At 36.2% G+C, this 144,179-nt stretch overlaps 1 protein-coding gene across 1 annotated transcript; it reads left to right on the top strand.

Moving 5' to 3' along the window:
* The first annotated feature begins 61,212 nt into the window (after positions 1 to 61,212).
* On the top strand, positions 61,213 to 106,275 carry LOC131073103 (F-box protein At4g00755). Its single transcript, XM_058009475.2, has 5 exons — positions 61,213 to 61,698; positions 103,312 to 103,725; positions 103,878 to 104,056; positions 105,012 to 105,130; positions 105,432 to 106,275. The coding sequence occupies exons 1-5, from the start codon at positions 61,551 to 61,553 to the stop codon at positions 105,763 to 105,765; spliced, it is 1,194 nt and encodes a 397-aa protein (XP_057865458.1). The 5' UTR covers positions 61,213 to 61,550; the 3' UTR covers positions 105,766 to 106,275.
* Positions 106,276 to 144,179: the final 37,904 nt, after the last annotated feature.

Below are 144,179 nucleotides of genomic sequence, written 5' to 3'. Positions count from 1 at the left end.
GGCCTAGCCCCTTTGATCTTTAACAAGTTTGCTTGCAGGAAATTTCATTGACAGGTTGATTAGCTCTTTCGGAGTACAGATTAGCTCTCTTGGGCTCTCAAATCGCATTCTTGGTCTCTATTGTGGCATTTCGGCACCTCAAATGGTGTTTATGGGAGATTCCTCAACTCTGTTTTTATACTTTTCTATACTTTAGCGCTTTCAGTCTGTACTTTAGCATTTTTGGTAAGTATGGTGGCATTTTTGGCAAATTTGTCAGCGTTTTTAGTCTGTTTAACAATGTTTCTGGTGTGCAGGACAAGGTTTCTGGTGTGCAGAATAGTATTTCTGGTGTGCAGAGCAGCGTTTCTGGTGTGCAGAGCAGTGTTCTTGGCATATATGATGGCGTTCTTGGTCAATTTGATGGCGTTTTCAATTTTTTATTAATTTTGCAAATATTGTATGTTGCATTCCTCATTTCTGCTTCTGGACTGTCATTTTCCCGAACCTAATTTGCAGATTGTTGGTTTTGCAGGTACTTATTTCACTATGAAAGACCGGAGTTATAAACTATTTTGCTGCTAAAGAATACAATATAAACTACTAACTTTGTTTGCAGCCACAAGATTTTGCACTTATATTTGTTAAATTCGGCACATAGACTAATTACAATGGAAATGAACAAACATGTCTTATGTGTCTTAATGATAGGAGAGTATGCTCTCACCTTTCTTAGGTGATCAAAAAGATAGACTCATCCTTTGCTTTCAATAGTGCATATCTTTAGCGGGCCTCTCATAGTGGAAAAAAGTAATCACCCTGTGAGAACGACCCAAGAGAGTACAGTTGGACCTGAGCATTCCAACTCACTATAATAAATAGGTCTCTGATGATTAAAGTCTCAGAGGATGGGATTATTTGAGTTTTCTCTTTGAGATCTCTCATATTGGGCATTTTGTAGGGCCTCGCGGTCTCAATCACGTTTACGTGACTACAACTTGTTTCGGTACCTTGTCGGGCTATAGGCCTCAATCATGCTTGCGTGACTTCAAGGGGTAATTTCAAATGGAATTCCTGACTAAGAACTATAAAAATAGAAGCTACCTGATTCACCTTCAAAAGAGTGATAATCTTTGTGCAAGAGAGATAGTAACTCTCCCAAGACACTTGCCATATCATGCCCCCATTAGCATTTGGAGTCAGATAATACGGCATTGAGAATCCATTGTGTGATGCTCAGTGGTCGTATTCTGATTAGCTATTGGGTGTGTACCTAAGTCAGCAAGCAAAGGTTTTCATTCTCAGCCAATCTCCTTACGATAGACTGATTGATGTGTTTTAAATTGTTAAAAACCTTTGGGACAAAAATACAATATGATTTCTGTGTTTATAAGTCCAGTCAAGATCTCATCCATTAAAATACAAAAAAAATTGCAAATTCAAACCTCAAATTGTCAAATTTACAAGTTTCACAGCAGATTATCTCTTTCAGTCCAAACGGTCGCACATACGGTTCAAACAGTTGCACATACAGTCCAAATGGTCTCACATACAGTTCAAATAGTCGCACCTATGGTCCAAACAGTCGCATCTACAATCTAAACAGTCGCATCTACAGTTCAAACAGTCGCACCTACGGTCCAAACAGTCGCATCTACAGTCCAAATAGTCGCATCTACGGTCCAAACAGTCACATTTACAGTCCAAACATTAGCTTTTACAGTACAAACATTAGCTCTTTCAGTCCAAACAGTCACACCTTCGGTCCAAACAGTCGCATTTTCAATCCAAATGTCGGCTCTCTTGGTGTTAATGTCAAATTTATCATATTTCAACACTAACTCTCAAAGGTTGAACATATTAGAGTTTTTGGTTTGTTTGTCAGAGTTTCTGGTCTAAACAGCAGAGTTCCTGGTCTATTTCTCAGCATTTCTGGTCAGTATAGTAGCATTCCTGGTCTAAACAGTAGCTCTTTTGGTCTAAAGGTCAGCTCCCTTAGTCTAATCAACAAATCTTGTAAGTTGCACATCAAATAACTCATGTTGCAGCATTAGATCTCCCAGTTGGTACTTATTAGGTCTAAACATCCGTTTTCTAAGTCTGAAATTCACAGAGTTGGGTCAAAATTGTAATCTCCTAAGTTCAAACACTCAATTTGCTAAACCTACATATCATTATTTGAACTTTAGAGTCACTGTATTGCAAAACAGAGTTCCTGGTCTGTCAGTCAGCGTTTCTAGTCTGTATGTCAGTGTTTCTGGTGAGTATAGTAGTGTTTTGGGTAAGTCTGTCAGAGTTTTTGGTCCAAACAACAACGTTTTTGGTAAGTCTATCAGCGTTCTTGGTCAGTATAGCAGAGTTCCTGGTCATTTTGTCAGCGTTTCTGGTAAACTGCATCAAAATCAGAAAACAAAAACAACCCATTTCTCAAACAGTCAAAGATAGAGCATAGGTCATATTGTTGGGTCATTCAACTAGGTTATCTTCACACAAGACTCAAGAACAAGACACACAAAGGTCTCAAGTATTCACCTCAAACAAGTTAAAGATCAAACACCTTAAAGCGCAACATCACATTGTCTTTGATAAATTGATCGTTCAAACATAGTTTCTCATCAGGATCTATCATCCTTTAATCACAAAACTACAACGCTTGATCAGAATAACCTCGTTCTTTATCATAGGATATATCGTTCCTATTTGAACTTGACCATATCAAAAATCACAAAATTTGCACTCCAAAACTAAGATCGAAAAACTTGCAAACAAGCAAATACTTGAAAAAAAATAAAAATCATTTCCTCAATAATAGATCACTTATTGCGGCACATTAAGCAAGATTTAATCACAAAAACATTCAAAACATGATGCCCATTTTAATTACAACGCAGAGACATAAGATCGCTGAAACATTGGAAATACCTGAAGATCATAGAAACATGGCATACCAAAGCAAAAGACAAGAACACATAACAAGCCAACATATTGGAGAAATCAAACAAGAGTATGGAAGACCAAGAGTTGTATGGAGTGTAAATGAATCTTGAGGTGTACTTGCAATGTCCAAAGTATAAGACCAAGTATGTAAGTAGTAGAGTAGGTGTGACTTCCAAAGAGAGGATAGTTTCTCTTGATGAGGTAAGCTGACCTTGACTCTAAGTAAGACCAAATGAGACCCAAAGGTAAGAAACCTTGATGAGGGACCACTTAGCAAAGTGTAGTTGTATGTAGTGTGTTGACCACGTATGATGAGGACAAGCAAGTGACCTTTTGACTCAAGTTTAGACAAGTATGAATGTAAAATGAGATGTGAAGCAATGATGGACTATGTGAGACCCAAAGACAGGTTGAATGCTAGATGAAATCGGAAGAGACAACCTAGGAAGCTCAAGTATGTCGAAACTGATTTCTTCTGTTTGTTTGACTGTTAAAATTTTCAAATCCTGACACAGACGCCTCTGTATACTTCACAGACGCGGTTTTAAGACACAGACGCTACTCTGTTTAACGCAGACGTGATTCTGAGATTTTCCTGTTGATGTTTGCTGGACTGTAACAGTTTTTTGCAATTGTGGACACAGACGCACCTGTATACTTCACAGACGCGATTCCCAGACACAGACGTGTCTATGTTCGACACAGACGCAGATAAAAACACAGACGCTATTCTGTACTTCACAGACACGTTTATCTGACACAGACGCGGTTTGAACAGACACAGACGCGTTTCTGTAACCTTCGTGCAATCTTTCCTATCTGTGAAGTTGTTTTGTTGTGACCAAATCTGATTGTTCGACTGTTTTTCGTGACAAGAGGACACAGTGTTGATGACTCAATGTTTGCTAGTGTTTAGACTCCAAAATGACTCCAAGAAAGTGTGTTGTTTGATGTAAAAAATTTTTGCATACACTTGAAGACACAAAAGACACAATGTTTTGCTGTTTTGTCTTTGAGTGTTTGAATGTTTATCATAAGTCAAGCACAATTCTTATGGCTGGCCAAGACAATAGTTGTTGATCCCACATGGGGTTTTACCCCCGAGGCTACGCTATTCAGAGCGGATACTTAGATGCTTGACCTCACTGGCTCCACCCTCGGCACTCACTTCTCGGGTCAGCCAAGCATCAGTCCCCATGAAAACTCCCCATGGCGAACTTTGTATCTCTACTAAGAACCGTATGTGTGTGGGCCGCTACCAGAGGTCCGACCTCCTGCCCCAACAACTAGAAGGATTTGGGCCTCTAAAACAAAATGGTGCTAGTAAGGGCATCCGCTCGTGTGGCCATACATGTGGCACTTTCAGCTCTGTAAATACAGAAGGCTCCCAGCCGGTAGGGGTTACGCCCTACAAATGATCAAATAAATCTGATCAAACGGGTTTATGGGGAGACATAGTGTCGGTATGAACTAATCAGCACACGTTATTCATAGTTTTCACCATGAATACATTTGATTATAGTGGTTCGGATGAGGTGGGTTTTCCTCGCTACCACTTGGGTCGTTCTCTTCTCACTAGTAGTCCTAATGACCACACGGGAAGACAAGCCCTCTAAAGAGTAAACAAAAAGAGCCTATTGCTCAAGACACAAAAGACAATGATTCAATTTTAGTGCACCAATTGAAGTGTTTGCTAAGCTATGAAACAAGGCACACAATAAAAATTACAAAACCCTAGCTAAGGCCCTGCAACAAAATTGTTAGTAGTTTGGGTTGTTTCAAATGATAACCCCTTCCTGCAAGCACACAAGTTAGGTAAATTTTTAGAAAACCCAAAAAGACTTTGTGAAAAGGGGCCTTCGACAAAAACGTATTTGTCTCCAAAGAAAGCTGCACAAACCAGGTTAGCTAGATCTACAAAGGTTAGCCGAAAATAAACCAGATCTGAAACCCTAAGTACAAAATCCGAAAATCCGAATCGAAAAACTTGAAAAATTTGCAAAATAGAATGCACAGACGCTGTTATACCAGACACAGACGCGTCTGCCCGACACAGACGCGGTTCTGTAATTCACAGACGCGGCCACAGAACACAGACGCTTCTTTCTGCTACAGACGCGATAAGATGATGCACAGACGCGATTCGGAATCACAGACGCGTCTTTCGGAAACCTGCAAAAATAGAAAATGACAGAAACACAGACGCGATCCAAGATATCGCAGATGCCCCTGAAATACAAAAACGCGATCCGAACACTCGCAGACGCGAAAAAAACCTAAAATGTCGTCGAAATCGTCCGATCTGCAACTTCAAAAATGCAAAATCTGCAACAAAAATGTTAAATGCAAAGGGACAAGAGTCCCACCGGGCGTGCCAAAATGTATATGGTGAAAATGGATAGCAATAAACAACAATATTGAAAGACTAAAATGGATTCAACCACCAAACCCTAGCCTAACAATGAACAAAGATCCACCATAACATATGAAGATAACCTAAGACAATGCAAATAACTCAAAAATCACAAAGATTATACCATCACATGTCCAATAGGGTTTTGATCTCCATTCTTCCTATCTCCATTGATCTTGCTTAATATACTTGCTCTCAGATTTTTATATGCACAAGAGCTCAACAAAGAACGGAATGTGGTTGCAAGTGGAATTGTAGTGTAGCCAAGTACTCCAAAATCAGTCATTAGGATGTGTCATTAGTCATTAGGATATGTCATTAGGGTTTGACAATGAAGAAAGCATCTCCTTAAATAGAAGACACAATATGAAATGGAGGGTTAAGATTGAAAGGTGTAAAAAGAGAGGTCGGCTAGGATTAGAGGGTAGGTATAAGAAATACCAAAATAATGAAAGAGGTAGGTAGTGTAGGAAATAAGAGATGAATGACATGTGTCATGTGTAGAAAAAGATAATGAATTAATTAAATAAATAAAGATTTATTTAATTAATAGAAAAAGTAGGATAATTAAATAAATAAGATATTTATTTAATTTAGGAAAGGGATAATTTAAATAAATAAATGTATTTATTTAAATGAGAAATAAGGCTAGAAGAGGATAAATGAATTAATTAAATAAATAAAGATTTATTTAATTAATAGAAGAAATTAGGCTTAGATAATTAAATAAATAAAATATTTATTTAATTAGACATGACAATTTTAGGTGTCTACATTTTGCCCCTCTTTGAGACAATGCGGCTTGTCGCGTTGTTTCAAAGAAAATAAGATGAACTGATACAAAGTTGCCCCAGAATAAGGAATTATATGCCCCCTCGAGAGATTGGATGAAAAAGTCTGGAAAGAGTGCAGACAATCTCTCGATAAGAAAGACGAGATAGAATGGACTGATTGGATAAAGTGACAAAGTCACAGGATGAAGAATACTGACTCGGGAAATGAGAGCTAGGGCAATCTATAAGATACACCACGGGGGAAAATACATCTTCATTATCATCTACACCGTCACAAGAGCATAGTGCAAAGCGAAAATAAAGCAGCAACAGTCAGCAGCGATGGCTTTTGTTCATAGATTTGACCGTGTTCGCCGATTCTAGAGGCCAACGGAGGCAGGAGAGCCAGTGAGTACCACAAAACCTCCTCGTACTTTGATGCATTTATTATTGTCATTAATTCATACTAGGTAATGTAATAAATGTGCATTTATGTCAGGAAAGCGCGTTTGCATTTGAAAAGTATGAATTTGCATCTTCTAGGTCAAATCGACAGTTCTGTGATGAACATACGCTGTCGATTGGATAAGCTGCTGAGAGGATACACTCAAGCAGGTCCTCTAGGAAGACTAGGATAGATCAAGGCACTTTGTGATGAACAGTGAGCACCAAGATAGAGTACTTTGTGATGAACAGGGAGTACCCAAAGGATGAGCAGCACTTTGTGATGAACAGGGAGTGCTAAATGTGAGTAACACTTTGTGATGAACAGGGAATGTCACACACGTAGTACTTTGTGATGAACAGGGAGCACTACTAGGATAAATAGCAACACTTTGTGATGAACAGTGAGTGTCACTAGGATAAATAGCTATGTGCATTTAGATAGCGAGTAGCATTTTGTGATAAACAGTGAATGCCACGATGACTGACATGATTTGATTTGCTTGACTGCAGGAGTACTTGCCGATGCTGGAGTCACGGGAGAGATTCCCATCGACTCAGAGGTTGCGACTTGAGTTGACAGTCGAGGACTGAGCTGCGATTGAGGTTATGGGATTGAGATACATTCTGTATGTGCCTGAGTTTCAGGTGAACATGGGATTGTTGACTACACTGGCTGAGAGATGGCACTCAGAGACTTGCAGTTTGCATTTGTCGATGGGTGAGATGACAGTCACCTTGGAGGATGTATATAGGATTCTACGGATACTGATCGATGGGGAGTTAGTACCCTATGATCGAGACGGAGATAGGGATGCACTGAGACGAGTGTTCTAGGATCCAGGACTAGGGATGAGGGTGGGACATGTGGCATGGGATACCATGACATGGACAGGATTAGCACTACCAATAGTGTTGACAGGAGTTATCAGTGGGTTCCTCTGTCTGGATAGGACGACACGAGGGGTGACTGCAGGGGACACAGGGGCCAGGAGAGTTGATCTTGGGGTGGGTCCTTCTAGGGCTCAAACTCCGTCGAGGCCAGGCGGCTCCGAGGAAGGGAATTCATCATAGCCGTAGAGGGCTCCCTATGTATCAGTATTGTACCATTTTTGTATTGTAGACACCTGCGGGTGATTTTGTAGCCATATGATTCTTTTTAACATCATTGTATCATGACACTTTTGATTATATATGAGAGATGATCCATTTTTGCGGCAGCTATATGCATGTGTACCTTATGTGATGAAATGTTCTTATGTGATACGGATGCTTATATGATGCAATGCAATATATTTTTGTTCTTTTATGTTGTATATGTAATGCATGATGCAAATGTGAATATATGTAATGCAAATGAATATGATAATGCAAATGAGTATTTACATAATGAAAATGTGAGATGTGCTAACATATGTTGTATGCAGGATGTGATGCAATTGTGATATCTATATGTATGTATGAAATGCTTATATGTGGTGATGTAGGTGTAACTATATGAAATGCAAATATTTTTGGTGTGTCATTATACTCAGTCATGTGATAGCGGGCTACGCGGACTCGAGAAGGATGATGGAAGTCAATCAAGAAAGGGGGATGGAAGATAGAAGATATGAACGTGAAAGAGCTTCTTGTGCGTTATCATCATTGAGCTTATTATGGCAGGTAGGTTATGACAATCGAGGCATTTGTTCGGCCCAGAAAGTCATTGTACCTGTTTGCATGGAGATAAGACAGTCACAAACAAGGAATGCCCCAGTTCATACTAGACTCACAGTGTCCTCATATCCTTGGACAAGTCATAGTATTACTAAAAGACAATCCACAGACAGCAAATGCAAATAGGTGACGATACCCCATCCTCGCCTTTCTAGTCAAAGACATCCTGGAGATAGAATCTCTAGTCAAAGACATCCTGGAAAAGCTAAAAGACATGTCACCAAAAGATAAAATCAAAAGAAAACCAAGACTCGACACCAACATCCACTGTAGTCCTCAAGTTTAGTGTCTCTTGTCACTTGTTTAAGTCTTATTCGATTGTGGTCACAATGTTCACTTTCACAAAAAAAAGATAGATAGCACTGAACCATATGTTGTCTGAGTCTGTTGAAAGATTTGATTTTGTTGAAGCCCATTGTTGCTGCTGTGTCTCATTTGAAACTGACTGAATCCATGAAACTGATACCTTATTGCGGAGAAGATGAAACTTTATTGCGGACTGGCGATGCAGATGCTGCTTTATTGCGGATTGTGCGCAGATAGACTGTAGAAAGCTGAAAGAAACTGTACTCCTCGAAACATGTGATGTTCTCAGTTCCACACCCAGTACTAGACGTAGGAATTGGCCGTAGTCACAGATAGGATCTGATTTATTATGGATGGAAAAGGGAGTGAAAAGGGAGGGTTATGGATGGCTAACCAATCTTAGGTAGATCAATAACAAGCCATGATGGGAATGGGTAAGTTTATTGTGAGTGAATAGGTTGTGAGTGTGTGCAAAGTGAAAGGATGAAAGAGAATCCTGAAGGAGGGAGGAGCAAAGTCCCTACGCATGGCGCTGGTGACCCAGTTTTCACCATGGTACTTGCCCAGGGCGCCACCGAAGTGGTTTTCACCGTTGGACGAAATTATTTCTCTTTACTTTTTCGATTTTTCAATTTTTTTTGTTGTCACAAGGCGCCTGTTTGCCAGGTTTTCACCAAGTGACGATTTTTTTGTTTTTATAATTTTTTTGTATTTTTAAATTAGGATATTCCGAAGAGCTATGTGTAGAACCTGCGAAGGTGCATGCTGTTGATAGGATCCTCCAAAGATTCACCTTCTGTAGTAGAGAGCTGATATGCCCCAGATCCATATGCTGCTGTGATGGTGTAAGGACCAAGCCAATTTGGTTCGAACTTGCCCTTCTTATCTCTGTCTTGCTGATTTTTGGGGTTCTCTCTGAGGACTAAGTCACCTACCTCAAATGTGCGAGGCTTGACCTTGTGATTGTAACTGCGACTCATTCGTTGTTGGTAAGCCTTGAAATGATTAAAAGCAGTGTGTCGTCGTTCCTCCAGCAGTTCTAGTTCTTGTAAGCGGGAGACCCTGTAGTCTTCATCGTTGATTATGTTTCTCAAGGAGACCCGTAAAGAAGGTAGCTCGACCTCAATAGGCAAGATGGCTTCAGCACCGTAGACAAGTGAGTAGGGTGTAGCTCCTGTAGGTGTGCGGACACTGGTACGATAGGCCCAAAGTGCGGGATTGAGTTGGACATGCCAGTTACGGCCAGCGTCGTCGACTGTCTTTTTAAGTATTTTGAGAATTGTTTTGTTAGACGCCTCAGCTTGGCCATTACCTTGGGGGTAGTATGGTGTGGAGAAACGGTGAGAGATATGGAAGCGCTCACAGAGTTCACGAACATCCTGGTTCTTGAAAGGACGCCCGTTATCGGTGAGAATGGAAGTAGGAATCCCGTATCGGCAAATGATGTAGTTCAGGATGAAAGTAGCGATTTGTTTCCCAGTAACTTGTGTGAGAGGCACAGCTTCAATCCACTTTGTGAAATACTCTGTGGCTGTGATAATGAATTTATGTCCATTGGAAGAAGGAGGGTGAATCTTGCCTATGAGATTGAGTCCCCACTGACAAAAGGGCCAAGGAGATGCAAGTGGTTGTAGTTCTTGTGCTGGTGCATGTATAAGGTCTCCATGAATTTGACACTGCTTACACTTCTTGACAAACCGATATGCATCTTTTTCCATAGTAGGCCAGTAGTATCCAGTCCTGATGAGTTTCTTGGCCAAGGTAGGACCACTAGTATGCGGACCACATATCCCTTCGTGCACTTCTCGTAACGCAATCTGAGCTTCGTCACTCTCTAAACATCTAAGAAGGGTGCCATCTAGACCTCGTCGGTATAGGATATCAGCTAGGATAACGTATCGGGAGGATTGGCGAATGAAAGTGCGGCGTTGGTTGTTCGATAGATCGGGAGGTAAGATATTGTCGCGAAGGTATGTGAATATGGAACCATATAACTGGGATTCAGGACCAACAACACATATCATTTCCGTAGGAGTGATCTCATATGACGGAATCAGCAGGTTGTCAACCAGGAACTCATAGCAGGTCTCATTTTGCGGTAGATCAATGAGCGAAGCAATTGTAGCCATGGCATCAGCAGCACGATTCTGTTCTCTTGGTATCTGCTCAAACTCTATCTTTGTAAAGTGTTGTTTCAGATCATCTACCAGTTGTTTGTAAGGCATTAGCTTTTCATCTTTTGTTTGATAATCATCAGTTGCTTGACGGATGACAAGTTGAGAATCCCCAAAAACACGAAGTTCTTGGATCTTCCACTGAACTGCAATTCTTAACCCAGTTGTTAATGCCTCGTATTCCGCTATATTGTTGGTACAAGGAAATGATAAGCGGTATGACTTTGGTATAGAATCGCCTTGGGGAGTTATAAAGAGTATACCCGCTCCTGCCCCATGCTGTGTGTATGAGCCATCAAAGTATAGTTGCCATGGCTTTGCAGGTGATATTGTTAGAATGGACTCATCTGGAAATTATGACTGTAGAGGAACATCATCTATCATGGGAGCATCTGCCAGTTGATCTACGATGGCTTGTCCTTTTATGGCTTTTCTGTCCACGTATTCAATGTCGAATTCACTCAAAATCATTACCCACTTGGCCAGCCGCCCAGTAAGTGTAGCTTTGTTGAGAAGATATTTTAGTGGATCAATTCTGGCAATCAACTTAGTCTTGTGAGTAAGCATATAATGTCATAATTTTTGTGAAGCAAAGACCACGGCGAGACATGCACGCTCAATTGGAGTGTAGTTCAGCTCATATCCCACCAACGTGCGACTGATATAGTAAACTGCTTTTTCCTTGCCGTCAGGTATTTGTTGTGCTAGGAGTGCCCCCAATGTTGTTGGAGTAGCTGATATGTAAAGTAGCAATGGTTGATCTTGAATTGGTGGCATCAAAACTGGCGGGTTCAAAAGATAGTCTTTGAGTGCCTGAAAAGCCTGTTGACAGTTCTCATCCCATTTGAACTTGATGTTTTTGTGTAGCAGGTGCTGGAAAGGATTGCACTTATCTGCAAGTTGTGCTATGAATCTTCGTATGGACTGGAGTCTCCCTTGTAAAGACCGAAGTTGACTGATATTCTTGGGTGGCGGCATGTCCAAGATAGCCTTGACTTTTGCTGGATCAGCTTCTATTCCTCTTTTAGACACAATGAATCCTAGGAGCTTCCCGGAGGTTACTCCAAAGACACATTTCTTTGGGTTTAATCTTACCTTGTATTTTTCCAGCCTATCAAAAGCAACTGAAAGTATGTCCAAGTGTGTATTTTTGTCTATTGATTTAACCAAAAGGTCGTCAACATAATCTTCCACCGTTACATGCATGAGATCATGGAAGATAGTAGTCATAGCTCGTTGATACGTGGCACCTGCATTTTTCAGCCCAAAGGGCATGACATTCCAGCAGAAGGTTCCCCATGGACAAGTAAATGATGTTTTATGTTGATCTTCAGGTGCAATCCTGATCTGATTATATCCCGAGAATCCGTCCATTAAAGATAACATCTCATGGCCTGCTGTGAGATCAACAATTAAATCAATGTTTGGTAATGGGAAATCATCCTTCGGACAAGCCTTATTGATATCCCTGAAGTCTGTACATATTCGGATGCTGCGATCTGGTTTGCTAACAGGTACTAAGTTGGAAATCCATTCAGGATAATCAATTGGGCGTATGAATCCGACATCCAGTAATTTCTCCAGCTCTGCCTTGACTAATAATGCCACTTGTGGATGCATTTTCCTCAATTTCTGTTTTACTGGTTTTGCCCCCAGTTTGACTGTTAAATGATGCATTACTAAATCGGGGTCCAGTCCAGGCATATCAGCATAAGACCATGCGAAGTTGACTTGTCGTTCCTTAAAGAAGCTTATAAACCTTGCTTTCTCGGCCTCTGTCAATGATTGAGCCAAAAATATGTTATGTGGAACCTCTGTTGTACCAATGTTTGTCTTTATAGTCTCCTCTACCAACATGGATGATTTTTCCTCATATGATGCTGGGAGAATGTCAAGCCTTCCATCTTCGAGCGCCTCAGAGAGGTTTTCACCCTCAGATACGTCCTTTCTTTTTACTTTTTTAGAGTCAGATAGCGCCACAGTGTGGTTTTCGCCATAAGACCCTTGTTTTGTTTTTATTTTCACATTTTTGCGACTAGAAGGCCCGACACCCTCACCAAAGTATGCCATGTTATTAAGCTCTATGGCGTATCCTTCTTTATGGTCTCCAAGAGGAAGATCATCGTGAATGCCAAGATAATCGACTATAGCTTCGTCATTTTGAAATGTATCCAGCTGTGCTGGTCCATCCTGATCCCAGTCAATGAGTTGGGGGTGAACGAGGGGAAGGTCTTTAGTGTTTTCAGAGTTCGCAAGGCTAATAGTGAAGATGTGGTTATATTCAGGTATGTCAAGATAGTCATCGAGGTCGTCAATGGCACTCTCCTCATTAGTTTCGATCGTGAGTGAGTCCAAATTATCATCACTAGTAGCACCCTCAGGGACAGGTGTCCTCATCCTATGTGATCTTGACCTAGGGCCTTGAAACGAAGCTTGTGCGGGATCCTTATGGGTCGGTTCTTGACCAACTCTGAATTTCTTGTAAAACTCCTCCTCCTCTGTAGGTTCCTCTGGCTCTCTAAATGTCTCGTTGAGCTCATAGTCGCTGGAGGATTTGTCTGAACCCCATTCCCATTCGTTGGAATCTGTAGAATAGTCATCTTCTTGTTGGACTTCAGCCACTTTGACTCGCCATATCTGTTTTGTTCTTTTATTGTGAATCTTGGGGTTTAGAAAACCAAGCCCCTTGGAGCGTTCCCTTCTTGTAGTTAGCTCAGGTTGTAAAGGCTCCATGACACCTTCTTTGCGTAGTCCGAGAGGGCTTTTTCCATCATACCCAAATCTTTGTAGAATTTTGAAACCTTTGCCATAGTTCTCACAGGGTATTATAATTTGATCATGTGTATCCTCTTCAGCGTCCTTATATAGCATTTTATATAAATTTTCTTCCTCTAGTTCGCCCCATTTTTGAAAGATGGTAGGATCCCATTTGAGTAGCATGATGGAGATTTGCTTATTAGGCTGTGGCCTCCCATATTCCTTGGGAGAGGTCATGACTTGTCGTAAGAACATTGTTTGATTCAGAGTGTATTCTCCCATGCCTTTGTCTTGAAACTTGGCTCTAAGTTCACCTTGTTTGGATGTCGAGGGCTTTAATGACTCAGGATCAATATATGTTGAAGAAGGAGTAGCCTCACGATTGCTGGGAATGATAGTCTCAGTATGTGATCTCAAGTTATTGCAATATATGAATGGATTTGGATCACCATTGACCGTTACCTCGACTCCATTATGAGGAAACTTAATGCATTGGTGGTATGTTGATGGAACTGCCCTCATTTCATGAATCCACGGACGTCCTAGCAATATGTTATACGTGAGGTCTAGATCCAGGACTTGACAAACCACATCCTTTGTGACTGGCCCTATTCTTAGTGGTAAGATGACTGTGCCCTTGGACGAACGCTCTTCATCATCATAAGCCTTAATAGTGATTTGGTTTGTAGAATTTACAGCTTTGTCAAAATATCCCAATTGTCTGATGGTGCTCAATGTACAAATATTAAGACCTGCTCCTCCATCTATCAGGACTCGCTTTATTCGGTGTTTATGTATGAAGGCTTCAATATGTAGAGGTGCATTATGAGGCTGACTTATGGAGGCGTCATCGGCTTCTGTGAATGTGAGGGAGTGTGGAACGGATAAATATCCCACCATGGCTTGAAACTGGTCCACGTTTAGATCAGTAGGGACAGCAGTATCTCTCAAGGTTTTGTCAAGGACAGCTTTATGTGCAGGAGATATACGTAAGAGCTCAAGAATAGAGATGAGTGTGGGTGTTTTTCCTAATTGCTCTACAAGGTCGTACTCAGGCTTAGTTGACTGAAGATTGGTATTCTTAGTAGAGGTACCTGACAATGTGATCTTACCTCGACGGGTTGTAACATGACATTCGGAGGTAGCTTCGTATGAAGATCCCACACCTTTTAGGACAATTTTAGGTCGCTGAGGAGGATTCTCAGGATTTTTATTTTTGATAGTAATGGTAGAAATATGATTGTCCATTGAGATGTGATTAATAGTGGAATCATAATTGTAAGATGCTCTGGTGTAATTGGCTTGATCATCTGTGACTTTGCCTTTTCCCTTGTCATGTTTTGGGAATGGTTCCTTAAACACCTCATGCTCTTGGTTAGATGAATGTCCCTCAATCTCAATATCTCCTCTGTCAATGAGATCTTGTACAATGTTTTTCAATCGATGGCAATTACTTGTTTTGTGACCCTTGCTCTTATGAAACTCACAATATTCATCATCATTCCACCAATTCGGTTTTACCTTTGGTTCATATGGAGGAAAATCTGGGACCGTGATCACTTTGTTTGCTACAAGCTTTTTGAATACTGATTCAAGTGGTTCTCCCAATGGAGTGTACTTCCTTCGTGGTTTAGCAGCCGTTTGATTGTTCACTTGATTGTCGGTAGAACTTGAACTAGAAAAGACGAACTTTGGTCTTACTGTGTTGGCATCAACAACACCATCATTAACCGTGTTCTTGTTCTTGTTCCAAAATTTTGGTTTGTCCTTTCCTTTGAAGTCCTCTTTGTTTTCTTTGAATAGTTTGATAACTCCTTGTTCAATTAAGACCTTTTCTGTTGCTAGGCCCTTTTCAATGACATCCTTGAATGTGGACAAACAAGCTTTCCTGAGATCATAGCCAATAGCCTTGTTAACATTTTGTGTGAACATCTCCACCATTTGTTTTTGCGGGATCTCACAAGAGCATCTGCTAGCTAGGTTTCTCCATCTCTGTAAAAATGTTGCGAAAGATTCTCCTTCTTTTTGTTTCGTATTGCACAAGGTAGTAACTGAGACATCTGTTTCAATGTTGTAAGAGAAATGCTGAATGAATGCCTCTGCTAAGTCGCCCCATGACTTAATACCAGGAGGTAATTGAGAAAACCATTCCATAGCTTGGTCACCTAAGCTCTGTGGGAACAACCTCATCAAGTATGTTTCTTCTGCCGCTACCTCAATGCAAGCTGTGAAGAATTGTCTTATGTGTGCCTTGGGGTCTCCTCTCCCTCTATATTTGTCGAATTTTGGTGTCACAAAGTGCGGAGGAAACGGAGGCATTGGAATGCTCTTATCAAATGGATAAGGGCATATATCTCTCATAGTATATGTGGGTTTTGATGTACTCATGTCCTCCACTTTCTTTTGTAGATCTCTAATTTGTTGTTCCAAATTATTCTTGGGAGGAGACTGATTTCTTGTAGCATACCCCATGTTTGAAACACCTATTTGAGGAGGAGCTTGTTGCATGTATGGATGATACTGATCGTAGACATGTCCATATGGAGGTCTATATTGTTGCGACATGTATGGAGCACTTGGCATAACTTCTTGTTGAGGGACCCCATATCTGTTTGGTGTATATAAACCATATTCAATAGGCCTTTCATTTTCCATTGTGTTGCCCCCAATTTTGGCATGAGGTCTCCTTGTGTCAAAATTTTGAGGAAGTCCTTGAGTATCCATTTGTCTTGGTTGACCCATATCTTGAGCATGTGTTTGAGCATAAGGCCTCCATGATGGTCTTTGAGCGTAAGTATCATGCATTTGAGCTTGTGTATGTGGGATTGCTGGTTTCTGAAGCAAAACTGATGGTGACTCCGGCATCATATTATTTGGTCCTCCACTATTAGGTTGAGTTTGTTGTGAAGGTCTACTTTCCATAAGTTGAGATAAGTCAAAATCATGTGGTATTTTAGCTCCACTTTGTGCCATCATGTTTAGGAAATATTGACGATCTCTCCTCATTATCTCTTCAACCAATCTATTGAATTGAGGATCCATTATAGATTCTTGTATGTCTGCTGATAGTATTGAAGAATTGTCAACATTGTCATTGTGTGTAGCATTGTTGTTTATAGCGTTTGCGCTTTCCACATTTGGATTGTGTCTATAAACATTCATGTCTGGTAATGTAGTGTGCTCAGGATTGTAGAAGACATCATTGTCATACTCATAAGAACTCATGTTTGCGGATTCTTGAGCTTCTTTGACTATTCTCCTAGATTTTTGAAGACGGGTTTCAACCATGAACTAGGTGTTTGGCAATATGTGAGAGACTAGACGGAAAATGACAAGAGTATGGAAGACCAAGAGTTGTATGGAGTGTAAATGAATCTTGAGGTGTACTTGCAATGTCCAAAGTATAAGACCAAGTATGTAAGTAGTAGAGTAGGTGTGACTTCCAAAGAGAGGATAGTTTCTCTTGATGAGGTAAGCTGACCTTGACTCTAAGTAAGACCAAATGAGACCCAAAGGTAAGAAACCTTGATGAGGGACCACTTAGCAAAGTGTAGTTGTATGTAGTGTGTTGACCACGTATGATGAGGACAAGCAAGTGACCTTTTGACTCAAGTTTAGACAAGTATGAATGTAAAATGAGATGTGAAGCAATGATGGACTATGTGAGACCCAAAGACAGGTTGAATGCTAGATGAAATCGGAAGAGACAACCTAGGAAGCTCAAGTATGTCGAAACTGATTTCTTCTGTTTGTTTGACTGTTAAAATTTTCAAATCCTGACACAGACGCCTCTGTATACTTCACAGACGCGGTTTTAAGACACAGACGCTACTCTGTTTAACGCAGACGTGATTCTGAGATTTTCCTGTTGATGTTTGCTGGACTGTAACAGTTTTTTGCAATTGTGGACACAGACGCACCTGTATACTTCACAGACGCGATTCCCAGACACAGACGTGTCTATGTTCGACACAGACGCAGATAAAAACACAGACGCTATTCTGTACTTCACAGACACGTTTATCTGACACAGACGCGGTTTGAACAGACACAGACGCGTTTCTGTAACCTTCGTGCAATCTTTCCTATCTGTGAAGTTGTTTTGTTGTGACCAAATCTGATTGTTCGACTGTTTTTCATGACAAGAGGACACAGTGTTGATGACTCAATGTTTGCTAGTGTTTAGACTCCAAAATGACTCCAAGAAAGTGTGTTGTTTGATGTAAAAAGTTTTTGCATACACTTGAAGACACAAAAGACACAATGTTTTGCTGTTTTGTCTTTGAGTGTTTGAATGTTTATCATAAGTCAAGCACAATTCTTATGGCTGGCCAAGACAATAGTTGTTGATCCCACATGGGGTTTTACCCCCGAGGCTACGCTATTCAGAGCGGATACTTAGATGCTTGACCTCACTGGCTCCACCCTCGGCACTCACTTCTCGGGTCAGCCAAGCATCAGTCCCCATGAAAACTCGCCATGGCGAACTTTGTATCTCTACTAAGAACCGTATGTGTGTGGGCCGCTACCAGAGGTCCGACCTCCTGCCCCAACAACTAGAAGGATTTGGGCCTCTAAAACAAAATGGTGCTAGTAAGGGCATCCGCTCGTGTGGCCATACATGCGGCACTTTCAGCTCTGTAAATACAGAAGGTTCCCAGCCGGTAGGGGTTACGCCCTACAAATGATCAAATAAATTTGATCAAACGGGTTTATGGGGAGACATAGTGTCGGTATGAACTAATCAGCACACGTTATTCATAGTTTTCACCATGAATACATTTGATTATAGTGGTTCGGATGAGGTGGGTTTTCCTCGCTACCACTTGGGTCGTTCTCTTCTCACTAGTAGTCCTAATGACCACACGGGAAGACAGGCCCTCTAAAGAGTAAACAAAAAGAGCCTATTGCTCAAGACACAAAAGACAATGATTCAATTTTAGTGCACCAATTGAAGTGTTTGCTAAGCTATGAAACAAGGCACACAATAAAAATTACAAAACCCTAGCTAAGGCCCTGCAACAAAATTGTTAGTAGTTTGGGTTGTTTCAAATGATAACCCCTTCCTGCAAGCACACAAGTTAGGTAAATTTTTAGAAAACCCAAAAAGACTTTGTGAAAAGGGGCCTTCGACAAAAACGTATTTGTCTCCAAAGAAAGCTGCACAAACCAGGTTAGCTAGATCTGCAAAGGTTAGCCGAAAATAAACCAGATCTGAAACCCTAAGTACAAAATCCGAAAATCCGAATCGAAAAACTTGAAAAATTTGCAAAACAGAATGCACAGACGCTGTTATACCAGACACAGACGCGTCTGCCCGACACAGACGCGGTTCTGTAATTCACAGACGCGGCCACAGAACACAGACGCTTCTTTCTGCTACAGACGCGATAAGATGATGCACAGACGCGATTCGGAATCACAGACGCGTCTTTCGGAAACCTGCAAAAATAGAAAATGACAGAAACACAGACGCGATCCAAGATATCGCAGATGCCCCTGAAATACAAAAACGCGATCCGAACACTCGCAGACGCGAAAAAAACCTAAAATGTCGTCGAAATCGTCCGATCTGCAACTTCAAAAATGCAAAATCTGCAACAAAAATGTTAAATGCAAAGGGACAAGAGTCCCACCGGGCGTGCCAAAATGTATATGGTGAAAATGGATAGCAATAAACAACAATATTGAAAGACTAAAATGGATTCAACCACCAAACCCTAGCCTAACAATGAACAAAGATCCACCATAACATATGAAGATAACCTAAGACAATGCAAATAACTCAAAAATCACAAAGATTATACCATCACATGTCCAATAGGGTTTTGATCTCCATTCTTCCTATCTCCATTGATCTTGCTTAATATACTTGCTCTCAGATTTTTATATGCACAAGAGCTCAACAAAGAACGGAATGTGGTTGCAAGTGGAATTGTAGTGTAGCCAAGTACTCCAAAATCAGTCATTAGGATGTGTCATTAGTCATTAGGATATGTCATTAGGGTTTGACAATGAAGAAAGCATCTCCTTAAATAGAAGACACAATATGAAATGGAGGGTTAAGATTGAGAGGTGTAAAAAGAGAGGTCGGCTAGGATTAGAGGGTAGGTATAAGAAATACCAAAATAATGAAAGAGGTAGGTAGTGTAGGAAATAAGAGATGAATGACATGTGTCATGTGTAGAAAAAGATAATGAATTAATTAAATAAATAAAGATTTATTTAATTAATAGAAGAAGTAGGATAATTAAATAAATAAGATATTTATTTAATTTAGGAAAGGGATAATTTAAATAAATAAATGTATTTATTTAAATGAGAAATAAGGCTAGAAGAGGATAAATGAATTAATTAAATAAATAAAGATTTATTTAATTAATAGAAGAATTAGGCTTAGATAATTAAATAAATAAAATATTTATTTAATTAGACATGACAATTTTAGGTGTCTACAATACCTACTGAAAACCTTGACATCTCTATCATGACTCCCAATATCTCTGAAACATATCAACTTGAAGATCCTTTATCCTTAAGCTATCCCGAACCTATGGACTGAGAAAATGAAGGACATGCTGACATTGATACCTTACCTAATGACCATGCCATATCCTTATATCTTAATGAAATCAAACCTACAACAACTTTCACCAGGGATTCCGCTAACGTATCTTCAAGTCAAATAGGTGCCAAATCTCCTAATCACAAAAATGAAAATAAAGAAAACAATATCAGGTCTAATGCTGAAAACCATTTATTGGCAACATTAGACCAAGAAAAAGTGAAAATAAAGGACGCATCTATCAGTGAAAACCTCCTCGAGGCACCGAAAGATGGGAGATTTGACACCTTACCTGTGTACTCTCAAGAGAAGTCATCTATCCTAATAGAACCAACAGTTATCATTGCAACAATCGATCTACATCCAGTAGCAATCTCTTTATCAAAACTAGCAAGGAAAAGATATTTGAAATCCTTCAAAAGATGGCAAATCAATTTTACCTGGTCATATGCAGACATTCTAGGGTTTGATCCAAATCTTATAATACATCACCCAAATATCAGTCCAGGAGCAAACATCAATAATAAAATACAACATGGATCAAGAGAAAACATCACTAATGAAACACATCATGGATCAAGAGCAAGCATACTATTCATCACACCACAAGGTCATACAATTCTGAAAGCATACAAATTAAGCTTCCCATGCACCAACAACAGTGCAGAGTATGAAGCTTTAGTTACAGGTATCAAAATGGTTGTAGAATGGAACAATACACAACTTCGGGTCTTTGGAGACTCGCAGCTCATCATCAATCAAATCAATGATGACTATCAAACAAAAGATGACAAACTCATGCCTTACAAAAAGATGGTGGATGACTTCAAGAAATATTTTGTTGAAATCACTTTTGAACAAATTCCAAGAAATGATAACAAAGCAACAAATGCCATGGCCACACTTGCTTCTTTATTACAAACACAGGAAAATCAAGAGTGTTATGAATTCCTGGTTGAAGAGTTGTTTTACACGTCTCATAATTGTCCTAATTCCCAAACCATTTGTCAACTTATAGGACATGATTCCTCCCACTATGGCCAAACTTACACATACCTGAAAGATAACATCTTACCTCCTGACTTATCGAAAAATCAAAAGAGAAACCTTATTCGCCAATCCTCCCATTATACTCTTGTCACAGATACCCTATTTAAACGAGGTCTAGACGGTACTCTTTTAAGATGTCTTGAACAAGAAGAATTTGAGAAGGCCTTAAAGGAAGTTCATAATGGCATTTGTGGCACTCATTCAAGTGGCCTTACCCTTTCGAAAAAACTCATATGCTTGGGCTATTATTGGCCGACTATGGAACGAGATTCTTTTCAGATAGCTAGAACGTGCAAATAATGTCAGATCCATGGGAACTTGATCCATGCACCAGCACAAGAACTTCATGCTTTGGAAACATCTTGGCCTTTTTGTCAATGGGGTCTTGATCTAGTAGGAAAGATAAATCCTTCTTCATCTAATGGTCACAAATTCATCCTTATAGCTACAGAATATTTTACAAAATGGATCGAGGCAGTACCTCTCACAAATATCACAGGAAAACAAATTGTTGCATTCATCTTGAATTATATCATCTGTCGCTATGGAATACCAATGATCATTATCACTAATAGTGAGTGACCATTCAAGAATCAGGATGTACAAGAACTATGTGAGAAGTTTAAGATCCAGCACAGATTCTCCACACCCTATTATCCACAGGGGAATGGGCAGGCAGAAGCATCTAACAAAACTATTCTGAAAATCCTCAAAAAGACAGTGAACGATGCTGGGAAAGATTGGCATATTCAATTAAACCCTGCTCTCTGGGCATACCGCACCAGTATCCGCACACCAACAGGTGCCACACCTTTCTCTCTTGTATACGGATCATAAGCCATATTGCTAATCGAAGTAGAGATTCCCTCTCTACGGGTATCGCTAAAAGGTCTCATCCCAGATGAGGAACAAAGAGTGTCTAGACTACAAGAGTTAGAATTGATCCAGGAACGAAGATAGAATGCCTTTGACCATTTAAAGGTATATCAGCAAAGAATGTGCCGAAGTTATAATCACAAGGTCAAATCACGAATCTTTCAAGTTGGAGAACTAGTATTGAAGGAAAATCCACGAAATCAGTCAGATCGAGAAGAGAAGGGAAAATTTGAACCAAACTAGTTAGGTCCATTTGTGGTCACAGCAGTATTTGGGTCAGGGGCATATCAACTATCAACACAAGATGAAGATTAGCTCGAGGAACCCATCAATAGCATGCATCTGAAGAAGTTTTATGTCTAAAAAAACAAAAAATAGAAAAATCAAAAAATCCAAAAACAGTAAAAAAGCAAAAAATCCAAAAAATAGTGAAAAGGCAGAAAATAACAAAAAAAAAATCAAATATGAGAAAAAGTGCAATAAAAACAGATGGTGAAAACGACAAAAATACCCAACATCAAAAAATCCCAAAAAAGAAAATCCACCCCCCCCGCTCACGGTGGCGCCCAAGGTGTCATCGGGCCTCCTCTCCTCCGCCTCTGCACCACCAGCTCCTCTCCCACCAAAATTTCAAAATAAAATAATATTTTTTTTAGCAACAAAAAAAAATGCATGTATAATAAAAAAAAAAAATTGGGGTTCAAAGTGAAATTTTTTCAAAAAATCCAAACAACCCATTTCACTAATCAAAAAACCCATCTCAAAAATGCAATTTTCTCCCCAACCCATCTGGCGAAAATGCTAATAAAATTTTTGGGAGGCGAATAGAATTTTTTTTTTAAAATCTGGAAAAACCCAATGTGAATCTTATGCTACCCCCTCAAATGAACCCACATCAGCATTTATGTATCTTCCAGCAACATGATATCAACAAACTGTCAGTTCTTTATCCAATCAATCTTATCACTTCTATCAATCCATCTCATCTGATCCTTTCTATCATGTCTTATACAAGATGAATCTTTTTTGGAACCAGACGTTTTGATCAAGTCTTATATAGGATATATCGTTCTTGAAACCAGACACTTTGATCATCTTTGTCTTATACAGGAGGTGTCATTCTTGAAACCAAACTTGATCTCGATCTCATCAATCCTATCAATTCAATCAAACTCTATCAATCATCACATCAAGAACCACATCAAAGTGATCGAAGAACTCGCACTTTCATCAACCACAGTTGCAGGGATCATCCAATAGTCTATCGGGAAATCAATTTCGCAAAGATCCAAAAAACTCCAAAGGTCAATTTTCTCAATTGATCTCCCAAGGGGGCATCCTCGCATCACTATCTATCAATCAGCATCTAGGGCATCATATCGAGGTTTATCATCTCAAACATCAAATCCACATCACATCGGCATCATATCATTCCAAACATCGAATTTGCATCATATCGAGATTTATCATCTCCAGCATCGCATCCGCATCATATCAAGGTCTATCATCTCCAAGATTGAAACAATATCATATCGAGATTTATCATCTCCAAATCAAAACAGTATCACATCGAAACCAAATCCGCATCAAATTAAGATCGAATCTACATCCTATCAAAATCAATATCAACAACATCATCAATCGAGCTTTCTTTGAACCAACGCGTCGTCACACATCGCTTCAAAGAGGGGCAAAATGTATACACCTAAAAATGGTCTAAAGATAGTTAATTAAATACGTAGTTATTTGATTAATTCCCCTTCCCAATTAATTGAATTCACAAGCAATTTAATCAATTTCTCTATTCATCTCCTAGTAAATAAATCTAAATGATTTATTTATATAGTTCATCTCACATCCCCCTTTGATTAATTAAATTTAATTTAATTAATGTCTCCCCATATTAATCAATTCTTCTAAATCCATAATTAAGATTAACAAACTCAAGTTTGTTGAGATTAAATACCATTTTCCAATTATTTGAATTTCTAAATTCAAATGAGCACATGGCTCCTAACTTTAACCACCTAACCTAACCATTCCCTAACTTAACCCATTCAATCTAATCTTGGGTCTAACTAACCCTATCCTATCTTGCACATCTTAACCTCCTTATCCTAACCTCCCATGGTGTGGATATTCTCTTCTTGAGACACATGGCACTTTTGCCACATGTCTGCTCCCTTGGACACTTGCCCTCTCATGAGCAAGGCTCCTTGACACTTGTCACCATAGAGATGACAAGTGTCCCTCCCTCCAACCTCTTCTCCAACTTCCTCAATCTTGGCCCTTGATATCTTCAGATCAGATCTAGACCGTCAATTCCTGCCACTTCAGCTTTGGCCTTGGAATTCCTATAAATATCCCTCATTTTGAAGCAATAAGGATCCCATCTCATATCAATTTAGGCATCATTACTATAGGAAATTTGCATTTCAATTATCTAGTAATTAGCTTTTGGATTTATCATAGCATGTTAATCTAGTTTCTTAAATCATGCATTTCATATAATCTCCATAGTCAATCATGATCAATTAGCTACTCAACTCTTGAGTTGTCACTTTGGAGGTCATTGCTCCGTTGAGAGCCCATCAATCCAACACCTTCAAGGTCCTCAAGAATAGAGGAAAATGGGACATTTCAAGGATGGCTTATGGTGAAATTGGAGGAGGTTGGAGAAGAGGTTGGAGGAAGGGACACTTGTCATCTCTGCGGTGACAAGTGTCACGGAGCCTTGCTCATAAAAGGGCATGTTTCCAAGAGAGGAGACATGTGGCCAAAGTGTCACGTGTCTCAAGGAAAGAATATCCACACCATAGGAGGTTAGGATAAGGAGGTTAGGATGTGAAAGATAGGATAGGGTTGGTTAAACTCAAGGTTAGGTGGAATGGGTAATTTGAATTTAAAAATTCAAATAATAGGAAAAGACTAATTAATTCTCAACAACTCATAAATTGATTTGTTTTAATTAATTAGGAGATTAGAAGAAATGAATTTAAATGGGGGGAGGATTAATTAATTTGAATTAATTAATCAAAGGGGACTATTGAAATGAACCTATTAAATAAATCCTTCGATTTATTAATAAGTAGATGAAAGGGAGAATTTAATTAAATTGCCTAATGAATTAAATTAAATTAGGAAGGGGATTAATTAAATAATTGCTTATTTAATTAATTATCTTCAGACCATTTTTAGGTGTATACATTTTGCCCCTCTTTGAAGCGAGGTGTGATGACGTGTTGATTCAAAGAATAATCTCATTTTGATGATGATATTATTTCTATAGGATGCCCCAACCATTGATTGATAAATTGCGGTACGATGATGCCCCCTCAGGAGATCAATTGAGATAATTGATCTTTGAAGTGTGCGAATTTTTGCGAAATTGATATCCCGAATAGAAATTATTCGATTTCTACAACTGTGGTTGATGAAAGTGCGAGTTCTATCACGGTGATGTGGTTCTTGATTTATTAGATTGATAAGATCAAGATTTAGTCTCGTTTCAGGAATGACACCTCCTGTATAAGAAAAAGATGATCAAAGCGTCTGGTTTCAAGAACGATATATCCTATATAAGACATGATCAAATCGTCTGGTTCCAAGAAAGATACATCATGTATAAGACATGATAGAATAGATTGGATGCGATCGATTGATAGAATTGATAATGTTTATTGGACAAAGAACTGATAGATTTATTGATATCAAGTTGCAAGAAGATTTAGATATGCTAAAGTTGGCTCTGTTGAGGGGGGAATATAAGATTTTCACTGGGTCGACAATATCTGGAGAGAGATGAGTCATCATTTTGATTTCGTATACACTCATGATGATACCTTTATGATTCTTGCGATAAATTTAACCTTGGATAAAATGAGCATGTAGGATCCCTTGCAAGAATGAAATGCAAGCTAAATGCAAAATCCAATGCAAAGCTACAACCGGACCAGTCATTGGGTTATTGCGTTTTATCATCATTGAGCTTTTTTAAAATGTGGGAAGTGAGTGCAAACATCGATGTAATAATTAAACCATGATGACCTGAGCACGACTTTCCTGGATTTTGATATTGAAAGTTAGTACAAGCATCGAGGTATAATTGAACCAAGATGACCTGAGTGTTGCTTGCGTAAAATAGGCAGTATTAATCATTTCAATACGCAAATCATAAATGTCTTCGATGATCATGTCTTGAGACAAATTTGCACATATTAATGATTAATTTACAGACAACAAACAAGAAAAATATCATGTTCCTTCCTTGCTCCTCTAGTCAAAGACATCCTGGAGTCACTCAGAAATCATGATAGCGAAAATCAAGATAAATAAGTTGAACAATTATGCTAAAATCATTATCCAAAAAATATCATCCATTGAAAAGTGTGTGATGTGCTTAGACTGACATATGATAGTTTGATGGTTGATAATTCGATCTCGTGTTCAATGTTGGATGTGTCTCATTTTTCGCTTGATAAGAGTTGTCTGACTGTTGTTCTACCTGTTTGATTAAGCTCAAAATGATCAAAATTTTTGCCCCCCAGCTAGGTGTAGGATTTTGCCCCAAGCCTAGAAACAAATTCATTATGATATACCCAATGACCCAAACCATGGCGAGAAGCCACCCGGGATGCCTGCGTATGTACAAAGGCTTTATTATCGATATGAACAGCACTGATGGAAAAGAATGCAAGTGGAAGGATGCATGAACTAATAGATGGAAGAGCTAGCTGACAGATAGCGCCTGTTTGCTAGGTTTTCACCATCTGTTTTTATTGCACTTTTTCTCATATTTAATTTTTTGTTTGTTTTTATTGGTTTTCATTGTTTTTGGATTTTTTGTTTTTTCTGTGTTTTTGGATTTTCTGCTTTTTCAGACATAAAACTTCTTCAAATGCATGCTATTGATGGGTTCCTCAAGTTGATCTTTGTCCTGTGTTGATAGTTGATATGCTTCTGACCCAAATATTGCTATGACCACAAATGGACCTAACCAGTTTGGTTCAAACTTTCCTTTCTTTTCTCGATCTAACTGGTTGTGTGGATTTTCTTTGAGTACTAGTTCCCCAACTTGAAATGTTCTCAGTTTTACCTTAAGATTATAACTACGACACATTCTTTGTTGATATACCTTTAAATGATCAAAGGCATTTTGTCTTCGTTCATGTATTAATTCTAACTCCTGTAATCAGGATACTCGTTGTTCTTCATCTGGGATAAGACCTTTTAATGATACTTGTAGAGAAGTTAACTCTACTTCTATTGGTAGTATTGCTTCTGATCCATAAACAAGAGAGAAAGGTGTGGCACCTGTTGGTGTGCGGATACTGGTACGGTAGCCCCATAGAGTAGGGTTCATTTGAATATGCCAATCTCTTCCAGCATCATTCACTATCTTTTTGAGGATTTTCATAATAGTTTTGTTTGATGCTTTTGCTTGCCTATTCCCTTGTGGATAGTAGGGTGTGGAAAATCTGTGTTGGATCTTGAATTTCTTACATAGCTCTTGTACATCCTGATTCTTGAACGGTCGTCCATTAACAGTGATAATGGTCATGGGTATTCCATAGCAACTGATGATGTAGTTCAAGATAAATGCATCAATTTGTTTTCATGTGATATTTGTGAGAGGTGCTGCCTCAATCCATTCTGTGAAATATTTTATAGCGACAAGGATGAATTTGTGACCATTAGATGAAGAAGGATTTATCTTTCCTACTAGATCAATACCCCATTGGCAGAAAGGCCAAGATGTTGTCAACACATGAAGTTCTTGCGCTGGTGCATGAATCAAATTCCCATGGATCTAACATTGTTTGCATGTTCTAGCTATCTAAAAAGAATCTCGTTCCATAGTTGGCCAAAAATAGCCCAAGCATATGAGTTTTTTTGAAAGGGTAAGACCACTTGAATGAGTGCCACAAATGTTGTTATGGACTTCACTTAAGGCCTTCTCAAATTCTTCTTGTTCGAGACATCTTAAAATAGTATCATCTAGACCTCGTTTAAATAGGGTATCCGTGACAAGAGTATAATGGGAGGATTGGTGAATAAAGTTTCTCTTTTGATTTTTCGATAAGTCAAGAGGGAGGGTGTTATCTTTCAGGTATGTGTAAGTTTGGTCATAATGGGAGGAATCATGCCCAACAAGGTGACAGATAGTTTGGGAATCAGGACAATTATGAGCAGGGTAAAACAACTCTTCCACCAGGAATTTGTAGCGCTCTTGATTTTTTTGTGTCTGAAGGAGAGAAGCAAGTGTTGCCATGGCATCTACTGCTTTGTTGTCATTCCTTGGAATCTGCTGAAAAGTTATTTCCACAAAGTATTTCTTGATATCATCAACCATCTTCTTATAAGACATTAACTTTTCATCTTTTGTTTGATAATCGTCATTGATTTAATTGATGATGAGCTGAGAGTCTCCAAAGACTTGAAGTTGTGTAATGTTCCATTCTATAGCCATTTGATACCTATAACCAAAGCTTTATATTCTATTGTATTGTTCGTGCATGGAAAGCTTAATTTGTATGCTTTTGGAATTGTATGACCTTGTGGTGTGATGAATAGAATACCCGCTCCTGATCCATGTCGTGTATCATTATTGATGCCTGCTCCTGGACTGATATTCAGGTGATGTATTATAAGATAGGGATCTAACCCTGGAATGTCTGCATATGACCAGGTAAAATTGATTTGCCATCTTTTGAAGGGTTCAAAATATTGTTGCACTTCGTGTTCTGATAGAGAGATTTTTGGATGTAGATCGGTTGTGCCAATGGTAACTGCCTCTGTCAGTTCTATTAGGATAGATGACCTCTCTTGATAAAATTCAGGTAAAGTGTCAATTCTCCCATTTTCCGACACCTCAAGGAGGTTTTTACCGTTAGATGTGTCCTTTATTTTTACTTTTTCTCGGTCTAATTGCTGAGAAATGGTTTTCAATATTAGACTTGATATTGTTTTCTTGATTTTCACTTTTGTGACTAGGAGATTTGGCACCCACTTGACTCGAAGATACGCTGTTGAAATACCTAGTGAAAGTTGTTGTGGGTTCAATTTTATTAAGATATAAGGATATGGCATGGTCATTAGGAAAGGTATCAATGGCAATATGTCCTTCATTTTCCCAGTCCATAGGTTCAGGAGGGATTAGAGGTAAAGGATTTTTAGGTTGAATTGTTTCAAACATATTAGGGGTTGTGATAAAGATGCCAAAGCTTTCAATATGTATTTCCATGTCTAGAATGATATTGTCATCAGAATGACCTCTTGCAAGTAGCTCTTGATTGTCCTTGATTAAGTCCAAGTTAGTCGAATGTGATTCTGATTCAAGTGGGCTAGTTCCTAACATTTTTCCTGCATACGTGTGAACTATATTGACACCTACATCTTCTTCGTCCCTTTCAATTTCAACTTGCTCTTGTTTGTTTTTCCATGATAGCAAATATTCTTCATTCCCTTGATCTCTTAGCTGCATTTTTTTTCCATGCTTGACAAAATTAAGGCAAATGATTATTCCTTGGATTGTGTGCTTAAAGATGACGTCTCTCTGTTATGTGGAATAATGACTTCTTGAGCTGGTTTTAGATTACTACAACACTACAATGGATTTGAGTCTATTGAGATTGTGATTTCCTGCCCATTGTAGGGAAATTTTAAGCACTGATGACATGTTGATGGAATAGCCTGTATGTCATGTATCCATGGTCTTCCCAAGAGTATGTTGTATGGTAAGTCCAAGTCTAGAACTTGGCATGCTGTGTCTTTTTGCAAAGGTCCCACTCTGATAGGTAACATCACAAGTCCTTTAGAGGAACGCTCTTCTTCATCATATGCTTTGATGGTGATCTTTTTCTGGGGATCAATTGCATCTTCTGAATAACCTAGAGCACATACAAGACTCAATGAGCAAATATTTAAGCTAGCTCCACCATCTATTAGGACACATTTAATGAGTGTTATATGAATGAGGACTTCAATTTGCAAGGGAGCATTATGGGGATGTTGCAAGGAATCAATGCTTGGATATGAAGGAGATGAGCTTTGAATAGGATCCTCTAAAATAGGTTTGATGGATATATTGTTTGGTGAGGATGCTATTGAAAATTCTTGCAAGTTTTCAAGAGGTGTAGGAATAGATGCCTTTGGAGAATCAATTTTCTTATGGAGGGATGAACCATTGCTAGACATAGGTGCATGATTTCGATCTTCTTTAGCAAAATCCTTTAGGGATCTCTTTAAGAGTTGCATAAAAGAGCCATGTTTCTTTGGAGATGTATTTGAATCCTTGTGAGGTTTTGACATAGTTGGTTTTTTATTTTGGAATTGTCTGATATGTTGACTTGTTATGTGTTCTTCTTGTATTTTTCTTTGGTATATCATGTTTCTATGATTTTCAACTATTTCAAATGTCTCTATTTATGTCTCTATGATCTTTCATCTCTGTTCTTTAGTTAAAACGAGCATTCATGTGTGTTAGATATTGTGCTAGGATTCGATTGTCCAAAAGTTGTTTTGATAAGTGATCAATTGTCAATGCAAATGTGATAGAGTGATATGACACAGAAGATGATTCAAGTGTTTAAAAGTTTGCAAGTTTTTTGATCTTCCATTTTGGAGTGCAATGATGATGATGATTTTGATCAAAACCAAGTCCAATAGGAACGATATATCCTACAACATGGGACAAGGTTCTCCTGACCAAATGTTTTAGTTTCATGATAGAGGATGATAGATCCTGATGAGATACTATGTTTTGAGTGATCACTTTATCAAAGAGGGTGATGATGCACTTTGAGATGTTTAGATCTTGAACTTGTTGAATGTGAATACTTGAAAATCTTGAGGTGTCTATTTGTAGAGTCCGATTTGACAGATGATAACTTGACCAAGAGAACCAAGAAGAAAATCTAAGCACAGAATGAATAATAACATGTGTTTATGCTCACTGTAAACTGATCAAGCAAATATGGCAAATCTAAAAAAGACATGCAAGAAGACAATTCTGGACAGACAGAGACATAAATTCGTATGACAAATTATACAGCCCCGAACAACAATTTAGACAGGCTCATACGATAAACCAGAAATCTCGTACGACAGAAGACATAAATTCGTACGAGCTTTCTCACAAAGCCAGATGACAAATGATGACACAAAATTCTCTGCTAAGATGACTCGTATGACAATTCTCACTGGATCGGATGATAAAAGATGACATAAAATTCTTTAGTAAACTAGCTCGTACAAAAATTCTCACTAGACCGGACGATAAACTAGATGCCTCATACGACAAATTAACAAACTCGTACGACAAAGGACAGAACAGAGACAAAAACTTTGTTTGGATAGATTTTTGATTAATGAAGTTTGATGTTTTGCTTCTGTTTTCCAGTTTTTTAGATGTCTAATTTTCTGATTTAGGGACGAAGACGCAACAAACACGTGATATGATAAGTGACCTCAAGAACAGTATGCTACCTAAGGAAGTTGGTTGAGAGAGAAAACCTTTGCTTGCAAACTTAGGTACACACCCAATAGCGAATCATAATATGGTCGTTGAGTCTCACGCAATGAATTCTCAACATCGTATTATCCGACTCCAAATGCTAATGGGGGCACGATATGGCAAGTGTCGTAGGAGAGTTACTATCTCTCTTGCACAAAGATTATCCCCCTTTTGGAGGTGAATTGGGTAGCTTCTAATCTTAATTGGAACTAGTAAGGGATCCGTTTGGCACGTCGAGGTATAAACTCAATTAAGAGGTCTCCCAGCCTTGAAAACCAAGGTTTGATATACCCAAAGGTACGAAGGAGAGCTATTCCCGAGCACTGGTGTTTACTTGATTTTCATCAAATCACGTTTATTTTATAGTGGGTTGGAGTACTTGGCATTAGCCGTTCCCACTTGGGTTGTTCCCCTCTCACCGATCTTAATGGCTCCTCGGGAGGGCAAGCCCGCTAAAGATATGCACTATTGAAAGAAAAAGATGAGTCTGGATTTCTAATCACCTAAGAAAGGTGAGAGCATAATCTCCTATCATCAAAACACATAAGACATGTTTGTTCATTTCCTTTAGCAAAATAAGTGTGCCTAGAAAATTTAAAGAAGACATAAAGTTTGGTTGAGTCTTCCTAGGCAACCAGCAAAACAGATACGTTAGTATTCATGATGTTTGGATGAAATGAAGCTTTAACAAGTGTAATCTTCGACAATCATTCTGCAAAAAACTAGTTAGGCTGCCGAAAAACTCACAGATAGACCAGGGTTAGCATTAGTAATAATCAAATTGAAGCTAAAAACCCTAAAATGCAATCTGTTTTAAAAACATAGAAACAAAATTTTGTACGACAATTCTCACTTGATCGTATGACAATTCTCACATGCTCGTACGAGGACACAAAGAAACTCGTACAAGGTAGAAAGGGAACTCGTACAAAATTCTAGATCAGACCCGTCCATAAACCTACTAGATTGGAAATTTGATGATGCTAAGAGGCCAAAAATGAGATTTTTGGCCCCACGATGGGCACCAAAATGTCATGCCTATGAAGTGTGATATCTGTAGCTGCAACACAAACACTCAATAGATCATTACAAGAATCATTAGTAAATAATAAGAAAATAAAGATGAACCATGACAAAGCGACTGATCGCCTCCTAAGAGATGTGAGTATGGATTTTCTCTCAGATCTGGATAAGCAATCACAGTGACCTGACTACACCTAGATGGAGGATTTGAGATGATAATGATATGCAAAGATGAGATTGATTATGCTAGGTTGATCCAAGAGACTAATTAAGCTAATGATATGCATGATTAAGCTATGATGATGATGCAATTAAGCTAGAAAAGAGATTTGATTAAGCTACATGATTCAACAATTATGCTAGAAAATGATCAAATTAAGCTAATGCAATTGACTATAACAATAATGCCCAAATGATATGCCTATAGTAACAATGCCTAAATTGATAATGAGATATGATCCTTTGTGCTCCAAAATGGGGGATATTTATAGGATTTCCAAGGCCAGGGGTGAGGTGGCAGGAATCAATGGTCAAGATTGAGTCTAAAATATATCAAGGGTGAAATTGGAGGAGGTTGGAGAAGAGGTTGGAGGAAGGGACGCTTGTCATCTCTGTGGTGACAAGTGTCAAGGAGCCTTGCTCATAAAAGGGCAAGTGTCCAAGAGAAGAGACGTGTGGCCAAAGTGCCATGTCTCTCAAGGAGAGAATATCCACACCATAGGAGGTTAGGATAAGGAGGTTAGGATGTGCAAGATAGGATAGGGTTGGTTAAACCCAAGGTTAGGTGGAATGGGTAATTTGAATTTAAAAATTCAAATAATAGGAAAAGACTAATTAATTCTCAACAATGTAAATTGATTTGTTTTAATTAATTAGGAGATTAGAAGAAATTAATTTAAATGGGGGGCGTATTAATTAATTTGAATTAATTAATCAAAGGGGACTATTGAAATGAACCTATTAAATAAATTCTTAGATTTATTAATAAGTAGATGAAAGGGAGAATTTAATCAAATTGCCTAATGAATTCAATTAAATTAGAAAGGGGGATTAATTAAATAATTGCTTATTTAATTAATTATCTTCAGACCATTTTTAGGTGTACACATTAGCAATGAGCACATTCGTACGAGTATCTTCAGCACCCACATTGATAGTGTTTATTTCCTCTATAAGTAGGGTTGACATGTCTTGTTGTAGGGGAACCATGGTAGGGAGTTCAAGTCCCTCATCCTCAAGTGCCTAATTAAGGTTTTTCGCTTGAGGATACACCCTTTATTTTTACTTTTTCCTCATCCATAGGTGCCTTAGAAAGGTTTTCACCTAAGGAATTATGATTTTTCTTTTTATTGTCTTTTTTGCGGCTAAGGGCATTGACTTGACCACTAAAGTATCCTTCCTCATGCAATTGGATCCCATGGACTCTATTGCAATTTTCCAAGTTGTGCATAGTCAGGAGAGTCATGAGAGCATTGTTGTCGGCACATACATCCAAACCAGGTTTCCCTCATTGGTCCCAGTCTATTAGCCTAGGATGGACAAGTTGCAGCTCATATGGAGTGGAAGGGATTATGAGGGTGATGGTGTTTATATGGGTGTCAAAGAAGATGTCATCTGGGCATTCGAAAGGCATTTCATGAAATTCCTCTTCGTCAGAGTCTTGAACATCCAAAGGAGGGTTTGAAGCAGCACCAACGATAGTGATATTAGGTACTGGAGTATAACCCAAGCCCTTGTTATGTTTGTATGGGATGGGGCTCATTGGTGCTTTGATTCCTTTCTCTTCTAGTTCTAAACCATGTCCTTTATAACCCATTTTATCCACTATAGTTGATGCTTTTGGATACATCTTCTTGGGAATCTTTGTTGGTTCTTCATCCTCTTCATGATATAACCAAGAGGAGACATCTGCTTCTAGGCTCTCCTCATCAAGTGGGCCCCACTTCTTGAAGGCAGTGTCTTTGCATTTCACAGTGGGTTTCTAGTCCTTTTTAATTTCTTTGGGCTTGCCAAATGACTTGGGAGATAACAAGAGTTTTCCCACATATAGGACATCCTCAAGTTTGTATTCTACGCAGCCATCATCTACAATCTTAGCCTTAGGTTCAGATGAAGTGGAGGAAATTTTGGATGCATCAGATGGAGGAGGTGGAGTGGGTCTATTAAGTGGGCAGTGGTATGGATGTTTCCCCTCTAGGAGTTTGCAATACTGGAAAGGTTGCAGATCACCCTTGATAGTGATCTCTCTGCCATTGAAGGGGAATTTAAGGCATTGGTGGTAGGTGGAGGGAACAACTTGAAGGGAGTGAATCCATGGACAACCGAGGAGAATGTTATAGGGGAGGTAAAGATCCAAGATTTGACAAGTAGTTTCAACTTTCGTAGGGCCCACTTGAAGAGGTAAATTGATCGTGCGTTTGGAAACTCTTTTCGCATCATCATAAGATTTTATTGTGATCTGCCTTGATGGGTCAACCAACTCCTCAGTAAGTCCTAATTGCTTTATTAACTTGTATGTACAGAGATTGAGTCTAGATCCACTGTCTATCAAGATCCGTTTAACTTTGTGCTTCTAGATAATAGCTTCAATGTGCAATGGTTTATTATGATCATCATCAGAGGGATCATCATCGGGGGTGAAAACAAGGTGGTGTTGGGTAGTGAGGTTTCCGATAAGGGCTTGAATCTGGGCCGCATTGATTTTATCGGGGACACGTGATTCAAGGAGGGCTTGTTACAAAATCCCCTTGTGAATGGGAGAGATCTTTAGGAGCTCTAGGATGGAAATTTGTGTAGGAGTCTTTTTGAGGTGATCTAGGAGGTCATATCAGTAGGTGGATGAAGGGGGGGCGGATTGGGTGGGGGAGGAGCTCCTTGGATAGTTACTCTTCCATGACGAGTGGTTACATCACAACCATTTTGAGAATGGGAAGTGGAGGGGGCGACGCCTTGAACGACTATTTTGGCAGGATTAGTTCTCCTTGTCAGTTGTGAAGGGGGAGGACCACCTTGAATAGTGACCCTAGGTCTATTTTGGGAAGGGGGGTTAGCTCCTTGGATAGTGATGATGTTGACATGATTATCTGTAGGCTCTATACAACCCACCAAGGAGTCAAAGTTGGATATATGATTAGTATAATCATAGTTGACAATGTTAGATGATGAGGCCTTTCCTTTATCATGCTTCAGGAAGAGTTCCTGGTACATCTTGAGTTTGTCATTATTATTACCAGGTTTTGTCATTGCTACCTCAATATCACCCTTATCAATGAGATCTTGGATATAGTTCTTCAATTTCATACACTTTTGTGTATCATGCCCATTGATGTGGTGATACTCGTAGTACTCATTCTCATTATACCACCTAGGTTTGGGTTGATTAGGATCAAAAGGGACGGTTATCAAAAAGACAACTGCACTAGCTTGGACAAGTTTTTGGAACACAACCTCAATAGGCTCAACAAGAGGCATATACTCCCTCGGCATCTGATTATTAGATTGGGGTGGTCGCCACTATATTGAGACATTGTTGGGGAGCCTTTGAGATTGAATTTGATTGTTTTGTCGATTGTTGAAGTGACTGCTAATAGTGGTGAGTTTGGGAGGAGCAGCCACAGTTTGAACCCATTTTACATCAATGACACCGTCATTAACTACGTTCTTGTTTTTGGACCAAAATTTTGGTTTATTGTTGTTATAAGAGGAAGTGTTCTAATTTTATTTTTGATAATGTTTCAGAGTGCCTTCCTCTAACAAGACATGTTCAAGGGCCAAGCCCTTGTCAGTCAACTTTTGGAAAGATTTTATACACTAAGTTGTTAAGGGTTTTGATAGTTCAGGTACCAGATTCTTTTGGAATAATTCAATTTGGTGTGCCTCTGGCATATCCCACTAGAACTTTTTGATAAGATGTTGCCACCTTTGCAAGAAGTTGTCAAAGGTTTCTCCGGGCCTTTGTTTTGTGTTACATAGGTCCAACATGGAAATGTCATTGACTATATTGTAAGCATAGTGGGCCACAAACATTTTTGCCAAGTTTGGGAAGAAAGTAATAGAACCTCAAGGTAGGGACAAGAACCACACAAGGGAATCTCCTATAAGACTTTTAGGGAAAAGCCTATGAAGGTACAAATCACTATAGGAGACCTCTTGACATAAGATGTGAAACTCATGAACGTGGTCTTAGAGGTCACCCTTGTCTTTGTATTGCGTGAACTTAGGCATCTCAAACTCTGGTGGGTAAAGCGCGACTGACATCGATGGGTCATAAGGACAAAGACAAAATTCCTCAAATAAATAAGGTTTTCTTTTGCTAGTCCCTTCCTTCATGTTCTTGATGATGTTATTCATGTCCTAAAATTCTTTTATTAAATCATGTTGTGGATCTTGGACATGATGGACTGTGTTTTCCCTAGGCATCTGGTGAGTCATGGATGACACACCACCACCACTAATATATTGGTGGATGAAGAAATGGGGATTTGGGATGTAATGACTGATGTGACGGGGACTTGAGAGGTGATGATTGGACGTGACCCGCAGGTTGTTGTGGCGTGAGAAAGAGAAGAATTGATGAAGTTAGAAGTATTGTTGAGGGGAATAGAAGATTGAGGAACAGAGACATGTGGGTGAGTGGAGGAAGATGGGACAGAAGCATGTTGAAGAATAGATGTGTTTGGATTAGATAATGACATAGATGCTAGAAAAGAAGAGGAAGGTTGAACAAAAATCATGGGGATGAACATTGCGGGTGCTATGGATTGAGGATGAAGGATAGGGGAAATGATGTGGCTAGGAGCAAATTCTCCATGTGTTTGTTGATCCAAAATGGATCTATCAAAATTAGGGGGAAGGTGAGCCCCATTTTCAATGAGGGTCCTTAAAATACCACTAGGATTATGTCAGATAAATTTCTCCATCATTTCCTAATTGTAGGAATCATCTAAGAATGTTCACATTTCTGGGGGGAGGTCGTCTTGATCAACCATGTTAGGGTCCACTTGCGATTGTGGATCTTGAATGTCGCGTTGTCAATTTTGACCTTGAGTAGGATCTTGTGTAGGGTCTTGATAAAGGATACTAATATCCAACATATCATATTATTGTTTGGCCATCTTCTTCTTTTGTGATCGACTTGTGACCATACAAGAATAACCTTAGAAAAAATTGATTGGAAGAAGAAGCTTGATGAAAGGATTTAGCGAAAGTTTTGGATTTCTGATTTAATTAGGATTTTATTAGATGGTTGATTGGTCCTTAGATTAGGACAATGTTGATTAATATTGCACCTTAGTTCTTGAACAAGGATTTCAGGTGGAGGAGATTGATGATGAAAACCTCAAACAAGGTTAGAACCAAGTTGGGTGAAATTTAGACCTTAAAATGATGATCACAAAGTATTTTTCTACTAAGGATTGACTAATGATCCTGAGCAAAATAAAGACGTAGGATTGGGGTCTTGATCAACCCAAAGGATGAGGCAAAGGTACTTGGGGGAGATTATTTCCCAATCACTAAAGCCAAATGATTAATTGATTAAAGGTGAGGTCTAAACAAAACTTCAAAAGATAAAAAAATCTTAGAGTGAGATTGAATTGATTTGGATGATTGATTGAAGGATTGGGTGATTGATTAAAGATTGTTTAGGTTAAGATTTGATTATTGGATTGATTGATGTGCTAAGTCCTTAGAAAAGGTTAATGATGAAAGATCAAAGAAGGGTGATAATAATGACTAGAAGAAAGTGGTGACTAGACTATTCTTAACAAGAGAACAATTCAATAAGTGATAGGTTCGGACAACAAATTGTATGAAGGGATGCGACCACCCTGATTTTGATGATAGTTGGTATTAAAAGACATGTTTGATCCTTGGTGTAGGGTGCGGACTCTTAGTTCATCACTAGCATCAAACTTGTTGCTATGACCATGGGTGTAATCATTATATCGGTGCAAGAAGGTCCTATGTTTAAGCAAGAGTTTGCGGTTGGTATACCAAAATTTCTGACGTCTAACAAGTTGTGCTTGGGTGAGCTTCTTCTTCTTGACTTGGTGATGGGTACACTTCTTGGGATTCTTATACAACTTAGGCTTAGGGAACATGAGGTAAAAATGAGGTGGATTAGATTTGCACTTTATGTATGCAAATGCAAGAATTTAGGTTTGGAATGTTTTGTCAAATATGAAAAATGGGGAAGTTGTTTGTCAATCTACTCTTGGCAAGAAAACATCAAGCATGGTAAACACATTGGCCAAGTGTAACACCCAATAATGATTGTGCAAGTGATGGGGGGCCTAGATTAGCCCAAATTTATTTTACGGGTTTAGCATAAATGAAGACACTTGAAGACAACACAACTTAGGTTGGAAAGTGGAAACCACTTGATAAGCCCCTCACATAAGAAATACCTCACTCAGGCAGACAAATAGAGATTATGGTAGCACTGACTCCACTCCACGACACTCACTTCTCGGGTATACCATATTCTCTTACCCCAAAGATCTAAGGATATATTACATGGGGAATTTATTCTCATCCTAAGCAGATACATGAGGAGTAACTTTGGGGTACGTTCTGCATCCCCTGCACTATCAAATGTAGGACTTTGGTTACTAAAACTGATCTCTAATATAATTTCTGAGGGATCACCAATCTAATGACAGATTCTTGAAGCAAGCCACTTAAGGCTCTAATTGAGCTTATCGGTATAGGGAAGGCCCCCACATATGTCAAATTCACTTAGCACTCCAGTTGCCTGACCAACTTATTTATATAGCGACACAGAAAAACCCGCTTGAGATCATGCTAGGAGAGTTGATATCCCTGATGTGTCCCAATTCAAGATACTCTTGTGGGGTGATGAAATCCCCAATCAAGAAATACCCCTCAACTACTAAAATGAAAAAGAGGGTGTTGTTGATCACTCATTCTCTTACACCCAAGATTCACAAAGGTAAGGGGAGAGGATAATAGAGTGCAACGGTGGGTCCACCCAACATTAAGTGTGCAAGTGCACCAAACACGTACGAAACTAGTTTATTTTAAGCCCACATGAATAAGGATATCTATCTAAAAGCATAAATGAAAACTAAACTAGTGAGAAAAATGAGTCTTCAATAAGCGCGCTGCAAAAAAACATATTAGTAGTTTATGGGTGATATCTTGGACAATAGAATTTGCCTGCAACCACTAAAAATCAGATTAGTAACCAAAAATTTCTAAGGATACAACACAGGCGTTGATCCACAGGTGGGCGCACTGCAGCGCTTGTGCAAGCGTTGATGCGCTTGCGCAGACGTTGAACTGAGTCCGTGGTCCTAAAAAACAAAAAGAACAAATTTTAAACCTTTTTCAAAAATTTAACTTGGATTATATCTAGAACGGACGTGCTGATTTATAGTCGCAGGTGCTAAATGACAGAAAATTAAGACAGACAGTTAGCTAAATTTGAAATTAAAAAATTTAAAAGTGGTGGGCTTTTCTGGTCCAATGGATGCGCCGAACCAGAGGCACGGGTGTTGATCCGCCTATTTGCCCAAGAACTTAGTTAATTGACTAAAACTAAAGAAAAATAGAATTTGAAACCTAATCTAAAACTTTTTTTTGGGTTCTTTTTAAATCCTTTTTAGTGTTTTTTTTTTTGGTGATTTTTGATTAAAATAAGACAATAAATTGAAAGTTATGCTCAAAAAATAGGTGTTTAAAGACATTGAGGCAAACGTGTTGTTGCAGGGGCGGACATGTTGATCGCCAAAACTAGGAAAAATGGTAGTCAAAAAATTGAAATTGGACGCGCTGAAACAACAAAGTGAAGGCGCTGAAATACATTGGGATGTGCTATTCTAGAACCTGCATGCTAAAAACACTAAAAACTCACAAAAATGTTAGAAAACGGGACATAGGTCCCACCGGGCGTGCCAAAATGAACCAAGGAAAAATTGAATGCAAGGTTGGAATGTTAGTTTAAATCTGAATAACATAAGAAATCAAATGAAATCATTAAACCAACAAATCAATATACCTTGCAAGAGAGAGTTCTCTCTTGTTCCTTTGATTAGACCTTTAGTGAAGCCAAGAATGCGCCCCTTCCTAGCTTGTTTGGATTGGTCCTAGATTGGTATGTGGATTGCTCTGCAAGATGCACAACAAGGATGATGGATATGGGGGGATGGATAGTGAATAATGGATGGATGAGATGATTATGGATACTTAAAGGATGCAAATTGGCTATAATATAGATGTTAAGGGATGATTTCAAAGGCTAAAATGGCAGCATATGATTACTTGATTTTGAGATGTCAAATGAAGGGGAGGAGACCCCAATTTATAGATTTGAAGGGGGATGAATAAACGGTCAAGATTGAAGATGGATCAAGGGTGGAGATTGAATGACAAGGAGCACATGGATTGAGAGTACATGAGATGACAAAGTGTGGAGACCAAAAGATTTGCCATAAAGGCATTTCTTGTCTCTACACTCTACAATGTGCATGGGGAAGATATCCCAAGTACATTGGGAAGATAAAGAGGAATTAAAAATTCCTTGGGGGATGAACAAGAGAATTGAAACTTCTCAAATAATAGAGTGCATGGGGAAAGGAAATGAGAAAAGGAATTTAAAATTCCTTGGGAAGATGAGAGACATACGAGAATGTGAGATTTTGAATTTCTTGAAATGACCCAATTAGGTGCATTTCAGGTTGGAATGTGAGGAGGGGACAAGTGGATTTAGTCATTTATGGCTATTGGTTGACTTGGTGGCTAATAATAGGGATTAGCTACTAGCAAATGATTAAGAGAGATGTTTAGGTGGGACAATGAAAGATTAGAAGACAAGTGGGGTTTGTAGGAGGATTTGGCAAGAGGAGAGAGAATGAGTGGAGGAATTAAAAATTAGGAAATAATGTTAAGCATTATTATGAGGGATTTTAGAAGAATTAATTAGGCTAATGAAGAATTAGAGGAAGTGATTTTGTAGGAATCACATGACTAAGTTAATTAATTGTCATGAATTAACTAAAAGGGCATTTTGGAAGAATTAATTAATTTTGATGACTTTAGAAGAATAGGTGATAATCAATTTATAAATATTAAATTAATTATTGGACTATAGTGACAGGATCCAATTAAATTTAATTAATTATGAGAAGAATAAAGGGTAACATAATTCAATCAATTAATTATGTAAAAGGGATAAAATTAATTAAATATTTAATTTAATTAATTTTGGACGTCTACAAAAGTTTTAAAATATGTGGGAATATTGATTCACCCCCCCCCTCTCTTAGTATTTTGACCCCTTCAACCAATCCAACAATTGGTATTAGAGCCTTGATCCCTTTCTTAGAAGCTTAACCGCTTCAGAGAGATTCGTGTTGGTTGAATCATGGCACCAATGTGCATGACTGAATAATTTCAGTTGGATGGAGACTTGCAGGCAGCTCTTGAAGATCTGGAAAGTGTTGAATCAGAGAATGAGGAATTGAAAGAGAATGTGAAAGTAGAAAATGAACGTGTACAAAAGTTGAGAGAGCAAAACCAGAAATTCAAATTAAGGTATAAGGAGGTTAACAATTAGTTGAAGCAAGCAAATGAGACTATTAAAAATCTGATGCAGAAGATTAAGGAGAAGGACAAGATGGAAGAAACCCTGAAAGAAACAATCAAGATAAACTTTGAGGAATGTGAGAAGCTAGAGAAAGAAGTGAAGAAGATAAAGGCAGAGAATAAGGTCCTTGATAGTAGTAAGCTCCTATAAGATTTGATTAGCATGCAGAAAACTCATTTGGACAAGACCGGATTTGGATTTCAGCCCGGTGAGTGTTCAAATCAGAATGACAAAGACAAAAGAAAAGAAGTTAAAGTAGAAGCTAAGAAGAAATAAGAAGATGCAGGATCAGAATATCAATGCAAGAAGGCCACTGGTTTGTCAACTAAATTCTCAAAGGTACCCATCTTTTAATGGTTATTGTTTTCAATGTAATAAATTTGGACAGTAGGCTACAAACTGTAGAAGCATTCAATGTTATAGTTGCAAGAGGTTTGGTCATAAAGCAAATCACTGTAGAAACCATGCTATGAGTAAAAATCATAATCTAGTTGGAGCAAATAAGATGAATTACAACTCTCATGGATATTTTTATATTTGCAATAGCTATGGTCATAAAGTTAATCAATGCAGATATAGATCTCATTCGGTAAATTCTGCAAGGAAGGTTATCAGTTGTTTCAAATGTAAGCAGTCCAGACATTATGCTAATAAATGTAGAAATGGAAGAGTGAAAATATATTGATAAGAATGTGATGAATAATGATAAATTAAAGAAGAAGAAAACTTGGTTTGGAGAAAGAAGGAATTGAAAAGGAAGCGAGCCTGGTATACCGGAATCAGGTGCAGGCACCTCTTCCTTCGGTAACTGAGCATATTGCCTTGGCTCAAGGGGAGTTCTCTTTTGAAGTAAAAATATTGTATTCTCCCCTATCTGAGTGGATCATGTTGTTGATCTGGCATGACCGAGTTTGAGAAGGTTGTCTCTAGTAATAGAAGGTTTGTGTTGACATCATTGATAAGACATTTCTTGGCAGCAAAACCCTAAAGGAGATTTTTGGCAAGATAAGTATCGACATTTTGGATTATTTTTCATTGCCATATCACTTGTGCTTGAGAGTATTGTGAATAGAAGAAGAGTAGCAGAGCAAGAGAGCAACAATCATGGAAGGCAAAATGATTGTTGGAGAATCAAGCAGCACAAAATTTCAAGTTTTGGAAAGAGTTTTCTTAGATGAATTCGACTCAAAGAAATTAAAAAATGTAGAAACCAATCAAAGTGATGTTGAGTTGCAGAGAGTTAAGGAATTGGAGCACAAAGATCTAAGTTTATGGATTGAATTCCTCTAGTTTGATGATGAAGAGATTATAAAAGTGATCCTTAGTTGTATGCGGAATGACAACATCATGTTGGATAAATGGGCTATCCAATCATGAAGGAGATTATCTCATTTATTGTTGGCTTATGCAACAATGGAGATGTTCTGGATAAGAAGTTGATTAATAATAGAAGTGGAAACACTAACTAACGTAAAAGGCGATCAATGAGCATTAATCATTGATAAGATCATCAACCCTATTGTGAGGTATGTTACTTACGACATTTCTTATAAGGTCTATTTTAGAAATAGGGAAGGTGTCACTTCGGCAATTGCTGTGTATATGGCACATATGCTTATGATGAAAGACAAATCATTTGACTTGTGTGAATTATTGAAGGAATTATTGCTAGAAAATATTAAGATGTCAAAAGAACAAAATTACCCCTTCCGGTTTGGATCATTTATTGTTTGTTTGGTCATGTATTGTTTGGGATCCCTTACGGCTAAAGAAAATGTAATATGATAGTCTGATGTTCTGGTTGCAAGACAAATCTTCAGGTATCTGAAGAGATTAGATAACAGAGTGGAGGAATGCAATGATTTTTTATATCTTTCTTGAACATGTGAAATGTCGGTCTGGTATCTCATATTACCGATTTTGGAGGTTCTTCCTTCGAAAAGAAGAAAAGAATACAATTTGTTCATATGGGTGCTTCAGAATCAAAGAAATGCAAGAGAGATCATAAAGAGGAAGATATTGTAGTAATTAAGGATCCAAAGTCTCATGTGGTTGAAGGAGAATTGGTTGTTACAGAGCAGGAAGCTAGAGAATCAGATGATGAATCAAATTTGTTGGAGATGGTTGGCAGTATTGATGGAATTAGAAAGATCGGTAAGATGTGGCTGACTTCTATTGAATTAGATAGAATTGAAAGTGTTTTGATGAATCACTTGGTTCATAATAGTATTAGCATTGAGGATATCTACAAGTTTCTTTCAGAGTCTCTTTATGAAATCCTTAAGGATAAGTTATTTGAACAATCTATTGAGGGTGGAGTTTCAGAGGAAAAAGACTTTGATATGCAAAATCTATTGAAGGAATGTGTTGATGCGAAGAAAGCTTTATCTATACGCATTGAGGAAATGAGAGATTGTATCTGCAGTGCTAGTAGAGTCTACATGTATTTTATCTCTTGGCCAACAACTACAGAAAATCCTAAAGCTAAATTTGATGCCATCAAAGATGAATTGAGTTCATTGGGTAAATCCTTTGATTTTTTGGATGACAAGGATGGTGAGAAAAGGAAAAGAATAAACTCTCTTTAAGTCGAACTCTTATATTTGCAGAAGTAGAGAGAAGACTTTGTGAGTGTGTTCTAGAAAGTGAAAGAGATTGTTGAAGCAAAGTTGGAGCATTTTTCAGCATTGCTTGGTAGTGCAGTTGAGTATGAGTAGAATCCATCTGCTTTAGACAATTTTTCCCATGCTATTGATTTGCCAGTGGAGTGAAAGAGTCTTTCAGTTAGCATTAAATTGATTGTACATTTTTGGGAGGTTCTTCTTCCAAAACTTAAGGAGAAGTACAAGCTTATCTTTTTGAAGAAGAGCTATTGAAGGTTCTTTTGGGTTAGTACTCAGTTTTTTTGACATTTTCTTTTTTGTGGGTGTATATATATTCCTTTTCTTTCTTTTCTTTTTCATCAAAGGCACCCTTTGTCCTTGATATCAAAGGAGGAGAAAAGCATTTAGAGTAAGGCATATTTTGGAGTTAAGGAGATATATGATTTAGGGGGAGTTGAGTTGTATGTAGATATACTTTCAATATGTTTTGTCATCAATGACAAAGGGGGAGATTGTTAGACTTGTGTGAATATTGTTGTCATTGATATCAAACCAGATATCCCTGTTTGGTCTGGATGATATATGCAGTATATTGATGTCAAGATAGTTATTCGATTTGGTTTGGATGTTGTATATAGTGTTGTGAGCAATTGGTATATGCAGTTTTTGCTATGAGAAGGTGATGCGCATTCTAGTATTGCTATGGGATGTGATGCAATAAGTTATAGTATATCTAATGGAGTCATTTCTAGAAGATTCTTATCCCTAGAATTATTAGTTGTGCTTACATTGATCCTGGTATCAGTTGTGTGTTCTGGTATAGGCTATTTTGGTTATGACAGATGTATCTCTTCATGTCTCATGGTTCGGTTGTTAAAAATTACATGCATAAAATATCAATTATATGCAAATAAATATTAAATAGAGGAATGAAAAACACATAAATAATAACAAAGAGGAGACAATTTTAACTTGGTTCATCCAAACTCAAGCTACATCCACCAAACAGAGAGTCCAATACAATTATCTAGTAAATCGAACATATTACAACTAGCAATCCCTTGCAACTCAATACCGCTGCTAAATGCTAAAAAATTCTCTACAAAAAACCCTAACCCTTAGCCTTTTTATCAAGACTTGTGTCAGTTACAAAATTAGGGTTACAACACGTCAACCAATAGAAAAAAAACACCTAATACCTTTATTAAATAATAAAAGTCTTTTTGGCCTCGCAGGGTGTTGCCCCTCGCCCCGCCCTGTATCGTGATAGGGAGCATGCCAGGGGCATTGCCCCCAAACCCCCATACAAAATATGGGGGGAAACTGCACCGATACAAGTAGGAAAAATTTAACCTCTGAGTTTGATTAGGCTCCATATAACAACATCGATATCTATGATATGTGTAGACACCTAAAACATCATTTATTCATCTATTAATTAGACTAAGGCTTAATTAATATCCCTATTCCTCCAATTAGCCTATTAATCAAATTAAAGATTTGATTAAAATCCTTTTCTTCTAGCCTAACCTATTAATTAAACTAAGGTTTGATTAAGTACCCTTTAGCCATTTAATTGAATAAATCTTATTTATTTAATTAAAACCCCCATTTTCCCTTTTAATTGAATTTACATTTGATTAAAATCCCTTTACATTTAAATAAATCATTATTTATTTGTGAATAGTCCCCCCACTTGCAAAATCCTACAAATACAAGTTGCACCCCTTTTGGCTAAAATAACTATTTTATTTTATAATGCCTATTTTCCTCCATTTGCATTCTCCTACATTTTCCATTAGCATGCTAATATTCTTCTAGAACCACTCTAATCCATCATTAACTAGCCTAATTCCTCTAATTATGTCACATCCCTAAATTTGGGGAAGTCACTTCTCCAAATTTGGGGAAAGTCCTCAAAATGTGTTGAAGACTTTACCTTCTTCAACAAGTTAACTTGTTGACTCTTCCAAACTTGTAAGGCTCTTACAAAATCCTTGAAGGTTATCTACCTTCCAACAAGTTAACCTTCAAAGTCTTCAAAGACATTTAATGCCTATTACAAAGACATCACCCTAGCCCATAATGGTTGTCCCTTTGGCCATCCCTCAACTTTGCACAAGAGTTTACCTCTTGGACAATAGCATGCTCCCTTGGATAATGGCATTATCCAACAATGTCATCCCTTGAGGTTATCCCTAATGCTTACTTAGCATAATCTCAAGCCATCTCAAGGTGACATTTGTCAACTTGGGATTTGATTGAATTCCCCTCATGGATTGATAACTTTCAATCCTAGCCCTTGTTAAGATTTTTCAATCTTGGCAATCCATTTTTCTATTTTCTCTATAAATAGAGCCCATTTCTTCAATCTTAGGATCCATCATCTTGTGCATCAAACTTATAGTCATTTTGCAGGTTATCAAGGAGCTCAATTTGTCATCTTCAAGCACTTAGATCATCTTAGTTGCATGCTAGCTTATCTTTCATCATGTTGATAGTATCATGCTAATCCCATTTTCATGCTAGTTTAATTCATGGCCATTATATATCAATTTCTTAGTAATCTTCATGTTAGTTTAATTAGCACACCTAAGCTTTCAATTTGGAATCAATCTTAATTTCATATCTTGCATTCCATCTTGCATTCCATCTTGCATTCCATCTTGCATTTCATCTTTTCATATCATTTGATCATCTAGCTAGATTCTTAGTTGCATTCATTTTGATCTTGGCATATCCTTCAATCTCATTCTTTAGTTGACATCTAAAAGATCAAGTGCTCTTCCAAGTGAGAGCCACCTTGAATCTTGAAGATCCTTGGAGATAGAGGAACATGAGACGTGTTTGGGGTTCTTGATTTTGAAGCTAACTTAGTTTGGTTTCTATTTTAATTTCTAACTCTAACATAATGTTTTGTGTGTGTGTTTGATGTTGTTTGATTCTCTTTTGCAGATTCCACACTTTCCAACACACATTTTTGGCACCCATCGTGGGGCTAGACCCCTAATTTAATCAAATTTTTAACATTTTTGCATAGGTCCGACCCAGATTTTACAAAGAATTTTTTAGCGCATACAAAGCATGTTCCAGTGCATTCGTGGTATGAAGTAGCGCATACATTGACTATTTTAGCACATATATATGATCCTCTAGTGCATATGTGCACTATTTTAGCATATATGTGAAGTGTTTTAGCGCATATGTGGATTGTTTTAGTGCATATGCACTCTGTTTTAGCGCATATGTGACCTCAAAAAAAATATAAAAACTTGTGTTACTTGATCCTGTAGTGCATATGTGAAGTGTTTTAGCGCATATGTGGACTGTTTTAGCACATATGTGACACAAGAAAAATAAAATAAAAAATTGTAACACAATTCAAAATTCTAGGCTCGTCTAGCCCACCTAGGATTTTTTATTTTCACTAACAGTTTTCTTGCAAGATTCTAACAAGTGGTTTGTAGGGTTAAATGAGGAGTTAATTAGCCTAAAAAGAACTCATCTTTTTATTTTTGCAAGATAAAAAGAACTTTATCTTATTTTGGTGCTTAAAAGGAACATTACACTTCAATATTTGGGCTTAAAAATAACCACACTTGCAAAGGATAAAAAGAACCACAAACGCAGATTTCTCATTTTTGCAAGTTAGGATTTCACACTTTATTTGGGCTCTAAAAAGAACAAGACAATCTTTCATTTCTTGCAAGAATAAAAAGAACATTCAGCATCTTTATTTGCAAGTTAAAAAGAACAATCAACTTGTCCCTTTTGCAAAGCGATTTACTTTATTGCAATGATTTTCATTTTGTTGACTAGGATTTCCAATTCCTAGTTTAGAGAATCATTGCTATGTGGGACTAAAAAGAACACCATGTTTGATTGGAACAACATCTCCAATTATGACTTAGAAAAAAATTCTTTGAAAGGGTAAAAAGAACTTTGTGTGCTTTGTCTTAAGTGGTAGGTATATGTTCTCCCCTTAATTGGGTGACCAAAAAGCCAAACCCGCTCTTTTCATGCTTTATTTACTTTCAAGCAATTAAAACCTATAGAGGGTCTACCTTCTCGAACGCCTTGAGGGGGCTAGTGAGAAGGGTACAACCCAAGTGGGCAATGACTAAAGCCAAGTTTACCAACCCACTATAATCAAATGTGGATGTTGATGAAAATCCCCTCCAACGGAACTGTGTATTTGATAGCCTTCCCCTAGTATCCTTGAGATGTGAAAAGCCTTTGTTCTAAAGGTTGGGAAGCCTCTTAATTGAGTTTATCATTTGTCACGTCGAATGAAACCTTTACTACGAACCATAGAAGTTGAAAATTTGATCTGAGTCAGTTGCCATACATTGGCAATATCATAGTGCAAGGGTGGGGAAGAATTCACCCCCAAGATCACTCACCATACATCTCCCAAGACAACTACCCAATTGGGGAGCAATCCACTTTGGGTTAATTTCTGGAAAAAAAGTCAAAAAAATGGGCGCCCCTTAGGGGGTGACACGACTATTTGAGCTGAAGGAGTATCGAGTTGTGGGCTATGATATTGTTGATGACCCTTGAATAAAGAGTCTATTTGGTGTCTTATTTGTATCCAAACCAGTGAAAACATCAAGGATTTGAACACATCCTCAAAGAACATACACTAAATGTTTAGCATTAGGATGACCATTGTCTTCATGTGTGCTATGTATTCTTGTCACAAATGATCAAACATCTTGCAAAGTATCAATCAATAAATTAAAAAAAATCAGTTCAAACAAAGGAATCATAGAGTGGAGAAGTTTACAAATCCAACAAAGCACCCTTTGAGGTGGTTATTAACTTTTCAACTATCTTTAGGCAATACTTTCATCCAACAAGATTAGGGGAGTATCAAACCAAGTGATCAAGAGTTTATCATTCAACTAGCTTAATGACAACAATACCTAGCTAGGTATTCAAGTTAGTCAAATCAAGTTTCCATATCGGGAGACTTTAACCATATCATTTGACATGCTTTGTCATAGGGGCCTATTGAACAAGCCCTCTATTCTACTTAGTAAGCTTGAGTATCCAAAATGAAGTATCCATCAAGTCAACAACATCAACCTATCCAAACTGAAACTTTGATCACTCATGTGACCATCCCTTGTTGCTTGAAAAAGAAGAAGCTTATTCAAAGGGAATGAGTCCTAGCCTAAATCAAGATCAAGATATCACGGCTCTCCAATCTAATCCCATTTTTTATCACGATCCCACCTATCAAGAATCTTATGATGATCCTCTAAGATTTTGGTATTCCATCCACGATGATCCCCTTTTATCTCAAGAGTAGAGTCCCATTCAACATCCACCTGCTAAGAAAGAGCATGATATCCCTTCCATCTCCTTCACTAATCTAATTCAAAATCAAGAGAAAATAAAAAACTTAAATGATCCTACTCCAAGTCAAGATCAAGATCAAGGAATCCTTTCATCCTCCAAATCCATTTTAGGTCCTTTCATTCCAAAGTCAAACTCTTCATCCTCCAAATCCAATTTAGGACCTTTCATTCCAAAGTTAAACTCTTCATCCCTTCCATCCATCTTGGGTCCTTACCTCCCTCCATCCACCAATCCATCACCTCAAATGATCCATAAGAAAGATCAACAAAGGCACACATCTTTGAACTTTTTTCAACCATCTATCTAAACATATTTCTAAAACTATCCTTCCAACATTTCCTTTATCTATTTTGGGTCCTTATGTCCCAAAATTCAATTTTCCTCCATCTCTTCATCACTTATCGAGTTGTGTACCAGTACTCATCTTGAATACATTTCCATCTATCCTTGCACAAATCTTCAAACATTCTATCTATTATCCAACACCTCTTTTCTATCCTTCCATCCCTTTCATTCAATCCTTTGCATAAATTCATCATTTGTGAAATAGGCATTTGTGTCATTTTGTCATATGCTTTCCCATGCTCGAATCTCATGTTTATTCCTTTTCCTAGATATCTATTTATGAAACGCTTCAGAATCCGAGGTTGTTCCTCTTTAACATTTTATTTTGGTTGGGATACACACTCAATCCAGAAAAGAACCACTTATCGTATCTTGGTACCGACATCTTTTGATTACTATATCTCATACACTTAATCAATTGCTCTAAATCACTGTGATCTCTTAGTCGAAGACATGGCTAGTGAAAAATCTAAAATCTTTCTTCAGCGTCACTATAATTATCAAACCCATGTAAGTTTCATTACTTACAAGCCAATGCAATCAAAATAAGAAAAGAAAAAGGCAATATCAAAAGATCAAAAGCATGATCAAGAAAAGAAATATCAAGAAAAAAAAATGAAATATCAAAATGTTTGGCTATGGGAATATGCGAGTAATTACATCGGAGCTATGCAATGGAGCAATATTTGTGATATTACAACGATAACCTCATCGGAGCTATGGACGCTTGCTGGCAGCAAGGCTCTATCCAGGATGCTTTTGAAGTCAGGGTAACTCATGTAGCTAGCCACGTTGGATTCTGAAGAGTACAATGATCATATGAGCTGGAATAAACCCACTTGCACACACATGGGTAATCAAAGACTTAGTACCTTGATCCAATTTGGGATTATTCTTCCCTTTTGAGTCTACTTCCTAGTTTCTAGATATGTTCGGTTGATTTTTTCGGAACACTTATTCAGATGGTGCTAAATACTGTGACAATCTTACATATCACCTCTTTAAAAAATGGAGACCTCTATACTTGGGGTCAAAGTTTCATCCTCTATTCTTCATACCACATCTCCCATTATCCTTCCTCCAATATCCATTACCCTATCTAAATTCATCCAGTGCTATCTACGATCTTGCTTCACACTAATCCATACCATCCATCCTAACTATTCATTTCTTCCATTATCTATCACTATCTATGATCTTGTTTCTCCTATCCATATCCTATCTCCATCCATATCCCCTTTTCCATCCTTGATCTTGATCAAAACTAAGGACAAAACCATGATTTCAAAAACCTCTTGACATGTCTCCTCATAATCTATCTTCTTCTTTCTCATATCCATTTCCACCTCAATGGTTCAGTCATCCATTCATAATATTGCTTGTCTTGCTATATATTGGGGCAACCAAATACATCTTTCTTCTAATCCAAAAATCTTCAAAAATCATAAATGTCTAAAAAAAAACTAAAAATAAAAAAAATCAATAAAAAAAATTGAAAATCAAAGCATGAACGCATGGCCCATCCATCAAATCAACAACATGAAAACTCTCGAATACTGCAATCAAACTGATCACATGTCTTGTTAATCAATTCATTACTCAAAATCTATCAACATCAACATGTCTTATACAAGGATAGGAACACTCGAAACTAGACAGATCAATCTTATACGAGGTACTCACTCTTTGAAACCAGACATTCCTATCAATCATCGAGTCTTGTTAATCAATCCATCAATCAACATCAACATCAACATCATCATGTCTTATATAGGGATAGGTACACTCGAAACCAGATAGATCGGTCTTATACGGGGTACTCACTCTTTGAAACCAGAAATTCCTATCAATCATCGAGTCTTGTTAATCAATCCATCTATCAACATCAATGTCAAAATCAACATCAACATGTCTTATACAGGGATAGGTACACTCGAAACCAGAGATATCAGTCTTATACGAGGTACTCACTCTTTGAAATAAGACATTCCTATCAATCATCGAGTAATCAAAACAATGGAATAGATAAATATTACTACTGGATTTTGTCCTACTTAGCCTTATCTTTATCAATTGGTGGCAGTACATGTTTCATCTTTCAAAAAATCATAAAAATAAAAAAAGTGCAATAAAAGCAAGTGGTGAAAACCTAGAAACAGGCTCGCTATTTGTGATAGAGTGGTTCCTCCATCTATTTGTACACATCATATCCACCCATCTGAGCCATCACCACAAATTCAAAATTTCACTAATGCTTATCAATCCTAGACATACTTAGTGTAGTCACTATCCTTGATTATCTGAACAATCATCTGTATCATATCTCGCCATGGCTTGGTGGTCAATGTACATATTCCATATCGTAAGTAGTATCTACAATGAGGACAAAATCCTAACCTCGCTGGGGGCATATCACCTTTGGGTTTCAAACAGACAATCGATCACAACAAACACATCGAGACAAAAACAAGATCACGACAATCAATGGTAAAACAAAGAAACATGAACTGATCAAAACTAAACAATGAGGCATTTGCAAGATGTTTTATCCGACAAAAATACATAGGATGACATGCATGTTTATTTATGGTTGTTTTCAATTTTTGCTTATCATATCTCTCAAGTGACTTAAGGATGTCTTGAAATGAGAGGAGGGAAGGAGTATGATATTTTCTTTGTTTGCTGGTTGTGAGTGAAGCCTTTTTACTATGCAAATTTGTTCTACGACATGATCCAATGACATATCATTGAGGACATTTTCAATTTGTATAGGACAAAGGTTAACTCTTGTCTATTTACGCAAGCCGCACTTAGGTCATCGTGGTTCAATTATACCTCGACGCTTGTGCTATCTTGCAATATCAAAACCCATGTAAGTTATACTCAAGTCATCATGGTCCAATTATACTAGAATGCTTGTATCAACTTTCAACATATCAAAGGCTCAATGATGATAAAAAGGAAGCATATCTAATTTGATTGAAAAGGTGACAATATCAAGAACGAGAGTGTATTTCATATTAGGTTTCATATAATTGTTAAGTGCTTAGGTGCATTTTTCAGATCATTCCTAAAATTACATTTAGTTGCATTATCATATCATGGCATTTAGTTGCATATTATTATTATTATCATCATCATCTAGTTACATTCATCATTGCATCCATAACATGCATATCTCTTGCATCATCATGGAATCTTTCTTCACTTTCATATCTTCATCATTCATCCAACTCTCATCTATCATGTCTTATACAGGATGTATCTTTCCTGAAACCAGACGTTTTGATTAGGTCTTATACATGATATATTGTTCCTGAAACCAGACGTTTTGATAATCTTTGTCTTATACAGAATGTATCTTTCCTAAAACCAAACATTTTGATTAGGTCTTATACATGATATATCATTCCTAAAACCAGATGTTTTGATCATCTTTGTCTTATACAGGAGGTTCCATTCCTGAAACTAGACTTGATCTCAATCTTATCAATTCTATCAATCCATTTCATTTGATCCATTCTATCATGTCTTATACAAGATGTATCTTTCCTGAAACAAGACATTTTGATAAGGTCTTATACAAGATAAATCGTTGTTGAAACCAGATGTTTTGATCATCTTTGTCTTATATAGGAGGTGTCATTCCTGAAACCAAACTTGATCTCATTCTTATCAATCTGATCAATCTGATCAATCTAATCAATTTGATCATTCTTATCAAACCCATGCATGTCATCAACTATCCACTCTTTATCTTTCAAATAACATTCTTCTTCTTTTGAGAGATCATTCATTCCTTTAGTGCATGAACAATCTCCCGAGGGGGCATTATCATATCAAATCTCCATATCAATTTTATATCAGTCTCATATCGACACCATCCTCATATCGACTTCTCATATCGAATCAATTCTTCATATCCAAAGATTCATATCGACAATTTTGACGACAACACCATATCAAGAATTTTGGTGACATATCGAGTGTTTTTCTTTGAATTGGCACATGGTCACACGTTGCTTCAAAGAGGGGCAAAATGTAGACACCTAAAACTTGCACAACTAATTAAATAAATTTTATTCATTTAATCATCATTTATTCGTCTATTAATTATACTAAGGTTTAATTAATATCCCTATTCTTCAAACCAGCCTTTTAATCAAATTAAAAATTTGATTAAAATCCTTTTCTTCTATCCCAACCTATTAATTAAACTAAGGTTTGATTAAGTACCCTTTAGCCATTTAATTGAATACATCTTATTTATTTAATTAAAACCCCTTTTTTCCCTTTTAATTGAATTTACATTTGATTAAAATCTCTTTGCATTTAAATAAATCATTATTTATTTGTGAATAGTCCCCCCACTTGCAAAATCCTACAAATGCAAGTTGCACCCCTTTTGGCTAAAATAAATTTTTATTTTATCTAAAAATGCCTATTTCCCTCCACTTGCATTCTCCTACATTTTCCATTAGCATGCTAATATTCTTCCAGAACCCCTCTAATCTCTCATTAACTAGCCTAATTCCTCTAATCATGTCACATCCTTAAATTTGGGGGAGTCACTTCTCCAAATTTGGAGAAAATCTTCAAAATGTGTTGAAGACTTTACCTTCTTCAAAAAGTTAACTTGTTGACTCTTCCAAACTTGTAAGGCTCTTACAAAAGCCTTGAAGGTTATCTACCTTCCAACAAGTTAACCTTAAAAGTCTTCAAAGGTATTTAATGCCTCTTACAAAGACATCACCCTAGCCCATGATGGTTGTCCCTTTGGCTATCCCTCAACTTTGCACAAGAGTTTACCTCTTAGACAATAGCATGCTCCCTTGGATAATGGCATTATCCAATGATGTCATCCCTTGAGGTTATCCCTAATGCTTAATTAGCATCTAATGTTTTCTTAGCATCCTCTCAAGCTATCTCGAGGTGACATTTGTCAACTTGAGGTTGGATTGAATTCCCCTCATGGATCGATAACTTTCAATCCTAGCCCTTATTAAGGTTGCTCAATCTTGGGCATCCATTTCTCTATTTATTTTATAAATAGAGCCGATTTCTTCAATCTTAGGATCCATCATCTTGTGCATCAAACTTATGGTCATTTTGCAGGTTATCAAGGAGCTCAATTTGTCATCTTCAAGCACTTAGATCATCTTAGTTGCATGTTAGCTTATCTTTCATCATGTTGATAGTATCATGCTAATCCCATTTTCATGCTAGCTTAATTCATAGCCATTGTATATCAATTTCATAGCAATCTCCATGTTAGTTTAATTAGCACACCTAAGCTTTCAATTTGGAATCAATCTTAATCTCATATCTTGCATTTCGTCTTTTCATATCATTTGACCATCTAGCTAGGATCTTAGTTGCATTCATTTTGATCTTGGCATATCCTTCAATCTCGATCTTTAGGTTGACATCTAAAAGATCAAGTGCTCTTCCAAGTGAGAGCCACCTTGAATCTTGAAGATCCATGGAGATAGAGGACCATGAGACGTGTTTGGGGTTCTTGATTTTGAAGCTACCTTAGTTTAGTTTCTATTTTGATTTCTAACTCTAACATAATGTTTCATGTGTGTGTTTGATGTTTTTTGATTCTCTTTTGCAGATTGCATACTTTTCATCACACAATATGCGTATAATTTGTATTCTTGAAGTTTGAAGTTGTTATGTTTGGATTTTTGTGTTTATGGGTCAGTATCTATGGGTCCAGTTGACCCCTGTCCCATTTCGGTAATTAAGGTATATCAATTAATGAATGAGTTATGTAAAGGGAAGCATGTAGAGATCTTGTGGAGGTCGACTTGGTTATCACGATTATGTTTAAGGCTTTATTAGATAATGTGTTGAGAAAGGCTGACATATTATCCTGGTGTGCAAGCTTTCCGATATATAGATAGAAGTGTATGGTGATGATGAAAGTGTGTGTGTGTGAAAAAGAACAAGAAGCGACTAATAGAGCGTGAAGTATGATTTATGGACAACAAAGGCAATTGGTGCTGAATCAGAGTGCAAATAGTGTTGTAGTAATCCTTCACCAGATTTGTTGCAGATGCTTAAGGATAGTTATACATAGATCTTTCACCGGATCTTCTGTAGGGTTTGTGAATTGTAATATGAGATTAACTTGGAACAAATCTCATGCATTTGGAGATGCAACTTTATTAGTTCAATCATACCTGTTGCAGTGAGCATTCTGACAGAAAGTCACTTTTGTAATCTTGCAATGAGCAGTCCAATAGTGAGTCATTTTTGTAATTTGGTAGTGAGCCACCCTTTTGTAAACACCATATAACTAGTTATATTCTCTCGAGAGTTAACACTCTCCATGGTTTTTCCCATTTGGGTTTTCCACGTATTAAATCTAGTGTTCCTTTTGTGGATGTGTTTTTCATGCTTATTCTACATTTTCTATTTCATGATTGATATAGTTAATTAATGAGTTTGATATATTTGCAAAAGGTTTAATATTTGAAGAAAGTTTTAGAATCTGTAGGAATACTGATTCACCCCCCCTCTTAGTATTCTAGTCCCTTCAACCAATCCAACAAACTATTGCAATAGATGCAAAAAATAATTCAGTTGTTGTCGCATTGGAAGAAAAATAAATTATTCGTTTTACCATCATATGTAGTGATGACAATCTAACGACTGATAATTAGCTAGATTGTAGTTTCCTACATTTTACTTCATGATTATTTTAAGTGAGTGTGAAATTAATAAAAGATTTTAGACTATATAAATAAACATATCTACTATAATTATACCTTGATTCTAAACTATAAAGATTAAATAAAGTTTAAGAAAATTCTCTTTCACATTGTTTCATGATTTTATGTAGTATTTCTTCTTCTCATAATATTATAAGAGTTCCTAATGAAGACATGAATAGTGTATATAGGAAAATTCAATACCTAATATACCAATGAGACATTATATTGAGAGAATTTTAAATATAAATTAAAGACAACAAAAATACAAGAAACTCCCTCAATTGCGTCCCATTGTCTTCTATCCCCAAGGATCTATTTAGTCTTCAAAATGTTGCTCTCAGATCTTGCACAATGACTCAAATAGATGACTACCTGAAGAACTAGATTCACTAAATGAAATGCATGCATCTAAGCTATTATGAGAGAAAATGCAAGCTACGACAAGTTAGATGATGATGATAATATTGCTAAGATGCAACTATGATGATAATGAGAACACTAAAATGTGATAATTAAGCTACTAATTTAAGCCATGATAACTACCAAATATGATCTAAATGTTATTAAAATGCTACTAAAATGAAGCTAAAATGAAGCTAAATAGATGCATAAGTCAATTATAAAACTAGCATTAGTTGGATACAAGCTCAATGGATCCTAAAAAATGCTGGAATTTGATCTATTTATAGACGTTCCAAGGCTAGAGATGATGTGGCAACAATCAATGGTTGAGACCAAGCTTGGAGAAATGGATGGTAGAGATGCAAGAGATTATTTATGAAGCATAGTGCAAGTGGTTGGAAGTTGGAGATGGTTGCTCATATTTATGACTAAGTATGGGCTAGGTTATGGGCTCAAGGAGACAACTTTGATTAAATGAGCATGGTGACTAGTACTCAAGAGGTAAGGTGACAAGTACCCAAGTTGATGTGGATAAATCCCCATTTTATAATTTGCAAAATATTATTTTCACTTGTCACATGCTAAGGTGGCGATGAGGTGGAAAGGTAGGAGGAAGTGTATTTAAATGGAATATGGTGAGATTTTGAAGAATTTTGGAAGAATGAATTATATAATTAAATTAAAGAATTTAACTATATAATAGAAGAATAATTAAATGACTTACATCTAATTAATAATTTTCAGGCCATATTTATGTGTATACGAATAGTAATGTCTTTGGGTTGGGGGTTTGGCTTGATTGGTGAGAGCTTCCTATGGTTGACATGAGGTCACAAGTTCCAGTCTCCCCCTAGCCCACGTGGTCTCAAGGGGTGTGTCTTGCTAGAATAACTAGTTCTACTACAAAATACTAATGTATCCATTGTATACAATTTTTTTTACTTATTTAACCATTCATTTTATAGAATTAAAAATGTTGAGCAAAAATCTTATCTTATAATCTATAAATAATTTTCTTATTTAATAATTTTGAAAATGTCATTTATCTACTTTCTTATTGATTCATGTTGGAAACAATCAATATATACATGAGACTATTATTTAAATTTTATCATTTTCAATGCATTATTTATTCTTGTGATACAATTTTAGGTATATTAATAATGTAAGTCTTATTCACATTTTAATTTGAAGCTTAGACTGAACCTTATTAATGTTTTTATGTTGTTTGAATGACATTGAACATTATTATAACAATCATAATTATCCTATATTATGAGGTGGAAAGGTAAATTAATATGAAAATAAATTATGCCTTCAATGAAACCCTCCTCTTTAAAATTGCTTTGTTGACTTTTAAATTTTTGATTTGCTGGAAAAAAAACTTACATTAAATATAATTATGCACTAACTATATTTAATTATATGTTTGAAAAATTGATTCACACTTATTGAAATAGTATGCTATTATCTAATATCATTTATTACTTTGATGCAAAAAATAACTAGCAATAATTTAAGTCTTCTATGATGACTGACTCACAATTACTATAATAGTGTACTATTTATGCAATCTAATAGCCACTAACCTCCACTCAAACTAAAATTTCAACTATCAAATCACCTATATGAACCAAATACAATGTGGTCAAGCACATTATTGATCCAAAATCATGTTGCCATAACCTCAATTTGGAGCTATTTAAGTTCACAACTCAACATATTCAACAACTTTATTGTCTTACTCAAGAAAAAATATTATTTCATTGCCTCCACTATATATACAAACTAATCAACGCCATTAATTATATGCAATGCACCTCTTGTAAGTAATTGAGAGATTTTATAACAATTAATTCAAATAAGAACTAAAATCAACTAGCCAATGATATAATTGTATTTTTCTTCTTCTTGATAATATTTTCTAATATTAAATTCTAAAAAAAAGCAACTTGAGTTGTTTGTCTCATACCTTATTGTTCTATGTTGAATGAAAAAAACAATTTTAAGTTTTCTCTTGAATCTATTTTTTATTTATTTTCAATTCTTTATTTTAAAAGATCAACCATGACTTTATATTTTTCTCAATTAAAAAACTTACATAGTTGTTAAAATATTTCACTATATCATATATGTTTGAAATGACATTGAAAACTATTATTGTTGTCATCATAATCTTTTTGGCTTGTGACGTGGTGGAATAAATTCATATGAAATTTACTTCTACCATTAAAAAAGTTGTCTTGTGTGAACAATTACTTATAATGTTACCATTTTACATGATATCTATTTTGGGTGAAAAAATGTTAATTTTGTAATGTTCCAATTCAAATATTATTTCAAGAATACAATTTTAACTTTATAAATTATATATCTTAGGTTGTCTTGTGAGATGGTGGGATAAATTAATATGAAAATTACTTCTACCATTGAAAGAGTTGTTTTGTGTGAACAATTACTTATAATGTTATGGTTTTCCATTATATCTATTATAGGTGAAAAATATTAATTTTGCACATATCTAACTCTTTAAACCTTATTTATTATCTATATTAGAATGAATTGATATTAATATTTTTTTAAAGTGAAAACGTTTTGATTGGAGTTGTGAACCAATGAGACCACATACGAGAGACCTCATCGCCATCATGAACATTCAACAATATCACCCCATAAGCAATGTGAACCTTGGTGGCAAGAATCACAACACCATGACTTAACCATCACACCATGCCATTACTAACAAAATGATAGTGATAAAATTTAAAGGATTGATTTGTATTTTGTGGTGTTACTCATTATATAAATTTTATTTCAAGGTTCCTAATATATCCGACACAAACAACGACAATAGAGTTAACTTACACTCCAATCTAAACATATATTTTCATGGGTTTATTTTTGCATTAAAATAGGCTATTAAGACCAAGCCTCTTTGCCTCTCTTTATTCGACAACACATCCTTAGCCTTAATTTCTATACAAATCATTATAAAGTCGAAAAGACTAATCACTATACAACACTCTTACATTTCAACCCATCAACATAATCATTGTACCCCACATAACACAATAGCTAGTAGAAACAAGACTTATTTTCATAAAACCCCAAGACTAAGCTCCTTTGGCTCTCCCTTTTTGACAACACATCCTTATTTTTCCTTAATTTTTATATAAATCACTATAAAATCGAAAAAGACTAATCACCATACAACACTCTTTCATTTCACCGAACCCCACATAATACATATCTGACGTATTTTCTTAAAACCTTAAATACTTATTTTTTTAAAACCATAAGACCAAGTTCTTTTACCTCTTCTCCACATCCTTATTCTTCCTAAATTTCCATATACCATAAAGTTGAAAAGACTAATCACTGTACAATACAAAGTGATTACAATACAAGACACTTACATTTCACCATCATCCGACCCCACATATTACAATATCTAGTAGAAAAGAGACTTATTTTCATAAAACCCTATCCAATGTTTCACCGTACCATAGATTTCTTGGTGACTCATATCATACGTAAGGTGAAGATGATGGAAAGGAGTCAATTATGGAAAGGCTGCAAGGGAAAAATAAAGGAATTGATTTTGGAAAGGAGTGAGCGGTATATAATTGAGGCCCCCAAAACGAAAATGACGCTTCACATGTGACCATCACAACCCTCCAAATTCACTCAACCACATCAAAACACGTCACACGCCTCAATCACGAACTTCCGTACTATCCTCATCTGCACAGGGTGATCATATATGACACGTGGAATACCATACCCCCAAACGCCTTCATCAGGATGTAAGTTGATTGCCGACAATCACAGAGAATTTGAATGCGCAATGGCATGCATAGAGTGGGTCCTTTAAATTCTCTGCACCTGAAGCAGGATTGGTTTGCCAAACCCTTCGTCACTACTGATTAGGGGGGGAGAAATTCATTTCCTGGGAGAGGGGCTTTTTCAATTGCATGGTAGTTTCATCATCAATGGAGGAAAAATCCCCAAGCAGGTTGGAGCAGCTGGACTGGGGCGCTGCTACAAATATCGTTCGACGGCTCGATGAGCCAGCTGACATTGCCCGTTTCGCTGCTGTTTCAAAATCCTGCCGTAGAATGGGTAAGAATCCATGCATGTCAATTTTTCCTGAAAATTTACCAACTTGGGTTTCTGTTTTTCTGTTGCAAGTTCGTTTGATTACATGCTCATTTCTCAAGTTATTAATTGTTTTGTGTGTTCGTTAGTTTTTGCCCCTAATTTAATTATTTATTTTGTGTTCTTAAATTGGCCTGTTTTTAGGGTTTTGCAGGTAAATTGTTTTTGTGAGTATTTCCTAATGTGATTGGGGTTGAAATGTTGGCTTTTTTTTTTTTGCGAAAAAGGGGATGTACCGAATTGTATGCGAAATAGGTTATGAAATCTGCAACAGTGAAATCAATATATTTTTATCTAAAAGACTTGATGGAAGTACTGGTCTCAACTAATTTATCATTTTTACTGTAAATATTGTTTGGAAGAGACGAAACTAGTCCATAAGTTGGGGGAGTTTACCCCGCAATTGATGCTTCAGGCTTTCTCTGGCCAATTGTAAGAACAAGGACTGTTTCACACAGGCTGACATTTGAGGAGAAAGTAAAATAAACAGAGCAGAATTAAGTATAGTTATTTTTAGTTATTTACTTTCCCTTGTCTCTAGTAAGAAACCCGGGGTTCTTAACTAGATAGTGTGCATTTATGGGCTCTTAAGGAATGAAGGTTAACTGTTGCTATTTTGCGAGTGTGATGGATTTGATATGTAGTGTGGTTGGATGCATAATATATAAATAAAGTTTTTGGGCCGTTGGACTCATGAAAAGTCCTCAGCAAGGTACTTTTAGAACATGCCAAAAGGCTCATGATTTACACTCTTATTGATTTTTGTAAACTCTCTTTGAATTGCCTTGACATGCAAAATTTGACTTGGGACATCAGCTGGATGTTCCCCAAAAAAGATGTCCCCTTTTTGGATCTTCTTAGGAACCCTTGGATGTCTTGACATATGTAGCTGTCCTAGGTACTTCAGGGCACCTTCCACAATGCGGATAAAAATCAAAAAGGGAAAAATTCTTAAACAAATAAAACTCAAAACAACTTTTAAAACCTATGCTTATGACTGTTTTGCTTCACCAAAAGAGAAGATGAAAAGAGGAAGACAGAGAGGGAAACAAAAAGAGATGAAGTGAAGCAATTTCCAAGATTTCAGTTGGAGAAAGTCTTCATATACTACAAGATGCTTTAAGAAATGCAAAAGGGATTCATGATTTTGCACAAACTCCCTTTGCAAAATTCTATGCCTTAATATAATTCCTTTAATACATTCTATGCAAAAGATCAAATGGGTATGTGTGGTTTTGGACATTTTAGAGGTCCTGGGGACTTGGCACTTGGAGGGGTATCACGCTTCTTTTTAAAAAGTTTTTGTGACTTGTCCCAAAAGACTGATATCCCCTTTGTTTTGGTCTTTGTAGGGAGACCCAAACATCCCCTAATTTCGCTTGGATGTTATAATGTCCTCTAGTTATCTGGGGCACTTTGGGTTGCCCCCACATAACACACTACAAAACTTAAAAAAATAAATAAGTATATTCTAAAGCAAATAAAATTCTAAAAGGGGAACGTGGTCCCAAAAAACCTATGTTCCACGGGGACGTGTCCCTTGCATTTTTTGCCTTGTACGCGTACTGGGGACGAAACGGGGATGGTAATTTGCCGTTTCCTAGGAGTCCCCTTTTTGGCAAATTCACCGGGGACGTTTCAGGGACGACTGTTGGGAAGCAGGGGACGACAAGGGACGACCAGCTCCCCTGGGACAGCCATGGGATGCCTAGGCGTCCCTCGTGTTAAAGATTATAACTTCAGTAGATATCATGCTGCCGTATTAATGTAATTCGTGCTCTTCATATTCGGGTTGCCATCTTCAGCTGGAAATGTATCCGTTTTTCTTCTTCTTGTTTTGTATCATAACTGTCACCAACTTGTATTATCTGGAAATCGGTTCCTTTCTTAAAGTTCGCCAGCTCATTGTGTATGTCGGTGTGTAACTGACACTGTTCTTTATGATTTGTCTTTCGCCTTCTTCTTGAGGAGTCTATCGGGTTTTTGTAACATTTTATTTATTCATGTGCCGTGGGTCATTTAGAAGAGGATCAACATTCTTTGGAAGGTCTTTTGTTGCGACTTTGTATCTGCTATTATTTTATGAGTTGATCATTTATGTTCAGCGGTGAACATTTGGGTGTGCAGATTCATTCAATTGCATCTTCTTCTACTTTATTTTTGTAAGCAGATTTCTGATAGTCAACTTCTATTTGAGTATTATCAATCATTGTTAAAATGATTGCCTTCTAAGTGTGAGAGATATGTACTTATTTTGAGACTTCAATAAAATCTATTTTTTGGTGTGGCTGGGTTTTTCACCCTCAGGTGGAGGGTTTTCCAGGATAATTTGTTGTGTTCTTGTTCTCTTAAGCTTTCTCAGGATCTATTATCTGCTTTTTTAGCATTCTGGTTCTATTTTTAACATGGTATCAGAGCGGGTATAAAAATAAGATGTAGAATCAGATTGCTTAATTTTGAAATTCTCTTTATTTGGAGCCTAAGTCGGTTTATTTCAAGGTTTTCATCATGGTGAATGGACTCAAAGTTGAAGGCAGATTGGATGGCGCAGCCAATTTTTACTTCATGGAAATTTAGGTTTCTTATTGTGCTAGAAGAGAATGATCTTCTTAACTATGTGAAGTCTGTTGGAGATGAACCTTCAGATGATTCCGAGAAAGCTCAATGGAGGAAGAATAATCTCATGGCTAAAAAGATTCTAATTGATTCTGTTAAGGATCATCTAGTACCTGTTATATCCAAGTTGAATTCAACCAAAGAGATGTTTGAGTGTCTTCAAAGCTTGTATGGATTCAATAGTACTAGTAGAGCTCTAGCATTGAGACGTTTACTCCTCCATATTAAAATGAGTAGAGGTGAATCTGTTGTTTCTTTCTTTATGAAGATTACTAAATTAAAGGATCAACTCAATGCTATTGGTGGTTCTATTGAGGATAAAGATCCGGTTATCTAGCCATGAATGGTCTTCCTCACTCTTGGTAATTTTTCATTCAAGGTATTAGTGGAAGAAATGAATTACCCAAGTTTGATCGATTGAGGGCTGATTGCATTCAAGAGGAATGCAGATTGGAGGCAAGAGTAATTGGACGTAAATCTCATAATGAAGAAGATCATGTTCTTGTTGCCCATACATCTAGAAGAAAAGGAAGGAGAGGAAACTTCAAAAGGAACAGAGATAGAAATTTTGATTCAGCTCTTGAATCTAAGAAAAGAAAAGATCTCTCTTGGGTACACTGCTTCAGATGTGACAAATACACTGCTTCAGATGTGACAAATTTGGTCATTTTGCTAGAGAATGTCCTTCTAGACCCAAGCCTCAAGCTGCTGCAACAAATGTTGAAATTGTTTCTCCTCATAGAGAGTCTAGTGAAAATTCAGAAGGGTTCTTATTTATTTCTGCTCTCTCCAGTAACATTCCTACTGATAGTGATACATGGCTTATTGATAGTGGAGCCTCCCGTCATATCACTAGTTATCGTGAACACCTCTCCAACTTGAAGGAAAAAGATTCGCATCTTCAAGTTATCATTGGTGATGATGCTTGTTATTTTGTGAAGGGTGTTGGTTCTACTTCTTTTAGTTGGATTCTGGTATTTCTCTTCTTTTGAGTGATATTCTATTTGTTCCTTGTATTAAGAGGAATTTAATTTCTATTTCAGCATTAGAAGACAAGTGTTATCATGTTGCTTTTGTTGATGGAAAAGTTCTTGCATGGAAGAAGAACACCAACATTCAGTCTACACGTGAGATTGGTGTTCGTCATGATAGTCTTTACAAGCTTTCAACTCGTCCTATTCAAGCATTAGCTCACGATTCTACAAGCTCAAGTGAGCTGTGGCATAAAAGATTTGGTCACCTAAATTTTAGAACTGTCTTCAATGGAGAAGGTAGTTGTTGGTATTCCAAAGCTAAATCAAATTCATGAAGGTGTCTGCAAGGGATGTGCTCTTGGTAAGAATGTTAAGAGTACTTTTCATTGTAGTGAAAATAGAGCAAAGGATATTCTAGAGTTAATTCACTTTGATTTGTGTGGCCCTATGTTAGTCGCTTCCCTTAGTGGTTTTTGGTATTATGTTACCTTCATTGATGACTTTTCTCGTAAGTGTTGGATTTATTTTCTTAAGTCTAAAGAATCTGATGAAGTGCTGTCCAGATTTAAAGAATTTAGAGCACTTGTTGAAAATTTATCTAACAAGAATATAAAGATTCTAAGATCTGATAATGGGGGAGAATATGTTTCTGGTTTATTTCATAACTTTTGTGTTGAAGCTGGGATTAAGAGGGAGTTCTGTGTCCCTTATAATCCTCAACAAAATGGTGTAGCTGAAAGAAAGAACAGGACAATTGTCGAGGCAACGAATGCTATGATCCATGATCAAAGTCTTCAAACTTTTTTATGGGCAGAGGCTTGCAAGACAACAATATACATTCAGAACCATAGTCCTCATAAAATTCTAGACAACATGACTCCAGAAGAAGCTTTTTTAGGTATCAAACCAGACATTAGTCATCTTAGGATTTTTGGATGTCCTGTCTATATTCATGTTCCAAAAGAGAAAAGAACTAAGTTAGAACCTTCAGGGAAGAAAGACATATTTGTTGGTTATAGTGAATCTTCAAAAGCATACATAATCTACATTCTAGGTCAAAAGCAAATTGAAATCAGCAGGGATGTGTTTTTTGATGAAGATGTAGCTTGCAAAAAATCCAATGAGTCTAACATGGAATTTGATAGAGAAGACTTTGAGTCTCCTCAAGACATAGATATGGCTGATCCAGATTCACCTTCAGAGATTTAGAGGGAGAATACAGATTTAGAAGACTCTGCTGATCCTGTTGATCCAATTGATTCTATAGATACTTTGCAGGTCCCAGTAATATTCCAGCTAATATGATAAGACCTTTGTGGGCTCAAAACACTATGGAAGAGGCTGAAAAATATGAAGCCCCTTGTGGCACCTTCAGAGAGAGTAAAAGGCCTCATAAGTTTGCAGGATATGTAACTTTGATGGGTCACTTTATAGCATCTGAGCCTTCTAATTTTGAAGAAGCCTCAAATCAGCAAGTGTGCAAGGATGCCATGATGGAGGAGTATCAATCCATTATCAAAAATGATGTGTAGGACATTGTTCCTAGGCCCAAAGGTAAATCTATTGTTTCTTCTAAGTGGCTGTTTAAAATTAAACATGCAGCTGATGGGAGTGTAGAAAAATATAAGGCTAGTTTTGTAGGTAGAGGTTTTCCACAAAAGGAAGGCTTAGACTATGAAGAGACTTTTGCACCTATAGCACGTTATACTTCTATCAAAACTATTATTGCTATTGCAGCTGTTAAAGGGTGGAAATTGCATTAGATGGATGTAAAGACAACATTCTTGAATGGCGTAATTGAAGAAGAAGTTTTTATTGAGCAGCTAGATGGATTTGTGATTCATGAGAAAGAATCACATGTATGCAGATTGAAAAAGGCCTTGTATGGCCTTAAGCAAGCTCCACGTGTTTGGTATGAAAGAATTGATTGGTATTTGTTGAGCTTGGGTTTTCTCAAAAATGATGCAGATTCAAATATCTATTTCAAGGTAATTGATGATAAAGCCTTAATTTTAGTTCTATATGTTGATGATTTATTTCTTATTGGAGAGGATGATCTCATTGCTAGAAGTAAGAAAGAGTTAACTTTTGAATTCGAGATGAAAGATCTTGGTTTGATGCATTATTTTCTTGGTTTAGAAGTATGGCAAAGACCAAATGAAGTCATCTTGAGTCAAGGGAAATATGCCATTGACATTTTGAAAAGATTTGGTATGTTAGATTGCAAGTCTATGACAACTCCCATGGAAGCAAATCTGAAAAAGTTACATGAAGTTGCAGCTAGTTCAGATTTAGTTGATCTTACTATGTATAGGCAATTGATTGGATCTTTGATGTATTTAGTCAATACAAGGCCTGACATATGTTATGCTGTTAACACTCTCAGTCAGTTTATGAGTGAGCCTAGATAGTTTTATTTTGTTGCAGCTAAACATATATTCAGATATGTACGTGGTACAGTGGGATATGGTTTGAAATATACTTCTTGTGAAGGTCTAAAATTGCAAGGTTTTTCTGATTCAGACTGGGTAGGATGTGCATCTGACAGGAAGAGCACTTCCGGTTGTTGTTTTAGCTTAGGTTCAGCTATGATTTCTTGGTGCAGCAGGAAGCAATCATGTGTGGCTCAAAGTACAGTTGAAGCTGAATATGTTGCAGTTGCTACAGCAGCAAGAGAGGCAGTGTGGCTTCGTAAATTACTTGTAGGATTGTTTGGACAACTTTTGGAACCTACAGTAATTCATTGTGATAACCAAAGTTGTGTGAAGCTTTCGGTAAATCCTGTTTTTCATGATAGAACCAAGCATTTTGGAAATTAAATATCATTACTTGAGAGATATGGTTCGAAGGAAAGCAGTGGAGCTCATATATTTGCACAAAAGAGCAAACAACAAACATTCTTATCAAGCCACTTCCTAGAATGAAGTTTTGTTATTTTCGAGATAACCTTGGTATTGTAGAGAATGATGCTCTTGCTGAAAGGGAATCTCAGCTTCAATGAATTTTTATATGTTGTTAATGAGTTCATCTCTGTGAGAGAGAAGTTCGAGGTGAAATCCCTTGTAATGCATTTTTCTCCGTGATGGAGAAATTTGAGGTGAAAGCCCTTGAGGCTCTTTCCACTTATGGGGGTAGCCATAGTGGATGTCATGTTGAGAGGCTCCATGACAACATCACGTTGAGCGACTCCATGATGAGAGCTTGTGTTATTTCATCCATGGGAGTAGCCATGATGAACATCATGTTGAGTGAATCCATGATGCCTATCACGTTGAGAGAATCCGTGATTTTTTTCGTTGTTTTCATATTTTGTTTGTCATGTTGAGAGACTCCATGACTTGTATATTTGTGAATGATATCTCCTTTGTTAAGAGGGAGTGTTAAAGATTATAACTTCAGTAGATATCATGCTGCTGTATTAATGTGATTCTCGTGCTCTTCATATTCGGGTTGCCATCTTCAGCTGGAAATGTATCCGTTTTTCTTCTTGTTTCATATTCTTCATAACTGTCACCGACTTGTATTTTTTGGAAATCGGTTCCTTTCTTAAAGTTCACCAGCTCATTGTGTATGTCGGTGTGTAACTGACACTGTTCTTTATGATTTGCCTTTTGCCTTCTTCTTGAGGAGTTTATCGGGTTTTTGTAACATGTTATTTATTCATGTGCTGTGGGTCTTTTAGAAGACGATCAACATTCTTTGAAAGGTCTTCTGCTGCGACTTTGTATTTGCTCTTATTTTATGAGTTGATCATTTATGTTCAGTGGTAAACATTTGGGTGTGCAGATTCATTCTATTGCATCTTCTTCTACTTTATTTTTGTAAGCAGATTTATGATAGTCAACTTCTATTTGAGTATTATCAATCATTGTTAAAATGACTGTCTTTTAAGTGTGAGAGATATGTACTTATTTTGAGACTTCAACAATAAAATCTATTTTTTGGTGTGGCTGGGTTTTTCACCCTCAGGTGGAGGGTTTTCCCAGGATAATTTGTTGTGTTCTTGTTCTCTTAAGCTTTCTCAGGATCTATTATCTGTGTTTTTAGCATTCTGGTTCTTTTTTTAACACCCCAACTGTCCCCAGGACAGCTGGCTGTCCCCTATAGCCCAAAAAATTTTGAAGTCCAAAATAAATAAAAAAACACATTTTTAATTTATAAAAGAGGTTCGGCTGGCCCCACCAAGACCCCAAATAAATATTAAAACATAACAAACCCTAATCTAATATAAAACTAACAAAAGGAAGAAAAATACACTCATTGCGGCTATAGCATCGCTATACTCCAGAGTATTGTCAAACTCTAGGCTTATTTTGGAATATCAATCCTGAAGATGCTATGCAAGTTGAGGAGGACAAGACACCTCTAGGATTGCTTGGGGTTCCATTGGTTGAGGAGGCAGCCCCTCATATTGATAGTGACTTAGATAGAGACTCTAGCTCTGATCTTGATTTAGACTCTTAGTCTTAGACCTACCATGTGCTGATTATGGACAGCCACATATTTTCTTAGTTTATCTTGACATTATGATAGACAGCTGCTTATGGACTTCTATGTTTTAACTTTTCTATTGATAGTTTATGTCATCTTATAGTTATGGATGTTTAATATTTAATATTTATCATTTTATGTCTATTATGGATGCTTATCACATATGTTTGTTGGCTATGATTGATAAAAGCATTTGAATTTTGGTAAAATGTTTGTCAATTCTCTTGTGAAATCTCAATTCAAGTCTAATGCAATGTATTAATGTCTATGATGAATGCTTTACTATTGTTATGATATACATATTTGAAATTTCTCTATATTTGTAAAAAACCCCCTATTTTTTTAACAGCCGTCCCCTGCCGTCCCCCAAAAATGACCCAAACGTACCCCTGTACCGGAAACATGTCCCGGTGTCCTTTGTCGTCTCCGTCCCCGAAACTCCGTGGAACATAGCAAAAAACTTTTAAAGCCCATGCCCATTGTTCTTTTGCATTCACCCAAAGAGGATGAAAAAAGAAGACAAAACAGAGGAAAACAGAGGAAGATGAGTAATTTCTGAGATATCAATTGGCTGATGACCATATGGTTTCTGAGCTTGTTACTTAATGCACCGATGTACTATGCATATTGTATCATTCCTTTTTTGGCATCTTTAAATATAAACCATGCTTAATATTATATCTATGTTATTAGTCAACCAGATGGATTATGGAATCAATGAATTGTTATTGTGCTTAATCTTTAAATATCAGCTTCTTTTGTTTATGCTATTTTTACATGTTTTTGATTTGTTTGTGCTTTTAAAATTCTAACATTAGTTTCATTATTTTTATATATTGTTATATTAGTGCCCTCCTATAATCCATCTGCCGTCATTTTGTTGTCACAAAAATCAGAAATATTATTGCCATCCCCAAAACCCACTTTTGTGTTCCTACAACCTCGAAACTCGGAAACGTTGCCTTGAGTCTACTAGTGCTACCACAATTTGTAAAAAGTTACAATCATGGACATGTTTAGGCTTGCTGCATCACCTTGGAGGTTGAGGGCACTGCAAACTATGAGATTGTCAACTGAAAAGCAGAGCAATGGGCCTTCCACATGTCATTGGAACTGAAGAACTATAAGGGGGACATCAGACTATGACAACTCTTGCATAAATAATCCTAGTGGGATACCCATAATAGCATATTATGCCATTGAAAGAAAACTGTGCCAGTTAAAGACATTGAAGATAGCCAGAATATCAACCAATTTGGAAAGGTGGTTAGAAATGAAGTTTGTATAACAATAGTTGCTTGGAGTGACAATATTAGTAAAACCAGGTTGCCATTACTTAAGTTACCTCAACAAGAGGACATAACATTTCTTGGTCAAATCAGGACATTCTCAACCAAAGCTTTACATCATAGCATGGGGGAACAGTTAGTACTTACACCTGAGAAAGTACGTTTGACATGACATGTATTTGTTTTTGGATTTTCTACACATAATTATATTGGTGTATTTAAGTTTTTGGAATTGCAATTGTATGTGGTGTGCCTTTTTGCCTTGTAACTCTGCAACCTTTTGTCCTATTGTTCATTTGTAAATTGTATATGAGAAGCTTCCGTATCTTTCTGTTTAGAGAGACATTCTTATTTAGTGCACAGTGCATGCAATTGTAACATTATATGTTATATATTCTTCTCTATTTAATTTTGCATATCTGAAGTATCCCACCCCAAATTGCAACCAATTCCTTTCCTTTGTCAAACACTATACCACTGTAATATCCCCAAAAGGATATTATTTAAAATTCTGATTCTTAAACTTTATGATTTCTGCCCAAATTTCTGAGTTCCTCTTTTATTTTCAGACTGATCAGACACTTATAATAGCCAATAAATAACATCAAAACACATCAAATTATTATGCCAAATGGTTTGCCCAATATCAGAGATGAAATACAACATGAGATACACAATATATGAACAATAAATGCACACCACAAGTCTGAAATTCTGATGATAACTCTGCTGTCATAAGTCCGAATATAGAAGTCTGAAAGTACATCCAAACATGGACAAAAACATGACAATCATGCGCTGAAATGCTGCAGTCCCAAATCAGATTAATACCATAGGATTTATACATACCAAATCATGGTAAAATGAACTATAAATGTTGAAATTGCCCTCATAGAAATAGGTTAACACAACGCATATGTGAAAGAAAGCCACAAACATACACTTACAATGAAGGTAAGAACACATACACAACATGCATAAGTTGAAGTAAGGCAAGAATGATGATTTCAATTCATTACAAGGCCAATGGCCAAACTTACAGATGCAGAAATGCAAGATAAATACAAATTTTCAAGAGAAGTGAAAAGCATAGAATAGCTCAAGCCAATAGGGAGAGAACCCTTTACAATAAGGCTTAACAATCTTTATATAGAAAACTGGTCACAGAGGAGAGACCATTGGTCAAGGAAGAGAAGCCTTGACCCTTGTGTGTGTAGAGGAATGCCAGTCAGGGAATGCAGGGAAGTGCATGCACCTGACATGGTGTACATGCAAGCAACCCAACCATACCTTGACAAGGCAATCCCAAGAAGAAAAGTACTTCTAGAAGGTGGATTGCCCCTGTAGCTCCATGAAAGAAAGTGTACAAGTCGCAAGAGTTGGTGGAGCATTAAGACTTTGAGTGTTGATCATGCCATCTGGAAGTGTTGCAAGTCGTCGGAAGTAGGAAGACTTTGGTAAACTTGGGTTTCCAGAGTCTGGGAGGAAAAGGCTTAGGAACTTGGGAACTTCAGGGTTCAGGGGAAGAGAAGACTTGGAAACTTGGGAACTTTGGGGTTCTCGAGTTATGGAGTTCCGGGGAAGAGAAGACTTGGGAACTTGGGAATTTCAGGGTTCCGGAGTTACAGGGTTCCGGGGAAGAGAAGACTTGGGAACTTCAGGGTTACGGGGTTTCGGGGAAGAGGAGACTTGGGAACTTTGGGGTTCCGGGGAAGATAAGACTTGGGAACTTCAGAGTTTGGACTTCCGTCTCCCTACAAGACAACACTTCACATTTCATAATTCCCTTGTTTCTTTCCTTGATCAACTGGGGCAGCGCTGGTCCGTAGAGCATATCTCTGATCGGTTCTTACGGATGGACCGAGGATGTCATAAAAATGATAGCAGTAATTGCTAAAAATGGTAAGGTAGCCTAGACTCCCAAATAACCAAACAATGTCGAAATTGACACTTACTAAAAATAGTAAGTATTAGACAAGTTATCCAAAATCAGTCTAGAAAAGGTCGTTCAACTCCAACACATCCTCTGAGTTCATTGGCGACATCAAAAACCCCCTCTGAACCGACTGACAGAGACCTTGAAAGATAGTACCAGTCACTCTACAAGAGGACCTAAAAGTGGGGACATTACAATATATTTGCATTTTACATTTGTGTTCTTGTTGCGTTGCAGGATCTTAACGTACTATTAGAAAAGTATTTTTGCACACTCTCACTTATTTAGTTTTATTGAATTCACCAATTAAAGTAGTTGTAATCAAGAATTTCCCTAGGGTTTTAAAAATGCATACTAGCTAATTACAGGCCAAAGGTAAGTATAACTCTACAAAAGTTAAAATAATTGCATAAGTGTCACACCCTACCAAACAACCACATTTTTGTAAGATTTCCTTTGAATAGTCCCATGTCATATTTTGTATAAGGTAAAAATTCTAGTCAAATAAATAAATGTTTGAAAATGAGGAATTCTGTATAAAAATTAAAAAAATCATGTTTATTGTGCTTTTGGTCCATTTTAACCTTTTTGTCCTATTGAGAAAACAAACCTTTTCTCCTTGAAAGTCCATTTTTTCTCGTGTGTCATGTTTTGTGACTCATACTCTCTCGCCAAAATCTTTGAAAAAGAAAAATGGGCCCTTTTTTCTATTTTTTAATCCTCCCCATCATATATTGTGTTTTAATGCTTTGAAAGCTATTTTTGGGTACAATTTATTGAAAAGATTATAAGGATCATTTTGTTTGATTTCCTTGATTTTCACTATTGCATCTTTATGTTTATGTACCTTAGAAGGCCATTTGGGACAAAAACTTGAAAAAACAAAAAGCAAAAATTAAGAGGGAATTATCATGCTTTGAATCACATATCGGAACTTGTTGGTAAAATGGCAGGTTTTTAATAGAAAAGGAAAATAGGGCTTCAAAACAACAAAAGACGTAGTGTAGAGGCATTTTCCACATAGCATATTATGTTTTTTGCAACTTCCAAGGAAGATTTTGCTAGAATCCAAAAGGAAGAGGAATTTCCGCGAAGTGCAAAAGGCTAGATGAGGTGCGAAATCTAGGTTCTTAGTTTTAATTGTTTTTTGAAGTCTTGATTCTCCCACTCTCCTTGTTCTCTTGCATGTAGGAGATAAATGCTTACTTGACTATAAATAAAAAGTATGGTCTTTTCCTTTTTTATACAGTTATTTCAAACTTTCCAAATGTTGTGAAGCTTTTCAAACCCTAATTCATTTAGTGAAGAGAGGCTTTTAGATTAGATACAAAAACCTAGAATAATGTTTGAGGCAATTATTTGTCCCAATTCAGCAAAAGAGGTCTAGGGCAAGTTTATTTCACATAATGGTGTGCTTAAATGGGTTTTTTTCGAGTAAATAAAATGGATTCTAGGGTTTCAAGGTGAATGAATTGGAATTTTATAGTGTTAGGGTTAGGGTCTTCAAGAGTTATAGCTACAATGAAAGAAGAGATAGCTAGGATTTCATGATTCTAAAATCAACAAGAATGGCCTATCAATACCATTTCTTTGAACCTCCCTCCAAACTTATTAGAGATATTAATTTGGTCCAAATGATTGTACGAAACCTAAAGTTGGGAGACAGGATTCATTAGGGAGCATGGTGGTTGACAAGATGCATGTTGGTAGATTTTTTAAGTTACTTCTTTTAGTTTTTATTACTGCAAATTTAGGATTTGGGCTCTACATGTGCCAAATGTTACAATGTAAAGACCTTAGAGATTTAAGGTGTGGGCATGAATTGACAAGAAAGATTGGTTTAAACTTCATTGTTGAGGCGTTTAGTTTATTGTTGTATGAAGAGAAGTCTATATACAATGGGCCTAGAAATGAAAGCACTTGAGGAAAATATGAGGGATTGCCTTAGAACTTGTAAAATTTTGGTATAGAGTAAATCAATGTTTCCTCAAATTTATTGAATAGGGGAATGTGTGGAGGTGGGGATGCTTTTTTGGGATAACAATTTTTTTGTCGAATTTTGTGGATGACAGGGAGATGAATATTTAGATAACTTAATCAAAGTTGAAATTAAAAATAGCTAAAATTTAAAAAACTAAGTGCAATATGCTGAATTTGCAATGACAATCATCCTTTTTCTACCTTTTCATAGGGTTTGAGCATTTTTCCTTAAAAGTAACCTTTTTCTATTTTTATGCACCAAAGGAAGCACCCTGTCTAGTTAAAAGAAAGGGGATGTCCTCTCCAAGTTCCCTAGTCCTTGAGATGTCCAAGCTTGGCCCATGGACCCCCAAGAATACATCCCCATGGAATGCTAGAGTCAAGAGCTTTTAGACAATTTTACTAGGTGATGAGGAGAAATCAATTGAAAGAAGATTTGAGCATTTTGATCTCTTTCTTGAATTGGGTGATTGGACAAAAGAAGAAGCTAGGATATTTAACCTTGGATGTTCTACATCATCCCATGGATCCCCAAGAATACATCCCCATGGAATGCTAGGGTCAAGCGCTTTTAGACAGTCTTACTAAGGTGATGAGGAGAAATCAATTCAAAGAAGATTTGAGCATTTTGATCACTTTATTGAATTGGGTGTTAGGACACAACAAGAAGCTAAGATATTTAAACCTTGGATCATGAATCTGGTACACAAGGGTAAGCAATATGTGGAAAGGGGCCATCTAATCAACGATTGCATATGCGAATACCTTTGTGAGCTTAGTAATGTTGATACGTTTCATATGACTTCATATTTGGCATATAGCAAAATTAGGACAAGTTATTTGAGGGGCTAGTTAAAGTGAGCAATCTAGACTCTTGTAATCTACACACACCAGCTCTAGTTAACAAACAACAAGTCTCTAAAATTAGTGGAGGGTGAAAAATGCTCTTATTTACTTTGTCATTTTTGCATTTTGAGAGAAAGTATCACAAAAGAATTTCCCAAGAGTCAAAAGTGTTGATTTTTAGTGATCAGATTAGCAGTATAGAATAGAAAATCAGAATGCAAAGAAAATCATACACATAACACACATGTACCCTGGGAAAAGCTCCCTCTTGGAGGAAAAACCCAGCAACCAAAGATCTCAGGTCTGATTAGATTAGATATAGCAGCAGATTACAATTTAACCCTTCTAGGGTACACAACAACTATAGCAAAACTTATCTGAATCTGGAAGACAGAGTGTATATGCAGGTCACTGTCAATCTGAGACACAATTCGGCAGCCTTGACCTACTTCACAAGCCCTTGAACAAGTTCGGCAGTCCAGGATGGTATTCGCTCAACCTTGAGGATGATCGCCCAGCTTGAGAACTCCAATTCACTGCCTTAGACGGATTTGCCAGTGCAGATATAAATTCGCTTGTATATGCAACAGTTCGCTGACCTTGTTTGTACTTCGCTGATCACATAAGTAGTTCGTTGATAGGATAGATTCGCTGAGTAAGATGATATGTTGAACAATGAATGCTGACTTGTATATATAGGCGACTTAGCCTTTTGATTCTCCAAGTCGGCTAGCATAAGGAACACATTTAATTACAAACAAATGCATTAGGGTGGCGCCAACACTGAAATTAGGTCCACACGTTACACAAGAACCCAATATAGGTCAGCATCAACACGTTACAGCAAGATATTGATTATGGGACATGACTAAGGCCACGGGCCCATTAGTCATCTAAATGTGCTAGGTGTGCTAGGTCGGCCCTAGAAGGGCTCCGACCTAGCTACATATATTAACGAAGAGGGGAAATCTTTGAATGTGGGTATAGGTTTGTCCAATTCTCCATGTTCACATATATTTAGGTGTGGTTTTGATTTCTTTGATAACCAAGTGATCAAGTATCTATGGAATATTGTAGACAAGTTTTACATGTTCACAACCTTTTAATGCAAAAACATGAAGTTGGAGCCGAATTTGTTGGATAGGTGTTGCATGCTTTGTATGTTTACACCCCACCATTTCTAGTGTGCCTTGATTAAGGAATAGGAGGTCATTTGTGGAATATGAGGTATCATGCATGGGAATACAAGGGGGCATTGTAGGTGATTTTCTATCCACAATTTGCACCAATTTTATTCTAATATTGTTTAGTGCTTTTTTTGTAGTATTTGCCTATAAATACTTGCAACTGAATCATAATCAAGCATAAGCACAAGAGAAAAATATATCATTGTATCGTAAATGGTTGAGTTAATATAGTGAGTGTTGTTCTTCTTGGATTTTTCCCCAAAAGGGCTTGCTAAGGTAAATAATTGTTTCATATTGGGAGTGTGCCATAATCTTTTTTCTATTACGTTTATATTTTGTTAGCATTGCTTCTCCTACATAGGTTTATTGATATCTTTTCAATTTATTTGATATTAGAGCTATGCTTTAGGTAGTTCTTTTAGAGTTAGGGCATGAAAACCTTTTCATGAGTGGGAAGTAAGTGAATATTTGAGAGTTGGGGCATATTGTCTATACAACTCCTTTTTTTGTGTGTGAGCACTATGTAGGTGAATATTGTTTGTATGAGCATATCAAGGATGGGGATAGAGAAATTTAATGTCTGAAATTTGGAGTTATTAAAGCTTAAAATGGAAGATCATCTTGTGGATACATATAAATGGGTGGTTGCGTCCATAAAGAAACCCTTGCTTATGACAACATAGGATTGGATGAAGATTGATAGGAAGGTGAAAAGTATAATCTAGTTGTGCCTTTTAGATTGTGTTGTTGAATGTCTTAAGAGTTTCTAATGCTAAGGAACTATAAGGTAAGATGAAAAGTTCAAACTAGTTGTGCCTTTCACATTGTGTTGTTGAATGTCTTAAAGAGTTCCTAGTGCTAAGGAACTATACAATAAGATAAGGGCTTTGTATTATACAAAGTACCTAATAAATAAATGTTTTCTTTGAAAGATGTATGTTAGCTCCAGTTGATGTTAAAATGGATGAAGAAGATATATGTATTACTTCATTATGCTCTTTACTATATTCATTGGATAATCTTGTGAAGTTAGAAGCTTGAGGAGGTAGCTGCAATCTTCTTATTAATAGAAGTGAGCCAAAAATTTATGGAGGATTTAACCAAGTACACACTGTTCTTGAGATCTCATCCCCAAGAATAAATAAAATCAAGGTAGTGTATAAACAGTTGAAGTCTACAAGTAAATTGTAGTCCCATAGAAGACCTATTAAGAAATGTTGAAATTGTAGTAAAAATTGGCATTTTAAGAAGCAATGCAGTTTTAAAATGGTTGGAAAAACTAAGGCACTTGTCAATGCTCATTCCATAGAAACAAATATCTCCATTGAAGAAGCAAGGGATGGATACTTCATATCATCATGTACACACTTGTCACAATGCATCATTGTTAGATTTATGCATTTATTTTCCTATAGTTTCTCACAAGGAGTGGTTTGTGAATATAAAAGTTATAATGGAGGTGATGTCTTTTTAGGAGGCAATTTGTCCTATAAGATCATAGAGCATTGAAAAATCAAGATTATGTTTAAAGATAGTAAGGTTTGTGGTTTTGCATATTGTAGGATTGGCTAGAAATTTATACTTGTAAGAAAATTGAGTGATGTAGGTGTTCATGTAATATTAAACATAAATGGCTGCAAGATGGTTTGAGGAGAAATAGTGTTGAAGAAGACTGTGCATTGGAATACTAATCAAGCTTGAGGCAAGCGTTGAGCGATGGATGCAATAGTTCTATTGTTTCGTAGCTTGAAACCCATATGTTGCTTGTGCATAAGACAATGTTTTGGCATGAGAAGATGAACCATATTGGAGAGAGCCTTTCAATCTTTGCATACTGAAGCTATGACTAAAGAAATTTTTGGTTATTCCTTATATATTTGGTTTGTGTGAACATTGTGTATATGGTAAACATATTCAAGTGAAGTTCTTTACTATAGTTACAAGAGTAGATGGACTTGGCCTTGTTTAATCACTAGGGAAATCTTTTGTTTTATGTTTCATTTGTAGATTATTTTCAAGGAAAATACGCGTGGTATATTTCATCAATAAAAATAAGGGTTTTTTTTAGTAAATTCAAGGAATTTGAGGCTTTGGAAAAATACTAGACAAAGAAGAAGATAATGGTGGAGAGTTTTGTTCAAATGAATTTTAGTAGTTTTGTAAAGTAGTGTTGAAAAGCAAGGCAAAAGATAACTCTGTAGACACCACATTAGAATAGAGTTGTAGAGAGATGTGATTAGGACATTGATGGAAAGCAAGGAGCATGCTCAATGGTGGATGTTTAGAATAGAAATTCTAGCTAGATGCATTAAAGATTACATGTCATTTTCTCATTCTTTGCTCATTGATCACTTACATTAGCTTTTGTCAATAAAACTCCACAAGTTGCTTGGATTGGTGAGAAACATTATCCATGACATATTAGATTTTTTGGTTGTGATGCTTATGCGCATATTCCGAAGGAAATATTTAATTAATGAAACTACACAAATTTCACAAATTGCATGGATTGGTAAGAAACCCTTTTGATATATTAAAGTGTTTGGTTGTGATGCTTATGTGCATATTCCAAAGGAAAAGCAAACAAAGTTGGATTATAATATAGAGAAGTATATCTTTATTGGGTATAGTGTTGGTGTAAAATGATTCGAGCTATGGAAGACTGTTTAATCGTTAGAGGTTAAAGAGTATCTGAAACAAACAATTAGGAAAGGAAGAGCCATGATAGGTATAGTTTGAAAGAAAGATGAAAAACTATATCTGAATATGAATCATTAGCTCAGCTAGAAGAGGAAGCTTTTTGGGTTACATTTGTCTTATTTGTTATTGGTCACTCACATTAGTTCTTGTCAATAAAACTCAAGTTGCTTGGATTGGTGAGAATCCCTCTCCATGACATATTAGATTTTTTGGTTGCGATGCTTATGTGCATATTCCTAAGGAAAGATTTTATCAATTAAACTCCACGAATTGCATTGGTTGGTAAGAAATCCTGTTTGACGTATTAAAGTTTTTGGTTGTGATGCTTATGTACATATTCCAAAGGAAATGCGAACAAAGTTGGATTATAAAATAGATTAGTGTATCTTTATTGGGTGTAGTGTTGATGTAAAATGATTCAAGCTATAGAAGACTGTTTATGGTTATAATAAATCTTCAGAAGTTAAAAGAGTCTCTGAAACAAGAATAATTAGGAAAGGAAGAGCCATGATATTTATAGTTTTAAAGAAAGATGAAAACCTATTTCTGAATAAGAATCAATAGGTCAGCTAGAAGAGGAAGCGTTTTGGGTTACATTTGTTTTTATTTGTTATTGATGGTAATCCTTAAATCATTGGGGAGGCATTTGACAAAGGATATTACATTCTAGAAGAGGGCCATGAATGAAGAATTGGAGGCCTTGAACAAAAATAAGACAGGATTTGGTCAAGCTGCTTTCTAGATGAAAACTTGTTGGTTGCAAATGGGGTTGAAAAAGTTAAAAGTAGAAGGTAAAATTAGAGAAGTACAAATCTTGTTTGGTGGCTAAGGGAAATGAAGGGAAATTACCAAGTGGAGGGAATTGGTTTAGGTGATATTTTCTGTCCTATTGCTAAGATAAATTCTATTTTATTCTTTTTGGTTGTTGTTGCTATGCATGATCTCTATATGGAACAAATGGATGTGGCGAGCACTTTCATACATGGGAATATTGAAGAAATATGCCATAATTGAAAAATTTTACAATTAAGGGAAAGGAGGACACAGTTTGCAGGTTAAAGAAGTTCCTTTATGGCCTAAAACAATCACCAAGGATGTGATATGACAAGTTTGATAATGATGTGTTGGGACTTGGATTTGAATGAAACAAATTTGATAGCTACGCATATTTCAAAGAGGTTGGCTATTACTTTGTTATTTTGGTATTATATGTTGATGATGTGTTGCTAATTGAAAACAATAAGAAATTCATCAAGGATTTTAAATCTCAGCAGCTCTTATTGCAATTTGATATGAAGGATCTTGGTGGTACAAATGTTTTTTGGTAATGGAAATTGAAAAGGATTGCTTAAACAACAAATTCTGGTTGATTTTGAGGAAATAACTTGAGGCTATATCACCAAGGTTTAAAATTTAGAAATGCAAACTAGTTAATGTTCCTATTTTTGTTGGTTTTAAGTTATTTGTGGAATAACGGCCCAATACTAGAGAATATTGACAGCATATGTCATGTTCTTATGCAAGTGTTGTTGGAAGTCTAATGTCTACCATGAATATTACCCACATAGTGGGAGTTTTGAGCAGATATTTGTCAAACCCAAGGAACATTGGACTACTAAAGAGGGTCTTGAGATGTACATGGTTCTTAAAATTTTGTTAATTGTGTTGGAGCTTTGGTTGCTGAAGATCTACAACTGGTTATGTGTTTACTTTGTTTGGAGTAGTTAGTTGGATGAGCAAGATGTAGGTAATTGTTAGATTGTCAACTATAGAAGCTAACTATGTTGCATGCATTCATGCACGTAAGGAAGCTTTATGATTACAGAGGCTGTGTTGAAATTTTGGTTTCTTATAGAAAGATGCAAGGATAAATTGCGATAGTATTGTCTTTTTGGTAAAGAACCCCACTTATATCATGCTTGAATGAATATCGATGTGCAATATTATTTTGTTTGGGACATGGTTGAAAACTGTAATGCCCTTATCCTCAAAAAATCAGAAATATAATTCAGATCTGGAAATTATATTTATAACAGAAAACAAACTATGTCTTCACACACCAAAGTATGCCAAACAATGCTACCAATTTACTCCAATCTTCTCCAACTGTAATGGTTTTTTCATCAACTGAAAATAACAATAAACAGGACTGATTACAGACTCAATAACAGCAGCATACTGCTGTAATATGTTCATAAACTGACAACAAAAAAATCACAAACTATGCTTCAAAAGCACTCCAAACAACACCAGCAGTAAACTTGGAAACTAGAGAAGAAGCAACAACAATCCACCAAATTTCCTTCAGCCCAAATACAATCTCAGAATGAGAATGCCCTCTATGAACAAGGGTTTCCCTCCTCTGCTCATACAATGCTCATAGGTTTCCGTCCACAAGCTCTCTCCTTCAACAGGGTTCCGTCCATTGAAGAAGCTCCTTGCAAATCTGCAAATGTAGAGAAAAAAATGATAATCAATAACTCCAAATTCCCAAAATCTCAATATTTGTATCCATCGTGTATGCAAGATTTGAGCGCCTAAAGGCAAACTCCCTCCTTTGGAATTCCTGCTAATTTAATTATGATAGTTGCCAAAAGTTGTCATTCAATTATCAAAGATTCTCCTCCACTTGTAATGTCGGAAACATTTTAAAATTCATCCTGCAGCAACTTTCCCAAAATGGCACAAATTCAAATTTAAATTCCCTCCTTTGGAACTCCTACTAATTTAATTACGACAATTGCCAAAAATTGTCATTTAGTTATCAAATATTCTCCTCCACTCATAATGACGGAAAGTTTCTAAAATTCATTCTGCAACAACTTTCCCAAAATGACACAAATTCCAACATCCCACTAAGTGTTTCTAATTTAATATTTAAATGTCCTTTTGATATTAAGAACATTTGGACATTTCTAAATATTAAATTAATCTTTCTCCCTAAGCTTGTCCAATTAACCCATGGATGAATAAAATGGGTTAATAAAGCCAAAATTAAATTTTAAATAAAAGGGGACATGGCAAAAACAAATTGGTATTGCTGGAGAAGGTTGATACCTTAGAGAATTTTGTTGACTAATTGAGAAGTCAATTAGTATACAAAATTTTCCTTGATTTAGGAAATCTATGTGCATACCCACCCTTAGTAGCTTGTTTATGGATGCATGGTCCCTTTGCAAAGATTTCAACAAGTGGGAGATTTGTTGGATGTGTTGTATCCTTTGTATGTTCTACACCCCACCATTCCTTGTGTGCCTCAATTAGGGAATATGGGGTTTCATGTGGAATATGAGACATCACATGTGGGAATACGAGGGGTTGTTAAAGTGGTTTTTAGCCGATGGTTTTTACCCATTATATTGTGATACCAGTTTAGTGTTTTCTTTAGTAGCATTCCTATAAATACTTGCTCATGGATTTAGATTAAGCACAAGTGAACTACAAGCAAGATATCTTTTATTCTATTGCAAATGGTGGATTTAATATAGAAATTGCTACTTTTGTTGAGATTTTTTCTCAAGGGATTTTCAAGGTAAACAATTATGTTATATTGTGATTGTGCGATTATTTTCGATCTATTGCATTTAAGGTTTTGTTAGCATTACTTCTCGTATGTAGATTTGCCACTCTCTTTTCTCTTCAAAATTCCCATCAAATAGGAGCCTATGGGTGTCATTCTATGCTAATTCAAATTTCTGGATGGTAAATTCTACGAGGAATTGAGATATAATGATATGAAAATGATTATGCTAGAAATACTTGGCAACATATATGGGCACATGCCACATGTTGAAGATTTCTAGTTAAATTATGGAAATGAAGTGGAGACAAGAGGCCTTAACTATTGCCACATAAGATTACAATAGATTGTTGAGTTTGATGTTTAAAAGGTTCCTCTTGACATTCCTGAGGATGAGGATGAGATTCAATCGCCTTCCTATGAAAATCAACAAGTATCTCAAAAAACTCTACCTTAGATTAATTGGTTGTCTAAAGAAAATTATTTTAAATCAAGATAGGACAAGATGATTAATTGACAAGATCGTGCACTAGGTAAGGATGAAAATTTTACATAGCAAAATGGCCACACAAATTGTAATGTCCACTACCTAATTAACATAATTAATCTATTTCAAAATTGATTGAGAAACTAATCATGAAGCCAGTCATTGATATTCTTCAATTTATTAGTTATTAACAAGTGCTTATTTATTTTCGTCATTAGATGATTAATTCCATTATTTATAGTTCTTAATATAGATATTAGACCTTGCTACTATTTCAGTTTTAAGGGAGAAGGGTCTATGCATGTTACCAAAGTGCTTAGAGACCAAATACAATAGGTTCCCTCAAAGTTTACAGATCCAAGCCTTTACCTATCTTGGGTCTATACCCTCAAGGTTTATGGGTCGCTAATCCCCACCCTATCTTGGGACTTAACTTAGTGCTTGGATTTAGACTGCCCCTCTTTGGAACATTTCATTCCCATCTTCTTAAATACTGACAGTAATAACATGATTTAGATTATAAGTATACAAATTTCTTATGTATTATGAATATATATGAAATTAAGTATGACTGTCATACATATTGCAGTCCATATTAACATTGCCATTAATTCTGCATAAGAACATTATCGGGCTTCATATATTAAGCATACTTATTAAACACATCCCCATGCATACCACCAAGAACGAGGATGTTACTGCCTGTAACTTAATAACAGTTCTGATCTGATCTGATCGATGGTGATGTCACTAGATGCCTTTGATTCCTTCCCTTTATATCTCTCAATGTGAGGGAGAGGTCACACCTCTTCATCATGTATGCCCTTTGGCAAGAGACACACCCTTTCACCATTAGCACCCTTTGAAAGAGTGCAACTCTTCATTATTTCTGCCCTTTGAAAGGGACACAACCTTTCATAATCAGATCTGCACTTCTTATTTAAATCAGATCTGCACTTCTGATTTCCAAATTATCCCCCTCTCAAATGAGTTTCTCTTCTCCCTTTTATATCTCATTTGTTGAGGGAGTCACAACTTTTCCTTCCATGTTTCTTGACCATTCATTAACTTAATTAAATTTTAATTAATTATATTCTTTTATATTTTAATTTAATTTTTAATATTTCAATTTATTTATTATTATTATTATTGATTATTAAATTCTATTTCAAAGTGGGGACATTACAGTCCGCCCAACCCAAGATTGCTTGTCCTCAAGCAATATCATGGATTGTTCAAAATGACTTCCAATATGAAATGGCTTTAGAAACACACATGGAATAATCATGCTGGAAACATATCAAGCATGAACCAAACACAGAGCATACACATGGATATATGCAAACACGAATCATACACGCAAATACTCATATTGTTAGGTTCCTTCTCATTGACTAGAATGATTCATTGATTCCTCTTCACCCTTCAGGATGGCAGGATCAAAGCTTTGATACCATTTGTAATGTCCCATACTAGGTATAGACCTATTTTAACCATAATTATTCTATTTCTATGTATTGTGATGTCCCCATCTAAATATGACGGAATTTAATGATGATAATAATAATAAGATTAAATATATAATTTATATTTATTAAAAATTAATATTAATTTCATATTTATCAAGTAGTAATATAAATTTTACAATATTAAATTATCGACAAAATAACAAATAATACATTATTACAAAAAATAATACTGTATTATTAAATTATCAATATTATAACTAAAATAATTAAAGATATCTAAACTTATGATGAGTAACCAGCATAAGAAACCTTCAATACCGCTGTCGGTCATATAACAGTCGACCCGACTTGAATATAATCGACTCTAGAGAAAATCTTACTACATAACCCTCGATGAACTTTATAGTCATATCTTTGAAGACCGTCAAAGACTCCTCATTGGAGAATGGTAGGCGTCGATATAGTTATTAAGCAAGATTACATATACACCACAATCTGTCAAAGATGGCGGCAACCACCGTGTGGAGAGTAGAACATTACTGCCAGCGATGTGAATCTTTCTCTACAACATAATACGCCCATACTTAAGCCACTACCCATCCATCCTTGTTGTCAATGCTAGATAAGCATTATCACAACCGAGTATATATATGAGGATAATTAATAGCTGCGATCTACAAGAGATTAAGCGGTAATTATAACATAACCGACTATACACAGAAGGATGCAATTAGCATGAGATTAGATCGATTGAGAAGGCGAGTCCCATCAATAACCATAGTAGTCTTGAAACGGTGCATTTAGGAGGTGATTATGGATAAGTAAGAGTTATGTCTTTACAACATAACTTATCACTCCAATTGCAAGATATAAGGAGCCATTCAGTGTTAGTCAACCGGGGGGAAATAAGAATTATAACATATTACATACTAGTTCATGTTATATACCATCCGACAGAGTGCTGGTATTCATTAATAACCAGATTTCAAGCAATTAATATTCCATTGTATAGTAACTTTAATACATCTGATTTCCGATTTCGTAGTATTACTATAGGTAATAGTTACCGATTGCGTAATTCCATTATTGAACAGGGGAAAGCATTATCGATCTATCACAACAAGTGATAGAAATCACCATTTCTATTGTATAGGTCCATTACACCTCAGATATTACAATTGCCGGATAAATCATACTGTGTGCATCATAACTGTATATCAGACATTATAATTATCAGATAACTGGCATGATACATGTATATTCCATTAGGTAATATCAGAGATTACATATATTTCATCTAATTTCCATTATTTGCTTAAATCACCTTTATTTGACATAGTAACAGTCCCAATACTTCTCCATCGCCAAGAGGGGACATTACAAGTGGTATCAGAGCAAACTTTCTTGCCATCTTGTGAAATTTAGTTAATGTCAAGAAGAGGAAATAATATGAGTGAGCAGTTAAGCAATGATTTAAGAGCCTTTATGGAGCAAATAGCTCAAACCACCAAAGAATTGATGAAACAAAATGAGAGAACTAATCAACTCCTCCTTCAAGCTGTACAGTCAATCAGTAACAAACAGGCTAGACCCCACCAGAGTAATGGAAGGGACACCAATTCGAACCATTCAGAAAATAATCATAACAATACTCTTAATGTGAGACCAACTAGACCCCCCTTCCTACCAAATGAAGTCCAAGAGGAAGAAGCAAACACCCAACCTGTGGATAATGTTGATGCAATCCTAGAAGCATATTCTAAACTTGATCCTGAATTGAAAGGGAATGTGCCTTTTAGAGATTATTGTGATTGCAAAATGAGGGCCATCCCCAATATGAAGAGAAAAAGACAATTTGACAAGGATCTTAAAGATAGAATAAGCAAAATAACCCTTCCTTGTTTTGAAGGATCTGGGAAATTTACAGCATGTTCATGGGTCCAGAAGTTAGATACTTATCTATCAGTAAGCCCCATGACAAAGGAGAATGCAATTAAATTTGTAGTGCTACACTTAACAGGAGCAGCCCATGATTGGTAGCATCATGGTCTCATCACCCAAGGCCATCAACACATAAGCACTTATGAGGAGTTTACACAAAAACTCATCAAAAGGTTTGATCAGAGGCATCCACAATGATACTTCAAAGAACTAACTCAACTAAGGCAACAAGGGTCAGTAGAAGAGTTTGCCTCCGAATTTCAAAATTTAGCTGTCATGGTACCTGAAATCCCTCAAGAGAGACTTGTTTACCTCTTTGTGGAAGGATTAAAAGAATCAACCCGCAATATTGTAAGTGCCATGGACCCCACAAGCTTAGAGGAAGAAATTCTAAAGGCTATGAAATTTGATTATCACCCATCCAAAGATAAGTCCAAAACTTTAACATCAAATTCACATTCCAAAAATTCTCATAAAGAGGAGGAACATAAGAAGGAATTCCGAGGGAAGACATGCTTTCATCTCAATGAGAAATGGGAACATGGACATGTATGCCAAAATGGCAATAACCAAAAAGGACAAGATGATCAAAGAAGGAAAAAATTGTGCTTTAAGTGCTATTTACCATGGGATCGAAGGCACATATGTGGAAAAGGAAGTCAAGTCCATGGATTGAAGCATCCATTGATGAAGAAGCAAGGGAGAATATAGATAAGAAAGCAAGATATGAAGAGGGAGACACAAGGAACTTGCAATCAAAAAAAGAAGAAAATTCGAGATGGAGCTTCATGGAGGAACCGATACCATAATAGCTTATTTCCAAAAGAAAGGCAATGAGGATACTTACTCAACAATTCTGAGCAGACTTATGGTATGATTTTGATATTAATATGTTAAAAATAATATGCATTAATCTTAATTTGATAATATAATTCTTAAAATGTATGCTTTGTGTTTTTACAAGTGTATACTTTGTGTATGCTCAGTGTCTTCATGCATTCATATGTATACTTTGTGTTTTCACATGCATGGAAAATACTCTTTGTAAAAAACTCTTCTTATGGGAGAGGGCTTGAAGAGTAAGAGATGGGTCGTGAGGGGCTCGTAAGTAACCTAAGAGCAGGTACTTACAATTGAGGAGTCAAGTCACCCCCTTATGTCTTCCCCCCAATCCTACAAGAGGAAATGCATAAAGATTGATAGAATGAAAAACCACCTTGTGTTGTGGGCTTGAGATGCAACAAAGTGTTGACATTCTCCCCCCAGCTTCACAAATGTTGTGTTGTGAGCCTGAGATGAACAAAGTGTTGACATTCTCCCCCCGGCTTCACAAATGTTGTGTTGTGGGCCTGAGGTGCAACAAAGTGTTGACATTCTCCCCCCTCTTCACAAATGTTGTGTTGTGGGCCTGAGGTGCAACAAAGTGTTGACATTCTCCCCCTAGCTTCACAAATGTTCTGTTGTGGGCCTGAGATGCAAAAAGTGTTGACATTCTCCCCCCAGCTTCACAAATCTTGTGTTGTGGACCTGAGATGCAACAAAGTATTGACATTCTCCCCCCAACTTCACAAGTTATGTGTTGGGCTTGAGATGCAATAGAGTTGACATTCTCCCCCCAACTTCGCAAGATAGTAAGTGCTTAGGGAAATGAGGCCTTGATGGGAAAATTGCTTTCAGCAAACCCATCCCGTTTCTTCCTCAAAATCTAACATGCTTATATTATTAATGATGTAGTTGCTTAATCCTTTCAATGGGAAATGCATATATGTATATTTCCATGTATTGTCCAAACGTGATTGCAAATCCAATAAACGAGACTATAATATTGCTTGAGGGCAAGCAAATTCAAGGAGGGGAGATTGTGATGTCCCCATCTAAACATGATGGAATTTAATGATAATAATAATAATAATAAGATTCAATATATAATTTATATTTATTAAAAATTAATATTAATTTTATATTTATCAAGTAATAATATAAATTTTACAATATTAAATTATTGACAAAATAACAAATAATACATTATTACAAAAAATAATACTGTATTATTAAATTATCAATATTATAACTAAAATAATTAAAGATATCTAAACTTATGATGAGTAACCAGCATAAGAAACCTTCAATACCGCTGTCGGTCATATAACAGTCGACTCGACTTGAATATAATCGACTCTTTAGAAAATCTTACTACATAACCCTCGATGAACTTTATAGTCATATCTCTGAAGACCGTCGAAGACTCCTCATTGGAGAATGGTAGGCGTTGATATAGTTATTAAGCAAGATTACATATACAACACAATCTGTCAAAGATGACAGCAACCACCGTGTGGAGAGTAGAACATCACTGCCAACAATGTGAATCTTTCTCTACAACATAATACGTCCATACTTAAGCCACTACCCATCCATCCGTGTGGTCAATGCTAGATAAGCATTATCGCAACCGAGTATATATATGAGGATAATTAATAGCAGCGATCTACTAGAGATTAAGTGGTAATTATAACATAACCGACTATACACGGAAGGATGCAATTAGCATGAGATTAGATTGATTGAGAAGACAAGTCTAATCAATAACCATAGTAGTCGTGAAACGGTGCATTTAGGAGGTGATTACGGATAAGTAAGAATTATGTCTTTACAACATAATTTATCACTCCAATTGCAAGATATAAGGAGCCATTCAATGTCAGTCAACCTGGGGGAAATACGAATTATAACATATTACATACTAGTTCATATTATATACCATCCGACAGAGTGCCAGTATTCATTAATAATCAGATTTCAAGCAATTACTATTCCACTTTATAGTAACTTTAATACATCTGATTTCGTAGTATTACTATAGGTAATAGTTACCAATTGCGTAATTCCATTATTGAACAGGGGAAAGCATTATCGATCTATCACGGCAAGTGATAGAAATCACCATTTCTATTGTATAGGTCCATTACACCTCAGATATTACAATTGCCATATAAATCATACTGTGTGCATCATAACTGTATATCAGACATTATAATTATCAGATAACTGGCATGATACATGTATATTCCATTAGGTAAATATCAGAGATTACATATATTTCATCTAATTTCCATTATTTGCTTAAATCACCTTTATTTGACATCGTAACAGTCCCAATATTTCTCCATCACCAAGAGGGGACATTACAACTTATGACTTAAACTAACTTGATTAAGTGACAAGTCTATCTTAACATGAATCAAATCTGTGATATTCTATCTTCCTTTAGTCTATCAAGTACTTGCTAATTTACCATACTAAATAATTAATCTTATTCTGATTCATTATAAATTGTTTATATATTTATTAGTTACTAGTTATATGAATTATTATGTATTACTGCAGAGCAGTTTCTAAAAGATATTATAATAATTATAATTATTATATTAATATCTATTATTATATCAATATCTATATTTATAACCATTATATTATTCCCTTTTCCCTTTTTGATCTGTCGTGGCTTCCTTTTATATTCCTCTTCTTATGTCATATTTTTTTTTTGATCGGTGATTTTGTAATTTTATTGATTTGAAATAGAAACTTTACATTTAACTGTCCAAACATTCTAACAGTTCCAAACCACCCTCCAAAGAACCACCTTTACAAACCATCTTCTAAACCACCATGTATTCCTAGCCACTAACCCATCATTGTATCATCAAACAAAATAAGCAGCTTGAGCATCCAAAAATGGCTCGTAATAGTCTTAAACAGGAAATTTAAGCAATAAAACGGTTCAAACAAAATCTACCAGGGACCAAAAACAAGGAATTAACCCCCAAGTCATCAAAAACGGTTAAGGACTCCATTAACAAGCTAACTAGATGAGGAGCAAGGGTCTGACTGCCTCTGTTTCCTCGCTTGGCCACCTTCATCAGCACTCGTACCCACATCATCAAGGGCTTTGGCCTCCTCAATGGCACGCTGCAACTCCTCATCCACCTCCATCATGTCCACAAACACTTTCAAGGCCTCCCATCCAATTTGTGCCTCCTCTTTGAAACAAGCATACATCTGGTTGTCCTGCCACCTCAAGAAAGGAGTGTAGTTCTGCTCTGGTACACGGTGAAAATTAACAATGCCCTCGTGCAAATCAAACCCTCTACCAGGGACCGCCCATTCGAAAATGGATGCCAGGTTTAAACTGTAATCTTCTGGAATAATTGCACTCACCACCCTCTTTACCGGCCCCAACGAATGCTCCAATTCCAACCCCCATGCAACAATTAGGGAGTATGCATCCATATTCGTTTTGTAACGATGCTCTACAATCCCAATGCTCTCCCCCATTAATCTCTGGATGCATTTAGTCAACATTTCATCCCTGTGTAAAAACATCCCATTCAACCTTCTTTTCGTGAATGGCCCAAGGAACGAGCAAAGCTGCTTCTTGGTCTCAAGCGTGAAGTTAGCTTCCATCTCTGCCAGCATCGCACTCACCACCACCTTGAACCAGAGTTACTCTGCACGCTTTCAACAAAAAAAGAGGGGAAGAGGAGCTTTTTTTTTTAAAACAACAACTGGAAAGACCATTTAAGGCAACATTGGAATGTTCTCAGAGCGCCGCCTTTCAATTCTGATGTAATAGCATGCATGCTTCCCAATGAAATGAAGAGAGCCTGCATTAAAGGCTCGAACTTCTCCAGGAATGGGAGCATTCAAACGGACTACTTTCACATTCCCCATTAATGCACCAACCTTGACATTTAAATGAGAAATCAAGACATACGACGGTGATGGTACATCTCCTAATCACTAAAATTTTGAATCAAAAAATCCAGCTAGGCATCCCAGTGTGTCTCTTCATCTGCGGACCCCCACCACTTAGTTACAAAATGGTCCAACTCGCAAGCCACATTTGACAAGTAATCCGCCACCCCATTCCCAGCTCACAAAATGTGTGAAATTCGGAAGTCTTCGAAGGTTCTTAATTTTGAACAAATGATAGAAACAAACTTACTGATTCGCCAACACGGAGAGGACCCCTTAACAATTGCATCCACAACTACTTGGGAATCTCCTTCTAAATGGACATTCGGAGCCTTCAGATTCCTTGCGAGTTCTATTGCAAGTAAAGCTGCTTGCACTTCTGCTTCATTGCCAGTTCTATCGCAAGTAAAGCTGCTTGCACTTCCGCTTCATTGTTTGTTCCATCTTGCAGACGCTGGGCACCTTTAAACATAATATGACCATCTTAATCGCATGCAACACATCCTACACCTGAAATTCCTGGATTACCTTTCGAAGCTCCATCAAAATTAATTTTGATCCACCCTTGCTCCGGTTTAATCCAAACAAAATCTGAAACCCTTGCCTCTCTATGATTAACCTTAACCTTAACCTGCCCATGAACGAGCCTCTTCTTATCTCATATTACTTGTATTGAATTAACAATATTACATTATCAGCATCATATTGTATTAACAACATTATATTATATTAATAACCACCTATTGTATTTAATAATATTATATTAATAACATTAAATTGTATTAATAATACTAAATTGCATTAGTAATATTAAATTGCATTAATAATATTACCAGCCTCGTATTATTACCCGTAGTATTTCTCCCCAGTCAATGTTACTGCTGATGTATTCCTTACTTACTCTTTTTCTATCTGCGGTTGTTCTTTTTTATCTTCCTTGATCGGTGCCCATTTGAATGCATTTGTTTGACCTCTTATATCCCTTATAATGGCTGTCCTTTTGGATGTGCCTCTTCATTAATTGATTTATCATTAGTTAATGCAAATCGTAACTTATTCAAGTTTGCCTTCTTACAATTAATAACACCTCACACCCTTCGCTGTTTGTTAACACCTGCATTTTTTCATGTATAATAATCGTGGCACACATTTCTTTAATGGCCTTGATTAATATAAGTGTGATTCTGATGACAGGGATGATAGATGGTAATCGGATGCTTATCATGTCAATACTAATGATCATCTTTAGGTTTGTAATCTCAGATCGGTGTATGAACTAACATGTAATATTAACAAGAATATTAATAATGAATATTAATAATAATAATAAAAAATGAATATTAATAATAATAATAAAAAATGGATAATTTTATTAATTGTAAGTAATATTTAGATAATGGTAAATTGTGGATGATTCTTTAATGGTATTTTGGGAATAATAATAATCTTTTTAATAATAAGAATATACTGAAATGATTAAAGTAATAATGAGCATAATATAAGGGTCATTACACTTAGTTAAATCCTATTTCAAAATGTGGTCATTACACAAATAGACTTTGAAGTTGGGAAAAATTAGAACAAGGTAAATACAACTTACATCGTGTCTCAAACACAACAAGATTCAAGTAGTCAGTCTGCATCTATTTCCATGGCTCACGCTTTAGAGAGTGCAAGTGGTATTGGGGTTGATGAAGAAGAGAGGCAAAAAAATGGATTCTTCATGTACGAGAGATTGTCTCAAAGTGAATAATTTGTCAAAATCAAAATATAGAAGGATTTAAGATCTTCTATTAATCCTCTAAACCTAGAGTCCACTATATTATAATCATAGGATACTTCCATTCAAACATCTACACCTCATAATGCCCCACCCAAAAAATACCAATTGTGCCCTCTTTCATATCATCCATTTATGCCCTCCACCCTCTCCATTGCCTCATGCCCTCCAAGGACCTATAGGCAATTAAAACATACATGACGTGCTACAAGGTCAAACTCAAAGGTTTTTGTTTAGGTAGGAATCGAATCTCTAAGAAATGGAAAATTGTAATCTCTGCACCTTTAAACCTAACTTGCATTTCTTCACTAACACACAAATCCAAGTCAAAAAGTCAAAGAAAAATAGATGAGCTTGAAGAGAATTGAGCAAGGGTTGAACAATTATTATCGTAAAAGACAAATGTCAAGAGGATATTGATGTTGGTTACTTCCACATCTCCTAAGTAGATCTTGGCTCAAACTCTAGGGAAAGGGATTTACAAATGCTCTATATTGCTACAGATACATTTAAATAAATGGTCAAAAGTGATGGCAAGATAAGGCAACATTAAAGGCCTTTTTTAGAATCAAATGTTCCTCAAGGTTCATTAATTAATAAACTAAAGGAAGTGTTGGCACCTGCATATTTTAACAAAATATGAAGTACCTATGATCTGCTTTCTGCCTTGCAACGCTCTGAAACACCTCTGCATATTCTTCGCAAGTGGCCTAGTTTGAAGGTGAATAAATTTATTTCCTTGGTATGTTTACATTGGGAAATATTTGCTATAAGTTGCAATGTCTAAATTTAGAGAGTAGCAAATCATGTAGGCTTTGTTAAGGGATACCCACTTTGGTCTAGCTGAGCCAGAAGTGCAAGAGATTTTAGTCTTGTGACTGAATCCTGTTTGTTGGCCAAATCCAACCTTGAGTCTAAGCATAAGAAAGTGGCTAGGCTTTAGGATTCAGTGGATTTGTTGGTTTGGGAACCAATAGGAAGGCAACAAGTAAACAATAAAATTGTATCAAATTGTAATTTATGGAAAGCTTATTAGATATGTTCATGACCAATTGTACAACCACAGGCTTCACACTAATGAAGAGGCTAAGTCACAACTTTTTGTATGAATTGGGGCTGGCCAAGGATGTAGGAGAGCAAATTGGAACACCAAATGTTGGGTGAAAGCAATGCTTATAGTGAGGGATTGTTTTGCACCATATTCTTTAGCAATTCTTAAAAGCTTGTTGAATAATATCTCACCTCCAAGGGTTTTTTTGGTTCAAAGAATTGGTGTATATCTATGTTTAGAATTGCTAAATGAGCAAGCTCAATGATGAGAGAAGACCTTTCTCTCCTACATTTTGAGCTCTACAAGGCTCACAGGGGTGCTCCTTTTAGATCTCATGAATGCAAGTGGTACCAGTCACAAATGTGACAAATAATCAAACCATTATATAAGAAACTATTAGCTAAGGTTAATGATCATTTAGAAGACTTCAAAGAGATTTAGAAAATTTTGATCAATTCTTTTGAAGCTATCTACAAATGGACTTAAGACTTTTATAGCCATAGGCCCAAACTTTTTGTTACTAGCCCTCAATGAGTTGATTCATAGGATATTTTGAGGAGATCTTGAAATATGTAGAAAATGAAGTGTCCATAGATGCAAGAGTAGGGGTATTTACAGTATGATTGTCACAAGCATATTCCCCTTATACCATTAAGAGAAAATGGATAAATGAAAAAAACAAGCTGCACATCGAAGGGTTTTTTTATTCAAAATAGAAATTGAGTCATTAGAACCAATTGTAACTGGTGCCTTTATCCTGTTCGACAAAGTTAGAAATTTAAAACATCTGAGCAACCACAAATGTAACCTATAGTTTCAGTAGACTTGATGCATGAAGCTTTGTCTTGCAAAGCTCGAGGCCGGAGTAGCATTTTCATTTACCAAAATACAAATAATATTTAGTTATCCTTCACTAGAATTGATTACCTCACATAGTGCATCAAAATATGCCTTACATCGAATTGAAGAAAGTATACCTGTGCATTTACAATGGTTTTGCTCAAGAAAATGGTCCTCACAATTACTTGTCTGCTTGATTTCCTGAACTATATATGGTATACAAAATTTCTAATCCTTTTTACAGCAGAGACAACCTATAAGTTTATAACTAAGTGACAAGGCTAATCTCACTTGGATGATTGACACTTGTCACTTAGTGTTACATTATTTCAAACTATGGTTATATTTGTAAATATTATACCTAAGATAAATATATTAATGGGGGCTGTAACTAATTTAACAGTGGGCTTTAAAAGAGGAGGATACAATCCATTAGGAAAACTAGGCATTCTAAATAGAGTCCCTTGCTACTAGTTTAACCTGGGGCATTGCATACACATAATTCTGCCCATCATTGCCTTTCATTGTCCTCTAGAAATGAACCTCTTGACTATATGACCACTTATTGCTAGCTGCAATCATAGTAGGAGGATATTGGATCCAACCTCTCTCCTATACCTTTTACATTGGTCACTATGGTAGTATTCACCACTAAAGCATTGTGAAAACTTGATTGAAACTTTGAAAATACATAGTTCTCTCTCAGATCAAGATTCATATGATAACAATCGAAAACTTCACAATACTTACAAACACTCTCACCTCTTTCTTCATCAAAATGACAAGACAATTGCTCAAAAAAGTCCTCATTATGCAAAGGATTTTTGTGGGAATAAGAGAATCCCACACTTATTTTCTGCCTTGTAGTATTCCCCTTATCATCACTTTGTATGATTTTCTACATTGTTTCTCCCATGAGATACACAAATTTGACATGTTGTTTTGTCACTGTGCCATACGATGCCCCATTTGAACCAAAGATATCTACACTACTACACCATCCATTGAAACTAGCAACTCACTAACAGTCATGTGACACAATTTGTGATTGTCTAGTTATGTCAGCTTTTTTTCATTTCAACTCTAATTTCCTTTAACAATTGCTTTTTTGATTATGGTAGAGCTATGTATCCTCTTGTAGCTACTTCCTTTAACATGTGACTGTCATGAATTTGAAAGAATAGTTAAAAAATAATAAAGAATAAAGAAGTAACTTTATGCAGACGACTAACCATTCTTCATTCTCTTCGTCACTTGGGCAATTTGCTTCAATGATTGTTCTCAATTTGTTCATGCAATTAGCGTATCCGGTATGTCTTTCTACTGAAATTGTTTATCTTTGTCTCAAGAACCAAAGCCTTATCTATTTGATGAGTGAACAAAATTGGGTTTAACTTTTTATTTTTTAATAGAGGACACATAAAGGCGGATATTTAATCATTAAATTCATTCTTGTAGCTCCATGTAATCTTCAATTTTCTTTTTGTATCTAGCATACTTGGAATGTCAGATGCAATAAGATTTCAGAACTTCTCAATGGTATCCTTCAAGACCATTTTTATTTTTTCCCATAAAAGTAGATACATCATATAACAACTTTGTGACCACATATGTTGCAACTTTGTTGGAGGTCCTTAGTGCATATTGGATTTTGACATATTGCTTTCATGAGAACTACCCTTGAAACCATTTGACATTTATTTCAGTCAGCTTGAGATTAGAATCTCTTATTTGATTCAGGGCTTCTTAGGAATTTGTGTTACCTTTACATAAATTATCAGCTATCTACAAGATTTTGCACTCTTGTATTGAGAATGCCCTTAAGCAGCTCTTCAATATCTTGCTTGGCCTTTACATTCTTTGCTTTTAACAAACTCTCTTTAAGTTTTTTCTTTTAGAGTAGTGATATTTTTAGGTGTACTAGGATGCAGCAATATTACCCTTGAGTTTGTACCTATGCATTTGCCTTTTCCTCATTATATTCTTGGTTCAATTAGGCATTCTCTTGTAGCAACTTGTCATAATTTGCTTGTAGCTTCTTCATTGTTGCTTCGCACAATTGGGTAGTATGTATTGCCTAGGATGTTACTTATGGTGCTGAAACCATCTAACACTTTTCACAATCAATTGTCCAAATAATTCCTGTGGGTCTTTCTAGACTTAAGGTTTGCTACTGTGCTTAGGTGGTCATGTTGCCAAAGTCTCATGGTTTGGATTGAATTCAGACCTTCAATAAAATTTCCTTTCTCATTCAACACTCTCAAATATATTGCCCTCCTTGCTCTTGTTGAGATTATCTAATTCAATGGCCGATTCTATATTTCTTTTAGGTTGGAGGCTTCCACTACCCTTTACTAGCTTTCTCCCTTGCTTAGGTGTCATTGGCTTGTGTCACTTCAAAAGTTGTTAGTGCACATTGAATAGTATTAGGCTCATAGTCAATAATTTTTGTATTTTCTCTTCACACTCTATCCTTAGTTATCAATTTGATCACAACATTTTTGAACTTCTTAGTTTTCATGAATTCATCATAAGAGAATCCTTCACAAGCCTTCTTTTTGACGTCATTCAGAACTAGACCATTTTGCAATAGTGTCAATATTATTGGTGCATTAGGTGTTGTGATTCTCCAATGATGTATAGGGGAAGCTATAATATCACTGATAGGGTCATCAATTGGCACAAAATCCTCACCCACTTCCACATCATAACTAACCAACGGTTGAAGTGGGATTTCTTCATGAATCTACCCTCTTTCAATTGGAGTTGATTAACCATGTCTTGGTGGAAAGAAGGTGGCTGCAATCTCATAAGCTTTGCCCTTTGATGAGGGCATTGGGGACAATACCTCTCTATGAGGTGAAATTACATCAAGCACATAGTCTATTGCATGTTGAGAAACTAACCCACTAGGTGATGGGGCCTAATAGCAAGCCCCTCTTTTACTCTCTTTCTTGATCTCCAACCTTTGCTTGGATCACCTTGGGTAGCATGACTCCTAGAGTATAACGTTGTCTAGCTTGGCTTTCATTCTTTCTCTCGGGTCTTTTATTTTTGAGAATGCATCTTTGTACTTGGGATCATTTTGATGTTTTCTCTCGACAAGTTTGATGCATTTCCACCTATTCCTAATTTGATCTTTATCAACTTTCAATGCAACATCTAATTAAATTTTTCTTCTCATGGTATTAGTGTCTATACCTTGAATGGCCTATACTACTCCTCATGATGTTGATAAAGCCTTTTGGATCACATGGTTTGGCTTCATCAAGTTCCGTTTCAAATTGGCTAGCAACACTTCAGACTCAAAATGGAAACAAGTAGACAGGATTTAAAAATGCATGATCACAAGCAAACAAAATCTTGATCTGAAATAGGAATAGTTCTTGTTCCTTGTGAGATTCTTCTGGCTAAAATAGGAAGCAAGTCTTGTCCCCTGTGAGATTCTTCTAGCTGAAATAGGAATAGTTCTGATTGAAGCCATTATTATGGTGTGTCCTAAGATATCTAAAAAAAACAGAATAGATGGCCTTAAGGTTGTCTTCAATGATATCTTGAGTGAAAGAAGTCTTGGACGAAACAAAACATGTGGATGAACAAATGACACACTCACTTGAATGCATGTCCTAATAATAGTAAAGAAATAAATGTCTTTATTATAGATAAAATTCCTAGGTCTATGTTGGAAAAGTTGTTAGGGAGAAAGAAGAAATATTACCTTGAGAAATTTAATTCACTTCCAACCATCAACAAGGTTCCTATATAGGGGTTAATATCCCTTGGAAAGAAAAGATTCTCTTACCTTAGTTAAGGACCAGCACACATCATCTTTGGTGTGAAAATGGGTAGATGAAAAGGGCCAAAAGAGACAGGGAGAGAGTTTGTGTCTTTTGCATAGCTAGGGTAGTGGAAACGATAAAGCACTTTATTTTGGAATTAAAAGCTTACAACTACATTTGGATCAAGTACACAAGTATTTTAGGGTCAGCTTTTTTATAGGATTTGTTCAAGGAGAAGATGATTGAGAAAATGGGGGGCATTTATCAAATTGAATATCTGAAGATCAAGAATTCAAAAAACAAGAACAGTAGGGTTGTCTGTCCCATAGGCTGCTATCTTTGGTCTCATGGACGTTAAAATTCTTAAATTGTATTCTAAATGTGTTGATGAGGTCTTCCAATCAATCATATCTCTTTTTCTCCCAAATGATAAGATTTGAAAATTGGGCTTGTGGAGGGAAAAAACCTAATTTTTCTTGGCTTCTAAAATGCTCTAGATTTGAATTGTGCATTTGCCATACTGCTTCAAAAATTGCTATTATCTTTGGCACTCATATTTGCACTTCGTGTTGAGCAATAATGGACCATACACTTATGACAATGCCATTATTATGAAAGAACAACTCACCCTAATTATGACCAACCTTAAGAGCCTTTTTCAAGGAATACTTTGAATCTCTTAGTCAACCTTGGTCTTTCATATTCTAGTTTCTTTAGAATTGGTGACAGAATTGGGGTAACAAAGAAATCTTAAATGCAATAATTTGAATGAGGGTGATTTTCATCCTTGCTAATGGTTCTCATCTAAACGAGGCATATGAAGCTTAGTGGCATCTCCTTAGATTTAAGTTGTAGTCCCCAAATATCACCTCATTTATTAGTGGAGAGATGCAATAAGATGCGGCATAGCACTTAATACCACTTGAAAGTTTGTGGCTTGAACAAAGTTTACTAAATTTAGACAAAGTCCATGATATTTGTCTTTGAAATAGCCCTCAAAGCTGCACATATAAAATGGTTCTAATTCATCATCAAGTTTGGGCTCCAATTTCTTCACACTCTTGTCTTTTATCGTTGGCTCAATGAAAGTGGCCTTGGGGGCCATATGCATGTATTGAACCAGAAAATTTACATTGTTGTGGCAGCTCCATCATGAATAGCTTGTTAACAAAACCCATGTAGGGCACCTTACAAAAGACTCATGTAGACATACTACTATGATTTTGTACTATTAACTATAATTAATATATACTAACAGTGCTATAAGTATATACATAATATTATCAATCCACAAACCATATCTTAATCCTATTACTCAAAGTTCTCTTCCTCATTGCATCTAGTAGTGTCAATGATGAAGGTCTATTCTATTCCCAAGGATTATGCAGCTCATGTGGCAAATTTAAAGAATTCTATGCCCCACTTGGATTGATGTTTGTGCAGATCATCATTGAACCCAGTGACAAAAATGACAAATGGGATCACCTTGAATTGCTAGGATTGCATTGAACATTGGCTAATATCTTGTTCCAGGATGAAAACAAAGCCTTTTAATAGAAATGTCCAAGATGGTTCCGAGCCATATTCACCACCAAGGTTTAATCAAGGACTTAGAAACAACCTTGTTGACCTACTTCAATTTTCTTCCTTGTAGGAAGACGTTCAAATATTGAATAACTGTTTGTATTGACTTTATGGCTATTTACAGTGGAGAGGAGTAATTCACCTAGTGTCACCCTAATTGCATGTATCATGATCACTATAGTAACCTTAATACTTTTTTCAACCAACGACTAGTTATTTCACCCAAAAAGGCTATGTTGGTGCTTCTTGGCAACCAATCTTATCTTGGTATCCATAATCTTAGAGAGGTACTGTTGGCATGAATGAAAATGAAGTGATACATTTAAAATCTTGTCATGTAACCTATCTGCATATCTACTCACGATGCATTATGTGCCAAAGCCTACTTTGGTGAAGGACACCCTTCACCTTGCATGTGTGACCAATTTTCTTGACGACATTGTGAGAGGTTTGTTTTTGTGAATAATATGGGGTCATCATTAAACAAATTGGGTCTAGTTTCTTCCACACGTCTAAAGACTTACCAACAATATATCCCTTCTCAACATCTATTGCAAAAATTGCTAATCTATCTACATGGGAGTTAATTTCCACGTACATATGTCTTATTGTATTGTCTTCCAATCGATCTATTGATGGCTAAATTTGGCTCAATATACTAATTATCTTTCAATTTGGTGTCCTTTTCTTAGCAGGATTCATGATAACCATGGAGTTGCCCTCCGCTGGCACCTTTTTGAGCCTCAAATGATCACATACTTGTAGTCCAAAAGCAATGCCTAAATCTTTGCTTCATTATTTTCTCCATTCACTAACCCCTTTGAAGCTACTCGAACTAGAATTCCTTAATGATTTCTTAGTATGCAAACAATACCAAAGTCTTTAGGGTTTCTTCTAGAAGTGAATTGAAGTTGAGTTTACACCTATGTTACATGGGGATGCGTGCCGTTTCAGGGATGGGGGGACGCCAAGGGGACGTCCCCTTACCGTCCCAACTCGACCAAAAATCCTTGGAAACGTCCCCAGCCATTTGGGGACATCTCACTATCCCCGAGATGGCAAGGGGACATCCCCTTTGTGTCCCCTTGTGCCCAAAATGGCTAGCCATCCCCAGCGGCTGGGAATGATTCCAGCTTACAAAAACAAAAAAAAATAGGTTTTTTTTTTCTAAACCACAAAAGAACCCTAAAATGACATAAAGAGTTAAAACCAAACCAAACACTAACCCAACAACCAGGACTGGTCGGGCTACCATTGGATGATCCACATTTGCTAGAGGGTGATAGTGACTCAGATGGTTTGAAGTCGTTGCATATTGATAGCTTGAATGAGGCTTAGTTTCATAGATTGTTGTATTTTGATGTTTGAGACTTCTGGATACATGTTTGAGATGTTTGGATATTGATGCACCATGGTTTTATGATGTTTGGGACTGCTGTTATAATGCTTTATTGAAATTTATTATGCTGTTGTACTACTACCCTCAAGATTTATTTACAAATGATATTGTTGTTATCAGTTATTGACATATCTCTCTCTTTCCCTCTCTATAATATATTAATATATTTTGAAAAATTCATATATATATATAGATATTTAAATTTGTATATTGTCGTTCCCTGTTGTCCCCTAAAAATGGCCCTCTAGGGGATGTCCCAGAAACGTGTCCCCTGCAGTCCCCCCTTCCCCGTCTTCAAAATGCCGTGGAACATAGGTTTACACCAATCTTCTAGTGGGGCAGTACAACACCCTCTAGTCCTCGGATTTTCTTGTTTATTGACCTGCCCCATTAACGATGGCACACTCTTGTTTTTTCAACGCTATGATGTGGCAACCATTTGACTTTAGAACTATATCCATCCTTGTTATTATGATAAGATAATGTAGTAGATAGATCATCACCTCTTGGGAAGAGGCTTCAAGAACAATTCATTCATTCTACCATTTTGTCTGGAGTGGAATCATATATTCTTGCAGGCTGCCTCTTTGTTGCTGTGAGAGGGGATGGGGGAACTTTGAAATGCTTTTGAAATTTGTAATTACACCTCTGTTAATAAATGCTAGGTTCTAAAATAGGGTATGAGATGGTGGATTAAACAATGTTGAAAAAAATGGAGTGTAAAATTGAACCTGCTAAAGTGATACTTTCACATCAACAGATGTGGCACTCGAGGACTTTTTGTTTTTCAAATTTTTCTGTGCATGCTTAAGCCGCACATCAAGTATATTTTAGTAATTCTTCCAGAAGTAAATAGCTACTCTTGAATTTTTATTATTCTGCTCCCAGTTAAATTCAAATTGAAGGTTTCTTTTTATTGTAAAAAAAATTGAATAAGGTGTCTGTTGCTGCAGTGGTTGAAAGTAGATGCATAAAAGAGCTATTTAGCAGGAAATTTCCAGAAGTATCCATGTTTGATTCTGTGGCAGAAGATAAAATGAGCACAGATGTAAGACCGGGCTCCAGCCAAGATTCAGAGTGGAAGAATTTAAAGAGAGAAAATAAAATTTATTTTGTCCTAGCTCGTGAGGTTTCAAGACCACCTGTAGAAGCGAGTTGCATTCATGAATCTATTTGTGCTTCTAGCACTGACAATTACCCACAAGAAACTATTGCTAATACTTTGGATCCAGTGCACAAAGAAGCTGAAAGGCCATCCTATTGGTCAAGTAAAGGAGAGAGCAATAGTGAGGTTCCTGAGACATTGACTTATGCATTACACTCAAACTTGTGCGTTGTGCATGAAGTTAAAATCCGTCCATTCCGAGGTTGTATAAATCCAAGCGAACAATTGTGTTCATGATATAATATTTGTATTTCTTTTCAAGTTTCAGTTTTCTATTCTTGTATAAATTAACAAACATAATGTTCCGTCTCTTATTGATTATTACTGATATGGACATTAAAACATGTTATTCAGCTTACTTCCAGAGGGGGGATCCTATATACTCAGCAAATGCAGTCCGTTTTCGTTTTGGTTATTCTAGCTCATCTCCTGAAAGCAATACTTTAAAATCTGACAGACTCATGTCAAGTTCTCAATTTGTCTCGGAAGATTATATTTGGACATATGTTTCACCTATTTACCAAATGGAGCAGGTATCTTCTACAGATATTTTATGGAGTTGTTATGGATGGATTGCTTAGAGTAAAATAACTGGTATTCATTATTTTATGCAAGACTCTATGTCAATGGTGTGAGTCTTTCTCTGGCGTTTCTTTGGCATGTTTCTGACCTAGTTACGATTTCTCTCATTTGTACTTGGCTGACAAATGTCTATTAACAACAGTTGATGTTTCTATTAAGATATGTTGCCCAAAATTTCAAACTTGTGCTTTGGTTTTCACTTTTCTCTCAATGTTTGTGAATCTGTGATTGGATTTTTTTTGGTCTTCATACCATAATGCATGTCAATAATGCTTATTAGTAGAGAATGTTAAACAAAATTGCACCTCTTTCAAGAGATTACTTATCGAAAATGTTCAGGATGGATTTCAGAGTTATTATGGCATTGTTCTTATAGGTTATCCTGATTTCTCTTAGTTGTTGTGATTGCATTACCGTGCACTCCCTGTGGGTTCTTCTTTGGCAGCTACAAAGTTTCATCCTTCTCAGATCAAATTGTTAAAAGGTCCAGGCTAGTACAATGATTGAAATATGATGCTGAATTATAACATTCTGGGTTAAGAGGCTAGGGTGATTACATGTTTCATTTCTTGCAAATATAATGCCAATAATATAAATAATTAATGGTCATCATAATCAGTAGATATCTTTTTATGTCGATTCAATAAAGTGCAATTTACAGTCGCATACATTAGTCTAATAGATATATGGTATAATGGCTTCAGTGGGTAGTTGTCCTGCTCAAGATAACTAAGACATGAATAGAAAATCTAGCAACAAAGCATCCCTTTAGCTTATCCTACATATATTATTTTTAAGTATACTGTTTTGACAATGTGTATTTAGTAAGTAATTTCTGTTGAGTCCATATTTTGTAATTTAGATATTTTTATTTCAAGGAATTTATAATGGAAGCTTGCTGTCCAGGAGGACGAATTGCAGACTTTCAAGCTTCCAAGGCCAGTCTTGTGCATTGGGGGCATTTTGCAAGTTGAACTGTTGGGTAGGGTTCAAAAACAAGAGATGGATGGATTGTATTATATTTGGTAAGCAGATATCCTGAAATATTTGGATTTTACATTTGTATTTCTGATCTGTATGCTTATTGCATTCCAGTATTATCTATTTGTGAGTTTGTATCTTGTATATCATTGAATACTTACAATGGTCATATTTTCTATAAATTTTCACTGCATTGATTTCAGAAATTTATGTCTATTTAGGCCTTGGGATTCTTAAATCTGTACACTTTGGTATTTGTCACTTACGAAGTCAGTATGGAATTTTGTTTAATATTATTTTTCGGTGTACATTATATGATTGTCATTTTGTTTGTGAACTGTGCAGTATCTGTCTTGTGTATGTGGTTGGAAGACCTCTCTCTTTCTTCAATCTTGAGGTTTTAGGTGAGCCAAGGAAGTTTATTCTAAAGCACTCAGAAAAGTTTATTCCAAAGTATGCAGAGAATGGAGAATGTCTAGGTATGCTGGAAGATGCTTCGAGAGTTCCTTCCGACGATGAGGTATCTGGAACTTGGAATTCTATTGCAGAGAGGATACGGCAGATCAGAGCCGGAAGGGTGCTTGCAATGTTGGGTAATATTGGTGTGGTGAATTATGTTGCTCCACATGATTTTGATTCAGATGAGGAAGATCTAGATGACAATTCTGCTATGTTTTAATTTTTCATGTAGAATGGTTTTTAATTTCTTCCAGAGATGGGATTTGTAGGTGCTCAATTTAATGATATTGTGGGAAGATTTAATGGTGTACAGGATATGCATTTTCTGTTTGTTTCATTTCTTTGCTGATAACCAGATTAAAGTAGTGGCAGCAAAGTGTGAACTGACAGCCAGATTAGTAGTGGCAGTGAAATATGTACATTTGAGAGGCTGCCAAACAGTGTTCTGCAGCAAACAACAGTAAAAAGCTGTGTTGTTGCAAGTGAATAACTCTGTGCAGTGTAACATTGCTTAGATGTTTTTCTTTGGTTAAATTAACAGATTGCTGAGTAGTGTCAGGTCAGTGGTTCTCATTGCATGGGCATTGTCTGTGCTCGTACACTATCTTTTGGCATTCTTGATACCTGAAAAGAGATTAATTTGGTGGTTTTGTTGAGGGACTGAAGAGTCTCGTTTGAGTCTTTCATTTTCTATATGTTGTAAGTTTGAATTATAGAGATTTTTGAAACAGTTGGTTTCGGTGTGACACATCATATAACTAATGTGATAAGACTTGAGTTGCTAAGCCTCATTTGTCAGATAACACCTCTTTGAAAAGGTCCACACAAAAGAAAAATATTAGCAAAATATTTATAAAGTAGGTTTCGAGATTTGCAGTCCAATTTCTAATATAAAACTTTGCTGCATCTTAAAGACCTGCATAAAACGATGAACTCTAGTAAAATGGCAAATCAGTCATTTCTTATCTCAAATTTAGACAAATTTGCATTCAATGTACTTAGAAAGTTTAAAATATATAATCTATTTGTAATTGTTGACCGGCTGAGTCAAAAAGAATTATGTGCTTATTTAGTGATTGGTCTGCCAAATATTTGTACTCTTATCATTACCTTGTTTTCCATGGAAGATACCTTGTTTTTCTTCCGCTTAGGCTCAAATACAATTTTTTTATATCGAGGGAGTTTAATTCAGATGGTCCGTGAATACGAAGTGATATAGAGAGCATTTTGGCTATGTAAAACAATTTCTATTTTCACCTGCAACACTGTATATTAAGAAGTACCGAGAATGGGGATCTTCCTCCTTCCCCTGCTCTTTCAATCGCTCCCCTTTCTCATCTTTCTCTTTCTAAATTGCTCTTTTTACCTTGTATCAGAATTCTTATTTACTGTCAGTCACACTAATACAAATTTACGTTAATTCTTTCTGTTGGCTGCAGCAAATAGAAATTCTAGCAGCATTAACCATTCTTGTTTTGCTTGCTTGTTTCTTCTCGTGCTGGTTAAGAAAAAGGTGCTAAGGTCTTCAAGCCAACTCTATAGCTTGCAACTACCTTGGAGACCAATACCCTTGCATGGTGAAATCAATTCCATTGAGCACCATTGCTTCAACAAGATCTAGAACATCCAGTAATATATTCAGAATCCAATAACCCATGGCCCTCTATTATGTTGGAAACAAGTCTCACACAAATCAAAGATGGCTTGCTCCTATAGGGGCCAGTAGCTCGGTGGAGCACAACAGCAGCGAGTGATCCATGAAAAGCTCAACATGGTATTGGAGACAGGTTAGGCTAGGAGTCCCAATCACCTAATGTGGCTTAAGGGGGTGTTTGAAATAAGCTACATGAGAACCAAAGATGGGCCGGTCTTATAAGGGCCAGTAGCTGTTGGCAGAGCATTCTGGCCGTAAATGAAAGGTCCTAGGTTAGCATCTTCACTGGTCCATGAAAAATTTAACATTCTGTTATGTGAATCAAAAGTTCCTCTAAATTTTTGTTCATATTGGGAAGTATACAAAGGACACCTCTCTAGACGGAAGGGTCACACACATAGTGAGAAACAAAATTCATTGTTGAACTATACCATTCCACGACAAATCTGCTTACACGGTAACAACATAATTAGCTGGGGTAAATCGTCACCCATTTATTTGAAATTCAAAAATAGCTTTGCCCCTAGTTGGGTAGGTAAAAATTACACGAGTTCTCCGAGTTTCCAAACCTTTTTATAGGGTAGAGGCAAACGTGGAAGCAATTATATAAGTCGGCGCATATTTTCATCCCTAGTTCTTTAGGAACTTGGTAAGTGGTAAGGCACAGGACATTGATGGGCTGCAGGTTAAAATGGGGAATAGAGCTCCTTGCTCCTCACATCAAGAATATTTTTAACAAAGTCACTCAATGCGGCTTCTCGACTGAATGGACAAGTGTGGTGATACCAGTGTTCCACGGGCGTTGGGGACGGGGGGACGCGGGGATGGGATGGGGGGACCAAGGGTCTAAATTTGGGGATGGGGGCGGAACGGCGGCGGGGTGGTGGTGCTCATATACTTATACATATACATATAGTACTTGAAAAACTAGTTTTGAAAAGATGTATAATAGTATAACAGTATAAGAATTAGATTTCAAATGAAACTATAGGAAATACCAAGATTGCTTAGATTAGTGATACGTAACTAATTGCTAAAAGTAAATAAAAATTGACAAATGAAACTGTCAAATTGGAGATTTCTCATTTCTATCATATGAATATCGAAAAAGGAAAACGAAAATACGAATATCTGATGCCATTGCAAAGTCTATAATAATAAAGATGATTACATGATTCATCATACCAATGAGTAGCCAAATACAAATACGTGTAGCAATAGCATTACAAAAGAGACTAGAGTCAAATACAAAATGACAAAACTGAAAACTCAAATTGTAGCTAATGGAGGCCTCTAATCATTTGCGAACTCCTCCTCACTGGAACTGCTGGACTCCTGAGGATCAAGGTCCCTCAAGCTCACACCAACTAGCCCTGCATCTGAAGTGGTAGGATCATCCTCATCAATCTGTGAAGGCTCCTTTGGCTCTACATCCCATCGTGCCGCTGGACTCTCCTTGTACATGAGTGTCTTGCGGTCAATGAGACGCAAAGCACTGTGTACAGCCACAAGCTTCTCTGCTCTCTTAGAGGTAAGTCTGTTCCTCTTAAGAGAGTGGATGAAGCTATATGTAGACCAGTTCCTCTCAGCAGCGGAAGAATTGGAAATCTAGGATAGCAGACGGATGGTTAGAGTGGTGGTCAAAGATTTCGGGCCATGACAATTCCACCATAAAAGTGGGTCCTCTTGTGCCATGTTGTCTATATCCATCTTTGCTGCATCTGAATAACCTCTAAGAGTGGCAAATCTTCCCCACTCAGTGCGCATTGTGCCGACATCTCTGGAATCAAACATCTTCTCTATGCACCTAAAGAAACCCGCCTTCACCTCATCATCCTAAATCGGTGTCAGTCTGCCCGGTCTAGCCTTGTACCACTTAGGATTCAAGGCAAAGGCAGCCATATGCAAAAGAGTGTTCAACTTGTCCCATCTACGTTGAATGATAGGTTGGATTTGCTCATTGTAGAATGCTAAAGAGGGGTCCTTCACTCGCACAACAGCCCTCATCTGGTCAAGCATAGAGTCAATGCACTCATATACCTCTCCAAGGTTAGGTGCATCCCCATCCCCGTATCTGATCACCTGGAATATTGGAGTAATGATAGAGACAATGTATTTCGCATTAGTCCAAAACACATCACTCTTCACTATCTCCTTCACCCTTCTCCCTTGCTCTTTCTTGGCCTCAGCCCACCTATTCCACTCATTAGTCATAACCATGAGTTGCAATGCCTCTTGCAACTCAATCATTCTCTCCAAGAGAATGAAATAGGATGCATATCTAGTCTCAACTGGTTTCAAGAACTCCTCCTTCGCGAAGGTCCTGAAGAGTGCATGTGAAGTGTGGTGGTTGCAGATAAACATCTGCACATCTCTCGCATCGGTGACCACTCCTCTAATCCAGTCTATCTTCCCCATGTCCTTGAGTGCATTGTTCATGGCATGCACACAACATGGGGTCCACCAAATGTGTCTATAGGCTGCCTCAACGAGTCTCCCTGCTGCTCTACACACATGGGCTGCATCTGTCACTACTTGGACCACATTTTGTGGCCCAACCTCCTCAATAGCCTCCCTGAGGCCTTGAAACTGGAAATCAGCATCTTTACGATGCCCTATACAATCAACTGCTCTAAGGAAGTATGGGCCCTCTGCACATGTGACCATGACGTTGATGAGTGGACAATGGCTAATGTTCGTTCACCCATCCATAACTATGCTGCACCCCGATGCCACCCAACATGCTTTCATCTTCTCCATCAAAATATTGATCTTGGAATAGCTTTTATCCAAGATCGAGGTCCTCATTTTCGTCTCCCCTGGTGGCACATAAGATGGTCCTCCCTTGGCCACCATAGCCATCATCTCCCTATAATAAGGAGACCGTGTAACATGAAATGGAATGCCATTGGCAAAGAAGAACTTGCCAATGGATTCATCTATCTCATCTCTCAGCTGCACATTAAACATATCAGTAATGGGGTTGCTCTGTGCTGTCTGCAACTTACGTTTCCCAGCCCTGGTGGTAGTAGAAGTGGAAGTGGATGGAGATCCAAACATCATTCCTCCCGTCTGCGAAGCATGAGAAGTATGTAGTGCTGCCCTAGTAGACAAAGTAGTAGGCATTGAAATATTTGTGTCATCTGGAACCCCCCAAATCCAGTTAAACTCAATTCTGTATTGTATATTTTTGGCTTCCTCCAAAAACTTACAATGTTTCACGCCTTTTCCTCTCCAAAACAGAAAGTGTGCATTCACCCTACTAATGCTACCGAACCATTCTGTGTCACAAATATTGCACTTCCACTTCCTTGTTCCCCCACTTGAATGTGATGCAGTGCCTTGTACTGATATTCGTGAAGCAAACTGTTTTAGAGGAGACTTAGGATCAAAATGACCCCTAGCATATGGTGCCAACAACTCTAAAGGGCAACCTGTACTAGCTGGTGCACTTGCCATAGAGCTAAATTGGGCTCTAGGATCAGCCCCATGGTCACCCCCCTCATTTTCAGGTTCATATTCTGAATCATTCTCACTATGAGAATGGATTTCCATGTCATCTTCACTCATGCCTTGGGAGCTCATTGTGAAATTGACAATGCATTTCACAAAATAAAAATAAAATTAGCCTAGTTTAACAATATATTTTAAAATTTTTTTCCTATTCATCTCAAAATGAGATTTGATGTTGAATCTTGAGGGCATAATTAGAAGGATTATTAATGTTTCCACTTTTGTGTAGAGGTATCAGCCCCCATTCCACGGGGACGAGTCCCCCCCCTTTTTGGGCGCGTCCCCCCGTCAGGGACGTCTCGGGGATGGGGACGCGACGTCCCCTGCCGTCCTGCCACCGCCACCCAATCGCCGCCGGGACGTGGAGACGTGGAGACGTCTCCTCGGAGACGTTTGGACGTCTCCCGCGTCCCCATGCCTAAACAAACAAAAAAAGCAACATTTTAAAAAACATGTGCCTTTTGGGGGGATTAAGGGGTAACCCTAATTGGACGTGGGCCCCACCCAACCCCCCAAAACAACACAAAAGCATGTTTTTTTTAGATTTAACTCTCATTTTGGTAAACTGATTTTTTTTTCCAGCAAGCTAAAGAGGAGGAAAAACTTGAAGAAGACTGATTGAAGGGGTGAGAAAAGTTGATTGCAAGTGTGATAGGAGCTAGAAGAAGCAAGAAGAAGAGGGAGAAGAAGATTCTTCTACATTTTGGAGAGATTTTTCAAGCACAAGGTAGGGTTTTTCAACTTTTTCTTGTTTTTTTTTTGTTTTTTCTTTAATATTTTCTGATTTTCATTGTTCTATGTCATTTTTGGATTTTTTTTCCCTATTCATCTCAAGACTCAAAATGAATACGGTTTTATTCCAGTTCTATTAACAATTTAAAAATGTTATTATAAAAATAAAAATAAGAATCTACTCACAAGCATGAAAGATAATAGAGAAAATTATTTCAGATGATCTCACAGGAGCCCAAAAAAGGATACATTGTGCTTGAATTTGAGGCAGCAATACAACATAGAACTAAATTACCTCAGAGATGGATAGATGTATAAATTTCGATTTCACAGTGACCATATTCAACAAATATATTTGTAGATTACTTGTGTTGGGTATGGTGGTATCTATTCTCCTTAAGATTGGATATTAGAATTCATCTATTATGGAGAATAAATTTTTTGAGCTATTATGACTGTTTTATATTATGCACTAAATTGTTGGAACTATTTGTGGGAGTTAATTACAATTATAGCATATGTACCTTGTATTATATATTATGTATTTATACACAAGTATGTTCTTTCTTCTCATTTAGTTTGCATCCGTACAAGATAATGTTTTTAAACATGTACATATTGATAAATGCTACAATCTTGTGTTAGGGTTTAGGCAGATCAGAGTAATAAACAATTTTAATTATAATGTAGAATAAAAGAGACAAAAATAACAATAACACATTTCATGTTGTTCATCTAATGTGAAGATACAAAAGGTTTAGGAATGTTGAAATAGTAGCTAGCTCGGATACCGGTCTATTGTATTTTAATAATGTCAATGACAATTAAAATACACATGTATTACCTCTCAGCAATTCAAACTATTTTGGGATGGGCCCAAACACATGTAACGTGAAGGCAAATGATGTAACTTAGGGCTGGGATCAAATACATGTAACTTGTAATTATATTTTTCCATGGATAGGACAAGACCTATGTATAATGTAACTTGTAGATAGGGTAGGCCCAATTTGGGTGGTAAAATCAAATATGTATTTTGAGTGATTATGTAATTGGGCTGGGCCCAAACTCATGTATCGTGTGGTAAAGGAAATCAAGCAATAACGTCTTAATAGGTCAAGACCTATTTGGACGATATACATGATATTATTATTAAATTAACAAGGCAGGCCGACTCGAGACTTGACACCACAAGTCAAGTATATAAGCAAGTCATTTGCATGACATAATCAATTAATCAACATATACACTTAGTGAATACACTCTTCATTCAACAACAACCTTCTCCTAAGGTCAGCGAACATCATTTCAAGGTCAGCGAAGATTATATTCCTATCAACAACAACCTTCTCCCAAGGTCAACGAAGATATACTTAAGGACAACAAAGATACTATCAAGAACAACGAAGTCATTTCTAATGACAACGACTTCATTCTAGAGTCAACAAACTTGAAAGACAACGAATATTCTCCTTGATCTACAAGTTGTGTTCCAGATAAGTTCTTATTGTGTTATGCTACTGTGCTTACCTTGCTATTCTAAATACTTTGAGTGTTGAAGTACAGTTGTAAAGTTTCATACTGATTTGTCTAATAAAGATCTGGATTTAGTTGGCTGGGTTTTTCATCTCCAAGAGGGAGGTTTTCCTAGGGTATTTTGATGTTCTTTGTGTTCAATGATTTGATTCTCTAATTTTGCTCTCTATATTTATCAGTCTAATCCTAAAATTAACATGGTATTAGAGCCAGGTTCCTTCTATAAAGCCTAACAACTTGAAGGTAGATCTTGTATTACTTCTTTTGTAGGACTAGGGCTAGCATGAATCAGCAACAAATCTGGACAATATACTTGCTGGCAAATTAAGGGCATCGATGGGATAATAGCAAGAATAAGATTTCAAGTGTTCTCATTCCTCTATTCTCAATTGTAGGGTCCACTTGGTTTGGAGATTTGCATTTGATTGCCTTATTGTTATTGGTGTCTTATCTAGTGCACAAAGTTCTCTTGCTTGTTAACTACTTCATCTGAGGGTGCTCTCATATATCAGTTTGTGCACTTGTTTTCAGTTCTTAGTATTCCTTTAAGGGTTGCATAACTATCTTCCTAGGGTTTGTAACAATCACCCTAGTTTGAGCTTTGTTCTTGTGTTAAGAATTTGTTCTAATCCAGTTTGAATTATTGAATTTAGTTATGCCCTACTCTCTATTTTGAGTATGTTTATCTCTCAACCTATTTGATGTGGTTTGTAATGATCCGAATTGATGCTTTGGCACTTAAGACTTCAGCATGTGTATCCAGATATAAATCTAGGAGTATTAAGATGGATATAACATCAAGCTCAAATAGGAAGATGAAAATTTTTATAGGAGATTCAGAAACATGGAACCTTAGTCATTGGTGTAGTAGGCATGTAAAGGTAAGATGTCTTAATCATCCTATTTAGTATCTATGCCCAATGATGACCTTACTATCTTCATATTATGATATGATCCTTTATGATACTTGCGACATGTAAAGTTCTGATGCATCGTATTCTATCTAAGCCTTGAAATGCTCAATAGTCTTGTTGCTCTGGTGGTGTGTCTCTTGATTTGCATCATATCTCTTAACATCGTATGGACTATATTTTCTGTTTTGTTCTATGTTTGGATAAGGTTGTCATGTAGGGCTGTGACTGTGTAACACTTGGTTCTCTTCAGCTCTTCATAATAGGCTCTCATGTTCTTTGTTATGCTGTTATTATAACCTTGGTCTACCCCTCTTGTGTAGAGGATTGCCTTTAGCTCTAATGCATTTTCTGTCATGGCTTTCATCATCCTCACATAATATTCATTGTGACATTTAAACATACTGCCTATTACACTCTTTGAAGTAAGTATTCTCTTGATGATGAAACCTTAGATGAATGAGGTATCTAACTTATTGAAGTTGGCTTTTGATCATACGCTTGTGCTCAAATACAATGTGTATCCTTTTGAGTGGTTGATACTCATATATGATTTTACGCATTGACTAGAAAGACAATTTGGCTTATATTTTGTAAAATGTTTTCTGAAGTCATACACTTGCCTTAGTTTTCTGATATAGCTAACTCTCTATTATTCAACTATGGAGAACAATTTTAGAATGTTGTGTAGCTTTACACCATGGTTGAAGTTGATCATAGTCTGGAAACATCCTTTTGAGCAATTTTGGCATATGTTGTCAATGGTGGAAGTTTAGATAAGTTACTTTACATGTTAATTCATTCTATTGGGATATTTAATCATGTTGATGCTTCTCTTCAAGAGTTTCTTGAATTACCATGTCTTCAAAATTAAGAGGGAGCTTGGTTTCTTCATTTGAAGGTATGCCTTGATCATAATGATTGTAATATGGGTCCATTTCGTAAAAGTGAAGTAAGGAAAAGATTGACATTTCTCATCTTTGATTTATGGCCGCCTTCCTTGATTGATTCTTATATTATGCAATCTTCATGAGACTTGATTACCACAATTTTATATCAAGAATCAAGAGGGAGTTCCATATGGAAGTTTTTGAAAATATGAAGCTAGATGTGTAGCTCATAGTTAGAAGGAAACATTTGCTCTTGCTGCTAGATATACTAATATTAGAACTACCATAGCTAATACTGCAGGATGGAAGTTAGATATAAAGACTTTTTTCTTAATGTTGTCTATATTGAATAACTAGAAGGTTATGAGAATTAAGATAGAGAATCTCATGTGTGCAGATTAAAGTAAAGCTCTTTATGACCTCAAGCAAAATTCTTGAGCTTGGTATGAGAATATTGTCAAGTATTTGATTAGTTTAGGATCTTGCAAGAATGATGCTAATTCTAATATTCACTTTAAAAGTATTCAATAGTGAACTGTTAATTCTGTTTCTTATATACATGTGAATGATTTATTTCTAACTGTTGGAGGTAGTCTCATCATTAGATATAAGAAAGAATTAGCCACTGAATTTTGAATGAAAGGTCTAGCCTAATGCATTATTGTCTAGGACTAGAAGTATGGCAAAGATCTTATCCTTAGTCAAGAAAATATGTCATTGATATGATGGATTGTAAATCTATGTCTACTCCTATGGAAACTAACTTAAAGAAGTTGAGTATTTCTGCAGCTAATTCTGATTTTGCAGATCCCTCAGAGTATAGGCAGTTGATTGGATCCTTGATGTATCTAGTTAACACTAGACTAGATATTTGCTATGCAGTGAGTGCACTTAGACAAATTCATGAACCAGCCAAAGCATGTTCACTTGGTGGAAGCCAAGCACATCGTGAGATACTTGCGTGGAATAGTTGGCTATGGGCTGAAGTATCCAATCAACACAGTGATCAATTTGGAAGGCTACTCTGATTTTGATTGGGCTGGAAGTGTTATTGACAAGAAAAGCACTCAAGGAATTTGTTTCAGCTTGGGTTCCGCTATGATCTCTTGGGCCAATAGGAAACAGTCCTCAGTTGCATTGAGTACTGTGGAAGCTGAATACATTGCTTCAAAAGTGGCAACTAGAGAAGAAGTTTGGCTTCACAAACTTCTTGCTGGGTTGTTTGGACAACCTTGAGAATCCACTATTATTCATTGTGATAATCAAAGTTGTATTAAAAATGTCTAATAATCCCATATTTCATGACAAGTCAAAACACGTGGAAACTCATTATCACTATGTTTGTGATATGGCACAAAGGGGTGCCATCCAGCTAAAATATATCAACACTGTTGAACAGGTTTTAGATGTTCTCACCAAGCCTCTAGCTCAAGTGAAGTTTGAGTACTTCAGAGAGAAGCTTGGAATCGTGGAGAACACAACATTGATTGAGAGAGAGTCTCAATCTTAGTGATGCAATTTAGATTGCATCTTCCACCCTCTGCGGGCAATGCAAGGTAACAGTGTATCCTTCTCCGGGAGAAGGCTGAGGTGTAAGACCTCTTCCACCCTCTGCGGGCAATGCAAGGTGGATCCATCCTCTGCAGGCAATGCAAGATGGACATCATGAAATGAGTTCATGATATTTATGTGTTTTTGTAGGAATACTCTATGGAGATTATATATTCATCCTTGCGGGCAATGCAAGATGAAGGTCATGAATGGATCATGACAAGTGGCAGCTATCCTCCCTAGCTAAGAGGGAGTGTTGAAATAGTAGCTAGCTTGGATACCGGTCTATTGTATTTTAATGTTGTCAATGATAATTAAAATACACATGTATTACTTCTCATGCAATTTGAACTATTTTGGGCCGGGCCCAAACACATGTAACATGAAGACAAATGATGTAACTTAGGGCTGGGATCAAATACATGTAAATTATAATTATATCTTTCCATGGATAGGACAAGACCTATGTATAATGTAACTTGTAAATAGGGTAGGCCCAATTTGGGCGGTAAAATCAAATATGTATTTTGAGCGATTATGTAATTGGGCTGGGCCCAAACTCATGTAGCGTGTGGTAAAGGAAATCAAGCAATAACGTCTTAATAGGTCAAGACCTATTTGGACAATATACATGATATTATTATTAAATTAACAAGGCAGGCCGACTTGAGACTTGACACCACAAGTCAAGTATATAAGCAAGTCATTTGCATGACATAATCAATTAATCAACATATACACTTAGCGAATACACTCTTCATTTAGCAACAACCTTCTCTTAAGGTCAACAAACATCATTTCAAGGTCAATGAAGATTATATTCCTATCAGCAACAACCTTCTCCTAAGGTCAGCGAACACCACTCCAAGGTCAGCGAAGATATACTTAAGGACAACAAAGATACCATCAAGAATAGCGAAGTCATTTCTAATGACAACAACTTCATTCTAGAGTCAGCAAACTTGAAAGACATCGAATATTCTCCTTGATCTGCAAGTTGTGTTCCAGATAAGTTCTCATTGTGTTATGCTACTATGCTTACCTTGTTGTTTTGAATACTTCAAGTGTTGAAGTACAGTTGTAAAGTCTAATACTGATTTGTCTAATAAAGATCTTGATTTAGTTGGCTGGGTTTTTCATCTCCAATAGGGAGGTTTTCCCAGGGTATTTTGATGTTCTTTGTGTTCAATGATTTGATTCTCTGATTTTGCTATCTATATTCATCAGTCTGATCCTAAAATTAACAAGGAAGATCGGTGCAATACACAATATTAAGTATTATATGCAATAAAAGAGGTAAAAATAATGATTCATAATAACACAGATTAAAAATGATTACATGTTGTTCATCCAATGCGGGTTACATTCATAGAGAAACAAAGGTTTTAGGCAAATTAGAGCAATAAACAATATACATTATAATGTAGAATAAAAGAGACAAAAACAATTTAAAATAACACAGATTTAATGTTGTTCACCCAATGCGGGTTACATTCACATATAAACAACCGCTCACTTTCTGTTTATTATCCAACGAAGAGTAGATTATAATATATGGCTTTTTACATTTAAGTACTATTTATATATCATTTTTTTTAGCGATTCATAAAGGTTGGTTATATGAAAAATAACAATGAACTTTTTAATTAAATAAATGACACTTTTTATTTTAGGGGCATTGCCCCTTGTCGGTGGGGTGGGCCTCATAGGATTGCACTCCCCTCCCTCCCTTGTTAATTGAGTTGGGGAAATTGGGGAAAAACATGTTGTCAAAGACCAAAATTTAAACCTGATAGCATGATCAGGCACCACATACCAATAGTCTAAAGTTGGACTTATGTCACTAGCCTTTAAACATTAATAAACACATGTTTATATGCATTTCACTCCTAACATATATTTATAGACTTATTTTATCCACATGTTTAAGACATTTATCTATATACCAACCTTCATATAACTAGTAGCCTCTTAAATTTCATTGTTTATTCATCTAGTCATTTTTATGGTTGTAGTGTTGACCTTGTAGTCACAAACTTTTCTATTTCTTACTAAAATTCAAATTCAAAATTTGTTCAATTGCTCTCTCTATTTTTTTTTGCCTCAAGCTAGCTAAGCATAGGTTTTGTGAAATTTGATGGTAAGTGTATTTATTTAGAGGTGTTTAAAATTCACAGGTTCTTTCTGTTTCTAAATTATTGAAGGAGAAATTAATGGTAACACTTGGGTTAGGTTCACTAAAAAGAGTAATGAATTTGCATAAATTATAGTGAGGCCCTTGGTTGATGTCTTTAAACCTTTGTACACATTCTTGAGGGTTGACATGACAAACCCTTTTTAGGCATTTTAAAATACACGTGGTCCTTAGATATTAAGAAGAAGTAGAACAAACAAAGATCACATGAGTGAATAACATGGTTGAACTATATATTGTGTAGGTGTCCATACTAAGGATGAATTTTCAACCCTTGACTTATCATAGATTTGCAAACTTATCTTTGATAGAGCATAGATATAAAAGTGTTCTAGTAATATAGACAAGTTTTAAGCAAATATGAATTTAATTTTAGAATCACATGAAATTTGTTCATCAACAAAGAGCTAAGTGGTCTTATCTTTTTTGTTTTGTTTATTTTCTTAAAATAGCAAGGAAAATATTGGATTATTCGTCTTGACTATCTATCATGTATTTTAAATTGACTGTGTTTACTTAGCTTAGATTAACCATAAGGAAACTTTATTTTCTTTTACATTTTTTTTATGGATCAAATTGTTCTCACATAAGCTAGGTTGCTTCAAGGATTTCTTATCCACATTAGGGTTCTTCGTGTATAGATTTTCATGATATCCACATCTCATTTTGAAATATGAATCTCTTTACTTCACCTTTGTTCATTAGTTTTACATTATATCTTTTCTATTAAGGTTTGAGAGTTTTATTATGATCTTTTTAGCTACCTTACCCATTGTTGGCTATCACATTAGGGTTTTACTTGTAGGTGTGATACATTATTGATATCTTTAATTTGTCATTTTAGAAGTGTTCTTTGATATTTATTTTTCTATATTTTTTTTGTCACATGGATAATGAGTATGATTTTGATGTTCATGTGAACCAATACTTTGCAAATGAGTTGGCTAGTTTGGCTAATAAACAACTATAATGTATGCTTGCTAACATGTCATATGGATTAGAGACCATGCAAGTGATTTTTGCCAAGTTTTCCATCTATTGTGACTAGAGCACCCACATATACTGCTATGATTGATCCATCCTCGACCATTATTCATCCCATGGTAATATGACTACTAGTCTCCCACCATTTAGTACTTACTTATTTTTCACTTTCTTTGCCCTTGATGGTTCAACTCTTGGCTATGTAATTTCATTGGATCATGCCTTTATGCCTCTTCATCCACCACTATCAGCCTTATTGTTGTCCCACCTAGCCAAGCCCCTTCCATACCTTATAGAAAATCACATACTCTAAATGTCCTTGAATTTTTGCTTCCATGCCTTTATCCCAAGTCATCGTGGACATGTACCCCTCTTATTTCTCATAAACATGCCTACACGTACCATGGTGGTTCCCAATCCTCATTAGACATTATTCCCTCCACTTTGGATGCATTAAATCAAGTAAAAAATAAAAATGATGCAAAATCTAAATGGATAAGATATTGATGAATTTAAGAACACCATACATACATCACTATATTTTGATATTGTGATATCCATTACCTATAGGTTTATGACAACTTAATTTTCAATCTACAATGGAAAACATGATCCCAACGCCCATCTTATACCATATGCAACTTCATTTGCATGTATATTCTTTATAAGGATATGTTGTTAACAAAATTTAATGCACTTAAAAATTTATACTATTGTTTCTTTTCACTTATTCAATGGTCTATACATTTATTTGATGATCTTCCTAAAGTGCTTCTAAAGAAATTTAAAGTTAATATGGGACCTAGTAAATTAATGAGTTATTTGAGTGTGTTCGAGGATTGAATAGATACACAAGTGATCATAATATATTTTTATTCTTAATGATGTAAGAAGATAACTTCCTTATTTGATCTTGAGTTGTAAATCAATACAATGTTGAACAATTTTGCTTTTTTTTCACAGATTTGTGTGTACATGTTAAAATTGTAGAACCCAACTTTCTAGTACATAATGCCTTTCAAGCATGGCCTTCAACTCAAAATGCTTTTTATCATTTCAAGTTTTAAAAATCCAACTTTTCAAAGGCTAATGATATGAAGGAAAATGTGCATCAAGTTGTCATAAATTCTCCTTCTTTTAAACCAAATGCTTTGAGAAAATTTACTTAGATTCAAGAATCTATGGATGATCTATCAAATGATATGGAACATGAACATATATCACACGAGCACGCATACAATGCTACATCTTCCTCTCCTTTTAATCCATCGATTTAATTTTATGTGGAGATCCCACAATATAATCATTATGGACCATTGTACATCATAGCTAAAATGTAGGAATGAGAGATTTGTGATTCTCTTATTGATCATATAAATTGAGACAACATATTTATGGAACATATTTTAGTACAAAATCAAAACCATAATCATATTTACAATCTAGGGTTTCTTTAAAGATGATAAATGGAGTGTTGATTAGGACTTTGGGTTGTGTTATCTTATCACTTGAGTTCAGACAAAATAGGATACAAGTCTTATGTCAAATCATTTATAAACTACAAAGAAAATCTCTACTTAAAAGCAATTTATTTAGAAGTAGATAAACGTATAAATTCATTCATGAAGGAATATAAAAAGATAGTTCTAAATCATTTATGTAGTTGAGTGGGGTTCTTTCCATAATGTGTTGGTTAAGTGGTGGCGTTGTTGTGACCACCAAGGTTCAAACCCCCACTAGGCCATTTTGATTGCAAGGCTTGTGCCTTCACTGATCCAATGTGCATGCGAGTTTGAGCCTTAGCATTGTTATATGGTGATGAGGTCCCTCATTTGTGACCTCACCAGTTCATAGCTTTGGATCAAAAGCATTTTCATGTGGAGCCAAAGGATGTGTCGTGCCAACGTCATCGGTCACGTTAAAATCTTACTCGGTACTTGAATTTTTTTTATGTAGTTGAGTTGCTTCACTTTAGATACATATATGCCATCTCTAAAAGAAACCTATTATGAAGATAAAGAAATAATAACCAAAACAACAACCTAAAGTTGAATATCATATTCTGAAATAAAAAAAAGGAAGAGCCAAAGAAAGAATATACCAAAGAAGATAAATAAGGCCACAAAACAAACAAATGCAATACAAATACTTGATTTCATGCATGAAAGGTTATATAGAATCCAAATCAAGAAGTTACGGTACATAAAATTCTTATATTTTCAAAACAATCATAAGTTAAGAAGAAAGAGTGGATAAAAAGGAAGTCCCTAATGTTATACTTATTGAACATGTGTTTATACTTTGCATGAGAAAACATGGAGAAGAAACACATTTAATTGAAAATATAAGCAATGAAGAGAATCAAGAAAATGAATAAGATAAATGAGATGCCTATTTTTGACAAGATGATCATGATCTATCAGATGATCCAACACCTATTGTGCAAAAGGGGACACCTAAGAAGTTTTTCAACAAGTTATAAGTGATCTTGTGCTCCAATTGAGCCTTGGTAGACAATGATTTAGATAAGGATCTAAATGAAACTTTGTAAGAACATGTAAAAGATTTATGAGATAGATTTATGCAAATATTAAGAAAGATATAGAATTGAAACAATAAATAACTTATTGTTTATCTACTTGAGAAGGATGTATGACTACTATCTTTTTCTGTCTACCTATTTGCTACTTATATTTTGATTTATGCCTAAGATATGTATTATGTGTATGTAGATTACTTAGATTTGATGTTGTGGCTGCTACAAGTTATTAAGGATGTTAAGCTATTCTTATAGAAATGGAACCAAGTTCATGTATGAATTTTTATTTCCTAATGGTTGCATGGTGTTGATCCATTTATTGGTAGGTTCCTCGAGTATTGGTGAATGACTTGACATAGTGTGAGCTTTAGGATTGTCACCTAAATTTTCACGTTGACCACATTATTTGATGTTAGAAGTGCAATTCTTGATAGAATTAGGGTATCGTCTACCTTGTAAATCCTATGACATGGTTCCAACATTTGAAAAGTGTCCTAAGGCACTTAGGGTTTATTGGGAAAATAATTTGTAATATTTATTCTCATTTTTGTTTGTAACTCATAAGGAGTGATGGGTTCCACTAGCAGCAACAAAGGTGGAACATAGATGCCTCGAATGGGATAATTGATGACTTAGGAAGAGGACAAATGAATGACCTTTGGGATTCTCTAAGAGGGGGATAGGAAGAGGTAACAATTCTCTTTGTATTCCATCATTTATTACATTTAATGTAATATTTATCTTGCAATATCGGACGCCCAAGTTGGAAGGAAACTATTGTAGCCAAAATCAATGTCCTCTCAAATTCCATTGAGGTAATCCAAGGGTTGTGGTCATTTGGAATGAAGATCTGTATTTGGACACTAATACTCATGGTTTTGGAGCTCTTGCCAATCTATATATACAATTTTTTGGATGTAGAATGTATGAAATGGAGAACAATTGAATGTAGCTCGCTAATTTGTAGGTACAAGGAAAAGTGGGATAAGGAAGTTTTTCACAGGTACACAAGTGTGGCTACGTTGGAGGCAAAGAGGAGAATGGAAGTGAATGTATTGTAATTACATTTATTATTGATAATGCATACTTAGCCTCTCTTCTTGGAGGAGTTTTTCTCTCGCAAGGGTTTATCCATGTAAATCTTGTGTTATGTGGTGTTCTTATGTTGTTGTTATATGCCCCATTTCTACTATCTTATGGTGATGATATTTTTCACATAACAAAGGATTATTAAGCATGGTATACAGGCCGATTTTTGACATTATTTCAACATTAAAACAATTTAATTTTCATATTTGTATATAAGTTTTAAATTTTCGTGTTGTAGTTGTCCAATCCTTGTATGTCATCCTTTGCTTGGTTTATTGGATAGATATTGATCTTCACAATCTTTAGTATTGAACCTTTATATTTTCCAACATTCAGTATCATATTTGATGGTTAATTGATTTTAAAAATTCCTCTCTTTTTAGTTTTTAGCTTGGCAAACTTGTAGGAATTTGTTAGAAGGAATTAAAGGTTGTTGAAGGAATTATGTGTTTGCAATGAATGTTTTGTGAGTAAACTTTATTTTGCAGATATGTGAGACTGAAAACCACAGATATTATAAATGTGATCTATATTGGGCATTGGAATCTCATGATTGAGGATCTTTGCAAAGCTATTTATGGTTTGGTAGCCTAGAGCTCTTGAATGTGTGTGTATCCTCTTGTTTAGTTTTTTTGTGCCTTTACCTTGTGGCCATGTGTAGTGAAAATGTGTTCATGTTGGATGGGTGTTGAAATCCTAGTTACATGGAAAAACATTGACGACTTGGACTATGAAATGGAGTGCTCATGTTGGGTTCATAGTTTTATACCATGGTTACATGAAAGCCCTGCAAGATTAGCCATTGATTGTAAGTTGTGAAGATGATATGTTTCATATCTTTTAAGATTCTAGAAAACTTGGTTTTCTTGTTGGGTTGCAATTTTATTTGGCTTTTAGTTGTTGATTTGTATATTTGTGTGTATTTCATTATTTAGATCATATGTTTGATGTAAATGTATAGATGTTTGAGTGAATTTCAACTTTACAGAATGATTTTGTAGGTTCTACATGCTAACTAAATTTGTGGTATGTAGATATATGATAAGATTATATTTATGGTGTTTTGGATGAAGACAATTACATGTTTTCATAACTACTTGGAGGGTTCTTATTGATATATGGTTACTCTTATGTAACTTTGTTTGGAAAATCAAATATAACATTGATTCTAATGTTTGAGTCTTGGAAATCCACATGGTATTCCTAATTATCTTTGTTCTGCATGTTAATGATGTAGGGTTTGAATATTACATTTTTTTTAGATTGGAAAACTGACTATGTATTTATCTTTTGAGATGTTGCATGTGTAATGATTTTGTAAATTATTTTATGATGATTTGGTTTGATAGGCTTTTTGTTGGTGACCATAATTACATTGATAGGCTGATTATTGGGAGTAGCCGATATAGTAATTTGTTTGAACCATTTGTAGTAGATTATGGTTCATGACAAACTTTGTTCTTTAGTGGAGTTTTGATAATGATGTTGTTCATGATTTCATGTATAAATTGGTATCACTTTTAGTGGGAGATTTGTGCAGTGACATAATGTGTTCTATCTTCTTTCTTTCTTAGAAGATGGATGGTCTTATGCAATGGGTGTTAATGTCATGTGGACCTCTTGGATTCTATCTTCAAATAGTTGTGAGAGTTTGAAATCTTTGTTTCTATTGACAAAGGATGTGTAGTTTTATCTTCTTGGTTTGAAGATTGTGGTTTGACTCTTCCCTTTGAGAGCTCTTAGTCTTGAGTTCTTTAATCATGTTGAGGACACAAATGATCTTTAGCTAGGATATGATTTTTATGATGCTTGGAGAGCTCGATTACACAATTTAGTGGGAGCTTTGGTAGTAATATTGATTCATCATTTGATGATGGATGGTTATTTCAAGTGATTTGGAGATGGTGACATCTTGGTTTGCGATGGAGGATTCTTGATTCTTTGGTGAGGTGTCAATTTATAATATGTCATTTGGAGCATATTCCTTTGAGGAGATTTTATATTAATGTCATGATACGTTCTTGATCTTATTGTTGGAACTTTGACAATGACCTTTTTTGTTCTCTTTAGTTTTGAGTATTAATCATTTTCTGAGAGCTTCATGATTTTGCAGGGTTGCATTTGAAGTTAGCATGGATTTAATGGTGGATTCTCAAGGGGAATAGAGAGACTTGGACGAGGCTCTGGGATATCATTTTTTTGGGATTGTACATTGAGATGCTTACTCTTTGATGAGGATTTCAACATAAAGACAGAGAAGCCTACACCTAGTTATGAATGTGAATCCATTATGGATCTAAAGAGAAGAAATTCATATATTGTAAATTTTATTTCTTGGTGTTTTATTCTCATGACAACCTTGTTTCCCACTCTTGGCCTACTCGATAGGTGAATGATCTAAGAGGCATTGCCTTCCTGATTATAAAATGCACTTTATTTTCTATCTTATCTTCTCATGTGAATTATTCTTGAATATAGAAGTTTTGATGACTTGTTACGAAGAAGATACGCGATTTTATGGATTTCCATTGTTCTCCTTGTTGTTGGTCTTGAAATATGGAACCAGTTCTAAGGACTTATTTGGAGAGGCACAAGAAATGGTTTTTGGCTTTAGGAATATCCCTTTATTGTGGGAATGGTTGATATATTTGAACTACCTTTGGTATGAGAGTATTACATATGTTGCTTACATGTTTCATTTGATTTGAATGCTAGATGTTGATACTCTTTTTGTTTGGGAATGGTGAAAGAGATCTTACATTACACCAACTTGGTACATGTATGGAACAAATATATGGTTTAATTTGTAGGTTCTCTCTTTTGTCTTGTTCTTCTTCTTGGATTATTTTTTCATATGGTTGAGTGTGAAGAACTTGGGAGAGTTATGGAGACCAGTTATAAGAGAGTTATTGCAACATATTTGGTTGCAGGTTTGCAATTCATTGTATGTTTCCTTGAAACTATGTAATAGAAGAATTAGCCACATCCTCTATGTGAAGTACTATAGACAAACTTGGTATGATTTGATCTATTTTTTAATTTTAAATTACTCATGTAGTGGGAATTTATGGATATATGTCTGGTTATCCTTTTCAATATATTGGCATTCTAATCACTAATGTGATGATGAGTTTGCATGTTTCATTGGACTAGGATATATGAGTTTTTCATTTTGTAGGTGTGTAATACTTATTGATTATAGTGGGATGACTCAAATGTGGAATGTCTATATGCACAATATTATTTCAGTCGATGTAGAATTTATTTTTGATTAGGGTAAAAACAGGTTTTGAAGGGACCCAAAACCCTTTACAAACATATTTTGAGAGGATCTAGAATCCTCAACCAGAAAAATGTTTGAATAAAAGGAACAAGAAAGCACCAGACAACCATGGGTAAAAAGGACACCCATAACCAAAAACATGGGTTTTAAAAAAAATAGGCCCCCACAACCTAAAACAAAGTTGTAGAAAGAACAACTTGCAACCAACCAAAAACCATCCCCTTCCAAGAACCATCAAGATTGACATTTAGAATTGCTCTTATGGGTTCAAAGAGTCATATCAAAAGAATGCTTAAAGGACTTATGATGTAGGAGCATCCTCGGTTCATAGCAATCTTGCATCAACCAAAAACATTTTCCTTTCTGTTTTGCATTTTTTTTTGCAGTTTCAACATTTCTTTCTTTGTGTCCCAGTTTTGGCTCATCGACTCTTATGGAGTTCGATTCTACTTGAAGACTTGATCATATTTCTTATTTCTAGACCGCATCGCATTTGGATCATTTTCCGACAAGGTATCGCTATCAGTTTCCTTGACAGTTTCCTGTTACCGGTTGATAGTTTCTTGTTATTGGTTGCCTGGACCTATTTTGGTGATCTACCAGAACCCCTTCCAAAGCTTATAGAGCCTTGGGCATTGATTCTGATGTTCCTTCACATGTGGCTGACCTTTTCTCATGATCTACACTTCATCCTTTGAATTTTCCAGAGGAATCTCTTGGCAGAGGCCGACCTTGTTAATTTTACACATTAGGTCTTTTTATTTGGGTTTTGATCCCTTTTTGGGCTGACCAGATCCTGTGGATCATATATATAATCATGATTGCACATTAGAATGTAATCAATAGAATAATCAAGTAGCTATACTGAGCGTAGAAGATAGATCTTAAGATTCAAGGTCCCGGTTGTGACCTATTCTATATTTGAGCATGTTCTAGTAGGCGTGTGAGCCAGTTATGTTGTAACCCGGTTGTTACCAGTTAATTGTAATCAATTTTCATATTATAATACAATCTATTCTGCATTGCCTCCATCATATCTTTGTGTTTTTTTTTGTGTTTACTCTTGCTGACCAGTTTGGATTGATCTCTTTGAGGTCCCTTCTTATCGGTGACTACTCCTAGTGGTATCAGAGCGAGTTTTCATTCCAGAGGTTGCGTGTCTTGAGATTTTTGTTGTAGGGTGGTATATTGTGGATCCAATCTGTAGCTGCAGAGGACCAATGTGAATGATGGCGCGAAGAGGAGCTAGGAATGGTGGAGCACATGGGAATGCAGACCCTACTGTGATGGAAATGTTGCGAGGGATAGCTGACCGGTTGGAAGCCATGGAGACAGCCTAGAGAAGAGGCTGACATATTGAAGATGTAAGTGAAGATGAAGGAGAAGAAGCCCTAATAGAACAAGTAAACCCATTGGTGGTTGATCCGGATGAGGAAAGGTTTTTGAGGGTTTTGAGTAGGGCAAATACTAAACCTCATTTTACCCCACCGAAATATGATGGGAAGTTAGATTCAGATAAATTGATGGATTGGATCTTGGAGATGGAAAAATATTTTGATTTTGAAAACACTACAGAAGAAAGGAAGGTGAAATATGCCTGTACCCGATTGAAAGGTCATGCATCTCTTTGGTGGGAGCATTTCCAAGTTGATAGACAGAGAAGATTAAGACATGGGATCCAATGATTGCTAAGTTGAAGTCAAATTTTATGCAAGCTAATTATCAAGTGAATCTATTCTGGAAGTTGCAGAATTTGAGATAAAAGGAATCTAGTGTGAGGGAGTACACTGAAGCATTTTACAAGTTGAATATCAGATCCAGACATGTTGATGATGAAGTTGAACAAGTTCAAAGATATTTGAATGGATTGTGGATGTCTATACAAGATGAACTTAGTTTGATCAAATTGGAGAGTGTTGAAGAGGCTTACCCATATGCCCTAAAGGCATAAGAGAAACTAAACAAAAGACATGAGTAGAGGCATAGGGGTAGAGGTGGATGGTTTACAGGAGGAAGATTTCAAGGAGGAAGAGGATATAACAGAGGTAGAGGAACTTGTACAGATCAGAACAAGGACAAGGAAGTAAGCAAAGAAGGAAATTCATACCGGAAGGATGATAGAAATTTCTACTAGAGGAGAGAACTAGATGGCTACCAGAATGAGAATTTTGGAAGACAAGACAAGAGAACATTTAGGGGAAATTGCTATATGTGTGGAGGAGAAGGACATCGTTCTTTTGAATGTAAGAAGATAGAGAATACCAGAAGAGTAGCAGTGGTGGAAGAAAACCCCACCAGATCAAACAATAAACCAAAAGCTGAATAATTGTTGATGATGAGGACATATTTGTGTCATACCAGAGGAGATGAAGAGATCTTGCAGAGGAAGAATTTGTTCAAGACCTAATGTAAGGTATCCAATAAGTGTTGTAAAGTTGTTATTGATCGTGGTAGTTCAAATAATCTTGTTTCAGAAGAGATGGTGAATAAGTTGAATTTGGAGAGATTGAAACACCCTAAACCTTATCAGATAGCATGGATTCAGGATGAACACAAGTTTTTAGTAAGTGAGCAATGTTTGGTGAAATTGAAAATTTGGAATTATCATGATGAAGTATTGTGTGATATTATGCCTATGGATATTTGTCATCTTTTATTGGGTAGACCTTGGTAGTTTGATAAACATGAAGTAGATGATGGGAGGAAGAATACATACACTATTGTGGCTAATGGGATGAAGAAAACCTTGTTACCTTTGGAGGAACCTTTGAAGAATGAAGTTTGTATGAATGCTAGAATCTGTTTGGTAGATGGAAGGAAATTCCTGGATGGATTGAGACATGAGAATGTGTGTTTTGCCTTAATTCCTAAGAAGACTGAGAAACCAGAACCGGAAGAGGAACAATCGGAAGAGATAAAAGATTTGCTGATAGATTATGAAGACATGATTTCAGATAATGTATTTGATGGATTTCCATATGTGAGAATTATCAGTCATTGTATGGACTTGGTTCCCGAAGCTAGTTTGCCTAACAAAGCTGCACACCAGATGACACCAACAAAGAATGAAGAACTGAATAGACAAGTGCAGGAGTTGTTGAAGAAAGGTTTGATCAGGGAAAGTATGAGCCCTTATGCAGTACTAGTAGTATTAGCACCTAAGAAGAATGGAGAGTGGAGAATGTGTACTGATTATAGAGCAATAAACAAGATCACAATGAAATATTGGTTTCCTTTGCCTAAGGTGGATGACATAATGGACTATTTGAGTGGAGAAAAATAATTTACAAAGATAGATTTGAAGAATGGATATCATCACATCAGGATTAGAGAAGGAGATGAGTGAAAGACAACATTTAAGACAAATGAAGGATTGTATGAATGGTTGGTGATGCCTTTTGGGTTAACTAATGCATTGAGTACTTTCATGAGGGTGATGAATGAGGTATTGAAGAAATTCTTGGATAAGTTTGTTATTGTGTATTTGGATGACATTCAAATTTTCAATAAGAAAAAATAGGAGCATTTGTTGTAGTTAAGACAAGTTTTGCAGAGGTTGAGAGAAGAAAAGTTGTTGAAAAATATTAAGAAGTGTACTTTCTTGAAGGATGAGTTAGTCTATTTGGGATTTATGATATCTGAGGATGGTTTGAAGATGGACCCTGACAAAGTGAAAGCAATTGTTGAGTGGCCTACACCGAAAATCATTAGAGAGGTAAGAACATTTCATGGATTGGCTAGTTTCTACCAGAAGTTCATCATAAATTTCAGTTTAGTTTGTAACCCTATGACTGAGACCATGAGAGGAGATCAGTAGGAATTCAAGTGTACCACCGAAGCAAACCAAAGTTTTGAACTATTGAAGCAAAAAGTGATTGAGCAACCTTTGTTAGCTTTACCAGATTTCAATAAAGTATTTCAAGTGGATTCTGATGCAAGTGGAACAACAATAGGAGCAGTCTTGAGTCAAGAAGGGAGAGCAGTAGCTTATTTCAGTGAAAAATTGAATGATGCTCGAAGGAGATATGCAGTGTATGATCAGGAGTTTTATGCCATAGTTCAAGCCTTGGAGAAGTGGAGACATTACTTATTGCCTAAGGAGTTTGTGTTGTATACAGATCATCATGCTTTGCAGTATTTGAATAGTCAGAGTAAGTTAAATCAGAGACATATGAGATGGGTAGAATTCTTGTAGAGTTACACCTTTGTGTTGAAGCATAAAAGTGGGAAATCTAACAAGTTATTGATGCATTGAGTAGGAGAAGGAATTTGCTGACAGAGATGAGAGTGATAGCATTAGGATTTGAAGAATTGAATACTTTGTATGATGGTGACCCGGATTTTGCAGAACCTTGGAAAACATGTAGAGAATCGATTTTGATTGATACAAGCAAGTGGTTGGATTACTTCATTCAGGATAAGATGTTATTTAGAGGAGTTCAGTTGTGCATACCTAAGAGTTCTATGAGGGAGAATCTGATAAAGGAGAAACACAGTGGAGGATTAGTTGGACATTTTGGTATTGACAAAACAGTAGCATTGGTGAGTGAGCAATACTTTTGGCCCCAGATTCATAAGGATGTTAAGAAATATGTGAAAAGTTGTAGAGTTTGTCAAGTTGCAAAGGGACGTAGTAGTCAGAATGTGGGATTGTATAAACCTTTGATAGTACCGATAAGACCTTGGGAGGATATAAGCATGGATTTTCTACTTGGATTGCCTAAAACACTGAGAGGGAATGATTATATATTTGTGGTAGTGGATAGATTCTTGAAGATGACTCATTCCATACCTTTTAAGAAGACATCAGATGAATTACATGTAGTAGACCTTATTTTCAAGGAAGTAGTGAGATTGCATGGATTACCTAAGAGCATAGTTTTAGACAAAGACACTAAGTTTGTTGGTTATTTTTGAAGAACACTTTGGAAGAAGATGAAGACAGATTTGAAGTTCAGTTCTACTTTTCATCCACAGACGTATGGACAGACAGAAGTAGATAAACGGAGCTTGGGAAATTTGTTGATATGTTTAGTTGGAGATAAAACTGAAAGTTGGGATTTGATCCTCGCACAAGCAGAATTTGCTTACAACAATTTAGTAAACAGGAGTACCAGAAGAACACCTATTGAGATTGTTACCAGAGTGCATCCTAGAGGTATATTAGAATTGCGAGATATTAGCAGTGAAGACCAGAGAAGTTCAGAAGCAGAAGATTTTGCAGATCACATGGAAACCTTTCATATTCAGGTCAAGCAACATTTGAAAGACATGAACAACAAGTATAAGGAGAAGGCAGATGAGAAGAGGAGACATAAGGAATTTGAAGTTGGCGATGAAGTGATGGTGTATCTAAGAAAAGAGAGATTCCTGGTTGGAAATTATAACAAGTTGTAGATGAAAAAGTTTGGACCCTGCAAGATTTTGAGGAAGTTCAGTTTTGGAAATGCATATGAAGTGGAGTTACCAAATAGTTTGAGTATTTCACCTATGTTTAACATTGCAGATATTCTTGAGTATCATGAACCAGAATTCAATGAGGACAATATTGTAGAATCGAAGAAACAATTACTCTGGAAGGAACCAGATTAGATTAGAAATTTTGGATAGTAGGATTGGGCTTAGTACCCAGAGTAGTCAGTATAGAGACTATCTTGTGAAGTGGAAGGACATAGAAGTTGAAGATTCATCTTGGATTTCTCAGGAAGATGTAGACCGCCTTGGTTTCCCTCTGACCCTAGCAAAGTGAGAGGCTCACTTTTTCAATAACCTCAGATGTTTGATGGAGGAGAATCCCCAATTCATAGCAATCTTGCATCAACCAAAAACATTTTCCTTTTTGTTTTTCTTTCTGTTTGTAGTTTCAACATTTCTTTTTGCGTGTCCTGGTTTTGGCTCACTGGATCTTTGGAGTTTGATTATACTTGAAGACTTGATCATCTTTCTTATTTCTAGACTACATTGCATTTGGATCATTTTCTGGCAAGATATCGCTATCGGTTTCCTTGACAGTTTCCTATTATCGGTTGACAATTTCTTGTTACCGGTTGCCTGGACCTATTTTGGTGATCTACTGGAACCCCTTTCGAAGCTTGTGGAGCCTTGGGAGTTGATTCCGATGTTCCTTGGTGTGTGGCCGACCTTTTCCTATGATCTACACTTCATCCTTTGGATTTTCTAGAGGAATCTCTTGGCGGAGGCCGACCTTGTTAATTTTACACGTTAGGTCTTGTTCTTCGGGTTTTGATCCCTTTTTGGGCCGACCGGATCCTGTGGATCATATATATGATTGTGATTGCGCATTAGAATGTAATCAATGGAAGAATCAAGTTGCTAGACTGTGCATAGAAGATAGATCTTAAGATTCAAGGTCTCGGTTGTGACCTATTCTGTATTTGAGCATGTTCTAGGAGGCCCGTGAGCCAGTTATGTTGTAACCTAGTTGTTATTGGTTGGTTATAATCAATTTTCATGTTATAATACAATCTATTCTACATTACCTCCATCATATCTTTCTGTTTCCATTGTGTTTAATCTTTCTGACCGGTCCAGATTGATCTCTTTGAGGTCCCTCCTAATCGGTGACTGCTCCAGCTTAGCTTTTTTGCCCTTAACAGAAATCCATCCTTGTTCCACTTGCGCAACCTTAACATGCCATTGGAGGTTTGATATACAAATAATTTCTTATAGTTTAGAGTTTATATGTTGATGTCATGAAGTTTTGTGTATGTGTGTATACCCTAGTTTGAGGTATGTTTAGATTGGATGAATTGCAATTTGTTGTGGCTTCTATTCTAGGTGATATGAGTAAGGTAGTTAAACTCAAAGAATTTGTTATCATTTGAATATGATGCTTATGTTCAAGAAAATATTTGTGCAATTTTTAGTGACAGTTGATATGATTCACCTTGACATGTTCATTTTATTCTATATCTAACATGTTGGGTTATGTGAGGAGTTTTTTGCTTGATGGTGGTTCATGGTTGCTTTTGCAGGTATCTTGTTTGAACATGAGAACATGGTGAAGATTAAAATGATACATGGATGGCTAAGGGATAATCTTCCCTTATCTATGATTCCTATGGGTGTATTTAAAATGTATGGTATCAAGTGAGATAATGTGAGGATTAAGGTGCCATGTACCTTGTTTATTCTATGACACGGTTCCAACATCCTTGGAAAGTATCCTAAGGTAATTAGGGTGTATTGGGAAAATAATTTTTTATATTTATTCTCACTATTGTTTTTAATACATTCATAAGGGGTGATCCATGTGGACTCTTGATTGGGATAATTAATGACTTAGAAAGAGGACAAATGGGCAACCTTTGGGATTTTCCAAGTGGGGGCTTGGAAGAGGTAACATATGTCTCTTGGTATTCCATCATTTATTATATTGAATGTAATGTTTATCTTGCAATATTTGGCATCCTAGTTGAAGGGAAAGTATTGAAGCTAAAACTAATGTCCTTTCATCTTCCATGGAGGCAATCCAAGGGTTGTGGTCATTTGGAATGAACAACCTTCTTTGGAAACCTTTATTGGCGTTTTTGGAGCTCTTTCCATTCTATAAATACAACTCTTTATATGTAGAATGTATGAAATGAAGAATAATTGAATGTACAATTAATTTGCACAAACAAGAACGGGTGGGATAAATAAGGAGGTTGTTCATAGGTACACAAGTTCTACTATGCTGGAGGAAAAGAGGAGATTGAAAGTAAATGTATTGTAATCACATTCATTGTTGATAATTCATACTTGACCTCTCTTCTTGGTGGATTTTGTTTCAAGCAAGTCTTTCTCCATGTAAATGATATGTTATATGGTGTTCTTATGTTGCTCATTTATGCTTCATTGGTGTTATCTTGTGATGATGATATTCTTTATTTATTTCTATTATAAGTTCACATAAGATAAGACTATTAAGAATGATATATAGGCTTAGTTTTGGAATACTTTAGAAGGATCTAAGAATGAAATTCCACATTAAGGAAACTTAACTTATAGATTTGTATATAATTTTTTTATTTTCATGTTATAGTTTTCCAAGCCTTGTATCTCATCCTTTGAGTGGTTTATTGGATAGACATTGTTCTTCACAATATTTCGTATTGAAACTTGTAGTGTCGTAAATTGTCCCCAGGCCAATTTACACCTCATGTTCGTGCTCCTACTTTAGTGCGTCTCCCCCAAATCTCCTATCCGGGTCCGTTTAGTGCCTTAACTCCACTTTTCATGTTACATACACCTACCAAAAGATTCCCCCAAGAGGTGACCTCCTTCTTAGGCCCAAATTATGGTCCCTGATTGAGGAGGATTAGGGTGCTATCGCTTTGGTCTTGGATTATAGTGCCTAGTGCCCTGGTCCCCCTCATTGGGACCTAATTTTTAAGAGAATGTTGGGATGTATCTCTTCGATGGGAAATTAAGTCAGTGGCTCAATATGACCATTGGAGGTCGGCCTAATCTGTAAATTGACCTAGATCCTCACATATAAATGTATTTGATCAACTTAATTTCATCTTAAGCATTCTGAGTCTTCACATCCAAGCAATAAAAGCATTCAAGCATTGAAGTGTTCATCATCAAGCATTTCCAAAGGTCTTCAAGGTTGCATATTCTTCATTCAACTATTGTGGAGAAAATTACATCAATCATATGCAAGCATGTGTGTGATTAGGTTTTTTTTATGTTCATGTCATTTCATACAACATATGTGATTACATTCAAGAAGCAAAACATCATTATCTGTCATTGCAAATTTGAGGTATATTCTTCCATTATTCATTTCAGTATTTGTAATATGTCATTTAAGGTTAATTCCTAAAGTGGGGTTTGACTTAGGCAAACCCCTATTTCCAACCTATTTTTCCTTCTTTATATGTGCAGTAAGTACGAAGATACGATATTCAAAATAAGCTTTATTTACAGTGACAGATCATTCCCCCATTGGAGTGCAAAAAGTGTGGAGGACTAGGATGACCACCACACTGGTCTCGAAAAATTAGGGGCTCCTTCTGGGAACAGATTCTAAACCCTCTTACAATCCTCAGATCCAGGTTCGTGGCTTGATTTGATGACTATAGCTTATTGTTCATGCCTTTTTACACCAATTCCAACACATTTACCCTAATTTTAACATTTTCAACAAATCAATTCAACCTAAGGGAAAGAAGAGGCTCACCCAAGACCCCTTGGAATTAGACCAAAACTTAGATCTACTTGGTTTTGATCTATCTAATTCCTATCTTTCCCTAATGTATTGGCCGCTAAGAAAAAAATAACGGTTTTCATCCTTCTTGTGGTGGAAACCTTAATTTTTCACCTCTACGTTTTGGTGAACCTAGCGTCTTACACCTCGAATTCTGATTTATGTTCTTAGATCTGAGTGTTTATGCAATTTAGAATTAAAATTTACATTATTAGTTTAATTTCCAATTGAATTTCAAAACTTCAGAGGTTAATTTCAAAAACCCTAATTTTTCAGATTTGATTTTAAAAATTAATAATGGCACTTAATAGATCTGATTTATTTGCTATTTCACATATGATGACTTTGTTTTTCACTTATATTTATCATAATCATGTGTTGGATAATGGCTTCTTTCATTTCACATTGCTTCTTTTCACCCATAACACTTTGGCATATTGCATTTTTAGAATTTCCAAATTTCTTCCTTTTAGTTAATCAAATCTCAAAGCTCTCATTTATAGTGCATTTTGTTTTATTGTGATATTTTTAGGAATTTTTTTTGCATAAATATTGTGATATTTTTAGGAAAACACATTGCATATTAGATCACATTAAAGCTTTTGTAGATCCCCATCTTAGAGATGTTAATGGAAAACCTAATAATTGTACCTCTCCTAGAGTATTTAATGAGAATGAAGAACAAACTAATACTCCTATCAATGATCTCTCTAATGGAAAGCAAGCATTGAGGAGGAACATGACACTATACTCTTCTCATACAAATACCCTAGCCTAAGGGGGGCAAGATCAAAATATTGGTATTTCAATCTCTCTAGATCCTCCTTTTCCTCCTAGAGCCTATCTTATTCATTAAAACATTTGTAGAGAAGATGATGTTATTCATTTTATTCATGATCTATCTCCCGACATAAGATTAAGAAATTATGAGGCCTTAGATGATAAGGATATTCCTTCGCAATCTACCAAAGAGGAAATGCATGATGATAGAAAGGAAAATCGTCCCCCACAAGATATTCCTTCTTCATCTACATGTCCCTTTGTTTCTTCTAAACACACTTACACTACAAATTTCAAAGAAATTTATTATAATGTTCCTCCCCCTTTCCAATTAAGAAACTCTTATTGGAGTGGCTTTAACATAATATCAAAATAAGGTTTTAGTGGACAAGGACTTGAAAAATTTGAACAAGGAATTAGAGTCTCTATAAACCCTCCTACACAAGCTAGCATAGAAGGCCTAGGACATTATCATAATCTCCTATGGATGAGCTCCTTAGGATTAAAGACTTCACAGACCATCTTGCAAGACAAAAAAGCTATCATTCATCCAAAAGTGCTCCTTCAAAAACTCTTTTTTGCTCATATCACCAAACTAATGATCACACTACCAATGATTGTCCCGATTTTTAAAATGAAATGCAAGGACTCATTGATAGAGACATAGTTAAAATAATAGATGACAATCCTTCTTATTTTAACAACCCTTGTCCTACATCACAAGAGACAATGTCTAATCCTATTGATGATAAGGAAATATTAGCAACTAGAACCTTTTGTAAGTTAAAGTACGATAAGAATGTTGTTTTTCCTTTCATAAAGTTTAGAAAAAATCATAAAGAAAGTAGTGAGAATTTTCTTTTTCATCGTGGTGGTTCTCATTCTCTTGGAAAATGTAAAGCATTTAAGGAATTTGTTCAAGAACAATTTGATAAGGCTCAAATAGATCTTTTAAATGATATTTCTCTCTTTCTTGGTGAGAAAGTGATGCCTTAGCACCCTTCTCACCCTTCATGTTTCACCTCACCCTATGACACAAGTAGTTAACTTAATTTTGGGATTTTGGTCATAAGAGGTGATTCTCTTTCAATATCCAACATTTTGGGTAGCAACACTTCTTCTTTCTCTCTATCTAAAATGTCACTATTCCCTTTAGGGGTTGCATTCTTCATGTTTTGATATCCTTTCTTGTGTTGAATGGTATGTCTTTTATGATTAATCTCTCTTTAAGTGGAATCTATGATCTTTTCTTCTAATATTCTCTCTTTTATTTTGAATATTATCTCTCCTTTAGAGTTGCATTTAACATATATAAATGTCTTTTCTTATATTGGATATTAATTCATGTGAGTACATTGTGCATTTGCTTATGTTTAATATCTCCTTAGAGGTTGTGCAATTCTTCTCATTGTCCTTACGCTTAGGGGTAAATGATCTCTCTCTCTCTCTCATTTCCTTTCTAAGGATCCACTTTTCCTTTTTGAGTGGTGTTTGTTTATGATTTGATGTCATTACTTGTGTGAATTTGTTGTCAGCTCAAGGATTCTCTCTTATCCAAGAGGTGTATGTCCTTGGCTACAACCTCTTTTTCACTTGGCAATGTATATCTATTATAGACTTACCCCTCACGCTGGGTCAAAAGTGTGTCATTATTCATCAAGAATCCCTTTCACCTAGCAATAGGGGGAAGGTATGCTGATGCAGAGCATCATGAAAAACTAACCAAGAACCCCAAATCAACCATGGAGTCCCAATCCTAGGGTGCTCAATGACCCAAAATAATCATCAATCTGCAACCTTGATATGTTTGAGGCATCTATGAATATTAATATCAACCAACCAATCCAATATCAAATCCATTATATCATTTTATAGCCCTTTAAACATTAATCAAGACCCAAACAATGCATTATGTTGTCCTAGTTAATGATAGTCTGATAGACCCGTACTCAGTTATTAATAACTTTCAAACCCAAAAATATTTTAAAGATCGCTTTAGTGAGGCTGTTGAAACCTAGGGTTATAAAACCATATCCAAAATTGAGAACAATCCAACACTGGAGTTAAGAGTTATGGTCTCTGCACCAAGACCATTTTGACTGTTACAAAAAAAAAACAAGAAATCTTCATTCCTAGTCCGCTTGGGGCATCAAATATCTCATAAAATACTTAACCAATCACATTGAAACTGAATTAATTTGAAATATAATTAAACCCTCTATCAAACTCCAAAGTTACAACAATTTCCAATGGTGGAATCAAAAGATTTTAGTGAAACTCTCCACAAACCCCAATTTGGAGGATTTTTTGATAGTTTTCACCAAAACTTGCATAACTTGCTTCAAAATGATTGAAATTAAATGAAACCAAAGGGAAAAAAAATTTAACTCATGCCATTATCATATCCAATACATTTCCCATGGATACAAATAATTTTTCATAGAGGAAAACGTGAATGATCAAACTGCAATACCCAGAAAACAATGTGGAGTGTGTAAAAACTTCAAATGTTATTCATTTCCTTCCTCCAATCTTACACACACCCATTGGATTCGACCAAATGATGGTTTTTATAACATACACACATCCATATGGCAGTTACAACTTCCCAAGACCAATTGCATCCTTGGTTTGCAACTTTATAATGCAATTTGTGCCTGACAACATTTTTGACACAATTGACAATTTTGACATTTTGATAAATATGACCCCTAATCTTTGCTTGTGCACTTCAAATACATTTAGATGGACTCAAAACAAAATTTTACATCCTCTTTATCCTTCCATGGCTCTTTTACACAAGATTGACCTCCTTGACCATATTAGGACCCAAATACTCAACTTGAGCAACTTGTTACAAATGAGTGTCATTGCCTTACAAAATGACTCAGCATGCCTTGAATTACACCCAAATGACCTTAAAGACAATCATAAACTCAAAACCTTATGAAATTAACCATGACATAACTGGTGACAAGGTGCTCCTGCACCATACTGCCGACCTTAAAATATTTCCAAGTCTCTTGGAAACAACCTACAAGAAAATTTTGTGTCTTAGACTGAAACTTTGTCTTTGTCTTCATCTTTATCTCCGCCTCTTCCTTTCATCATTCTCTCATTATCCTCATGCTGCTGCTACCAACTTCAAAAAGGTAATCATCCTCTCAAATACTCCCATCCATGGAGAATCCAACAACTGCAACTCAAGGTATTCCTCGGGCATCCACACAAACTCACACTTCCTTTACCTCACCTAGGAGTCTCTTTTTCCTCTCTCCCTAGTCTTTTGGCAACCACAACCAGGTTCTCTCCTCAACTTGTTCCTCTGTAGTTAGGTGGATCCAACACCTACAACCAAACACAACATATACAACTTTTCTAGCCTAGATCTTTTGCTGGGCTCTGATACCAATTTGATGCATCATGAAAAACCAACCAAGAACCCCAAATCAACCATGGAGTCCTAATATGGTCAAGGAGGTCAATCTTGTGTAAAAGAGCCATGGAAGGATAAAGAGGATGTAAAATTTTGTTTTGAGTCCATCTAACAATATTAATATAAACCAACCAATCCAATATCAAATCCATCATATCATTTTATAACCCTTTAAACATTAATCAAGACCCAAACAATGCATTATGTTGTCCCAGTTAATGATAGTCCAATAGACCCGTACTCAGTTATTAATAACTTTCAAACCCGAAAATATTTTAAAGATCGCTTAAGTGAGGCTATCTAAAACTAGGGTTATAAAACCATATCTAAAATTAAGAACAATCCAATGGTGGAGTTAAGAGTTATGGTCTCTGCACTGAGACCATTTTGACTGTTACAAAAAAAAACAAGAAATCTTCATTCCCAGTCCGCCTAGGGCATCAAATATCTCATAAAATACTTAATCAATCACATTGAAATTGAATTCATTTGAAATATAATTGATATTGGATTGGTTGGTTGATATTAATATTGTTAGATGCCTCAAACATATCAAGGTTGCAGATTGATGATTATTTTGAGTCATTGAGAACCCTAGGATTGGGACTCCATGGTTGGTTTTTCATGATGAGTCATTTTGTAGGGTAATGTCACTCATTTGTAACAAGTTGCTCAAGTTGAGTATTTGGGTCCTAATATGGTCAAGGAGGTCAATATTGTGTAAAAGAGCCATGGAAGGATAAATACGATGTAAAATTTTGTTTTTGAGTCCATCTAAATGTATTTGAAGTGCACAAGCAAAGATTAGGGGTCATATTTATCAAAATGTCAAAATTGTCAATTGTGTCAAAAATGTTGTCAGGCACAAATTGCATTATAAAGTTGCAAACCAAAGATGTAATTGGTCTTGGGTAGTTGTAACTGCCATATGGATGTGTGGATGTTATAAAAACCATCATTTGGTCAAATCCATTCGGTGTGTGTAAGATTGGAGGAAGGAAATGAATAACATTTGAAGTTTTTACACACTCCACATTGTTTTTTGGGTATTGCAATCTGATTATTCACGTTTTTATGTATGAAAAATCATTTGTATCCATGGGAAATGTATTGGATATGATAATGGTATTGGTTAACTTTGTTTTCCCTTTGGTTTCATTTAATTTCAATAATTTTGAAGCAAGTTATGCAAGTTTTGGTGAAAACTATCAAAAAACCCTCCAAATTGGGGTTTGTGGAGAGTTTCACTAAAATCTTTTGATTCCAACATTGGAAATTGTTGTAACTTTGGTGTTTGATAGAGGGTTTAATTGTATTTCAAATGAATTCATTTTCAATGTGATTGGTTAAGTATTTAATGAGATATTTGATGCCCTAGGCGGACTGGGAATGAAGATTTCTTGTTTTGTTTTTGTAACAGTCAAAATGGTCTCCGTGCAGAGACCATAACGCTTAACTCCACCACTGGATTGTTTTCAATTTTGGATATGGTTTTAGAACCCTAGTTTTTGACAGCCTCATCGAAGCGATCTTTAAAATAATTTTGGGTTTGAAAGTTATTAATAATTGAGTACAGGTCTATTAGACTGTCATTAACTGGGACATCATAATGCATTGTTTGGGTCTTGATTAATGTTTAAAGGGTTATAAAATTATATGATGGATTTGATATTAGATTGGTTGGTTGATATTAATATTGTTAGATGCCTCAAACATATCAAGGTTGTAGGTTGATGATTATTTTGGGTCATTGAGCGCCCTGGGATTGGGACTCCATGGTTGATTTGGGGTTCTTGGTTGGTTTTTCATGATGCTCTGATACCAATTTGATGCAGAGCATCATGAAAAACCAACCAAGAACCCCAAATCAACCATGGAGTCCCAATCCCAGGGTGCTCAATGACACAAAATAATCATCAATCTGCAACCTTGATATGTTTGAGACATCTAACAATATTAATATCAACCAACCAATCCAATATCAAATACATCATATCATTTTATAACCCTTTAAACATTAATCAGGACCCGAACAATGCATTATGTTGTCCCAGTTAATGACAGTCTGATAGACACGTACTCAGTTATTAATAACTTTCAAACCCAAAAATATTTTAAAGATCGCTTCGGTGAGGCTGTCGAAAACTAGGGTTCTAAAACCATATCCAAAATTGAGAACAATCCAATGCTGGAGTTAAGAGTTATGGTCTCTGCACCGAGACCATTTTGACCGTTACAAAAAAAAAACAAGAAATCTTCATTCCCAGTCCGCCTAGGGCATCAAATATCTCATAAAATACTTTATGAATCACATTGGAACTAAATTCATTTGAAATATAATTAAACCCTATATCAAACACCAAATTTACAACAATTTCCAATGTTGGAATGAAAAGATTTTAGTGAAACTCTCCACAAACCCCAATTTGGAGGGTTTTTTGATAGTTTTCACCAAAACTTGCATAACTTGCTTCAAAATGATTGAAATTAAATGAAACCAGAGGGAAAACAAAGTTAAATCATGCCATTATCATATCCAATACATTTTCTATGGATACAAATGATTTTTCATAGAGAAAAACGTGAATGATCAGATTGCAATACCCAGAAAACAATGTGGAGTGTGTAAAAACTTCAAATGTTATTCATTTCCTTCCTCCAATATTACACAAACCCATTGGATTCTACCAAATGATGGTTTTTATAACATCCACACATCTATATGGTAGTTACAATTGCCCAAGACCAATTACATCCTTGGTTTGCAACTTTATAATGCAATTTGTGGCTGACAACATTTTTGACAATTTTGACATTTTGATAAATATGACCCCTAATCATGCCTTGAATTACACCCAAATGACCTTAAAGACAATCATAAACTCAAAACCTTATGAAATTAATCATGACATAATTGGTGACAAGGTGCTCCTGCACCATATGCATTCTTGTCCTCCTTCCCTTCTTTTGGTAGAAGGTGTTATGTTTGTTCGAGAAAATCCTCTTGGACGTAGATGTATTTTGAGAAAAGATCTCTTCTCCTCCAGGGATCATCTTTACACTTGTTGCAAGATATATCTTTTTCAACTATCTTATCCTTGCTTGAAGAGTATTCCCCCTTTAGCTTGGATTTATGACATTGTTGCCTAAAGGATATCTCGTTAGTGTTGAAGGTGGTTATCCTTGTTCCTAGCTACCTTAAGACATCAACATAGGGCTATGCTAACATCTGAAGGGGGTGGCACCCATATTTCCCTCTTTGTACTATATTTTACCATATTTTTGCATCTCTTAAATGGGGTGTTCAAACTCAAAACCAGAAAAAAAAACTCTTCTATGAGATGCTTCACGCCCGAAACCAAACAAAACATTTGATATATGTCTTAGATAGAGTGCACATTATTGAAACCAAAGAAAACAAACTCTTACACGAGATGTCTTCAAAACTAGGCATGCATCTTCCTTGTACGAGGTTACGCATTCTCGAAACCAAAGAAAACAAACTCTTAAACGAGATGTTCCCAAAACCAAACATTTACCCCTTGGTATTTGCATTTGCATTATATGTCTTAAAAAGGTTGACACACTCTCGAAATAGGAGCAAACAAACTCTTATACGGTGTGCTATATACTTGAAACCAAACATCACTTACACACACACACACGAGGATGAGTGAAAATAGCAAAACACAACTAAACTATTCCTACTCTCCTCCCCAACATGGATCACATAGAAAAACACATCTAGAGTGTGTATCCATGTCCTCTTTCATTCTTTTGATGGATCACCTAGAAAAACACATCTAGCCTATGTCCTTGCTCTCTCACTTACCTTCTTATCATGAAATCATAGTTTTTCTATTTGTAGTTCATGGATGATGTGTGCTTTGCTCTTTTATATGATCACTTGTGTTCTTGAGACATGGCATTTTTCAAGAATGATATTGGTTGTTGAGACATTTTTGATATCGAGGTCTCTTTAGCTAGTTGACTTGAGGTCTTGTGTTTGGGTCTTTGGCTTTTGTGTTGTGTGTCTTTTGCCTTTTTGTCTTTGATTGTCTTTGTTTTCCTTTTTGTTTTTGTCTTGTGTGCCCTTGCATGCATTTGAATGAGTTAAGATCCTAAGATTGGGGGCTTGGTTTCTCAAAATTAGTGATGTCTTATACTCCTTGTGATTTGTGCTCCTTTCTTTCATCTCCTTCATTTCTCTTTTGTCTACTTTACCATGAGTATTTGCGTAGGCTCATACTCTTGTTAAAGTGGGGGATAAATGTAGCGTTGTAAATTTTCACCAGGCCAATTTATGCCTCATGTTTGTGCCCCTACTT

The sequence above is a fragment of the Cryptomeria japonica genome, chromosome 7, assembly GCF_030272615.1.
Source record: "Cryptomeria japonica chromosome 7, Sugi_1.0, whole genome shotgun sequence".
NCBI classification, from domain to species: Eukaryota; Viridiplantae; Streptophyta; class Pinopsida; order Cupressales; family Cupressaceae; genus Cryptomeria; species Cryptomeria japonica.
This window is presented reverse-complemented; position numbering and strand designations above follow the sequence as displayed.

Excerpts from the sequence above, each read along its gene's own strand:
- LOC131073103 (XM_058009475.2), top strand. The coding sequence starts at position 61,551 with ATGGTAGTTTCATCATCAATGGAGGAAAAATCCCCAAGCAGGTTGGAG. Across the intron at positions 104,057-105,011 it reads CTATTTACCAAATGGAGCAG|GAGGACGAATTGCAGACTTT; the intron begins GTATCTTCTACA and ends CTTGCTGTCCAG. Across the intron at positions 105,131-105,431 it reads GATGGATTGTATTATATTTG|TATCTGTCTTGTGTATGTGG; the intron begins GTAAGCAGATAT and ends TGAACTGTGCAG.